This window comes from Lutjanus erythropterus, chromosome 9 (assembly GCF_056507025.1).
Source record: "Lutjanus erythropterus isolate fLutEry1 chromosome 9, fLutEry1.hap2, whole genome shotgun sequence".
Taxonomy (NCBI): Eukaryota; Metazoa; Chordata; class Actinopteri; order Lutjaniformes; family Lutjanidae; genus Lutjanus; species Lutjanus erythropterus.
The window spans coordinates 10,093,370-10,237,548 of NC_139325.1; the positions used below are offsets into that span (position 1 = coordinate 10,093,370).

Sequence of the window (144,179 nt, forward strand, 5' to 3'; positions counted from 1 at the left end):
AAGGCTAACTAGCTTGTTAATTTCCACTTTTATTGTGACATAGAAACCTATCCATACAATGAGTCCTTCCAAATGTTCAAGGACAGATGGCTTAAATCACTCACAGTACCAAACCCTGTGTAGTATCGGAAAAATTGTATGTACATTCTATACAGGGCTGTCAGTATGACAGTCAGCACTCCATGGAAATTGACAGCGAGGAAACTTTCTACATTGACAAACACTCGTGCTGCAAATCATTTCATCTAATGTCAAGGAGAAGCCAATGGCAGACATTAAGAGTTGACTATATAATAATGAGCCAGTCTTTTCACAGATGGTCTTGTTTGCTTATGTAGGTCATATAGAGTCATTAAGACAGTTTAATAACCAGTTAAAAACTCCTGGTAGTACATTTAAGGTAGGCCATAAAGTAAACAGAAATTTAAAAGGATCCTCAGCACAATAGTGTTGAACAATAAGTCTGTCTTTCCTGGCACAGAGTATGGCGTGTGTGTTTCGACTTGCCTGTACCAGCGTGTGGGTGTGTTTTGGCCTTTTTTGTGATGACTGTGCCCACAAAACAAGGTGTGCCACTGAACTCAGTCTGACTGCAGAATGAGAAAAGCTGTGCAGCCAAACAGAACTGAGCGAGGCATTGAACTTCAGAGGGCAAAGATTCGGCCGCAGAGACAGTGGAGCTTCTCCAGTCAAACTACTAAATGGCATTTGGCAGAATGAGCCAAAGAGGCGTTATCATTGCACTTCAACAAAACCCCCTTTCTTCTGCAGGAAAGAGGACAGAGATTAGTGTGTTAACCTAGTCACACAGTGTGTTTATGTAACCTTTTTGACCCTGCGGAATATGTGAGTCCCTCTGTCTTTCAACATGCAAACACACAGAGGCTTTTCTGCTTTCCTCACTTCATTCTTATTGTATGAAATCATTCCAAACCTGTGAGCATTTGTTTGCATATTCATGTCTGTGTGTCTGCGTGTGTGTGTGTGCTCCCTTCCCAGATATGATTTCACATCTGAAACATCGCAAATTTATTATATAAAATGTCAAAAACCTAAAACATTAATTTATCATGTCACACATCCAAAAAAGAGTTTATATGAGAATTCTGACAAATGAAAATTATTTTTTATGAGTCACACTTTATTTTACAGTACATTAACGAGACATAACAAGCTGTACTTTGTATCAAATTAGACAAAAACTAGAAATAATATGTTACTTATTATGTTACTTATGAGACAGTATTAGACCCTTTATTAGACCCTTAGTAGACTTTCTTGGAGAGCAATTAGGGACATGTTATAACAGAACTGTACTGTAAACTGAAGTGCGTTATTTCACACTGTTAGACTCTTATTAGACTTTAGAGGAAAGAACATCTAATAAGGGACTAACTATGGAAAACTATGGACAACAACACACTTAATTTTACGGTACAGTTCAGTTTTGTTGTAATGTGCCCCTAATTACACTCTCATAAATTCTAATAAGGGTCTAACAGTGGAAAATAATACACCTAAGTTTACAATGCAGTTCTGTTGTATTGTATCCCTAATTGCCCTCCAATGTAGGGTCTAATAATGTCTCATAAATAATATATTGTTTACAGTATTTGTCTAATTTAATACAAAGTACAGGTGGTTATTGTAAAATAAAGTGCCTCATTCATAGGCTTTTCTCTGATAATTGATCATTTTAAAGCATGCTATGCTTTTGCTTTGATCACGTCTGACTTATATCTGCAATATCCGAGCTGAACAAATACCTTTTCTCCCTGTATCCTCCCTCCTCTCACATGTCTCAAGTCCTGGCAGCACATTGTGAAATGAAAACACCTCCTCTGTCCAAATCCTCACTATAAACAAAAGCTCTGTCAGGGATAAATGTCACATTTCACCGTGTTTGCTTCTGCGTGTCTAAACAGTTTCATCTCAGTGCGGACACACTGCAGATCTGTTGCCCCTCAGCTCAAAAACAGGCCTGAATTGTTGGTTCCACTTTCCTCTGTGTTGCCAAATGAGCCTCACTGATGGCGCATCTACTGTATAATCTGCAAAATATATGTTTGGTGTACAGTGTTATAAGTTACTGCAAAGTGGAGGAACTGATTTCATGTCAGCCAACATCTTGTGCAAACTTTTGTTTAAAACATTGCCCTGCCTAGTGTGCACACATTATTATCATGATCAGAGATAGGCTTTCGTGGTGTTTGTTTTGCTTCCTCTTTTGCGTGCCCAGATTTCTCGTCTGTGCTAAATGTTTTGACACCGGTGGGATGGATGAGGAGAGAAGATATTTCTAAGGAGCTGTTCACTAACCAGAGATGAATTCAAAACTCTCTATGATCTCTATACATGACAGAAAAGTGAGTATATGACCTTAATGAGGCTCAGCTCCTAAATGCTGTTTCCTTCATGCACCTTTGGGCTACTGAACTACACTTACTGGACCAAAGTACAGATCACTAGATCATCAATCATAGCTGGAAACCTCAGGTGTCCAAGTACTATCCCAGCCATGAAAAAAAGCAACAGGAGCTCCATTCTGTTTCTCACTGTAGGGTAGTTTTTGCAGTGCAGAAGGGGATTAACATCTATGGCGGATGTTCCTGATGCATGCAGGCATGTGATGTGGAATGATATTTTTAAGTTTTTATTGCAGGAAGGGATTATGGGCACTCTGTGTAAACATAAGGCCACACAGAGAGAGTCATAGATAAAGAAATACATGCTGATCTGATTGAAAGGACAGGCTCAGTCTAGCATGCTAATCTACATATCAAAGTGCTGCATATTTCCTAAACAGATGAGGTCTTAATTTCATGCCTGCTAGCTTGTTGGTTCACTAGTCTGGATGGGAAGGATTTCAAGAATCTATGATAAGATTTCCATGCAATTTAGTGCAAAGATAGATACACTAATAAAGATTTAGACAATTTTTGTTTACACATGGCAATCTGTAGCCAAGCTAGCGGCGTGGCAATATCTTGTCAACTACTGCATGGATTGACTTTGGTGATGCCCTGACTATATCCCTGTCATACCTTCAGCTTGTTGACATGTGTGGTTTGTAATCAAATACTAACTGTAAATGGGTTACCAGGCAGTTGACCCTTTTCTAAGTGCAGCCTCTATAGTGTTGCCTCTTGCATGATAATTATGCTATTTGTAACATAATTTTAACACCTGTATAATGTACACTCAAATATTCTAGTACAATAATTTAGATTTTTTTTTTTAACATTTCCATTAACCACAACAAAATCTTTTTTGAATACAACAAATCACATCAGCTCCACACTGAGCAGCTGGCAGAGCAGTGACGCAGTCTGGGGCTTTTATTTTGACGGGTAAGAACAGAAGGAGTGGTTGTGTGAAGGGCTGTGATTGATTCTGCGTAAAGCGATAAACTATTGCCGTCCTGTTTAGATGATGGAGCCTCCCAGTAATATGGTGCATGTGGCACAGTTTTGCCATTTGGTGACGTATCCTGGCCACTTCCCAGGTTGTTTCTGTGTGTACAAGATTTTAAAGTCACAGTGTGATGTGGCTGTATTTTGCATCTGGCAATACTTTGCCCCCTTTTTTGCTCCGTACTCTAGTAAGCTTGGTTCAAAGAACCAAGCTTGGTTCAAAGAAGAACCTTGACCAGCTTTCTCCTTTCTTGTTTTCTGCACTTAGATATGCTATGTGCCAGAGCTGTCTAACTAGAAAAGAAAACCACATTTTGAAGATCCAATCCAATCCAATCCAACTTTATTTGTAAAGCACTTTATAAGCAACCGCAGTGGACCAAAGTGCTGTACAGAAATAAAATACAAGAACAGATTAAAAGACATAAAACAGCTATACAATTTAAAGCAATAGAAAAATAAAATTAAACAATATATATATATATATATATATATATATATATATATATATATATATATATATGTACATATACATACACACATACATATGCACATACATACAATACATTCAACATCTCACATGATGTTAAAAGCCAGGGAGAAGAGATGGGTTTTAAGATGTGATTTAAAAACAGGCAGCGAGGAGGCCTGTCTGATGTGGAGAGGCAGATCATTCCACAGTTTTGGCGCTGCTACAGCAAAGGCACGGTCACCTCTGAGCTTTCGCTTCGTTTTAGGTACACTCAGGAGCAGCTGATCAGCTGACCTGAGAGAGCGGAGGGGTGTATAAGGCTGCAGCAGTTCGGAGAGGTAGGGCGGGGCGAGGCCATTTAGGGATTTAAAAGTAAATAAAAGAATTTTAAAACTGATCCTAAAATGGATGGGCAACCAGTGAAGTGAGGCTAAAATAGTTAAAAGATGTTCCTGGGAGACCTGTAAACCAGACAAGTCACATCTTAAGGTAGCAAAACACTAGCTAACTAGCTAAGGATTGATTTGATCTGAGATTATATAGTGAGTTAGCTAGCATTTTGCTAAAAGTAACTTATTGTGACTAAAATATATTTCTTTTTTACAGGTCCCCCAGCAAAATCTTTGACTCTTTTCAAAATCTTTTTAACATAGACGGTAGTATCTAATATCTATCTATCCATCTAGCCATCCATTTTCTGGCACACATCCTGGTCTGGGATCTCAGTCTTTTGAACACATTAGCCAAAGTTCATGACTGTAGGTGACGGCTGGAACATAGACCGACCAGTAGACCCTCTCAGACTCACCGTGACAGTCTGGAGCAACAAAGTGAGGGGTAAACCCAACTCAGTTTGTCCACCTCTTTGAAACGAGGCTGAGCGTTTACTCACTTATTTTCAGACCAACTGTATCAATCGATAATGTGTATCAAGGTGAATAAACAACAGTTTACCCACAGTTTACCAACCTCTGTATTTACCAGTACACCTCTGATGCTGACGAAGCACCAACCTGCCCGTCCCTCTCATGCTCTATCTTACCCTCACTTGTGATTCAGACACTGTAATACTTGAACTCCCTCACCTGGGGCAGTGACCGACTTCCAACCTCACTTCCAGGGAGCAATCCAGCATAATTTCAATTTCTTCTGCATCGAATATTATTAAAAGGAAATGTATTTTTTTTTTTCCTGAAAAGTTACGATTCTTTTTTAAACTGATGGCAGTGCTATGACGTGCCTTCACAGGTCCGTCTTTAAAGCAGGACTGTGGTTGCCTGTTCGTTTGCACATGAGATTCAAAGACACACGTGTGACTTGAGTCAGCCTTTCATCACGTACAGTCTCGTCTGTGAAAGCTGGCATGCTAACCATTAACCCAAATATTTACTATAAAAAGGTTATAAACTGTATGAGGATCTAAGCGAGACCTTTTGCTAACTGTCCCATTACTGTTTATATATATTTACTATATATACTGTATTAATGTTTGTGTATGTGAGAGAGAGAGGGAGTGAGGTTGAGAGTCCTATCATATCAATGGTGGTCTGTTTAGCGTGCAGCAGAGCTAAGAGACCATTCAGTTGTCAAAATAAAGCCTGTGGAAGTGAACTGTGGGTCACTGCAGCCCTCTGAGTTGGTTTATTAGTGTGGTCTGTGCCGAGGAGTAGGCAGCCTTTAATGTATACTGTCCTATATACAGCAAAAAGGGCAATGAGGTCTTCTGAGAGAGTTTCAACAGGAAAAAGCTTTTCGTTCTCTTAAATTTGCCAAAACACAAATCAGGGAGCTCATGGTCTGTATTAAATAATAAATCACATGGATGAATCCAGAAGAAAAACTCCTCAGTAGCAGTTTGGGACACTGTGAATCAGGGCAGTTAGCTGCTCAAGGATGAAAGCTAACTGGAAGGCTACTCTCCCCCAAATCTCCCTCAGAGGGCAGGTTCACACCAGCCTCGTTTAGTCCGGTTGAACAGAACCCTGGCTGGACTTAAACTCTGGGGATACACTTCAGTTGAAGAGATGTGCATAAGACTGTCATTAGAGTGTCATAACCATGTCATGACACCTGTCTTTATAAATGTTTAAGACTGCTGTCATTAAGTGTCATTCAGTCAATTATGCCATATTTAATGCAAAGTTGACACTGTTTGAGATGTGTTTATTATGATCATTTTGGACATGTCTTGCCATAAAGATGTTATTAAGTTTTATTACACTGTCAAATGCTTTTGCAACAGCTAGTTAGCTAGTTAGCTCAGTAGGCGTGGAGCTAGGTGCCTAATTAGCTGACTCAGTCCCGAAGTGCCAAGTACCAAACCCAGCAAGAAAACCTCTATTCTGTGTCCAGTCCAGCCAGGCTAAGCTAGATGCTGACAACACTGGCATGGTGGGGAAAGTACAGATCAGTATTACATACTTCCTTCAAAATGTTCTTTTATGCTCTAAACTTTCACAATGTGAACAGGCCCCTAAAGAAAATATTATGTTTTATTACAGATTTATGACTAGAAAAACTTGAGCTGCATCTAAAAATAATCCTCAGGCTCACAGCGTTCAGATATTGTATACCACTTCTATGTGGCACATGCTGTTGACCTTCTATCTCCCCCTGAAATGGACCTATGGTTGGGAGGGGGCGAGTCAAAGAAGTTAAGAGCCGCACCCAGTTGCTGGTTTACCGCTGTGAAGGTGGGTAAGGTCTCATCCAGCACACCCAAACACAACTAATGAAATTCCTGAAACTTAGCTCCCACCATCTGCCACAGCAAAGCGCAAAGGGAGTACTTCCCGTGAGGGTGTGACGCCCGGCACAAAAGCCCCTCTATCCACTCCTCGCAGCCCCGACCTCCGACCAGAAATATCACTCACTGCTTTTCTATTTGGAAGCCGCGGGGCTGCGAGCACAGGCAACTCTCTCTGTCTGCTGGTTCACTCCTCTGCTGTGACCTTTGACCTTGAACTTAACTGAAAACAGGGACATTTATTGTGTTTCTGCTTCTGTGAGGGTTGTGATGACAGTGGTCACAGCCCGCTACGGTGTTGAGATGCTGAACAGCCTCTGAGCAGAGGGGAAGTTGTCAAGGATGCAATAATAAAATAAGAATAAGAATAAGAATAAGAATTTTGTCCAGTCTGCTCATTGGTCAGCTCACCCACATGAAAAAATTATACCTGTATCTGACATATCCTTTGCATTTCCTTTGCATCTGTCCCTATGACTGCCTCCATGGTGTGCCAAAATGCTTTGAATTCAATAAATAAGGACAATGCGTAAAGTAATAAAATAAATAAATAAATAGTCAGTTTCATATAAAATATTTAGTCATAATTCATGTCAAATTTACCGGTCTTATACAAATCAATAACGCTGACGAGATGCTGTGCAGATTAGGCCTCATTCTGGAATTGGTCTGAATTTCTGCTCGATTTGTTGTTTTCTCCTGAATGATCAACAATTTGGCTTTTGGGAAATTTGATGAATTTCTGGCAGGTCCAGCGTTTCGTTCGGCTGCAGTTTGAGCAGCTCTACGGTCCAGTTTCCCTCATGGCTGTTATCAAAAGATCTTTTTTTAAAATATTATTGGAGCAGTATTTTACATTGTTGTGGCCAAAACTCACCGTCCTGACTGGGACTGCTGTGATATAAAACAGAACTTTGCTGTCTGCATCTTCCAGCCATCTGCGGCTTTTTCTATTTTTACACTTACTTTCCAAGATGTACAAAGTAACCCTGTCTTTCTCTCTTTTTGTCAGCGTCGGCGAGTCTGTCCCGTGGCAGCTTGTGCAGAAAGTCTAATCAAAGTGTGTGATGTGAGTTAACACAATGTACAAGACAAATAGAAACATGCAGTGTATCTTAGTCTATCTAAAAGTCTATCTAAAAGGTTTTCATTCTGTGTTCACGGTCCTTTCTCATAAAACATTTGCAAAGTGTCTTAAATCCTGCTGTTTAAATGCATGGTTACCAAGTATCAGTCTTCTTGGTTTCTCAGAACATTAACGCAGTACATCACTGAAATACTGTGGTGAAAAATCATTGACAGGAATGTGGATAAAGTCACCTGTGTGCAACCTGATTATGTTATTCAGGAAAGCACAAACAATAGGATGGAAACAGATAAATCTTCTGTCTGAAGTTGCTAGTTATTTTTCAGAAAACACTCCATGATTACCTTTGGATAGTTAAAAAGATCATATCTTACCTTAATCACTGATTTAATGCATCAAGATTTATTGATGCCTTCAACTGAGGGATATTTCTTATAGTTGTATATCTTTACTGCAGTTTCTGTTTCCAATGCAAAACAATTTTTTTTTATATATATATAATTTTTAAATGTTAAAGGGCAGAGGGTGGTGGGCTTCAGACAGTTCATAAAATTTAGTTTAGCTAAAACTAAAAAGAGACAGAGATTTAAAGTACAGTGTGAAAATATATTTCCTGATTAATTATATACCAATTTTAAATCTTTTTAATGCTTTGTAGGCACAACAATTACATTGCCAATGAATATTAGATAAAATGAAGCATTTGCCCAATTAAACATGATTTCCGGTATAAACCACACCCACTTCAAGCATTCTATCCGAATACAGAGACTGATAATTTTGTTGAACAGATACAGATACAGATACTAATAATGACTTCTCTGTGCACCTCTAGTGCACACGCATGAAGTAGAAAAACATGGACCCACTCATAACAAACTGCTCAAATTCCGTTATATTGTTCCACAATAGCTGAGGGTCTCAGAGGAGGCTGTTTACTCAGTTGAAAAAGGGTTTCAGGCCATCATACTCAACTGTGTTGATCCCACTTCTGCTACTCCCGGCTCAATGCCTAAATAATTTAGATATTGTGGCTTCAGTAATTTGACAAAGATGGTGGTGAGTCCTGAACCCAACTTAAGCTTCAAAAAGTCTCCAAAGCTACGGGTGATGTCACACACACAATGTTTTTCCACAGTCTGTGTGGCCCAGTGTATAACTTAATATTCTGTGCACCGGTATGACCGTGCAAAAGTCTCAGCATTGTGCACTCCAGCCAATAATCTACCAGGGACCCCCGTATGTTTACAGTCCCTACAGTGTGTTTTCATTGAGCAGCAGGTCAATATCCCAAAAGGTAGGTAGCCTATGTTTTATTAACAGAACCACACCCAGAGAGAGCAGGAGGGAGGGAAAATGTACCTCTTCTTCTTCTTCTTCTGAGCCATACTGCTCAGAAAACACTCAGCTTTGTAGTTGTATGTGCAATGTACACACACACATGTGCATGTGCATGTGTGTGTGTGTGTGTGTGTGTGTGTGTGTGTGTGTGTGTGTGCGTGTATGTGTGTGATCACCACCCACATGGATGAGCATCCATCATGATCCTTAACATGGTGATCAGGTGTGCAGGCCACCCAAGTCTTCTCTGTCTCTCTTTCTCACACACATAGACTCACATACAAACACACACACACACACACATACACACAGTAACAGGTGTAATTTTATTACTATTTCACTGAAGTAAGTAGAACTGGTGTGAAGCTGCTGTAAATCAAAGTGACGGACAGATTACACAAAGAACAATTTCAAATCCTAATCACGTCCTGTGCTCCTCGTTCCCTCTTGAACCAGATGTGCAGCAGGACGTTCCCTCCCCTCCTCTCTCTTTCTCTTTTTCACTCCCTCATTACACACATATTTTCCGTGTCTTTTCTTGGCTCATTGAGACTAAAATGGCATTATTTCTCTGTCAGCTAGAGGGCCCTGGTTTCTTGCTGTTGGTCCTGACTTTACATAATGTATAAAAACTGAACACAAAATTTATCGGACTGGATCTCAGAGTCCATCACGTCTTGTTAGAGTGAAAAAAAGAAGATAACGTGGACCACAGTTTCTGCAAGAAAACTTTCTGATGATGATGATGATGATGATATATACATGCATATCCTCTGGTCAGCTATATGACCACATGATTATATATGAGGACGTCAGACTGTGTGGCTTTGGCTGTACATTACATATCTTGATGACACATATGGATGTTATGGTAGTCAGTTAGAGTTATGTTCCACCACCAAAGCAGAGGTGGAAAGTACATTTACTTAAGTGCTGCAGGCTACCTAAATGCAATATAATTTTGAGGTACTCGTGCCATACTTATTATTTCAGTGTTGTGCTACTTCTGCTCCACTGCATTTCAAAGAGAAATATTATACTTTTTACTCCATTACATTTATTTAACCACTGCCAGCTGTTTTTGCATATTAATATTCTGCATGCAAACAAATACTTATGATCACTTTATTATACATGATGCATTGTAATAGATAAAATAACAGTAGACGTGTACGCAAGGTAAGTACATTAGTGCCACCTTGATGAACAGCAAAGATTTTACACATGGAAGTGTGACTCAAGTGATATCACCTGTCACCACTGGTTGAGGCTGAAGAATAAAATGACAGATCCACAGACTAAATGTAACCATTATATAGTGTGACATACAGTTTTTCTGACACTGTTACTTTTTAAAATCATGATTCCCTAAATCTTGATGCTGAGTTGTGGTGAGCCGACAAGACAGATGTTTTACGCTGAAGTGTTCTGTGTGGCGGCGGAGGAAGAGCAACTAACTTACAAGTTGTCACTCGAGTGACTTTTGCCATTTTCACCGGTGTTACTGGGAAACTGGGCATGTCCGTAGTCATAGAAATGGATCAGAAGATTGTGATGTTTATTACAACTATCTGCTGTCTTAACTTCTACACCACAGTATTTACCATTATGGTGGTGACTACAGACAGAGAGAGCTTGCTGCATCAAAGCCAAGTACCAACCCTTATCCCACCTTTTTTATTTGTTTTATTTTTCTTATCTGAAAAATGATCCCATTCATAACTCAAAACTGTGATCCAAACCATGTGTTTTATGACCCACTGCACCTCTACCGCTTGAGGCTTGCAGTTCAGGAGAGACTAATCTGACTCACTGTCTCGCCTACCTAGTATTTCTTGTGGGAAGACTTGCCCATACTCTACCTCTGATTGGCTACACCCCTCTAGGCATTCGCTTAACACTAACACTTGCTTAGCTATGATACTAAGAATTAGTCAGGGCCAGGAGGAGGTTGTGTCAAAGTCTGTTTCCCTTTACCTTAACGTCACCCCAACCTTATCCCTAACCCTACCTAAGACCTAACTGGCATGACAGCAAGCTACCGCCTGTGGAGACCCTCACAATAGATGCACATTTGACCCCTTTGTTATCATAAGTTTGACGATAATGAAGTCTTCACAGTTGCTATAAATATCAATCAATCAAAGGTTCTTCCCTTTTTGTTCCAACTTCCAAAAAATGTGATAAAAGTTCAAATATTGTGTTCATCGTTTTACTGGGGATCCCCTGTAACCCACTCAAGGACCCCTATTGGTCCCCTGACCCCAGTTTGAAAACCGCTACACTAAAGGTGCAGCTACATCCCCAGCGTCTCCACTTCAATGGGCTTGTGGGATCAAAGTGCTGCAGATGTTGAGGCTCACAGGCTCAGAATGGAAACGCCTGAGAAACTATTGTGGAGCGCAGTGGAACTAATTCCTTCACAGTCCCATTGACTGAGTGTCTCCTCCTGCTGCTGCTGCCTGGCTGCTGCTGTAAACCCGCAGCACACCTCCTGTCTCCACTCAATAGCCCACTGACTTCACCCTAATTCAGCCCCTCAGTCAGATCGCTTGGCCTGGTCCCACCCATATGTGAACAGCTTTTGTCACAAGTGAAAAAAAAAGTCCTTTTGAGTTTTTTTTTTCCTTCCCCCTCCTCCTCCTCCTCCTCCCTCCCTCCCTCCTGTCTCCCTCCCTCCTGTCTCCCTCCCTCCTCAGCATCAAGTGCAGCCTGACTGAGTGTCCCGGCTGCGACTTTTTCTCTCTCAGCCTGTTTGAAGGAGCGATGAGGAGAAGGAGCCGTCGCCCTGCTGATACCAGGACGTCTGGGATGCACTAACAGCCCGTTTGTTTTCCACTGGGATCATATTTGTATATTTCTCGGGAAAACAAACAATACATTGCGGATTTGGCGGATCCATCAATCGGATGCAAGCAGGTAGGACGCCTTTGTCATTTTGCACAGTAAGAACCATCTCTTGATGGAGCCAGGGGGGAAAGACGCTCTTGATTTGGTGTTTTTTTATTTAATATTTCTATGATTTCATTTCTAAAATCGATTTCTTTCAGCTTGGATTGTTGATTAATTTCTTTTTGGATGCTTTTATCATTTTTCCCATCGGAGTTTGTGCAAAAAAATCCTTATTTATGTCAATATTTCTATTAATTTTTAGTACTGTTATTATAATTTGAATGGCTTTTTTTCAATCAGTGCATCATAAATATTTTAAAGGGCAGTTTGCATAGGCTGCTTCAGAATTAATAGATGCATTCCCCTCTTCTTTTCACATACAACTCTAGCAGATGTGGAATTAAAGATGTTTTTGCACATTTAATTGGATATCTGATTTATTGGGCTGTTTATTTTGTTTGCATTGCAGTGCTGACAGTGCTAATTTTTATTTTGGAGTGAGAAAAGACTTTTTGAATTTGGTCAAAATTGATCATTTTCCTATTGCTAACAGATTATGTTTCTGTGGTTGTATAACAGAGGACATTTGCAACAGTGTTGTCACAACACCCTTTTACAAATAAACTTGGTTTTGAGCTGGACCAGTGGTTTTCAAACTGGGGTTTGGGGACCAGCAGGGGTCCTTGAGTGATTTGTAAGGGGTTCCCAGCAAAGACGAATAGAAAATTGTGACTTTTATTAAATTTTTTTGGAAGTTGGAACAAGGAGGGATGAAATAGGGTTGGGTGTTATGTAATTTATTGTGATTCTAGTTTGATCACTGATTGACTATGAAGATCTTCAAACTTAAAAATAAATAAAATACTCAGAGAAGGTTCCTTAAGGCAAAATCTTCTATAACTGGTCCAATGCCCATCTGTTGTGGTGGTCCTTGACATGAAAAAGTTTTGGATCCCCTGAACTATACAATAGATAGTGACCCATGCTGCTGACTGAGTTGGAGATGGACACAAGCGCCATAGCGCCCTCCTTTGGTCACTCTATCTCCGGGGTGCCTCTAGCAGCTCCTGTGACTCCCTCTTCTGAGGGATGCAGAGGGCACAGCTTCTTGTTCAGCTGACTGCAGTGGAAAATAGTTCAAATGAGCAGCAGAGCCATCATGGCAGCATATCAGTTTCCACTCTATGCTGAATAATTGCAGGCTTTCTTCAGGATTTGTGTTATGTCTGAGTCTGGCCGGTGGGAGTGTGAAGCTGAACAGAAACTATCAGGGTCATTTTTGTATTCTCATTTATTGAGACTGTTTTACAGCTCTTGTGGGCTTGTATTTTATTATCGTCTGTTTCGGGGCTGGTTAGATGTTGGCCACTGGGTATGTTTTATTGGACACTGTGTGGTAAACTTAAGCCAAGCAGTCTCCTTTCACAACTGGATGACAATGTGCTTACTGGAATTTGTAGTTTCAAGTAAAACAGATGATTTACGCAATATATCTATAATGGGTCATGAAGCATTGACATGATCCACAGGTGATGCACTGTAAAAATAAACTTTGTTTTAACTTAAAAAAAAAGTGAGGGCTGTTTTAAAAATTAAAATTGACTAAATTTGAAAAGACAATTTCAGGTTATTTAGTAATGATTGAAAATAAAGTTGACCCAACAATTGCTAACATGCTAACATGCTGCATGCTAACATTGCTAACAAGCCTAATTTCCTTTAACATTTTCACAGTTTGAAAAGTCAGTTCTTCATTTCTCAAGAACTTGAGCTCTTGGCTCCAAACAATGCATGCTGGGAAATCTTCTTATATGCTGACCATGTTTCTTCAGAAACTTATTTTAATATTTTAATAAGTTAATTTAACTCAGTTCAGTACATCTGTGCGACTCATAATTTAAAGTAAAGAGACTTCATGGTAGAAGAACTCATGTTTAAAAGTTCTTAAGTGCTCTGAAAATAAATGCCAGAAAAAAAGTTTAGCTGATTCTGAATCTTTTTACAGTGAGTCTTTTTTTTTTTTTTTACAGTGACTCAGTTGTGTCTCCTGGGGCTCTCATTTTCACGCTGCACTGACATCTAATTGAAAGGGAATGTGTTTGTGTTTGCGTGTGTGGACCCCCCTGTCCAATCTAGGCTGTCCTACTTAAGGTTTGTCCTCCAGCTGGACACCTCAAGATGTCAGACCGTCTGTCACACATCATTTAAACACCTCAAACAGCCAGAATGAGTGAAATCACTGCAGCTTTTCTGTGCGGACTTCTGTTTGAGATTAACTCTTGGATTAGCACTCCTGCTGCACAGCATCCAAATGGTTTTCTCTCCTTGTGTTTGGCCTGCGTGACCTCATCACCACAGCCGTGCCGACAAATAAAAGCTCCCCCTGCTCTGTAGTTAAGTGATGGTCTGCTGAATCTATTAAATTTGTACCCAAACTGCAACTTTCTTTATGGGGTTATCAGGATTATTGGCAGCATCACGCTCTTACAGTAGAAGCATGAAGTAGCAGCCTGTCTGCAGCTCTGTGTTTGATGCCATTTGTATGTACGGACAAGGACTGGAGTGGAGCTGAGGAAACCAGATATGGTCATTACTGGAGGAGAAGGTTAACCATTGTGGCAAACCTCCAAGCCACTGTCTCAGCCCATTCAGAGGATCAGGGTTCATCCTCTCCTCCTCACTGCCCGCAGCCTCCAGAGGACATAAATCTCCTCCTAACCACACGACTAATGTATCTACTCTAGAAATGTTTTAAAAGCTCAAGACTATTTTATAAAGAGTGATATTTACTTATATACATGATGGCACCAAGCCTTTTCTGCAAACTTGAGCATTTTTGACGAACTGTGCTCTTTAAAAAAACATAAAAAATGGACTGTCCTCAGTGAGTTGTGCTGCCACAGACTGCACAGCTGCCTAAGTGACAGAGCTCTGGGCTTCATGGATGTCTAATATTGTGGGCTATACTGCCTCCGTGTGGCTGTAAATGGATCTGTATGTATTTGGTCTCGACCTGGAGGTGTCAGCATTGGATAGAAGATCTCCTCAGTTCAGGGAAATCTTTGCCACGTAAAAAATAAAGCTGATTAAAGACTGCAAACAAGACAATATGTGTACAGTACAGTGCTGCATGTCCTAAGTAGAGGGGATTATTGTACTTAAGGCGGTATCAGAATAATCAGTGTTGCAACACAAACTAAATAGCTTTCTGCTATCATAACAAGTGTAGACTGTTGCAGAGCTAATAACAGAAAGAAGAAACAGAAGGAAACTGTTTAAGCAAGCAACAGTCTAAGCTTAATTAAAGACTAAAGTGAAGACAGTCCAAATTAATTTAATAATATTAAGGCTGTATGAAAGGTGAAGCAATCACATGCTGATGTGTTTGAATGGTGATGAGACTGCTTAATTTAAATAAACAAGGCTATAAGCTGCAAAGAGCAGCTTGGATAGGTGGGGCTGTACTTTGGCACAGCAGTGTTTTGAGCTAAATGCTAACATCAGCATGCTAACATGCTCACAATGATCATGCTGACATGTTGATTTAGCAGATATAATGTTTTCATGTTCCCTTTCTTAGCTTAGCATGTTAGCATGCTAACATTAGGTAATTAGCACTAAACACAAAGCACAGCTGAGGCTGACGAGAATATCATTAGTTTTGTGCGTGGCTTCCCACTGCAGAGTCAGTGGTAGATTGGCCTACTGTAGCTCACCTCTACGTCCTGCCCCACACCAAGACCGACTGAGGTCTGTTTCACTGGGAATACAGTAATGAGGTGATTTATTTGACTGGTTTGGCCCCCAGTACCCGAGTCAGCCTCCCAGTGAACATGGTTGGACCGGGACCAAACACAGCCTCCGAGACTGACAGGGAATACAGTGCCAAGGTCATTTACAGACATGGACAGATAGCCTTACTTGTTGCTGAAGTAGTTAACTGCTGACTGCTGCTAACTGTAGTGCTGTTAGATGGTTAGTTTGTATAGCCGTGCAGGTAGCTGACTCAGCTAACAGTACTACAGTTAGCATCAGTTAAACTCTGTAAAGAACCTTGGTACTGTGTTCCCTGATGGTTTCAGGGCCTGTGTTCGGTCCCAGTGTGGCCATGTTCAGTGGGGGGGCTGCTGACCACAGTTCCATTGCCTGATAATGTTAATAATACAATATACGATTAGCAGCAATTAGCAGTAGCTACTTTAGCAACAAGTAAAGCTATCAGTCGACCAGGAAACTCTGTAAGCTGGAGGACACCAGAGGTAAAGCCAGAAAATATTTTCACCATAAAATATGAGCCAGTTTCACCTAAACAAGTGAATAAAGTTACAAGGTTGTGGTTTATTTGAACAAGTTATAAATCTCTACTGTTGTACAGTGGTCAGTGAGGCGCAGCACCCGGTGCAGCAGCTTCACAAGGTTCAGAGTAGTCTATAAACCAAAGTATTGGACAAATTGCAATTTTGATCTGATTATGCTAGATGTAAAGTCAAGGAATAACCAAAGTGATTACAGTTCTTTCTTAAGGGAATATGTGTGTCCAGTGTGTACAAATGTGTGCCATTTCATGGTAGTCCATTCAATAGTAGTTGAGACATTTCACTCAAAAGCATAAATGTTATAACATCATGGTGGTGCTGGAGGAAATATCAGGGATTCACCAAAGTTGTTAGGGGATGATAAATGAAAAGTCAGGGGTTCACTTAGATAATTATTGTAAGATTTTGTAAGATATTGTACGATTCTCTGGACACCATGGATATCTGTATGAAATGTTATTCAATAGTTGTACAGATGTCTCACAAAAAAAGTAAATGTCATGTGGAAGGGAAAACTTAGGGGAGAGTTGGGGAGATTTCTCATCTTGCAATCATGAATGTACAAGATGTCATGGCAGTCCTTCCAATAGTTCTTAAAAGATTTCATTCTGGACCCAAGTGGTGGACCAATTGACTTAATGACTGCCATTTTTTGGGCCACACATAGTTAATAAGTTCAATCTTTGCATGTTTCCAAATCTATTACAAAGTTTCACTAAGTTTTCTTCTCTTCACTCTTTGTTTTTCAGAGCCAGGCCCAACTTAACAATGGGCCCCATACCGCTGTGTGTCCTACTCCCGGTGACGGTGCTGGCTGTGGTGGTGGCTGTTACTGCTGAGGAGAATGCAGTCCAGGATGAGTATACCTGGCCACAGTGGAAGGTGCCTCTGGTAAGAAAAAGACGTACCGTTCTTCTCAGCACCCCAAACTTCTCAGCCCGTCCTCAGCAGGAGCTGAGTGGGACCTGTGGGATTGAGTGTCAGCTTCGCCTCCCTGCCGCTTCTCTGGATGACCTGGAGGAGTTCCTGTCCTACGAGACGGTTTATGAGAACGGAACACGCACGTACACCTCTGTCTCTGTGCAGGGCCTCAATGAGGTGACCGCCTGGCCTGGAAACATCTCGTCCAGCTCCCGCCACAAACGAGAGGTGTACGGCACAGATACACGTTTCACCATCTCTGATAAGCAGTACTCCACCAAATATCCCTTCTCCACCTCTGTGAAGGTCTCCACTGGATGTTCTGGGGTTCTCGTGTCACCCAAACATGTGCTGACCGCTGCCCACTGCATCCATGATGGGAAGGATTATCTAGACGGGGTGCAGAAGCTGCGTGTTGGTATCCTGAAGGAGAAGTCCAGACGAGGGAAAGGAGGCAAAGGGAGAGGAGGGCGAGGAAAGGGAAGAAGGAGAAAGGGAGAAAAAGATCAAGAGGAAATGCAGGAAATAGAGGAGAATGGTGGGAAAGGGGAGCGTAAAGGAAAAGGGAGAGGTAGAAAGAATCGGAATCGGCGAAGTGCGGAATCGGAGAAACCTTCATTTAGGTGGACCAGGGTCAAGCAGACCCAGGTACCAAAGGGCTGGTTCAAAGGTGTGTCTGACGGACTGGCTGCAGATTATGACTATGCTGTTCTGGAGCTGAAGAAAGCCCCAAAGGTCAGGCACATGGATCTGGGTGTCATCCCATCACTCAAGAAGCTCCCTGCTGGGAGGATCCACTTCTCTGGCTTTGACGATGACCGACCCGGCAACCTGGTGTACCGCTTCTGCTCTGTCTCTGAAGAGTCCAACGATTTGTTGTACCAATACTGCGATGCCAAACCCGGTTCCAGTGGCTCTGGGGTCTACATCCGTCTCAAAGAGCCTGGCAAGAAGAAGTGGAAGAGGAAGATAATCGGCGTTTTCTCCGGTCACCAGTGGGTAGATGTAAATGGGGATGGGGCGCAGCAGGATTACAACGTTGCGGTGAGGATAACGCCTCTCAAATATGCCCAGATCTGCTACTGGGTCCATGGGGACTCGAGTGAGTGCCAGGTAGCCTAAGACAACACAGGATCACCCATTAACCACCACCCTTATCCCATCACCCAGACCCACCCTACCTGCTCTCATCCCCCACCTGTCATCACCAACCAGGGGCCCAATGACTGCCTCTCCTCTTCCTGCCTCCCTGTTACCTCCTGTGCCTCCCACTGACTCCTGCTACACTGATCTACACACACACACACACACACACACACACACACACACACCCTACAAACAGCCATACAGACTCAGTGTTGACAACAGGAACTCGTCAGTGCATCAAGAGAACTGTGGCTCGTCAGCTTTTCTAATTTATTTGCTAAAAAACATGAGAAAAAAATATGTATTTTATGTATTTACAGATCGTTTAGGTCTGCAGTTTTGCTTTCTGTTTTGACTCTTTTTTCAAAGATTTGACCTTTTTGGATAGTGTTGGAAAGCGTGTATATTCAAATATTTGCAAGCAAAGCCCTGGTACATTCGTCTTATATTTCGGTTAGGCTTTGTATGGAGAAACGTGCATCGTCAAGTATTCTCCACCACTGTAAGGAAGAGTGCGTGCATTGGCTTTGACAAAAGACCCAGGAGAAATTAATGTAACTTTTGTTTTACAAATGAACTTTATAGAGATACTGTTTTATAAACAATTTTAATTGAACGAGCTGGTGTTTTGCATTGTGTATATCTAGAACTTTGTTTTTTACAACTACCTTTTTTTTAAAAAAAAAGACTATTTTTCTGTCTGAATAGAGAAAAGGGTCCTTATGGATCCTGGATAGAAGATTTTTCTGATTTGTGAGTCTCACCATCTTTTCTTTGTTCTTGCAACGCAGTGAAATGTGGTTTCATTGTTGTGCACATAATTATATCGGTGCTTATCCAGAAGACGTGGTGCTAATTTATGGAATTGTAAACTTTTTTTTTTTTTTGATAGCCTAGTACTGTAACTATGTATTTAATGTGAGGCTACATATTTGGGTTGTGTTAAGATGGGACTGAACCATTTAACAATTTACTTGAGCTGTTAAGATTTCTCTAATTCTAATGAGATTACAAAAGAAATATTGTTATATAATAACAAATTTTAAATCTGAGATGTGATATTTTTTATTTTTCATGTTGTTTATGTTCCAAAAATTCATACAAGCATCCTTTTGAATACCAAATACCTGAAATTAATGATGCAGATTGAAGACTACCAACCATTAAACCAAGATTACTACTTGTGTGTGTGTGTTTGTGATGATGATCCTTGTTACAAAAAATATTGCAATAACAGTTGTTATGAGATTGCAACCAACAGACCTTCTGTACAGCAGACATATTGACATCAAATATCAGGGTAAACACAGGTGTTACCAATTATACTAATTTAGCTTCCATTCCATTTAGTGTAGCAGGACTTTTCCAGTGTGCCAACATACACAATAGCAGCACTGTGACTCTGTTTTACCTGAATGGAATGGAACCTTAGTTATTATCACTGGTAGCACCTGTGTTTGCCCTTCTATACCACGTCAAAATGGCTGCTGTGACAAAGGTGTATACAGTTTACTGTAGTAAGTAATTAACTCACTAACTCAAAAACAACTAATGCCACACCAAAAGTCAAATCACTGAACAACATGCCCAGATTATTTTTGCTTGAGGACACCACAGCAAAAGTTTGTTGTTGGCCATGTTTTGACGCCTTTGGCCCTGTTGCCTCCATGTTCCCATTAAAACTGTGTCACAGTGGTTTTACATTAACAATTAATCAAATAACTATGAATGCATAAAAGATCATTGGTCACGGTGATGAACTCACCAGCAGACTCTGCGGTTCCACTTAGGTCTATGGAGCTTTTTAGCATTAGCAGTTGTTTTCAGTGAAAAAGCTCTAATAAACCCACTGATAGATGATAGACCACAACCACAACAATGGTCTGGATGATAGACCACAACAGTCACTTTGACATGAAATAACAGGGTAAACACAGCTGTTACCAATGATTATAACTAAGGCTCTGTTCCATTCAGGTCAAACAGAGTCAGGGTGCTGCTATTGTGCATGTTGGTTCACTGCAAAGGCTCTTCTACACTAAATGGAACAGTAATGTAATTAGTATCATTGGTAACACCTGTGTTTACCCTATCAATATGGTTGCCATGAAAAAGGTCTATATGTCAGTGCTGTTTTAACAGTATGTTGCACTGCCCCCGAGTGGCCAATAAAATCAAAGGTATAATAACTGACAAGCAAATCTCCCGGTACTTTTGTCCTTGAGGCAAGGAGAAATGTGGCCATGGTGAACAGCCATGGACATACTATTGGTGTGGTGGGGCATAAATTCATGAAACAAAGACATTTCAATCATCTCTGTGATATGGAAGAAAGAAAAATCCTTCATGGGCAGTTCAATCCGTCATTGAATTTATTGCACCTCAAAGGGTTTACATGCACTGGGGAGGGTCATCGAAAAATAAAATTAAATTTACAACTAAACAAAAATACAATTTTAATAATTCAGTCATGAAAAATGTTAATAATCTCCCATTATTTTCTCTGAATCACATCAGATTCTCACAACCACTTGCTTATTCAGTCCACTGAAATGACAACACACAGAGTTAAGCTTTACATTAGTCTGGTTTACAGCACAGGACGGGGGCCTCTAGTACATACAGCTGTCCAAATGCATGTCAACATATTGATTCCATTGTAAGTCTGCAGGATCAGAGGAGCTTCATGTTAAGATGCGTTTGGGGAACAAGATCATGACTGGACGGACAGCAGCCTCCTGTGGATTTCTACACTGTACACATCGCTCCCATGTGGCCACTTACAATATGTGCTGTTCAACTGACTATGTGGCAAAGATCAGTCATAGTCAAATGAACAGCTTGAACAAAAATTATGTTCAGGCCAATCAAATGTGATTTTTTAAAATCAGTTTGTCTCTGCACTTTCAAGAGATCTTTAATCATTTTCTATAATTATAATATTGTCAAAGCAGCAGTGCAGGCATATATTTTGTCCAACAGCACTGGATGCAACAGGTTAGTAACATGGAACTTAAAGGTACTCTGTGGAGTTTTTAACTATGAAGCAATGTTTTGATGAGCAGGTCCTTGTTTTTGTTTCTAAACATTGTAGATTCAGATCAAACTGAAATCTTTGAGTTTAAAAAACCCTACCAGAAATCTTAAAAAATGGTCACAGTGAGCTGCGAACGTGATTTGTCTTTTTTTTGGTTGCAATTGGACATTAAATTATTATTAATATTGACCATTATTCACTTTTACTTCTATTAACTAAACTGTTTTTTTTTAGTTTATCAAAAGAACAAAAGAAAAATATCTTAACATTATAAGCTTGTAAAACTTTCAAAACTTTGTTTTTTTACAGTGCACAGGATGAGATAAACTGAATGTAAACAATCTTGTCTGTGTAGAAAAGAAACTTGACAGGGTACCTTTAATGTTCCTGATTCTGACTTTTGCATTTTCTAGTCAGAGAGCAAAGAAAGTAAAGCTGCTTGCTGGATTGCCTCGTTGGTCGTCGTATCATCATATTTGATTTGTCTGAACATTGAGTTCGGTATGGGAATGGAATAGCTTACTCTGAATACAAAAATAACCATACTGACCTGGTCATAGTTACAATGAAAGCACAGGCAACAAATATATCCACATGGGTAGTGTCGAGACTGCAGGTAGACACTTGAGGTACAGTTTACCTCTGTGACAAATAACTAAAGCATTTTCTCTGTAAGTAAGTTGTACGATATGTTCTGTAATAGCAAAGCCAGCAAGTGTGGACAGCAGTCTGGAGGATTATTCTAAAATAAACAGAACATATAAATAACACCAGACGAAAAGACAGCAAAAGAAACATAGAAAAATGAGCCATGAGTAAAAAAAAAAAAAAGAACAACAAAAAAACAAAAAGGAGCACTTCCTCATCTGGCATGATTCACAAGCCCACAGAAGTTGTTTCTTAATATACAGTATATTAATCATATAGCAGTTTTCATATTTGTTTCCAAATACTTTCAAAAGATGACGGGAAATAGAAGGATGCTCACACGACTTCTTACAATTTCATGTCAGATTCACATTTATATTTCTCTTCAACAGACATACAGAATAGAGACGTAATCCTCACCAGAGAAATCTATGTACATCAAAGAGGACCTTTCTGTAAACAACACACGACATGGTTTTCTCCGAAAAATCTACCGGGGCTTCGTTTACCGCTCCCGTCCAATCAGAGAGAGGGACAAAGAAGAGCTCCTCCGCCTTTATAAGGAGGCAGGGACACATATGGGACGGTGGGTGGAGCTTAGGACACCAAAGCACATCCATCATTCAACTCAACACTAGAAAGAAATCTAAACACATACGCCTTCACGTTCTCTCGCTTACTTTTGTGGGCTTTTTTGTCAGGGTTTTGAGTGATTTTGTTTAGACAAAAGATTAGTACATCTACATAAGCACGCACTTGTATTTTTTTTTTCTCATATATATATAATCCGTAATGGTTCACTTTCACAGTTTGTGCTACGACATCACACAGGAGAAGGACGGGTGGGGTGGTGATGGGCGGGCGGGCGGGCGGGCGGGCAGGGTGGAGAAAAGAGGCTCTTATAAGGTTGAGTAGCTGAGCATCGCTGGCATCCTGAGATGTTGTCAGACACCAGGTACAAAGTGAGAAGGCCCTGCTCCAAAGGAGAAAGCAGCTGGAAGACAGGAAGTAGATTCAGTTTCAACATAAGAGTCATGGAATTCTTGTGGTTCTGACAGTGACTTCATTTTTGTGAAATCTGTTTTGAATGAATGAATACTGATACTGTGTTTACACAGCAGGTTGTGCAGGCAAAGTAAAGAGGTGAAAATATTCTAAATACATGGAATACACTTAAAGTGATTGATAGATTGTTTGATTGACTTTTTGTAGGCACTAAAATATGTTGTTGCTGCTCACCCTGTCAACAGCAGTTCATTGCTTAGCTTTCTACACCAGTGCTTATGCTGCCTCTACAAAATGGGTTTGTGCCAAGTGCCATCTACTGTAGGTAGTACACTGACTATGGATAAATACCTCATACAGCCCCACTTCAAGAAAGCTGAAATATCCCTTTAAATGAAGTGTTTAATATGATGCACTTATTATTTTTATGTAATTGAAAAAAAGGCCATTTGGAACAGCTGATTCAGTAGGGAACTCATACTTTTTTACAATTTGGTGTTAGGTGACAAAGGAGCACAGATGGTATAAACTTTTGAAAGCAGAAAAAGTTGTAAAAGTGACTCGCCAGCTCCATCTGCAGGTGCTGTGCTTGGTAGCACAGTAGACATGATAAAGTGACAGGCATTACCAGAGTAATAATGTCTTCCAACACTAAAGAAGCATTTAAATTTCACAATTTCTCACAAGAATTTTGCCATTTGATCCACCAACATATATATTATAATATATTTCATGAGCTAGTGTATATCAGCCACCACAAAGTGAACTATATACATTATATGCAGAGTTGTGAGCTCCCACCTGGGGCGTTATAAGAAGTCCTTGAGGTCAAGTTCTGCCAAAGGGTCCTTGGGCTTCTTGGGGCTCTGGCTCGCAGGTCCTGGAGAAAGCTGAGAAAACAGGAAATACAGAACTTCACATGTTGACCAGACACATGAATGTGTTGCTGTAATTTTTCTGGATAATACAAATCTTGTCGACATGAATGACACATTGATGTTTACTGTATGCGCAGACTAATGGTCTTAAAGGTCACTGAGGGCTCTAAAATGTGTGGTTTGTTACCGGCGCTCCTGGTGCAGCGGCTCCAGCCACCCCAGTGAAGGGAGGTCTCATCATGGGCTGTCCCATCATAGGCTGCCCCATCATGGGTTGCATCATGGGAGCTCCAGGCCCTCCTGCAGGAGCCTGGTGACACACAGACAACACAGAAGATTGAGATTTCTGAAAGCATGCAGATGAACAGACCTTTGAGACATCTAATATTTGTAATCTACATACAGAATGTGTTTTGTATGTTTGATTTAATGTTTTTATTTACCACTAACCTGCCAGGGAGAGGTGCAAAATAAAAATACATATATACATGCATTGTCCCTTCTTAAACAAATCTAAAACATGAAAAATGAATGGAATAAAACTCACCATGCCAAAGCCAGGCTGTGCACCCATTGGTGGCACCATGGCTGCACCAGGTGGAGCTGCTCCTGGTGCCCCAGGAGCTCCAGGGGCGGCACCAGCCTGAAGAGACAAGAAGAAGAAGCAGGAACATCAGCAAAACCTGTGTGTATCTCTGCCACAAAACTACAGCAGTAATGAAGAACTCTTTTTTTCTTTTTTGCTTTTGCCGTGTATATCTTTTGACATATCTATCTGTTGTTTGTGATGTCTTGAGAAATGAAAAATGAATGTTCATAGCTACATCTTATGAGTCTGTGGCAGCAGGCGCAGCTGTATACTCAGTTATTTATTTTTTATTTTTTTTGATGAAATGTGATATCACGGCGTGCGTGTGTCCATGCTGTTCTTACCATGGGGGCCCCTGGTGTACCCCAGCTTGTGGGAGCTACCTGCGGCATCCAGTTGGCGCCTCCTGTCAGCTTCTTCTCACTCTGTGGGTCCCTAAAAGCAATCAAACACAGGATACATGCTGTGATCTACACACCCACTTATAAATCAAATTCAATTCAACTTTCGTCAAAATAAGACTTCAGTTTCAGCTATGATTTACAGCTGCAGTAGATAGAATTATTTCATTATAATTTTGGTTAAAATAACTCATTTTGACCATTCGAGTCATTAGCAGTTAATTGAAGCGTTCCTTTAAAAGTTGTGTCTGTAAGCACAGACAAAACAACCAATCAATCAGGGTTAACTAGCATGTAAAAAGCCAATCACAGCAACTCTGTACAAACTGGTAATCTATGTGTCTTTCTTACCTCTGAGTCAGATATAACCAGCAGAGCAGAACAGACATTAGTTTGCTAGTTAATTAAAACGGTTGACAACCTTGACGTTCTACTCCAATCCCCGAAAATTTTTGTGTTCAAAATTAATTCAAATAATTCAAGGCATGATGTTTAAACCTGGAGACCTTCATCACCCTTATGTCTTTATATCATATGATTTAATAATTTAAAGATTTGGTGGATTTTTCTTAAAATATCTCAGATCTTCTTGACTTTGTCAGAAATCCGCTAACATTCCAGCTCTATGAGGACTACACATACGTACATGTTTGAGTCAACACAAGCTCATTCACAGGAAGTCACATCTTTAAACAAAAACTTACTTTTTCTTTACTCCAAGGTCTGAAAAAAGAAGGAAGGAAGTTTAGTTAAAAGTTACAGCTCCATTTAATTATTCATTATAAACAGGAATGACTGAGCTCCAGATGAGAAAAACTGCCGTCTACCTCCAACCAGGTTGGCCAGTGAGGAGTCCAGGTCTCCTCCGATGGTTTTGGCGGGAGGCGGGGTGGCGGGGGGAGCGGCTGCAATGCCTCCTGCTGCGACAGGAGTTCCCATGCTTCCTGCTGCGCTTCCTGCAGTGCTGCCCCCGGTGCTCTGAGGCGTTACGGCGGGCATCAGCAAGTCGCCTAATCCATCAAACACTTGGGGGAGAGGGTGGGAATGACGGGACATGAGAGAAACAACATGGATTACAATCCTGCAAATCCCTAATCTGACTATAACACGGGCAGAGGGAAGATCTGAGACCAGACAGTACGGTGAAGGACACAATCCAGCTGTGACAGCATCTGTGCATCGCATGCACGATGTAGGACTGTGAATATACTGGAGCATTCAAAGGGACATAAAAACAGCAGCTGCACTCGCTTAGGGAGAGGCGCAAGCCAGTTTACATTGTGATATTTCAGTAACTTAAAGGGACAGTTCACCCCAAAATCAAAAATGCACTTTTTTCCCTCTTATCTGTAATACTAATGATCCATCTAGATCGTTTTGGTGTGAGTTACAGAATTTTGGAGATATCAGCCATAGATATGCCTGCCTTCTCTCCAATATAATGGAACTAGATGGAATTCATAATAATAATACCTTTGAAAAACTCAACATCAATGTCTCTTTCCAGAAATCATGACCCAGTTACTCAAGATAATCCACAGACTGTGTTGTGAGCACTTTCATGCAGGAACTATTTTCATTCTACCAAACAACACCAACCAACTGTATCACCCCCCAGAAGGACGCATTCATCCACTCACAGAGCAGAGACTCATGCTCATGATAGTGCAGAATGTAAACTCTCAGCTGAGCTGTAGTCTTTTGTCCATGAGTAAATGCACTGTTCCCTCTGTGCAGTGATACGGTTTGCAGATGTAGTTCGGTAGAAAGAAAATAGTTCCTACATGAAACTGTTCATAACAAGGTCTGCAGATTATGTTGAACAACCTGATTTCTGGAAAGAGACATTGGTGTTTAGTTTTTCAAATGTATTTTTCAGCATTTTAAGCACGACAAGCTGAGTGCCACCTAGTCCTGTTATATTCAAGAGAAGGCAGACATCTCTCTGCCAAAACTCACCCCAAAACAATCTAGATGGATAAACAGCACTACAGGTAAGAGGAAAAATATGTATTTTTGACCTGGGGGTGAACTGTCTCTTTAAACACTGGATGATTCTGGAACAAAGCACTCGTTTTGAACCAGGTGTCATCAAGGCTGAAGAGTTTACAGGTTTTCATTCCAACTACCCACTACTGAAGCGTTGTGTTGTTCAGAGTTAACTGAGGGTGTATTCAGTAAGGCAACAGCCCCCAGCTTTTATCTGATGTACCCCCACAGTCCTGTCAGATGAACCCATCTAACCCTTTATAAGCACCACCTGTCATTTTCATGTGAATTTGCTTTATAATTGATGTTTAAGTGGCAACAGCCACAGCCAATGCTGTTTAGTACTACAGTTCCCAGAGTTCTGTGGGTTTTGTTGGGCAATAGTTGGCCTTTTTCCATTACTCCCTGCAATATTTCAAACTGATCTGCTGTCAAGAAATGCTGAAAACGACTGCTGTCTTGTTTTGCAGACTAAATACGTTACATTTCCTGTGACTGCGATTCCCAACTCATGTTTCACTAATCAAATGATTTTCATATGAAGCTGCAGAAGCAGGAAATGTTTGGTTTTATATTGGCAGCAACTTAAAGTATTTTTTCAGACAGGAAAAAAGAATGAGGAAGACTAAGAGGGAAGATGAAGGTAGGAAGCCAGAGCCTTTAAACTCTATTATCTGAGTTATGTTCATCTTTTCCCTTTCATATTATGAAAACGAATATTGACAAAAGAGTGTTCTGCATCTATCATTTTCTGTAGCTTGATAAAACATTATTGAAACCAATCAAGCATTTTTCTGGAAATGTTCCACAGGCACACAGTTGGTAATATTGCTAATATGTAAATATTTACATACTTTCATCAGTGGACCACAGGCTGAATCACAATTTTGTTACCTCATCCAACATTAAATACTGACATAATTTTATCATTATTATTATGTATGAAAATCTTGGATAGTGCCACTTTCATAAACACAATTACTATATAAAACGATAATGTCTGAATATAGTTGAACTGTCAGGTCGGTGAGGTCAAGTTTGTATTTGTGTTACTAAGACCAGGATCGGCAGAACCATTCAACCTTTCAACCATCCATCCATCTTTTAACTATTTTAACCTTTTATCGATACATTTAGGTATTTCAACTATTCATCCATTATTTTTAGCTCACTATTTCAGCTGTTCAGTACTTTCAGCTAACTATTTCAACCATTTATTCCCACAATAACTATCACAACAGGTGATTTTCAGGTGTTACAGGTGGCCCAATATGTGGATATTTTTTCTGATCAAAACTTAAGTTCTGTTTTTTCTCTCACAGTAATTGAGCAACTCTCCAATCTTGTGTACCATCTGGCAACTCGAAAAGTATCCTCTGGGGTACAAGTACACCTGGCTGAGAATTACTGTGATGGAAAATGTACAAATGATCGATTTGAGTTATTTTGGATGCTTCAGAGCTTCATCCACTGAACTGTAACTATAGACAGCAGAGCACAACTTCCAGTCTCTAACCATTATTCACAGTACAGGTTTCATGCTCTGTATACGTTGCTAAATATTTTATGTTTCTGAGCTCTGCAGTAACAAAAGAGTGAGAGGTTTTTACTACAATACGATGCTGTTTAATTGGAATGAAGACTTGGAGACTCAGGCCTCAATGACATTAGGCCGAGGGCAAATAAAGATGCATTGTGCAAACATAAACAACCATATAGGAAGTTTTGTCTCATGCAGGAGACAATCAGGGGTCCTGTTGCAGCATGCAAAGATGCAGAAGGGGAGACTTGTCCAAACTGCACATGCTGCTATGCACTGCGAGGCTGAACTCACCAATTACAGATTAGAAGAAGCAAGCAAAGAGCCAGCAGAGTGGAAGGAGTGTGGAGAAGGGTGAAGAGGGAAATAAAAATGGAGCAGAAGAGAAGTGTACAGCAGAAAGAGAGAGAGTCAAAATAGGACACAAGTCAGAAAGAGAAAAAGAAGGATCGCAGAGAGGGGGTGAGTGAGCAGGAGGCGGAGAAAGCATAACATTTATGAAAGAGTGAGAAGTACAAGAGATCAGACTGAGAAAAAAAGAGATCGCGTGAGAGGCAGCACAGCTGAGGAGTTAAGCAGTCAGCAGAAATAAAGAGGACTGTGACAGCAGCACATGTCAGTGTGTCAATCATGCACAAGTCAAGCTCTCAGCAGGGAGATAAAACCAGGTCATGATTAAGGTAGCTCAGTCTTAATGAACCACGGCAGATTAATGTGCATCAAGCAGAAGATTTTAAAAATACTTCTCGAAATTCTCCAATATTTCACATTTCTAATGCATGACGACGAAGCCGATTACTCAAATGAAGCAAAAACATGGGAAAAAAAATATTTTATCCACTTACTTGATGCATCAAAGCCACCAGAGGGCGCCGGTGTGGTGCTTGCAGGTTCTGGTACAGCTGGTACTATGGGTACTGGTGCCACTGCAGCAGGCACAGGTGGTGCTGGGGAGGCGAGGGAGCCCAGAGCGTCGAAGCCCGACTCCAGCAGGTCGTTCTGCACCGGAGCTGCTGCCGGAGCAGGAGCCAAGGCTGGAGCCAGAGCCGGGGCAGCTGTGGGAGCCAGGGTGGGGGACATCAGACCTGAGGGGGACATAGACAGGCCTGTAAATGTGACATCATATGCAGCACTGCTTTCAGACTCACCCAGATTACATGATGAGCACACATTAAATATGATTACAGAGAGAACAGATGGCACATGAGACATCTTAAAAACAAAATGAAATTTTGTTTATCTCTGTTGATCACTGCAGCAGCAAACAGTAGCAGTACACAGCACAAAGACACAGAATACAGCACATTACTCAACACTTACACTACATCTTGTAAGTAGTAATATGTCAAAAATATGACAAAAAATAATATGTCATATATATGATGTATAACAGTATCTGACTGGAACACCTCACAGGTAAGTGACCAACAAGAAAATACATGAAAAATATCTGCATGAATTAACAAACGTTCAGTATAAGAGAAAATAATGAAACAACTCAAGACAACCGTGATACATAACTGATGAGAAAAATAGTGGTGGGACTTAAGCACATTTACTTATTCTTCAGGTACAGGTACTTATTCTTCATGGAATATTTCCATCATATGTTACTTAATACTTTTGAATTTTTTTTTTTTTTTACTTCTTACTTTTTACACTTATACAGTTATCTGCAGAAGAGAATTTTTTTAGAATTAAGTTGAAATGTTTAGAATAAAGTCAAAATGCCATTTTGTATTTCAGCTTTATTTTGGACATTTATTTTTTAATATTTCACTTTTATTCTTGTCATTTGGACTTTATTCTCAAAATTGAAAATAAAAAAAAACCTTCCTCTGCTTTTTCTCCTTATGGCTGGCCTTCACTATGTTCTGTATTTATCTTATAGCTATTACTATCACTAATTATTATAATTATTATAATTTTACATCAAAACACATAAGCATATTAAATACATAACATTGTGAAAGGCTTGTGTCCTCTCATATAAACACATCCATCCATCCATTTTCTGTAACCGAAGGGTCGCAGGGAGCTGGAGTCTATTCCAGCTGACACTGGGCGAGAGGTGAGGTACACCCTGGACAAGTCGCCGGTTCATCACAGGGACATGTCATATGTATGTATGGACATGTTCATATAAAGACATGTCTACGTGAAGTCTTTGTCTTCATTTCAGATTTCTTTGAGTACTCAGAAGTTCCACCACACAGTGATTTCCCCTTTAAACTTCTCCACAAGATTCTATTTAAATAAACACGACGAGGCTAAAAAGTTTTTTTCTTTCCTCCATCATAAACCATCTAATGACCCCTCAGATTTATCTTGTGATATAAAGTAGTTAAAAGCAGCTCCACATCAACCAGCTGCAACAATAAAATACTGATTATGTATTGATGGATCAGTGCGAACAGTCTAATAATTCATGAGTACTTTTACTTTTGATATTTACAATACTTTTTGTGATAATATTGTACATCAACTTTTGAATGCAGGAATTTTACTTTAATTGAGTATGTTTACATTTACACACCATACTTCCCTACAGATACAAAATTGTGCATGGTTTTCTTTACAGTAACGGATACACAGAAGTATCCAAAGTGTCTTGGTGTGCTGGTGTACACTTTACACACAAAAGTAAGTATATTCAGTATAAACCTGCATACATGAGCATGTCATGTATGTTAAAAACATAATAGTCATATTCAAAATGTCTTATTCCTTACTGTAGAAAGACTAAAACAAGAGGGAATAGTGAAGATACTTTTGTTCTTATTCATGAATTATTAGCTAGAGACACAAATCAAATGAGATGGGCAAGAAGATGGCTGTGACATCACTTGGAGGTTGTGGTGACCAGACATTTTACAGACATTTCCAAATGAGTCCAAGGCCACTTTGGAACTTCTGTCTAATTTAATGCCACCAGCCCTGCCAAGTCTGTGTCATTATTAATTTGATAAATGCATCTCCATCATTTACTGCATAATTTCTTAATCAGCATAAAACATTTCTCTCAGCCATGTGCCAAAATAAAACCTTTTTGCTTGACTGCGGACATTCACTGGTCTCCTCTGCCTTTCTAATTTAACCATAATTTACACAGAAATACTTTGGTGTCATTACAGAAAGCGACAGTCAGAGGAGTCTCACCTCCCAGCAGGTCGTCTCCAGGCCCTCCAGGAGCAGAGCTCTGCGTCTCTTCTGCAGGACCGGCGAAGGAGTCTGCAGGGCCGTCAAGTTATCCACAACGCAGCATGGAAGGCAGAAAGGGGTGAGAGGTCAGCCCTGGACCACACACTGGGACAGAGTCGGGGATGGGAGACAAGTTTATCCTCTACTGAAATAAAAATGTCAAATGAAATGAATAAAAATGAAAGGTGGGTGAGGACAGAGAATTATTTCTAGTCATGACGGGAGCTTTTCTGTCATGTTGAAGCCTTTTTGGGAAGATTACATACCTGAATACACATGGTCTGCTCAGCTCTATTTTCATAGCATTACATAATAATGGTAGGAACCTGAGATCTTTATTATATTTCTACATGTTGCTTTATTTGTCCTGGCCTGGGATTTGGTGCAAAATGTGCAGGAGTGATTCATGGCAACAAGACTGAGAGTCCACAGCTGTGCTAGCAGCTCCGTGAGGCCGCATTCAGGCACAAAGATGCTCCCAGGTAAACACTATCAAACACTAACCTAACACGACAGGTGGTGACCAAGTATAAGTATTGTGGTTTTATTATTGATCAGAAATAAGGCTGCAAATGATAATTTTCATTGTTGATTAATCTATCAATTATTTTCTCAATGAATCGTCAAAAGTTGAAAAATAGGTCCAAACGTGGATCACCTGGACGTACGTTTTCAAGTCGTTTTTTGAAATGATTATTTTCATTTCACAATCAAACTGTTCTCCACACATTTTCTCCACTAATCACTTACTTGTTTGGTCCATACAATGGTGAAATATATTGATCAGTGTCCAAGATGACGTCATCCAAATGTCTTGTTTTGAATACAATCCAAAGATATTTATTGTCAGAGAGGAGTAAAGAAAAAAATACAGATTTAAGAAGCTAAATTCAGAGACAGTGGACTTTTTTTTTTTTTATATGACTCAAACTGTTTAAATTGATTATCAAAATAGCTAATGATTAATTTAATAATTGATTAATAATAATTTCATTGATTAATAATTGCAGATCAAATTACAAACTCTCCTGGGACCAATGTGCTGATGCAGAGGGGACAACAGCACATTTACGTTCTTAGAAAACTTAGTACACTTTTTACTTCTTACTCTGTTTGACAAATCTTCATTAAGAGTATCCTGTTTAATTCCAAAAATTACTCACAGAAACAATTTTGGAGTGTAGACCTGTGGGAAAACCTTGGGGCAACAGTAGGCTGACCTTTACCACCTGTACCTGCATGGTCTGCATGGAAACATCCCATCCACCCTCAACCAGCCATCTTCTGGTCCAGGTATAGATACCCCAAGATCAGAATTAATTTATTTCCATGACAATAAGTCAGTCAAACCAGATGCTGGAGCTGTGGTGTGTCAGGCAAAATACATGATCTAGGGCAGAGGTTTTCACAGTGTGAGGCTGGCCTCCCCAGAGGGGCTGCAAACACTTTCAGGGGAGATTCAGTGAATGGAAGAGAAGAAATACTACATTAGTTATCAAAGGCAGATCACACAGAACAGCCTAAATTTGTGTGATTTGCTGAAAGACATAAAGTAGTTAGAGGAATTTTACAGTTCTTCCAGTTTTCTCAGAGTCAGAAACTAATAAATGTCTTTGGACAGACTTTTTTTTTTTACGTATTTGGTGTAGTCTGAAGTTAATTAAACCCATAATATTAGCCTATTTTGGCTAAATTGTTGAGTGTCTATGAGATTACATAACATCATCATGACACTACAGACAACTGCTAATTGAGTAATTTAAGCAAGTAAACTTATTTAACCTATTTTACCACGTTCTATCTGAGGGGAGGTCCGTAGTCTCAGACTAGGGAGTGTGAAGCACATGGATACATGAGGGACGTACGTATTGATTTTTATTATTGTTGGTATATAAGTATTGACATGCACTTTAATGCCTGCCTGGACTATAATAACATCTATGATGGCTGCTCTTGTCTCATGTGTTTTTAGTGTACCATGTTCTGTAATGTACCACAAAATGCCTCTCAGAGGACATTAAAGTAATTTGGTCATAAACCAAAATACTGGACAATTTTTTTCATCGACATAATATCACATGGTGCTGTCAAAATGTGATTTACTATGATACAATGACTGTCTTCTGCACAATAATGTGTGTCATTTTACAGGGATCATAATGCAACAGATGCAGCAGCTTCTCCTTAAAGTACAAGGGAAAAAAAATCATCAATCTATGTCTGAATCCCATCCCAAGATATTGACAATATTTCTATTAATCTCCATGTTTTTTTTAAAGAGTAAACAATCCAAAAACAAAATAAAAGGTCCACATGGGGAGGTCTGTGGCAAATTTCACTGTGATCCAATGGTCACAAATAGGGTCACGTGATATGGTAAGAAAAAATCATACTACAATTATTTTGACAGATTTTGCAATTGTGAAATGATTCACAGTTAGATGGAATGATCATTTTTGCATTTCAATTTTAATCTTGGCTGACAAAAACTTAAACTCATGATGATATGACCTTTGTTGGGGCCTGCACGAAGCAACATCTCTTGTATTTACTTCAGAGGGCTAAAATTTTCAGTACTACATAAAGCTGACTTGAAAATAAAAACCAATTTTGTAGAAAGATAGACACACAAACACACAGTGTACAAGTGTAAATGTGTAAGCATTTTGGGAATAAAACAGGTGGCTACTGCCAACTAAATCTATGATCTAGAAACTCTTGAAATTAATTTTGCACTAACATCTACAGTTTATCACCACATCTAGACGATATCGGCCTCATTGGTACAAACATAAACTTATTGTAACAACTGAGGATGATTAAAAAATACTCAAAAGACAGAAAAGTACAATTATAAAATACACAAATGACACCTGAAATTCAACAATCAACATGCAGCTTATATTGTCGTAAAGAGACGTGTGTGTGTGTGTGTGTGTGTGTGTGTGTTCTGAGGAACAGTACCCAGCAGGTCAATGACAGGTGCCGGCTCTGCTGCTTTGGGTGGAGAAGAGGCCTCCGGGACAGGAGCTGCAGCAGGAGCAGCAGCAGGAGCAGCCGCAGCAGGAGCAGGAGCTGGAGCTGGAGCTGGAGATGTAAATGTGTCTGAGCAGAGACAGGGACAGAGACAGAAGCAGGAGGGGATTAAATTACTCTTTAATGTAAATGATGACATCAATCAGTGCAACTTTATTTCGACGGGGAGGATGCATCTCTCATGCACTGTTATCCTGCCTGTTCTAAACGGCTCGCAGACATGCAGAGAAGAAGAAGAAGAAGAAGAAGAAGAAGAAGAAGAGGAAGCAGGCGAGGAAAGCAGGCACCCCTGCATCTTAACTGTGTATCCACATCCTTGAAGCGTGCACCATTTGAGAGTCTGGTGTGCATGTACATGCAGACACCAGCACCATGCAGAGAAAACTTGATGATAAATCAAGGCTGGCTGCACTCTTCATGAAAAGAGGAAGGGAAAACAGTGATGCAGTCAAGATAAAGCAGCTTAACTCACCCGTCACGATGTCTCCAGCCGGAGCCGGCTCGGGCAAAGGAGAGGGCCCGCGTGAGACGGCAGGAAGGTCTAATTTACCAACGCAAGCAAGAGGCAGAGTACGAGAAAGAAGAAAAACCGTGGAGGTCGGGGGAGCAAAGAAAAGTATTAGCGTGGCAGGTAGAGAGACAGCGTAGATAGAAAGCAGCCACAAGGACAATCCAGAGATTTAACGAGTGGGTTCACATGCACAGTTCTCATACCACTATGGGGGACAAACCAAGACGTGTGGGGGATAAAAACAGTTGACAGAGGAGTAAAGGTATGGAAACCAGAAGAGATGAGGAGGTTCCACACACAGAGAAATGGATATCAACTCCTGTACCTGCACCAAAAAGGTCTACGCTAGGAGTGGTAGCAGCTTTGGATTCTGTGGTAGGGCTTTGCTCAGGCATAGAATCAAACATATCTAAGAACAAGGACACACAATCAAATGTACATTCAGATTTCAAGTCCAGTGCATACAGAATGATGAGTTTAAGAGGAGAGATGAGGGAGAGCAGAGAGAGCAGACATTTTGATTATCAACGCTGCTGTGTATCTCTTCAGTGCAATGCAAAACAGAACAGTGCAAAAGTTAAAAGGGTATATTGCCAAATCTCAGCATCAAGACTTCCGTATTAACTTTTCCGGATTTTGATTATTATTTGAGATTTTACCATAAAATTTGTCCGGTTCCCAACTTAGTGACGTGACATCACAGATTAAACCCTTGGTCCTATGATTTTGCTCTGACAGTATTTAGTTACCGAGACTTAAAAGCATAGTTCACCCATTAATGAAAATTCAGTCATTATCTAGTCAGTCTCACGCCGACTGAAGGTCGGGTTCAGTTTTTTGCTCCACAAAACACTGCTGGATTTTCACAGCGAGAACAGCGTCGCAGAATCTCCAATAACAGTAGAAGTGAATGGTGACCAAATTTCAAATGTAAAAAAATAACAGAATAAAAACATAAAATGCCTCCATCGTGTAATCTAATACTTCTAAAGCCCCAACACACCAAGGTGACTTAGAAAGATGTCATTTGCACAAGTTTTTAGCCTGAATCTTCATTGTAGATCCTTAGCTTGGAGCCACATTCATGTTCATATGCACACTGTCTGAATGGGTGTGTGTGTTGTGATGGTGTGCATGTGGGCATGTCGGGAAGACCTGGATTACACCAGACGAGCAGTATGGAGGCATTTTATGTTTTTTTTTTTGTTGTTTTTTACATTTGAAAAATGGTCACCACTCACTTACATTGTTTACCTGTGAAAGTCCAGCAGTGTCGTGCGGACTAACAAAATAATCCCGACCCTCAGTTAGCAAAAGGATGAGTAGAGTAGTACATTTTTGGGTGAACTATCCCTTTCAGAGTCCACAGCCATGTATTCAGGTCTGTGCAGCTGGGATTTGAGCTGAATGTTAACTTTAGCATGCGAACATGCTCAAAATTACTACAATAACATGCTGATGTTTAGAAGGTAATATTTACCTGATTTGTTTAAGTCTAGCCTGTTAGCACCAACACAAAACACAGCTGAGGCTGATATCAAACCCTGAGTTATCCAGGGTTGCTTTTGAGATCATAGGAATATCATATGTTAATTATATGTTCCTCCATCCACCCGTTCACCATGCACACATATTCTGTGCAGGGTTAAAGGGGGATGGATCTCATCCCAGCTCAAGTTGGGCTCACTAGTCACTAGTTGACCTAACCTGCATGTCGTCTGGACTGTGGGAGCAAACTGGACCATTTGGAGGACACCCAGAATATATGAATTCTGAAATTGAGCAATATTCCCTTTTAACTAAAGTGCATAAGCTATAACAAAGCATTCTCAGCTATCAGTATCTAAAATACTGGTCACAAGCAGGAGAAGAAAAGAGTTTTCTTTCCTCTAAGTTTTGGCAGTCTGTTGGTTAGTATTAGGTTAATAATCAAAACAGGTTGAGCCACCTCTGTTAATAAAAAGAGATACATGTCCATTTATGTCCCTAGAGGTCAGGTCTGGTCTCCAAACAATATATAATTAAGAGACTTTGTGGATTTTTTAAAATATTGAAATATTTCAGAGGAGGTCAAGATGCTTGATTAACTTGATAACATGATCTTTATCTGAGGGAAAGGCATCATGGAAAATAGAAAAACAAATCTGAAATGTAGGGACTGGGCAGGTTATTACCACTACTGTCATCATCATCACTAGCAAGAGCAACATCATCATTATAACAACCTACATCATCATCATCATCATCACTGTCATAATGCAGGGCAATGCAGTGAGAGGCAGAATGAGAGCGAGAGGACTTTACCACCAAAGATATCTAGAGTCGGAGCGGCTGCAGACTCTGTGGTGGTGGTGTCGGTGGTGGTTGTGGTGGTAGTGGTGGTGGTGGAAGAAGGGGTGGGGGCAGCGGGGGCAGCGATGGGGGCGACGATGGTCGGCGCCTCACTAGAGGTGGGAGGGGTGATGGCAGTGGGCCCCGAGTCGGCGGGCCTCATTGCGAACAGGTCCAGCTCTGGAGCAATGTCCACGCTCCCCTCCGTCGTAGCGAAGGGGTCTTCAGGAGAAGCAGCAGGGGGAGTGGTGTTGAGGGGTTAGAGGGGGGTTTATGATTAGAGAAGAAGGGGGTAGGGGGTTGTTGGGTGGATGGGGAAGGGGAAGGGGGGGGGGGGGGGATGAGGGTTTGTTAAAGCAACAAACACTGTAAAAAGCATATTTGAGAGGCAAGAAAACCTCTGAAGCTCCAAATCAGGGTTAGATACAAAGAAAGTAAACCAAGCACACGGTCACTCATTAACTTCAGAACTGCATCCACAAGATACAACAGACAGAGGGGGACAATTGACCTTTCCTAAGCCCCGCCCCTTTACAATCTGTGCTCCAAACAGTTGAGTAAGTTTGGTACCTCGATCAACTCTCATTTTTCTATGTTGAAAAGAAAACTATATTAGATGGTTATATATTGGCATCTTAAGTTAGCTAATGTTAGCAAATGCTAGCTAAATAGACAGCTAATAATCTACATCAGTTATTAGCAAGCCAGTTAGCTAGCATTTTGCTAACATTAGCTAATTTGTGAGCCAGAACTGGAGATGTGACCCTATATGTCACTTTACAGAAAAAGAAAAAAAAAAGTTGACTGAAGTAGCAAGTTTGCAAAACTGCTATTGGAGCACGGATGGAAAAGAGGCCGGACTTAGGAAGGGTTAATTTTTCAGTATCTAACAAGTGACTACAGCTGGGAGAGTAGAATCATTTTTGGTTGATCAGACCAGACCTTTTTACAGCAGCCATTTTGACATGAAATAGCAGGGTAAACATGAGTGTTACTGATGACGCTAATTAAGGTGCCATTCCATTCAGGACACAGTCAGACTGCTGCTCTTGTGCATGTTGGCTCACTGGAAAGGCTCTGCTACATTAAATGTAACCTTAATTAATATCATTAGTAATACCTGTGTTTATGCTAATATTTCACATATCAATGTCGCTGCCATGAAAAAGGTCTGTTGTCTTGTATCCATGTGTCCCTGCTGTATTTGTTGACTATGTGATAATACCAGCACGCTAGCATAAGAGAATTTTAGTGATATTGGGTCAAAAGTATAAAAATGAGAAGACTAACACATGCCCACAAGACCTGCATTTAATAAAAGTAACTAAATAATTGTTTTTATTCAGCCAGATACAATTATATTTCGTACCCAAAATATACATATAGCAACCTTTTCTTTCTTTCTTACTTTCTTTCTTTCCTTTTTTAAACAAAAAATGTCTGAAATCAGATTTTTTTTTCACCTGCACAATAACCCCTTTTCACAGTGATAGTAATTAAGGTTCTGTTCCATTCAGGTCAAACCGAGTCTATTGTGCTCACTAGAAAGGCTCTGCTACACTAAATGGAACAGGGTCTCAATGAATATCATATTACCTGCATTTACCCTCGTATTTCATATTAATATGGCTGCCTTGAATCTTTTTATTCATGCGTCCCTGGTGACAATACCAACATATTAGTGCTGTATAAAATGAGAAAACCATTAAATGCTATAAAAAAAAAAAAGATTAAAGAGACTGCTTTCTACTTGGCTCAAGTGCCCACAGGCTGATACCTGCAGTGACTCGTCTTTCACTGTGACAATCAGATCCAAGGCTGAAGAAAGACAAAAGACACAGCACCTTCATTCATGCTACTAAAAATAGCCAGGTATTATTCACCCAGGCAATGCTTACAGTTATACTTACAAAAGAAATACACATTTAGCAGCCATTTTCCCTTTCTGCTTAATTGTTTATGCTTCAAGTGAGTCACAGAAAACAAGACTAACATACTTGAGCTAACTGCTAAAGTCAGCATGATCACAGTTACTAAGTTAATATGTTGATGATTACAGAGTTCACTATCTTAGGTTAGCCTGTTAGCCGGCTAACATTGGTTAATCATCATTTCATTAGCTTTGAAGGTATCTGATCAGACAAATTCAAAAATCTGACCTGATGATGGTGCAATATGAAAAATAAAGGACTCAGAAAAGCCAGTTGGATTCATCCGTTGATGACCACGGACGTCTACAAATGTTTTTGCCAGGGATAAAGACGTAGGGGACACATGGATAATTTAAAACCATTCAAGATAATTGCTGACAAGTTAAGCTGACGAATAAGAAACATTTTTAAAACCTGGTGTGTCCTTTTCACACTGATTAACACAGGAGTCTGGGAGTGTGGGCGCAGAATAAAGTTAATGTCAAAGCCTGTTAAATAAACTGAAACTGTTACTGCTGTTGTTAGTATGCTAGGCACAAACTAGAAGTACCTTTAAGGAATACTTTTCATTTATTTAAAAAAAAAGCAGATTTCCAAGGGCCAAAGAGAGAGAGGCTATTTTACAAAATAAAACAAAAAAACAAAGCATCATCATCATGCTCAGGTAGTATCAGGGGTAGAGTATCGAACCAAAAGGTATTCACTGCTGAACTACAGTATAGTTAGTAGCTGTACTGTGCTTTTTACTGTAGTATTCACTGGGTGAATATTAGAAGGAGAAGAGTAGTCGAAATGAAGGAGGGGTGGGTCCATGACTGGGGCATTAGAGCAGGATTTGGGGTGAGACAGTAGGCCCCTGAGGGTGCGTTTGTTCTACTGTCTCCTATGGAAGCAGAAGCAGCTTTAATATAATCAAAGCAACAACAGCCTTCACATTCACACACACACACACACAGACACACACACTTGCAGAAAAAGCTGTTTTGTCACCCACCAGATCCACCAAATGCATCAGCAGCGGGGCCCGCGGCCACGGCGGCAGGACCGTCTCCTGGGGAAGGTGCAAACGCATCTATGGTATTGCAGACGAAAAACAGCCGGAACGCAAAACGCAAAAACATAACACCCGGGGCCAACACACGGACAGACACATGGATGTAACGAACAAAAGATGAGTCAACAGATGGAATGGACAGGAAAGAAAAATGAGAGGTCAGCATCAGGAAAAAAAAGCAGAGAATACAAGAAATATGCAGCCCAGTCACTGCAGTGATGATCTGATTGTACCATCAGTCAAAAGTGAGGAGTTTTGAAGGGCTGCATAATACTGCATTCAGTGAGTGCACCACCTGTGCGGGCTTGTGAAATGAGGCAAGTTGTCACAAGAGACTTGTACTCTGTGACAAGAGGGGAAATGTCAGGGATGGACGAGGCAAAGTCTCTCTTTGACAAAGAAACTCAATTGGTTCTTTTCAGCAAATACTTGGTGATCGGGTTAATATTAAAAAACAAACAAAATATCATTAAAAAATATCCAGCTACTCATCATTTTGACATATTTATGAAACTGTTAGTAAGCCATTAGGGAGAAAATCATTAAGGGTGATGAACAAAAACAGCAAAAAGCAGCAAATCTCACAAATACGAGGCATAATTTCAGATTGATTACATTTCAGTGGGTTTATTGAGACGCACACACTCTGATGAATGTTTAAAACACATTAATGTCAAAACTCATTTGTGTTTTGTTCCAATTGTGCAGCTTTGAATAAACCCAGAGAGAAGCAAGCGATCCACCATACTGGCTCATATTTTTGGGATGTGCCACAAATGTTTTGTTCCGTGCTCGATGCCAAACAATGTGTGAATGCTTGACATCATGTCAGCACGTTAGTGTACATGGTTGCAACACAGCAGGATGTAAAAACATAGGTGAGCATAGAATACCATCACACTGGAGTCACAGAATTTAGCATCTGATAAAATATGTACTGCATACAGAAATATATATCCAGGGATCTTTGAAGAACCCAGAAGGTCATTTAACAATGTTTACTGCTGTTCTGAAGATACTTCCAGAGTCTTCAAAGACTTAAATGCATAGAAGAGAAAGTAGAGATGGGAATCTAAAACTGGTACTAAACCTGTGCCGATTCCTGTCTGGGCACTACTGAAATATTAATAAGCTCCTGGACAAATTATACTATTATTGGCATTTTTTACGGATGATAACAATGAATCAATAGCTGATTAATCGGTCGTTAAGAATCCATCAAGTAAAATTTAATCGATCTATGATCAAATAAAGATCTGAAATATGACAGAGATTTACATCTTAACATATTTAATACACTGTATTCCTGTCAAAGAATATGCAATATGTTGCTGTGCAAATAAAGTTGTGATTGAGGGGGAAAAACATGTTTTATGTTTTTTTAAATAATGATTAATTGATTAATTGATTGTTAGTCACCAATGATCAATTAAGGAAAGTGCTTACAATTTGCATCACTATATTTATGTGAGCTATTTATGTACAAGTAATTTACAAGTCACTGTTGAATCTTTTCACATCTATACTGTTATACCTTTATGTTTTTGCTCCAAATTATGGCGCGCACTATCAGCAAGAGTATTTATAAGTAATATATTGATAAGCAGAATCAATACCAATTGTACCAATAAAATCCTAATGATACTCATCCATTTCAAAAAGTTTTCTGCTGATTTATTTTAAAAAAAAGATATTTTTAATCCATTTATGTTTTTATACAGCGAGGAAATACAGTATGTCATGTCTCACATGGAAGTACAGTCACACCTTGAGAAACAGATTAATAATCATGCAGCAGCAGAAGTGTTTTGTCATTTAGGAGGAAAGGTGAGTCTTCAAGGTTTCTGGAAATACCTTCAGATTAGCGAAAACCCTCTGAGTTTTCAAAAGCAAATGTGTGGCTCTGTGACTCGAATGGTAATACATGAGAGGCATAAACTGGGGCTACGGTGCCATCTACATACTGAAGTCTCATAATGTACATTTATACTATTCTTTCTGGCTGATCTTTCAGGTTTTCATGTTTTATCAAAAAGGCAGATTCATTTCAATCTTTAGATATCTCATAAATTTTTGCATAGATGACATATATTTTTAATCTGATGGGACAAAAGCCTGCAGACTTTTTGCGGTTTTATAATGTAGCATATTAGTGGTTGTATCACAAACTCTATAGAGTGATAATCAAATCCCAATCCTCTACATACCAACTTTATACTAAAGGAATCCTATCTGTAAATGACTAAATGATGAAAGGGCTTGTTGCAGGCAAGCAGGCGGGCTGCCATGCTGTGTATCCTGGTCTACATCTTATCCTCTGACCAGACTGACCTCCGAAAAGGTCGAGATCTGTGGCTGAGGTGGTGGCGGGAGCTGCGACGGGCAGAGAGGCGGGTGCCGGTGCTGCCGCAGCAGCAGCGGCAGTGACGGGAGCGGCGGCGGCGGCAGCTGCGGGCGCGGAAGCTGCAGGGGCGGCAGCAGCTGCTGCAGCATCAGCATCAGCGGCAGCAGACTCTCCCTCCGCCAGGAGAGCTTCAGACGCTTCATCAGTGGCAGCCGGAGTTGCTATGCGGATAAACCCCATAATCCAAATGTCGCAACCCAGTCACAACCCCCAGAAGAGAGAGATTGGAGAGAAAAAGGAAATAGAAGGAACACGACAGTGTCAAGAGACTGAAAAATGAAAATAGACAGGCCTATCAGAGAGGATTTCAGGGTTTGACACAAAGACAATGAGAATTTCAGGTAGAAAGCCAAGTCGTGTAGTGAAAAATAAAGTGCCTGCAGCTATTTCATGTGTCTGTAGTTGGGCACAGTCAGAAGAATACTCACCTTCAGCCAAGAGATCTGCACAACACACAGACACAGAGAGACACAGGTAAGAGAATGAACAACAGAAGAGGTAGGATTTTTCATAAATGATCTGATGAAATTTAGAAATCTTTAATTTGCAAGCTGCCAAAAAAAACACAAGCCAGGAAAAAAAACAGATCTGGACCAATGGTAAAGCACAATAGAGCTAAAAGCTCTTTAATGTAATTTAGGCTTTGAAAGGCTACCATTGGACTGTGGCCATCTTCAGGGTATCACTGAAGATAAACAGAGGGCATGCCAAAGAGCAACAGTAGATTTATAATAGAAATACTCTGTAATTTAAATCATATCAAAGAGGATACCACTTCTTTATCCTACTACTGGGACTCATTCAAAAAGACCAGGGTGTGTTTAATTCGGCTCATTTACTTCAAATTCTATATACATGATATTACTAAAGCACCATATTGTAGGTTGCTAAATTGATTCCCTTCTTCCTACGCCTTCTAAGCAGCATTTGGTTCCATTTATTCTACTGTGGTATTAAAATCACTGCAGGAACCTCAACTTGCTGTATGCTTTGGAAAATGGTGCATGGTAATGTAAAGTAAAAGGGTTTGTAGTTAATGGGATGAAACTTCATCAGCATGGTCCATTTTAATTTGATGGAATTCAAGTCTGTTATCATTTACTGATATTTTTCTTCTTTAACTACATTCTGCAAAGTTCAGTGAATCAATATTTATTTCAGGCATTAGCGCAAATTGGCAGCTAACTAAACTCCTCACCTGAACGTTGATTTGAGATTGGCAACCACATTTGTACTGTGGGTTTGTCAAATGTGCAGGGTTGTAGTAAGATAAATAACAAATATTCACTGAGTGCAGCAGCAATGAGTCCTAAAACCTGGAAATGATTTAGCATTTCTGCAGGTCTGGTTCCATCGTTTCGAAGTCAATGTTCTTTTTTTTTTTTTTTTTTTTTTTTTTTTGAATGAGGTTTTGTCCAGATGTCTAAAGTAAGGTCTGTGGTGAACACAAGCCTAGGAGAGTTTAACGTTTTCTTCAACATACATGTCAGTAAATACCCTACTCAAGAATTCTGAAGTTTTTACGTGTCGTGTTCGATTGTATTGCTGAACAAAACACGTACTAAGTATCATAAACTTTTGTTTGTCACAGAAATTATTTTCTGCATTGATCAAAAACCCACAATGTAGTTTGAATTGGCTTTTTGTGGAAGGAACCAGGGCGACGCTAACTTCTAGATTAGCCTGCAAAAATACATCATCCCTGCAGCACTCTATAGTATTCAATGCCGCTGATCCTGGATGCAAAATAAAAAAAACACACGAGAATAAAATAGAAACAGCAAAGGCAGCTGGAGACTAGCTAATGTTAGCTTAATTAGCTAGATAGTTATATGGCTGATAAAAGGTTGTGTCTAGATGGTAACCCTTGATGTGCAAAACTCGAGATCTGTACACTTTATGCACTTACACTTGTTTCTTCAGTTTCCACATTGTACAACCTAAAAATGTTTTATAATGTGACAATGCTGTGATGAAGAACCTCTTAGTCTTAGGGACAAAAACACGGTAAAAGACACTTAGTTAAGGTTAAGGAAAGATCATGGTTTCAGTTAAAATGATCACTCTTTTGTAGCTCTGTGGTTACCATCGAGATATGACCCTGACTAAATCTGCGAGCAAAAGCAACAGTTGCCAGCTAGAAATGTGAAGCTGCTTTTATCTGCCACTAAATTCAAACATTACTGCAAAACTCAAGGGGTTATCAGTATTAACTGCATGTGTTCTGCCAGAACAGAATTTACAGGCGTAGCACCAGTACTGAAGCGAGCAGTTAGTTGCTGAAAGAGCAGGACGTTTCTCACCTCCCCATCCAGTCGTAGAGGATGTTGCTGCAGCGCCCCCTGCTGATGAGGAGGACATGGGGTCTAGATCCAACAAGAAGCCGTCATCGAGAGCACTGAACCCAAAGAGCGAATGAGGACATGTTGACAGAGGGAATCGTTCCTTATGTAATACTGATTCTCAGATACAGAAAAAGCTCAAACACTTTTTAATATTGTTGAGTGACTCTTACTTGCTGGTAGCAGTAGCGGCGGCGGGGGCTGGTGCAGTGGGGGTGATGGAGGGCGGAGGAGGTTTGGCAGGTGGCCCGGGGCGAGCGGGCGGCCCGCCGGCAGCAGCGGGCGGTGCAGGCTTGGCCGGCGGCGCAGCGGCAGCAGCGGCTGGCGAGCTGCTGTTGGCTGTGGCATCCTGCAGCAGAGGAAGTTAACATGGTGACCAATACGGTTATGTAAGCTGATGTGATTCAACAGCTTTTTAACACATGAATTCACAATGAATCACTATCTGTCTGTAGTAAGAACTGTCACAGGTGAAGTTAAAAGTCAAATTAAAGTCCCCCTCCACTCAAAAATATTCCTGCAGTTTGAGTTTCACTGTGCAGAAGGACGTATGTGCAGAGTTTGACACTAAAATTATGTTTTCACATTCATCTGCAGAAAATGGAAAATCTCTCTGTGCTCATTGAAAATCTGATTTTAAGGGGCAGGCCTAAAAGCAATAGTTGTGACATCACAAATAGTTTAGAAGCCATTCCTAATCCAATTTGCAGCCTGTACAAGTGTGATGTAGAAACTTGAAGCTATCAGTGCACATACACTGAGAATGGACTTTGCAGTGAAGTAGGAGACAGTAGGAAAATTTTAGTAATGAATATTTGCATATTTATAGATTCTCAAATTTTTAATGAGGTAGAAAGAGTAGATGCCTTTTCAAAGATTTTAATGTGGAATACATACTTATATACATACTTATTGTACATTATTGTGACAAGCAGATTAGTTGTATATATGTCTCAATATATGTCTGGAGGGGATCTTTAAAGGGACAGTTTACCTAAAATCAAAAATATATATATTTTTCCCTGGCCTATAGTGCTATTTATCCATCTAGATTCTTTTGGTGTGAGTTCCAGAGATTTGGAGATATCAGCCATAGAAATGTCTTCCTTCTCTCCAATATAATTGGACCACATGGCAGTACTTTCTTTCTAATAGAAAAGAAGGTAGTTCCAGTAGATTTTACTGCAAAAAGAAAGTAGTTCCTACATGAAACTGCTCAGAACAAGGTCTGTGGATTATCTTGAGTAACTAAGTAAGTAATTTTCAAGTGTATTTTTTGGTGCTTTGAGCACCACAAATTTTTAGTCTCATTATAGTGGAGAGAAGCAGACATCTCTACAGCTCATATCTCCAAAACTCAGCAACTCACACCAAACAAATCTAGATGGATAAACTGCACTGCAAGACAGGGGAAAAGTAGGTTTTTTTTATTTGGGGATGAACTACCCCTTTAAGTATTTACAGTTTTTAGGTCATACGCTGCGCTGTTAAGATCTCGATAACTGCGCTTTGACAATGAAAGGTACTATATATACATGAAGACTACTATTACTACCACTGCATTATGATTATCATCAAACATATCTTACCTTAGTGGGCGACCTGCAAAAACAACAATAGCACATGAGTTAAAGAGTTTAATGATGTCCATGCTGAAACATAATGGCTATTACTGAGATGGGAGGCAAAGTGACAGCTTAAGTATCACTTTGGTGTTTTCGGGGAGGCAGCACTTCAAGGCAATCCCATTTAGTAAACATCTGCAATTAATGGATCCACGCTGCACTACTGAGTAATGGCATCTTGGCTCCAGCTCCTCCTCAACAAAGCTTTTCAACATTACAGACACAAAGTGAAGAGCTGGTTGTTTCTGAATGGCATGCATCTAAGGCTTAGTTAAAGTCAGAGCTGACTGTGCAGAAGGATAAGAACAAAGATGGATATGTTAGTAATGACATTGGATAAAAGGCAAAACGTGTCATTGTTCAGTATGTCAATGACAAGAATGATGCAAATTATGTTAGTCACAAATATGACATTCATTCTTGAGAAATGGGACAAATCTTGTCCTGCCAGCACAGACTTATTAATAGCAACAATCTGATTCCATTTTTTGGTGAAAACATATTTATTAAGGATCCACATGTAGGAAATATATATAATTGATGTAATGTTTTGGTTTGCTTTAAATTTTTTTATTTCAAAACTTGGTATGTGTCAGAAAATATCTTTGTCCGAGTCAAGAATCCCCAGCTTCAAACAATTAGAAATTGGTATTATAATCATTTTTATTTTAAAATCTTTTTTCTTTTTTTATGAAAATGTTGGCCCTTTAAATTTGTGTCCCACATTATCATCAACTCTGTCAGATTTCTACATGATTCAATCAGACATAAAAAAAAAGTTAGCTATATTGCAGGGACCCCTGTCTCACTTCCTGGTTTAAAAAGTGCGAGAGTACTGCTCAAGCACTGGTAAACTTTCTATTTTTATTTTTACTAATGCATTAAATAATATTGCTACCAAATGTGTCAACCATAACATGTCAACTCTGTAGCCCTTCTAAATCAAAGCTAAATGAGAATTATGGTTTTAAAATGTGTATTTTGGTTAATATTAAGGGAAAGTTAAGCAACTTTAAAAAATAAAATTGCTGCTCACTACAATTGCTGTGAAATGATAAAACTTTCAATCACTAGGAGGTTGGCTCGTTAGGTTTAATAGCCAAAATATATTTCAACATATTTGAAAAGAAAAAATCAAACCCCCCTCAAAATATGGTTTTGTCCCAGTTCTCAAAAATGAATGATGAATATAATGTTTTCTATAGAACTGCATCTTGAACAAAATCATAACACACAACAACACAAATGTCAGCTGCTCATTCAGATGTTTTTTCTATAGAATCACTGAAAGTTTATTCATCACCACAAATACTTAATCTGGTAAATAATAAAATAATATTCTCATCGCACAGAGAATACTTACTTATCCTCTCTGAGTTGAGTATAGACAGAGGAAATAACATGTTAGAGAAATAACAAAGAATAATAGTCGTTGATGTAAAACTGCTCAAAGGAAACAGTTAACTCTAAGAGCAACAAACCAGGCCAGGTGCATGCTGGACTGCCAAGCTATCCTGAGCCAAAATCATTACAGACTTTTACTGTCTGGCTTTAAGCAGAGCAAGAATCACTAAACTGTATAATTATGGGATCATTGAAGCTTCAACTGTGTGTTACAGCTGGTAAACGATTAAAAATCCAAACAGGCCGCAGATGTATTGAACTACTTACGGCTTCTTCCCCTCCAGCGTGTTGAGGTGGGTCTCCAGGGACTCCAGGAGACTTTCCGGGGCCTGAAGAATAATAAAGAGAGGGTGATTCCAACAGGGACCATGAGGGTCAGAGGGGCTGATAATACACATAATACTCTGCAGTCGATGACCACACAGTCAAACAGAAACACTGAAGATTTCTGTCACCACATTTAAGTTGAGCGACTGCGTCTTCGACTGTTGAATTGACAGCACTGACTCTTAAAACATTTCACTCTTTTTTCAGATTCATCCATCTGTGAACTTCAGTGTGTCAATGGGTTCACTCTTCTATTTTCAGTATACATGCTACCTCTTTGTGAAAATATCTTTAATTATGAGTCTAAAGTGTAACCGCTATCCAGATGGTACTCAAATCCACATGCCAGCTGTGGAGTAACCACTGCTGCTTGCAAATTCCAAGACTTGATGCATGATCGTCTACAGTAAAAAAAAAAATAATTATGCTATCCTATAGGTACGCAAGGTAATATCGGCACACCATCTATAGAATGGATAGCAAAGTTGCTGTGACAGGCCAATATCAGGCCAATAATACTGGCAGATAAGACTAGGCTTAATAATATGCTAATAATAATAAACCTTCATAACTCGAGACTGGGGCTGCTGAGCATCAATATTCTTGGAGGATCAACCAAAATCTGTCCAGAGCACAGAGTTTCCACAATAACCAAGAACTGAAAGTTAGCTGTAAATGCTTTCTCAGGCTTTGCTTACTGTTAGTATTCTTTAATCAGATACTCCCATAACTTTGCCAATTTCAAACCATTGCTCAAGCATAAAATGGCAAACACAATTTGCCAAATATTTTAATCAATTAACTATATTTCACTGGATTGTTAGTTTACTTTGATCATTTTTAGAATTCCATTTGTTAGACAGGGAATGAAACAGAAAGGGATAAAGCAGGATACAAAAACAACAAAAAATCAATTACATAACAAAACAGAAAAAAAGGTTTATTCTCAGTGCTGATAGAGATTCCAGCCAGCCCCGATGCAAAGCTGCATGCTTAGTCAGGCTAAATGGGACATGATCACCTCCCAACATGCAGTACAAAGGATGGTACAATATCCAGCCAGCTTATTAAGAGAGGTCAAAGCTAATTCAGTCGGCGGAATAAGTCAATAATTCACTTTGCTTAATTCCCTGCTCCATTTCCTCAATCTATCCCTTTAAAGCTGTCTAGTATATTATCCTTAACACTTTGAGAGACCAACAAGGCAGAGGGAGGTGGGTGGACCATTTATTATCCAGAGACTTTAAAGTGTCTGCCCTCGCCAGCAAGAACAGAGGACAGATATAACAGCTCTATTACTGAAATGCTTGGACATACAGCGTTAGTTCTCAGCTGAGGAGGTCAATGTTAAAGGCTGCTGAACCAGCTCGCTGTGGATGTGACAGCAACAGGCCTCCAGGCATATGCAACTGCTATCATCTGCAGAGTATTTCCTACATCTACTTGTGTGCTTGAGTGATGACATAACAGCACATCTACAAAGACAGTCAGGTGGTGATATTATTCTTCCTTGTTGGTGCTGATGTAATTCTTCCTGGAAGGGATGAGAGTAGAAATCGGCGGCTGAGACTGAGATTAATCTACGACGACCTGAGAGATTGATATAGTTGTTCTCCTGGGGGCATTAATCGAATTTTATCAGCCATGCAGAGTCTCATTTTTTAGGAAAGGGGCTTCTAAGATACGCAGGTTAGGCTGTGAAGATTAACAGTGTTATCCTGTGAATTTATGGCAGCATAGGAACACTGCTGCACATCGGTTAATAAATAAAATGGTGGCATATTTCAAATACACTCATTGACACAGTATTTATTTGTTGCTTGTTTCATTTTATCAGAGATTTTGTCCTATTTTCTACAACTTGTCCTTAAAAGCAACCAGGAATAGCTGAGTCATTTAATGTGTCAGGTTAAGGACACTGCTGTGAACCCCAAACACTGCGAACAGAACTAAAATCCAACCAGCATGTCAACGACATTCATGTTTTTCTAGCTTAAGAGATTTTAATGGAAATGTTTGCCTATTAACAGTGACAGAACATGCAAAAAAGTAACCAAGAAAAAGAGTAGTTCGGGCTATTATTTATAAGACTTATATACAAAAAAGAAGATGAAACTTTTGACAAAAGAGAAAGAGATAACAATGTTTCTCAGCAGGCAATACATAAGAAAGTGATGTAGCTGGAACATATATTAAAATTTGAGAAGTCTTTCCAGTAAAAGCCTCTATTGAAGTCGATCAAAACCCACAATTGCTTTAATGAGCATCGCTGAAGAGAAGACTTATGGAGAGGAACACATGATTGCTTGATGGAAAGTGGATCTAGCACTTAAGTAAAATTCCCGACACAAGTAACGCTAGAAAGCAATATTTTTAGGTAAGTATGGTGCGACATTTTGGAAAAGACTTTTTTGCTGAGATTTAGACAAGTAGATCAATACCACTCTCATATCTGTATGTTAAATATGAAGTCATTGCTAGCAGGCAATTAGCTTAGCTTAACATTAAGACTAGAACTTACCATAGTACCCCCCCATTTAGATTTAGTACAGACTAAACAAACAAGTTAAGCAACTTAGCATTTAGCATAAAGGCATGAGAGTGTTATCAACAGACTTGAGTAACATGAATTGAACTTGAATCAGAGTCGTGTCACAGATTTGACAAGTTTAGACATGACTTGACAAAATCAAAAACACTTGCAACTCACCTTGGTATTTAACACCAATTACTAGTGACTTTAATTGGACTTTTGACTTGAAAATATCTGATACCTTCCCCCATCCCCAAAGGTTAAAACATATGTTATTTAAAAAGTGTGCTGCGAATCAGTTCAATTCCTGAATGAACTAACATTAATGTTCTTCATTCTCAGTCGACAAGTTGACATTGAACTCATCAGATTCACTTTGTTTTGAAACACTCCAGCAGCATCCAATCAAGCTGTAGGAGAGAAACATGAAGAAGTAACAATACGCTGCTAGCAAAAGTTGGGAAAAAATGACACCAAAGGAATCGAAACCCCAAGTGTAGCACTTAGGCCTTGACTTGGGATTTGTCAGTCTTGACTTTTGCTTGATTTAGGACTTCAACGCAACCTCCGAGTTGGAACTTACATGTTGAAAACGGCAAATTAATGCCCGGGATGCTAATGGTATGAATGTAAACAATCCAGCAGCTGCTACCTTTTCTTTCGCAGTGATGTAGTCATTTTAGTGCCAACAAGCAACACCCTTGCTGCATCCTGGGCTTAGCACCACCCAAAATGTTTGCGATTGGTTTAAAGAAATGCAAAAAAGGCAGGGCATTTTCTCCCGTACAGCAGCATGTGCATGTGTGGAGCCAGACATTAATCAAGTGCTCAGAATAGCAAAATAACTTAGTCCCATCACTTGTCCTATCTTACTCTCAGCAAGGAAATAAATAAAAATATTTCTCAAAATGTTGAACCATAGCCACACACCCAGTCTACTAACATAATACAAGCAGTTAGCTTTGAGCTTGCAGCTATCCTACCATATCAGCAAGCCTTTGACAAAATCCCTGCACATGAAATAATGAGTTTGACCGGCTCTAATCTTCATTTCAAATACTCCACAATAAAAGCGTCATATATTACAGTTTGATTCAGAACGGTGTGGATTGTCTGGGTTTAATCAGACGGCATTGCAGCATGCTTTTCATGCAAGTCATTCATACTGCCACGTCTGAAAACAAAGAGTTTCCACAACACAATAGAGTTTAGAAGCCTCGGACTAGTTCAGGAACCAACAGGAGAAATGAGGTTTCTCATCCTAGGAATCAATATTGGTCAGTGACCTAAAAATATTTTTTTATAGGTGTTATGGAAACTCTGCAGCACAAATCACTGACAACAATCTGCTGTGCCTTTATAGAGTCGTTGAACTAAAACTATGTTTAGCTCAGAGTTTTAGCAGCGGAAAACAGCCGCCTTGTCAGCAGCATTGCTCAGCATATCACAGCTTATCCAATCGGCTCCTCCAGTCACATCATCCCACTTCATCACAGCGCCTGATGTCTGTCTGCTGGGTGTGCACTCGCTGTGCAGTGTGCTTCAATTCAGTGTGCACTCAAAAGTTCAAATGTTGACCCTCCCTAAGCTGTTTGCTCCCCAAAGCTAGCTCTGTGCTCACTACTCACACGCTCAGCCTGAATGATCAATCTGCATCTCTGGAAGTAAGAAAGAGAAGGGGGGGCACAGGGGCCGTCAATCACCAAAGAACCACAGCTCATTGGCATGGAGCGCCTCCTTTTTACAACGCAGTGTGGCTGTCTGTGAATGACTGGTTATTATCAGAGAGGAGCAATAATGGTGAACACAGCAGGAGAAAACAATAGGTGGTGGCTTCATACATTCACACCACATGCAGTACAGTTAGAAAAAAAACATAATACTGACATGCTCTGTTAGTATAGCCTAAAAAAAAACTTAACAGATCCCATAATAATTTATTGAAAATGAATAAAGGTATGAGAAAGCATTAGTCAGTCTTACCTGAGTGAGTTCAGGTATGTCGTTTTTGTCTATTCCCACTTGCTGTAAAAGAAGAAAGTGAACAGTTACCATGCAGCACAGTGAGTGTTTTCATAATGCTAAGTTATGCTTCCTCACATCCTCTCTGAGAAGGATCCAGCTGCAGTTTTGCAGACCCACTTTACTACATGACGCACACACTCTGCCCGAGATCTTTTCCTAAGCTTACCCAAATAGATTTGGCGCCACCTTTTTCAAGTAGTGTATCATTTAGTGCATAAAGGTTAAGTTTTAAGGTAAATGTTGAGGGATCCACACCAGATGTAAGGCAGCACCTTGTTCAGGGGCACTGACAGGAGAATTGACCTATGCATGTTTTTGACGGAGGGGCACCCAAAGAACGTGCAAACACCACACAGAAAGGCCATGTCAAATGTGAACCCATGCCCTTTTTGCTGTGAGGTGAAAGTGCTAATGACTGCGCCACTGCGCTGCCCTCTAGCTACTGTGAGTCCGCAGATAGAGCAACTTTAATGAGCCAACATTAATGCACAGTCAGGGGAAGTGTCAAGCATTCAAAGAGTCACAGCATCAGTGCACCCCTGCATTGCTTGTCAATGCTTCTGCACAGACCCTATTGATCGGTTCCCAAGCATCAGTTCAGAAGTCTCAAACACAAACCTGGCTTGGGGTCACTGACAGTAATGTCACCTTACAGAAGGCCACTGCAACACGCAAGAAAGTGTAATATTTCAGAAAATTTACTTGCTTCCATTAATAGCATATTATCGTCATACTGAAACAAAAAAAGTATGTGAACAGCAGTTTATGTACATTTTATATATATTTGTAGCTGCGCATTAGACACAAACTCAGGAACACTTCTGTCACTTTGAATTGGTTTTTAACACTGTTGATGAAAATGGCTCACTTTTCATTGTTGACCAAGGTTTGTCATGTAACGGATCATAAATGTCACTTGATAACTTGTTAAGCTGCTCTGCTATTGCTTTTGCGGATAGAGGAATATTGTTGAACAAGCTATCCTTCTCTGGACATAGACTATCAGTGAACAACATGCAATCCTTCAGAAATATATATGTAGAGAACTTTAAAAAAATTGTGTCTTTTTCAGTTATATTCAATTAAAAGGGTAGTTTAAATTGGTATTGAACAACTAGAAAAAATAATTGAACAAAGACTGCAGTACACCATGTACCCTAATGGTCCTGAGAAAGAATTCACCCAGTTCATTATTCACAAAGAGACTAGGACTCCATACAGCGGGGAAAAAAAACCCAATTAAAATGCACAAAATTAGTTTCGGAAAAATGTAAGGATTTTCATTGCCACTTTGATAACTACTCTCTGTCTTGGCTGACTTTTTTGTGAGTGTGATTGTACAACTTTTGTTAGATGACCACCTAGCAGGCAGTCCATAAATAAAATAAAAGTAAGATAATAGTTGCGCACAAAAGCCGTCACAGTCCCTGTCCTCTCTCCTCCAGTGACCATGAAATTGCTCCCAATCCTCCATCATCGACGATCATCTCATTCCTTAAATGCACCTTGAGGAAATGATAACTTGAGGAGAGAAGAGGCTTCTGGAGGAGATTTGAGCAAGGAAACACAGGCGTATCCTACACAGAAGTCTTTTATTAAGTGGCGTGACTTATAAAAATGTCACACCTGAGTAACCGAAGTGGCTTAAAACTAACACTATTCAACCAAGGTTTTCTCATGTGGCAGCTTCGGCTGCTCTGTCCTTGTGTCTCTTCCTCGCATCTCTCCACATCCCCGCTGGGAGGAGCTAAGATGCAAGGAAGAGAAGTGAGGAGACATGTTAGCATAATGAAAAGCACCGAATGTTTCTCTGCAGCCTACCTCAGCAATTTTGAAGAATTCTGAAACCCGAGTCATTCGTGTCAGGAATCTCTTGTAGATCTCCAGCCCGTCTTTACACTGGCTTCTCTTCATCTGGAAAAATTTTTCTGGACAACAAAGATCAGGAAACATGAGTCTCTATGGTTAAAGAATCACTCTGGTGATATTATAGAGCACATTCAAAGGATCAGTGTGTAGGATTTAAGGTCATCTCATGGTGAACTTGCAGACTGCAAACAACTTTAGAAGCATGGTGCTGCAATATGGTGGCCTCCATAGAAGGGGACCATAACCCTCTGTACATATAAATGACTCATTTCAAGGATATGAAAACAAAAGGGCTCTAATTTTCAGGTGATTATAAATGAAAGAGAACATACTTCTAAATATTATATTCCATTTCTGCCATAATCTGCTATTACACTTCCATAAATCTTACACTCTGGACCTGTAAAAACAACACCAGTGCTGTACATTGAAAATATATCAGAACCATGAACTCAGGCACTGTGGTTTATTTTGAGTTGATCCCACATACACGGTTCTGCTGCTATGAATACTCACTGGAGCATCACACCAAACCCAAAAAATAGTCCCCTCAAATGCACCATTTACTCCTGTTTGAGTAGCTTTTCCTAAAAAAGTACAGTGCTCGGCTGTTTTAAAAAATAGAACAAGGTATTTGTGGCCCATTTTTGAAGAATTCTTTCATCAGTACAGTGGGAACAAATGGCTCATGGCTGAGTGCATAAGACACTGTAGGAAAATTGGAAAGTAGTGAGAGATGAAAAGGACTAACACATGGTTTTATTTCTTCGTGGCATTTGTCGACATTAAAAAAATACAGTGTATGTATATAATAACCTCAGCCATATCCTTCAAAAGGATGGATCAAATGTTTTTTAAGTGGGGTTGTTTGAGGAAACTTATTGGTAGTCAGTGTATTACCTACAGTAGATGGGGGTCAACACGCCCCATTATTGGGAGGCAGCAGGAGTACCAGTGTAGGAAGCTAATCAATGTACTGCTGTGGACAGGGTCAGCAGCAAAATGTGTTTCACCCCCCCAAAAAAATCTGTATCAGTTTAATGTGTATGCTAGATTTAGAATATTTTCACCACTTAACTTTGCCATCAGACAGCCTCTTCCTGTCCAAAAAAGGGTGTCTGATGTTAAGGTAAAGTGGTGAAATTTTCTCATTAGATAATTTTTTTAATGTTTAACCTCTCTACTTCTCCAAACTAGGGGTGTGTCGACCAGCATATTATTGTAATACATTGACTATGGTTAAGTAACTCATACAACCACACCTCAAATAATTTGAACTATCCCTTTAAGGTTACCTTGTTTGTGTTCATTGATTATTTAACAAATGAAGTTAGAAAGCAAAAGGAGAGATCCTTTACCTAGCAGGTTAATGATGCCATCATTGTAGCAGGCATATAACTTGATCAAATCTTTGAAGAGTAGAAGAAAGCAGGCATTAATCACTCCGTTGTTCAGCTCCTGGGCGTGCACCTAGGGACAGAAATACAAGCCAGGAAGTACAGTGTTGTTAGGACTTTAAATACAAAAGAAATGTCTTATAAATGACAAACTTACAAGCAGTATTGAATGAAAAAGACAATGAAATTTCACCAAAGGCAGATAATTTTAGAGGTTAATCTGATGCAATGTAACAGATGTAACAGTAATTTCATATTACTCTCTGAGGAATAAGAAGGTTGAAATCTACATCACAGATACACGTCTTGTGTCAGCTACAGAAGACGTGATTAAATTCTGCTCTGGTTTCTACATGTTACAGTGGCTGTAACTGACATGTCTTCATGTCTGCGACAGCTTTAAGCTTTATTAAACCCAGCTGGTAGCTGTGGTCTTGACTGTGTTTATCCCTCAGCGAATTCAGTAACCTTACAAAGTCACTTTGTTCCCCATTAGCGAGTGTCACTCACGTCAAAATCCAGCAGCGCGTCGATCTGGCTCTGCAGGGTGGGCATTCCTTTCAACAGCTTCTCTACTGTCATGGTCCTCATCACTCCGTCAGCTCTGATACAGAGAAAGAAGTAGAAAATGTGAGAACTGAGCAGCAGCAGCTCTCAGACAGAAAGACTGAGACCCACATACCGTCTGCCTGTTGACAAGTACACCACCTGTCTATACCTGTCACACGTACAGTATCCACCAACCTGTCTGATCTCTATTCTCTAGTATGTGTTAGTATTTTTCAGTGCCAGCTTATGTAGCCAGAGGGACCTTGTGTCTGCCAGCGAAACAGAGCTGTCCACTCTGTAAGCATGAGTAATAACCCACTCTGTATTCATCTCTGCACTCAGTACGCCCAGTGAAGCCATGAACTTGGCCCAACGCCGAGCTGGAGGTAGCCGAGTTCATCCCACGCACAAATGGGACCCTTGTGGGATGTGTATTATTCTGATGATTGTGGGGGGCGAGTGAGAAAGGGGCACGTTGTGGTCCTGAATAAACTAAAACAGCATTTATAAAAGGCTAAAAATCAATAATGATGCTGAAATAGTCATGCAGCAGTGCTGCGTCGTGAGAGATGAGAAACCGTACCCTTTCTTGACTCGGCCAAAGTCGAAAGACATCTGTCTGTAGGCGAAGGCCTTCTCGTTCAGATAGCGGCTGTAGCGTCTGATGAACGTGGACATGTCATAGCCTGGGGAAGACACACTCATGTTAACACATTCACTGTCTCCAATGTCAATTCAGTGAAAGATATTAAGTAGGCTCCTAAAAGGTTTATAAAATCATGATGAAGTCAAGATGTTACAAAATGCCTTAAACACAACTGTAACAAGTCACCTGTGATACATATATGAGTAATGAGATGATTAGCTTAGCATAAAGACTAGGAACAGGGGAAGGGAAAGCTAGCCTGACACTGTCAAAAGTTAAAAAGGCACCTACTAGCATCTCAAGCTTACTATTTAATACAATATATGCTTTATTAAGCTGAATAAAAACCAATGTGTAAAGACAACAAACTGTAGAGAGTCATGGTAGTTGTTACGCTAAGCTAATCATCTGTTTGAAGCTTCATATTTAACAGAAAAGTGGTATAAAAGTGCTATGAATCTTTAAATTTTCCTCTCTTCTCTGAATGGTAAATATGAGGCTAGAGCCAGGTAACAATTAGCTTCAGCTTACAGACTAGCAGTAGGGGGAAACAGTTAGCCTGGCTCTGTCAAAAGGTGAAAAATGCACCTACTAACATATCAAGCTCACTAATTAATATGATACGTTGATTTTTTTTAAAGCTGAGAGACAGGTTAGCTGTTTTCCTGCTTCCTGTATTCATAAGCTAAGCTAATCACCTTGCTGCAGCTTCATATTTAACAGACGGATATAAGAGTGCAACTTCATCTAACTCTCTTGACTGTACGCTTAAAAAAAGCTAAAGCCAGGAAACAATCAGTATAGCTTAAAGACTGGAAGCAGGGGGGACAGCTAGCCTGGCCCGCTAAGTGACATAGTGCTCACTAATTAGCACAATATATTAAGTAGTACAAAAGATGATAAGATTGAGACCACTCTGCTCTCTGGACATGATTAGCTCAGCTTAGCATTAAAACAAGAGGCAGAGGGAAGAAGCTAGCCTGGCTAGCTAAAATGCACCTCGGAGCATCTCAAGCTAACTAATTAACACAAAATCTTGTTTTTCTAAGTTATACAAAATCCAACTTGTTAAATCAACAAGCTGTGGTTGCAGAGTCAGGTTAGCTTTTTCTCCCTGCTTCCAGTCTTAATAGAAGCTGAGTTAATTGCCTGACTGTGGCTTCATATTTAACAGTCGCATATGAGAGTGGTATGAATCTTCATCTAACTCTGTACACTAAATATAAACCTAGAGCCAGGAGACGATTACAGACAGGAAGCAGGGGGAGACAACTAGCAAGGCTCTGTTGATGGACAAAAATATCTAACGCTTTAGAGGTGCTGGTAGTGGTATTATTGATCTTTTCATCTAACTCTTGGCAAGAAACTAAAAACAAAAGTGTTTTTTTCTTTGTGGAATCACAAGTTGTTTTCTGTTAGCCCATTCTTAGAATGCTATTGAGGTATTCCTGATTATGTAGCCTTTAAAATGCCTTAAATATACAATCTGTCTGTCTAAACCCTGCAGATTCAGTCACCCTTGCAGTAAAATGTCCATGACAACAGACTGTGAACCTAGTGTTTATCACCACGGGAGACTGCATTAATTTCCTTGGAGATGGGTTTAATTGAGGGAAGCAGGGCTTAGGAGACCTGGAAATGAGGGATGGATAGTGGAACGGTCAGGTTGGTTGTAACATTTAGACTTACTCTGTTGTTACACTTAAAACGTAACTAAATTAATGTGTAAATGTTTCCATCTAATTGTGAAGCGAATTTGAAGTGAGCTTTTGAAATGTCGCACAAAAAAAAGACAAAAAATAAGCCAAATTGGGCATGTTTCAATCAATTAGTTTGAAGCAAATAAATGAGATTGCAGAGTGGCCACGGCCATTAACTTTTTTTGAAAAAGGCAAAATCCAACTCAAACAAGTGGAAAAACCTTTTTGCAAAATTGAGGAACTTTTTTGAGAACTTTTTTTATTTGTCCATTTCCATCAACCTTTTCTGATGCAATATTTCAAAATGTTTTTTATGGAAACACAGCTAGTGTTAGAAGGAGTGGGAGTGTGGAACCCAAAATTAAAAGAATAAGAAGAACTGGCAACAAAAAGATCCAAATCCAGGGAAGATTCAGGGTTTAAAATGACACAGGGCTGGTTTAGGCAAAGACAGGAAGGAGGGAACACCACCCACCGTGGGAGCCAGTTTTGTCCAGGAAGTTGCTGAGGTTGAACAAGGTGTTTCTAGATGCCAGGAACTGCAGGAATCTCTGCAGCAAAGGACAAATACACAGGCTTTAGTTCTTGGCCAGGCCTGAATGACAAATATGGTGCAAATCCTCTGGTTTTGGCTACGGTTAGTCAGCATTCTTCAAACACACGGTGGAGAAAAGTAACAGATTCGAGTCTCACTAAAACACTGTGAACAACTTTAGTGGCCTTTAAATTAATGAATAAATATCAACAAAATAAATGAATTAGAAAAATATATAAATATATATACTTTTACTAATTGAGAAATAAACATATATTACACCTTACAGTTATGAATAAGCACATTATGTCCCAACAGCCATGGCTTGATAATTTTCAAACCGATGGCTCCATGTTAAATATAAGAAAAGAAGTCTTGGCTAATGTTCACACCTATGTGTTCAGCGCTTTCAGCACTCTACCCCAAGCCTGTGAAACTGCATGCAGCAGAAATTGGAATGAATATATGAGGTGTGATTCTATTTGTCTTCTTTAGGGATTAGACAGAAATCCAACATTAGAAGAGCAATGCTGCCGCCATCATGAGTAGGAGTGTGTGAATATCGGACACACAGAGAGAGTACCGGGAAATCTAGTGTAATAAAGACAAATGGTCGCCCTCTGCAGACCTGCAAGAACAAGCTCACTCCAGTGATGCACAGGGACATGAAAACATGCCACACACACCCACTGCTGGTGTTTATTCAGTGGCTCCATTAACACAACACGGAGCGTAATAATACAAGTGGAGGTTAAGAATGAAAAACCCTCCCTGGAGAAATGGTGAGCTACACATTACCACCCATCCTCCATTCATTCTCTGTCTCTCCTCTCAGTACTTTCTTGACCATCATCAGGCACACTACAACTGCAAAGCTAAAAACAAAGAGGTCTCAGGGGATGCAGGGTACATACTGTATACTGACTGTATATTGGCTTGTCACACATTGTTTCAAGGCTCGCGCACATTTATCACACTCTCCCTTTGAGCTTTCGAGTCAATATCACACAGATAAAAGCACAAAACTGGGAAAAACTCTGTTTATTTGTTAAATGTCAAATGGGGTTGTTTACTAGCTAGCTGAACGTTTAACAAAACACTGCACTGTTTGCTAGCCAGCCAAAAAAAATAATCATCATTGTTTTTGAAAAAGTTCTGCTGTTTCCTAGCTAGATAAAAAGCTAGTTAGTCTAGATAGGTTACTCATGATGGTTCGACAGAGAAGCTCTTAATTTCCCCTCCTTTGAGAAAAACCTGTTTGTTGAATATCAGTTGGAGTGAAACAAAACAGAGACACATCATAAAAATTAATTGGCCTGAGTCTGTCCTTTAACTTTCTTTGAGGAATTTGATTATTTTTCTAAATCCATCTCAAAAAGACAGCTATTTTTTTTTTTTAAGTCAAACCTCTGTTAAATCTATATTTAAAGTTAATACTGGATCACATTTTAAATTGGAGTTTAAATGCTTGGTACAGAATTAAATTTGACCTAGGCTTAGAGTAAAAACTAGTTTTAAACATAGTTTTAAATTTTATCTTTCTTAAAATTAATCCTTGTTGGTGCAACCCAACCTAAATCTGTTGTGCTTTCCATCAACGCATGCTGGGAAGACAACCCTTCAGTCCATGATTGTGAATAAGAAAAAGTGGGTATGGAAGGTGAATTAATGACTAAATGTTTCAGAACAATTCTTCCTCTGGCACTGCTGTAGTATCTCTCTCCTTTGTGTCATCTGCAGTTCAGTGGCAGCTCGGCTACTTTGACGGGCAGTAAAGCATCATCTGTTTATCTCTCTGAGTTATTCCTTGTGGCCTATTCAGAGCTTTTGTTTTTCCTCAGCTGTCAGGACATAAATTGGGTCAGGGGGTCAGGACCAAGAGGCACAGAGACAGTCCCTTTGCTGATTCCATGAGTGTTGCTGAGGCCAAAATGTACAACTGTTGTGCAGAAATGAGGAGTACAGACTAGACCTGCTCTCCATTTAAGGGCCCTGTAACTTCTGTTATATTTGGAGCTATATAATAAAATCAGCTTGAATTAGGGGCATCACAATAGACCAGTAGGACAGCCACCAGAAACATTCTCTAAATGATCATTTTTATTTTCATAACAGATTGCAAATTGCTTTCAGTCGTTGATCTAAGATCCTATCAACAATCGGCACAAGCCTATATTGTGTAAATAATACATCACCTCTTAAATATACTGTATGCTATTAAATCAGATACAGTTATGGTAACACACTCTTTCTATCTCCACTTCCCTACACTTGTATATTGTAATGAGTATAATTCATTTGCAAAAAAAAATCATCATTAATCCTTTTGGCCACTATAAAGTGAAGTAATAAATCTGATATTGTGAAAGCCCTAACTTGAATTTCCCCTTTTCATTTCTGTTAAGTTGTTTTAAACCTGCTTTAACTGACCTTTTCACTGCTTGAGGGCAGTATGACAAGCTTGACATTGAAATGCAGCATTACTGACATTTATGTGTTGCCTATTCACAAATCCATCAGACACGAGGCAACATTAGCCTTCATTTGGAGTCATGTTTCTGTCTACCTGGTGTGTGTAAGTCCTATATTCTCTCTCTTTTTAAGATCTGTTTTGGTCTCCTCCAGCTCCTAAGGGAATTTATCTGCATTCCTGGCTGCTAAACGCTCCACAGCCAGTCGCAAATGTCCAATTATAGATAAGCAACTGTAACTAGACACTGCAGGCCTGTCAAGCTTTGCATTTCTCTACATGTTGAAGTGATGTGCATGGGGCTTTGAGATGAACAATATTGTGTGCCTCATGAGTTTGGAGAGTGGTGTCTTTTCTGTAATCTCTCAAAAATGTAAAACAAGAGCACAGTGTGAGGAATGGCTAAGCTACGAACATTAGCACACCTGGCTAGCGAACGTGAGTTTGCTACCTGCAGTAACATTATCTCCAGCCAAACTTGAGTTAGATACCACAGCATTTGCCAAACTCGTGGCTTCTTCCTAGGGGTTAAATGGATTGGTTGATCATTAAGTGGGTTTGAGGAAACAAAGTGGGTCGATAAGGACGCATTCCTCTCTGTCTCGCTTTCTTAGGTCTAACCTGGGTTAGCTTAGCCCTTAAGGTCCCGGCTCTCTTCTCGGGGTGATTGCAGTCCAGTTGGTTTGGCTAAGTGACCGTCTCAAGGCCCGCTGCACTTAATCTATGCTTCCTTGTCCAACATTATTGAGTGCATTCTGTCATCCATCATATACACGTGTTATATTACAACGCCCGACGAATGTTTGCTAGGATGGAGCTTCAGCCTCAGTCTTTTAGCTTTAACAGTAAGTCATATACGCAGCTGTTGAGTAACTTTACATATTTAAGATTCATTTACATCTATAAAATCTGTGACAAGGTATTTCCACCCTTTTATGCTCATAACATGGCTGAATGAACACAGATCCAAACTCCAGCTTGTACTTACATGCATGAGAGGCAATCTGTGCTCCTGCCACAGTGTGTTTTTGAGCAGGTATTTGCGTGTGTACCTTGGATCTTGTGTGGAAAGTCGACTGTGAGCACTGCCCTACTTTACATCTAACAGCTTTCTAGTACAACTTGTCCTCTGCTGCTCTACAGGGGGCAACAATCACACTGTGGTGGTCAGTGGATCAGAGTCTGGGCCTTGATCAAGGAAAGATAAACACTTACTCATTTCCCCTGACTGCATTTTACTGGACATTAAAACCAGCAACAAACATACGTATGCACATGGTATGTGTGTGTGTGTGTGTGTGTGTGTGTGTGTGTGTGTGTGTGTGTGTGTGAACAGCAGGTTATAACCTCACCTCATTGCCATGCACCATGAGGTGGTGTGTAGTGATCAGGGCTTTGAAAACCACCACCCAGCTTGCATTGCCGGCCCTCTCCATCAGCGTATCGGCCATCTGGGGGACGTTCACATTGGTCTCCTGGGTGGCCTGGATCAGGACTGGGCAGCGTTGAGGAGAAGAGGAACAGGAGGTCAGATGGTGGATATTAGCAGGGGAGAGACTATGCGAAGGTACAGCGTGTGCTGGAAGCCTTTAATACACATAATGACAACATAAACCACTGCAGGGATGGTGAGAAGAAGACAGATGGGTGAGAAATGACAAACAGGAGTGTGATAGAGTAAATGCAGTCGTATTGGGTCTGGGCTTTGCTGCCACACTCTCTTGCATCCTAATTTTCACTTCACCATATGTATTCCTCTCAGCAGTGTTCCCTTTAACACTAGAAGTGCCAGAATTCAAAGTACTAGTACGGCCTTTGACTTACAATTTCTATTATCTCTCATGAGAAATACCAGACTAAGAGATTAATGCATTCATTCTGTTAATTTATCATTTTGTATAGTTTATTTATATATTTATATTATGCATGCAGTTGTGTGTAGTGACCCGTAATGATTGCATATACATATACATATGTACAGCAGTATTTTTATGTAGGATAATAACCATCATTGATCTGATTCAAATTTCAGATTTTTCTGTAATTTATATACTGTATATGAAAAACATTTAAAATTAAAATAAAAGTCAGGAACCAGCAGCACTTTATTTTTTAATTAACAGAGTTACTGCACATATAAATTTGAAAGTGGTCAAAATGTCCACCTTGGCTGTCCTAGTGTTCAGCCAAATGTCTGCAAATGGAATCAAACTACTTGTTTTTAGTGTTAATCAACCTGTTTTGAAACTTTTCCTATAGCAGCACGTAACTGACTGGCAATTTAATTGGGAGGTGGTCTGAGCCAAAATACAGGACCATTTTATTTATGTGTCAGTGTTAGATTAATCTCACTGAGTCCAATTTTGCATTTAGATGTCTATCTAAATGTATTAATTCCTCTTATTTTGCCAATCGAATGCTTATTTAGTGAGTAGCAAACTTGTCTGTGTAAGCAAGTGGATCTAGCTGTTATCAGAATTGCCTGTGGAAGCTGCCATCTTCCATTTTAATGAAATGTATTTAGATGAGTGCTTCACATTATGCCACAGTTGCCTGGTGTGAGTCACACTGGCTGCTGCTTTGTTCGTTTCTGCAGCCAGTCATTAGTTTCAGCACAGGCAGAGACACAGTGGAATATTCCACAGCAGAGAGACAGAGACAGACCGAAAGAGAAGAGGTGATTGCAATGCGAATCAGACTTTCAGCCCTACAAATTAGAATCAGGCAGTGCTAAAGGAACACACAGAGGTTTTGACAGGCTGGCGTCTTGGTCAGCATTCTATAGTGGTTCACAGATAAGGCCTTATGTAAGGCAGCAAATTTGTAGTTTATTGACTCTGGTATGCTTATAATTTCCTTTATGGATACAAGACTTGCCAACATGTCAGTGGCAGAACCACAGTATGAGCATTGTAAGACACAATGTATTATTTAAAACTGTATTAACAAATGTTATAACCAACAGAACAAATGCACTGTGCGTAATGTTAATGCTGTCATTTTCAACAGAGAATTATCAGTTCTTTGACTCTGCAGCTCACCTCCACTATATGAAGCTTTTTAGCATCTGTTTGCTCATTATTTTGGGTTTACACTAATAACTAGTGTTATTTCTAACTGAAGCGGGCACCTGTTCTCAGTGAAAAAAAATTGATAAAGCCGAACAACAGACATACAACATTAGTGAACATAGTGAAGCATTTACCAGCTAAAGAGCCTGATATTTCTCTCAGCAGCTGGTGGAGACCAAAAAAAAAGCTAAAAGGAAAATGAATAATGTTGTGGAACAGTTGAAGAAGATTTGTACCTCAGTTGAACAGTTGGCAAGTTTTCTCCTTTCCTCTTTCCTGTACATATAGGCTAGTCTATATTGAAAAGAAAACATTTGAATATGGTTAAAAGATACTGCTGGGTGACCTGTAAAAGCGACAGATGCCGCATTACTTGCGAACTTGCAATTATGCCACAGAAGTCGTGAACAAAACGTTGTGAACTTGGAGCTAACAGAAAACTCCTAGTTCCCCATGTCATGAACACATCAAATGGGCTCATCTCAAGTAAACACAGTAAAAATGACCCCATTTGAACGGACCAACAATATAGTCACTTAAAGTTAAATGACTTAGGTTAGCTAATGTTAGCAAAATGCCACTTAACTAGCTACCTAATCTACATAAATTGTTAGCTATCTAGTTAGCTGTCATTTTTGCTAACATTAGTTAACTAAAGATGTGAGTGTAGGACTATTACCACTTACAGGTAACCCAGCAACATATTTCAACCATCCTAAGATTTAGGGTTTTTTCCAACATAGAGTAGCCTAGCACATACATATCTAAGTACACGAAACAGGAAGGGAGAAAGTTGTTTGAGCTTGCTCAATTGTTATTGGAGCCCAGAGAAAAAGGAAAGAAATGGACTTAGGAAGGGTCAGTAAAGTAGCCTTAGTTGTTTTATAAAGTTATACAGTTCTGCTAGCCGGAACGTATTAATGATGCTTTCATTTTAAAATACAGGCCGGCTAGGGCTATATTATAAAAATGGGTAATTTTCATCACTGTAACCAGCTTCAACTTGAGTAACGGTAGCTAACTACTATAATTATTGTTTAGACTAAAGCACTGAAGTGAAAAGTCCCTGTGTACTGTGCCCATAAATTTGGTGTCACTAATGCACATTTTCATACAGCACTTAGTCAGTTCACAGGTTGTGGATGAAGAGGACAATCTTTAAAAAGCTTAATGTACCTTCTGTTCAATAAATTAGACCAATCTGTAGTAGTTCCTGTTCATCAATATCATCTCATTTATTTATTTATAAGGACGACGCACATCAACTAGCATTTCTGTAAATGTGCCAGTGTAATATTCAAATGCAGTCCTTTTACTGCAGTGAAGCCTATGTGAGAAATATCACTTCTCTGGCAGATATGAGAGCTGTCCTCCTTGGCAAACCTCAGGGCATCTCTTTAGAGGCAGTGTGAGGAATGAGAAGAGTAGGTGTGTGTGCACAGTGATGGACAGAGAGGGAGAGAAAACATGACCGGCGTCATTTTAAAAGGCTTGATTCGGCAGAGCAGGACCGACGCAGAGCAGCCACTATTGAGTCCTGTGATTCATTAATAGTGTCATATCCATGTCTGCACGTTGCCAGCAGACTGGGAGGCAGCTGAGAGGTGTCTATTGAATTTTCCTCCCCAGCTTAAAATAGACTAAATCCCAGTACACTTCATACCTCGTACACCTCACATGCAGCTGTCTGCCGATGAGATGGAGCAACGGTGAGTTCTGGAACTAGAAAGTTTTACTTTAAATTAAGATATCCAATAAATTGAATGTTTCTAGAAACTCTGAGAACTGTTGATATATTGTATTGTTCAAAGATAAAAAGCATGCTAAAGAGTGGTAATTGACCAAAATTGAAATGAAAAGCAACACTTTTGCAGCTTTACAGGATGTTTTGTTGGGACTATTTGTTGCACAGGATAAGTGACTTCCTGTAGTCATCAAGGAAACTAAAAAAGAAGGAAGGATCTCTACATCTCGTAGAACGTTATATGCCCCAGATTCTGGTGTTATTTTGAGACCAACGGCAAATGAACAAATCCGCACAAATCAGTCAGTATGTTATTCTTTAAACTGTGTGTTTTTTAGTGTTAAGAGGCATTTCTTCATCAGGGTCGTACAACATAAAGATGTTGGATTTTAGTGAGCTTCTTCATCTCTCATAGGTTTCAAGTGAACTGGCACCAAGTCTGGCACCAAACAAAGCATGGAATGATCTATAGTGATGTAATGACACTTTCTTTTCTTTTTTTTATTTCCTTGTGGTCACCATGAAGCAACACGTAGACACAAGAAAATGAGGCTACTCCTTAATATAGTTTGCAAGAAATACATCACTGACTCCAGTTTAAGTAATGTTTGTTAAAATCTGCAGTGCACAGCTGTCTTAAGAATTTACTTTCTTAGCTGTTTTTTTAAAAAATTTCAAGATGTCAAGGGGCGGAGTGTCACTGACGAGGCTAGACAATCACAAAATCTGTGGGGGGATCATATACTGACCAGCGATTTTCATTCCAACATGTTTAAACTTTAGAGCACCGCCTTAAACCTGTTCTTGTCTCTTAGCTTTACAACATTACAATAAGCCAAAACCCCGCTACGATTCTGATGACCCTTTGAACAACTTATTATGACAGCCTGTCATGGTTCTAAAATAGTCTCCCTAAAAATTGTGCTGACATCCAGGATGTTATCTGGTTGTTAACCTGATAGAAAAGATCTAGTATCTTAATGTGACCTTCCTAACTAAATAAAGGACAAATTAAATTAAACAGCAAAAATGTACTTCACAGACATTCTTGCAATGTATATGTATATATGTATAAGTCAACCAAGTCTAAAATTAGTACGTTCACATTGATACTTGGTGTCATGCAGGACCCAAACTCCATTCTTTTGGGTGAAAGTTCTGTGTTTGACCCATTCAGTTTCTCCCTAAGTTGAATTTGTCGCTCTTTATGTCGACTTTCTCTGGATCTTCTGGCAGAAAGCCATGAAGGCAAACTTCTGCCCAATCAAAGACTGCTTAGTCTGGCTCTTACAAACATTGCAGGCTTTAAAACAGTAAGTCAGGAACATGATTTACATGTAGATATACATGATTTTAAAAAATGGGCTTTAAGTAATTCTAGTCTTTGCACACGTCTTGTGGCCATCTGATCACAACCATTTCACACCCAAATAAACTGTCAATCAAATACTGTTGTATTAACCAAAAAAAACAAAGACAAATGCACCTGCTTTTTTGTAGCGATAATATGATCAATAGTTCCTGGTTTGTAAGACAGGTCCTGACTGGACCATTACTGAACGTCACCATCTGATCTGGCTCTCCGCCGTAGAACCACTTTGCAATTTTTGGCAGAACGCTTTTTGGCCAGGGACACAAACTCAGTGTCCGACCAAGTGTTGGCCGTCCGACCAAGTCACTGTTGGCATTTTCTGAGACCGAATGATAAATCATTTTTTATGGTTTATAATACATGCTTCCATCTTCTTTAATACAGTCCGACAGGCTCGCAGTACTGCAGGTGTGGCTGTAAAGGCAGCTGCATGAACATTCGTGCAAAAATGTGTTCAAGGTCACTTTGCTTTGACAACCATGCTACAAGTCTGCTAGCGTTTTTGCTTCCTCTATCATGCTTTCATCATGTGGTAATGACTGCTGTGCACGTAGTAGTATGGCAGCAGATACACACAAACACATCAACTCACATATGCATGTGCTAACAGAGAGAGAGAGAGGGAGAGAGAGAGAGAGGATAATCCCTGCAGGGCTGATGAGTCAGCAGCCTGCATCATCCTACGATTTTCATCCCTGTCTGTCTCTATCTCAGCCTGTCGGTCTGTCTGTCTCACTCTCTGCCTGTCTGTCTCTGTATTTTCCCACTTTTGCCAGATTGTGAGGCAAACTTCACAGCCACAAACATTTAATATCTATATAAATAGTTGCCTCAAATCAGCTGTAAATCATGTCATAATGAGAGCATGGTAAGAAAATCAATGTGCATGAGATTATAGCTGTGATAGAAAACAAAATTATATTTATTTGTTTCCAGGTGGCCACTGCGTCTGCACTGTGCTTGACAATCAAACAGTGGTCTCATGCTTAGCTTTTCTTTGTCTGTGCAGCTTTGGCAGCCATTGCGGCTTAAGAAAAATATTCCATACAAGAAGGTTTTTTAATGAACTGTACTGATTAAACCTTTGATGAACTCTTGTAAAGTGACATATTTGTAAATGTGCTGTACAATGTTTAACATGCAGTACACAAATCCTGCAGAAAGAGAGGCAGAGACACAGGCAGGGAGTATCCGTTCTGATTGAGATGCTGAACAACAGTTCAGCAGGAGCTCCTGACTCACCGTCTCCCCCACCTTCCTTCTCAATTATTCATACGTGCGAGTGTGAGTAAGAAAGAGAGAGAGCGCATGGCAGCTCGATATGTGGCTCATGTCAAGTGCTAGCACACACAGACAGTCACGCTGACTAACAATTGTGCTTGCATGCATGGATCCTTATTCCACTTCCTGTACGCTGCAACATGCAGCAAACCGAATCACAAATATCGTTAATTACCTCCCTGCCAGACTAATACACAGTGATGTGCACAAATTTCAAACATACGGATAATAAAATAGTATATCAATGATTTAGTGTTGAATTTCCATAAAGCAAGGGGAATGTCAACAACACTGGATCCCTCCCTGTCTGATTAATTAAAACTCCTTGCACCCTGATTGTAACACAGGCTCTCAGCTGGTTGTCTCCAAGCTCAAGCTGAGACAATCCTGATGGCCTCACCATAGGTTGTTTTCTTATTACTTATTTAAAAGTTTGAAAGTTCCTCCAGAGCTATGTAACATATACAACTGTTTCCACAGGCTTAGTAAAATTGGTGTAGTCCCTAATCAAAGGGAAAAAAAACTTCCATTTAATTCTGGAACAAATCAAATGAGACAAATTTCGAGCCTTTAATTATCCTGGTTTTGGTAACTATTATTTAAAGCTGCACACCTCTGTTTTTGTACTCACAGTTAATCAAATGACTAGGTGTGATGTGAAGGGATTAGCTTAGTGATGAGAGAATTTACACACCACTCTGCATTTCTCCTCAGTGTTTTCACATCTTTCAGCTCATTACTTTGGTTTTACAACCCACAGCTTTACTACTTTGCTGGTTCACTCTCACGCCTCTCATTAGCATTTGCATCAAGTTTTAAAACCCAATGCAGACTCCCTGCCCAGCGCCAAACGGCAGACCAACGTGGTTAGCAGAAATCCGGTGAATATCGTGGAGCATTTCGCTGCTAGCGTTTAGCTGACTGCTGAGCTTCCCAGGAGTTAGTGGAGACCAAAACAGAGCTAAAAAACTGAAAGTTTTACTTTTCGTTGGAAGGCACCAAATACTACTAATGTTGCTCTGTGTCTGCTACATGTGTAAATAAAGTTTGCCATATCAACTTCATATGATGATAATATGTCAATTTTGTGCTTACAAGTTGTTACATTGCCTGAAGTGGACAAAGCGTCTGTTATTGCTGTTTTAATGTGAGCAACCACTAATCATCTAGTAATAAGAAAAACAGAACTCTACAGTCTATGTTTCTGATTTAAGTTACCACTCACTTTCATACATATTTTCATTTATAACATTAGCATTTGACCCGCTTTGTGTTTTTATTTTCTTATTTTTTAGATTATGCTACAAGCTGTGATCAAGTAAAATTTGTTAAAACAAATGAAGCTGAAAGTCACTAATTCCCAAGAGAAATATAAATAGTTTTAGCACTCAATACCAGTACTAAGTGGTATCAAAACTTCTCCTGTCAAATGAAACCTGTAAGCAATCTTTTTGTACCTAGATCTAGAGAAAAAATTGTATTTGTATGGTTTTGCCACCAAAAAATTGGAAAGTGTGGCTATATTACACACTTGTAGACTCTGATAAAAAAATACATGCATAAATGTGGGAGGATTATTTCAGGAAAAACTGAGAATATATCACTGTAAGGGTACTGGTATTGATACTGGACTGATTCGAGGCTGGTCTGAACAGATTATCTGCCCAGATTATCCTGCATTGTGGGGGGTTTACACACATAATCTTAATGTTACCGACTGGATGAGCACAATGCTCACAGTGGGAAAATTAAATTAAAATGAATCCACATACTGAGAGCATCAGAACCGCAATGCAAAAAATAGTCCAGACAGATTTACTGGGCAAGTGCAGAAAGAGCCGCACAATGTCTGACTAAAAAGCCTGATGGGAATGAAGGATCAACAAGAGCTACCATGGAGAAGAGGTGATACTGAACCACTGAGAATAATTGCGTAGTGAGTCTTTCCAGCTGTAAGAGTTAGCTGGTGATTACTGCAACAGTCACATCTACACTTAAATCTACAGAATCACTGATTCAACAGCACTAGTGTACAGCACACCACAGACTACAATGCTGCTTGCAGAAATACACACATATATGTATCAGTGCTGTTTTTTTATAGATCCTAATAAGTTGAGTTATAGTAACTGTAGAATTTGGGAAAATGCTAAAAAGTGGGAACTAGGTCTGCGAAGAGGGGTGTAGGGGGCGTGGCCTTGTGGCGGTATAGTGCGCAAGTCAGGAGGTAACAGCGCTCAGTGTAGCAGTCAGCAGCTACGGTTAAGAGATAACCAACCATCGGCAGCTGGTTTGATTTTCTGGTTTCTTTACTTCTCAGTAACAGTAAACTGAATATCTCTAAGCTGGGGACAAAACAAAACATCTGAGGACGTCATTTTGACCTTTGGGAAACACTGATCAACATTTTTAACTATTTTATGACATTTTATAGACGAACAACTTTAAATCAGTTCTTTGGGAGAATAATCAAACGATTCATTGACTATGAAAATGAAATCGTTACTTTTAACCCTTGTGTAAACTCCTAATGACGCGGTGTTTTAAGAAATTTTTGGCCCATGAAATGCAGATTTTCATAGATGTATTAAGAAGTGTGAATATTTACACCACCACTCTTAAATTTTTAATTTCTTTCAAGATGATTAACAGCTTTGATTCTACAATGAATTTTACATTGTGTCATACAAATATATATATATACTGTATATAAATGTAAAAATAGATCATGTAGCACTGTTTAGAAGATATGTAAAGTTACAAAAGCTATTCTGATTCAAAAATGCCGTAGCAGCCACACATGAGGTTAACAGTCTCTTATACTGTGGTCCTATTTTGAAATTTGGTCCCTCAGTGAAAGCATCCAGAACACGTCCTTCATTTAAAGCCTGGGGATTTTTAGCTGTTACACAAGGTTATTCATGACATGAGGACTACAACAGCCTCCACACTATTCTACACGTTTGTTATACTATTGTGCACACACACGTAGCCACACTCGAGCAAGTGTACGCGCACACAGACACACACGTGCACACATCCTCCCCTGCTCTAATTTTACAACCGCAGCACCTGAGCCGTCATTGTGCAGCGTAGCGAGCAAACAGAGGAGAACCAGGAGTCTGACAAGTCTACATCCTCTACTGTGTCTCTGTGTGTGTGTGTGTGGCTGTGAAATGAAAGGGAGGAAAGGCAAGAAAAAGACACCACACCACGTACGGCACTCGTAAATGCACATACATGCAAACATGTAGCGCACATCTACACAAACACACAAACAGGGTGATGATATGAATCAGCATTCTGTCTGACGGAAGCAACATTTGTGCACAATATGCACCTTCATCTGTTATGTATGAAATGTCCTGTACCATTTCCACAAACTGAAATTGTGCCATGATACAATCGGACCCTGGGGAGAATTACTCTCTTAGAAATAAATTAATCCTTGAAAGCATTTTCTATGTGCATGCCCACAGTTTGTTACAGCCTATTCCTCCACACCAGGATGCTTCAGCTGTCTTAAATCTACTACAAAAAAACACACGCAAAAACTTGCATTCCAGTGACATATTCATTCATAACAATAAATATAGTCAGTGGGGTTTATTATGAAACAATTGTGCTTCTGTGATTTCAGCATTTGGAGAGCAGCTCTACATCAGCAGATGTCACTGAACATGCTCAGGGGTATGGTTCCTTGTTTATAGGGAGTTTTGTGTTGCTGAGTGGGGGAAATAAAAAACACTGGTTACATTTATTGGAATGAAGGTATATTTTACTCGATCAAACAGCATTGTTCTTTTATGTGTTTTTAATGGCTTTTAGATTAGGTCCAGTGCAGAGGTACAACATGATGACACTGCTTCTTAGTGAGACAGATTCATTCTTGGTTCTGGTCTTTCAATGGGATTTAATAATGAATTAGAATTACCACCTCCTGGTTGCATGCCTCCTCTATCAACCAGTCAAGTTGCAGTTTACCCTCCGTTTTGGCAAAATGGAAGTTATAACTAGAGTATATTGGACATGTATGGTTCCAGTGAATAAGTTCTGTCTTCACTCAGAGACTGTTTTCACTGATAGAGAGCTTCAAGTGTTTTTGAAGAACAAAGTGAAGATGACATTTGACATCAATGTCATGTTTTGTGGGGTCACACTGACCGTCAACCGCCATTGTTTCGTGCGATGGAGGGATGGGTGAATGGACAGACAGACGAGACATAATGCAATAATGCCACCCTTATCTTTTAACAGGAACTCAGACTTTCCTTTGTCTTTGTAATTTGTGAAAACACACTGTAGCTAGCCAGTCAAATGCTGCAGTTGGTGAACATAGGCTACATCTGTGATTTTCCTTTTACAATTTTACAATTAACTATTTCAGTGCTTTTGATCTGAGAGCTAATACAGTACAAGCAAGAATCTAGTCATAAGAGAACAAAGTGCCATAAAACAACGTTTGAGGCTGATAGGATGTGGAGTCCTGCAGGTCGTGCAGGAGTGGATTGGATGCATCGGATTAAAAAATATATACAGTACAGTCTCTCTCTCTCTCTCTCTCTCTCTCTCTCTCTCTCTCTCTCTCAGTCTGTTCGACTGACAGCTGAGTCTGGAAACTTGTTCCATCACCGGGGAACTACAAAAGTGAAGAATCTAGCCAGGGACTTAGGGCCCTGCTGTGGTGGTTGTATCGGGTGCCTTTAAACCAGCTGAGTCCATGCATGGCTGTAGGATATTGGTGCAATATAAGTGGAGATGATGCACTTTCCTGTACGGACACATTTTATTGTGGAAAAACAAACAAACAAACAAAAAAACTACTGCATACAGCCATGCTAGTAGGTCTGTGAGACTGTATTAGGCTGAGGGGTGCTTTCAGTTAAATGCTAAAATAGCATGTTAACAATCGCACCATGACAAAGCTAAGATGCAGATGTTTTGCAGGTGTAATATTTACCCTGTTCACCATCTAAGTTATTTGTGTTATTATGCTAAAATTAGCTAATTAACACTAACTCATGCACAATTGAGGCCAAGGTCATTAGTTTAGCAAGTATTTTCTTATAAAACAAAGTACTAAACTTAATTTACCTTTACCTAGATGAAAAATTAGCGGATTGCTCACATTATGTTCTGAGGGGTGATGTAGCACGGCTAAGAACACATAAATGAGCCATACTGTTGCACATTGGTCTCCTCTCTTTGTTTTTTCAATGAACGTGGGCACAGTTTATTTTGAGTCAATCCCACATACAATACACCTTTTCCACCAGCTATTTTCTATACAAGCTGAAAACTGTCCACAAATGCACTATTTAGTCCTGTTTGATTTGCTTTGACATTTGCCAAAACCTAGAGAGTGCCCTGCTGTCTGCTCTATATATCTGTGACCTTTTTTAAAAAGACCACAGGCGGAGCCAATGAGCTGGAGCTGAGCGCCACCAACAGGGTCGGGAAGGCGCAACGTATCGATCAACTAATGCACTGTTAGTTCTGGTCTTTTTATGAGATATTGTGATGTTAAGAAAATGACAGAACAACACCAGATCTATCCTGCAAAGGCGTCCCTTTAGCTGGTGACCCAGAGGGCTCGCACTGATCGAGATCTTCCACTCTCACACTTTGAACTGGTGTGCTCTATTGACCCACACAGTGTCACATAACTGTCACTTAATCCCACAGCAGGATGCCCTGCAGCGTCTGCCACACCCAACACACAACTGACAGCACTCCCATTTCAGACAGCACGCTTTACCATATCAATAACTGTAAGTGATATCAAAGCTACTGTGTGTGAGTACAACTGAAAGCAAACTGCCAAGCATGCATGCACCGCAGGACACGCTTAAGCGTTCAGAAAGCCTGAACGACACATCATCCTCCTCATATTTTCGTAGATGGATTTTAACAAATGTACCAATGAGCACCAAAAGGGGACATGCCAAGGAGGTTACCTAGGCAACAGGCTCTCATATTTGCAGTGGCATCAAGGATGCAGTTAAATTCCTTTCAAATCGTCTTCAGAGGTGCAACCTCACACAGCAGCAAACTGACAGGGGTCATGAAGCCAAAGCCGGATATATGTGAGTCATACCAGCCTTAACCTTACAACACTGAATTCATAAAAACACCTTCCACATACCCTCTATGCTGTGAATATTTCTGTCTATTCTCATAGTTTGTATAGATCTGTTGAATAGGTGAGTCATACAGATGAGAATTGGTGTATTCAGTATCTACGTAAGAGCCATGCTGCATGAGTGATGCATCGTTGAGCTACACATTAACGGACCATGAAAGCACAGCGTTTATTTATAGCTCCTCTCACCCCCAAGCAACGTACAGGAGGAGGAAAAAAAAAAAAAAACCCAGAATGCACTCTGTCCCAGCATAGCATAGCACCAATGTGGCGTGGCAGCCATACAAAGGGGAAGCCAATGGGATCCAGACACTGTGGAGGCTGGAAGTGACATCTGAGGAAAAAGCTGGCATCCCACACAATGCTGATGCAACTGCTGGTGGACACAGATAGAGGGGCTGTCTTCGTAGAGACGCTTCGGCTTTCAGCGACATCTCACTCAGCTACTGGTGGAGCTGTGGTTTGTTTGCTGTGATGCAGCTCATCATGGGTAGAAAATCCCACATTCACTTAGTCTGCACATGATATCTTAAGTGTGTCGTGTCCAGTGTCAAATAAGAACAACAGCTTTCATAATATTAAAAGAAGCCTAGATGGGACATTCTTTTGTTCTAATTTTACCAGGCTAACACATCAGTAACTGATATCATACCCACTGTGTGTGAGTAGGCTACAACTGAAGGCGAACTGCCAATCATATGTGCACTGCTGAACACTTAAGCATATCAAGCCACGCACAACACACACGCAAACTCTTCATATTTTCCAAAGATAGAGTTTCAAACGTACCAATAAGTACAAATGCTACAAATGGTGGATTTTATTGGGAATTTGAGAGCTTAAAGGTCATGTAAAGCGACAATAAATGTGTGTTCTGAGTTTGTCACATCACAGAAACGTGTTATTAACCACCCAGCCAAGTGTGTTAAAATCATGAAATGAGCAGTTTTCTCTGCTCTGAAATGCTGGGGGTGTGTCCGCTCCGCTGTCTCAGTGTCAAACACCTCTGTGAAAAATGGATGCTCCTTCTAGGGCTTTATTGGAAATGTCCTCACATGTTTGAGCCACCAGAGCCAGAGGATGGTGACAGGATGGTATTTTTTTTCTTCTGTGTCAGGTTGTTGGAACTGAAGTGAGCTGAAGTGAACTGCTGAGCTGATTTGGACTGAGAGAGTCGCTGAAGGTACATTCATAACTGACTGAAAAGGTAAACAAGAGTTTACTGGTCGAACTCCACAATTCAGTACTACTTACTGTACTTGTCAGTGTTTTCCCATGTTTTCAGCAACTGTTATATTATGTATAATGTGTTTAAATGAAAAACTCCCTTTTTCCTTTACATAGACTTTTACTCTTAATTCACACCAGTGTGTTTTCAAGTTTTATCTCTTTGCGTACAAAAAATATTCATCTACATGTAGGCTACACAGTCATATATGTATCATTTTCATAAAGCAGTGGCATGCCCCTCTTTCAAAATCTGGACAAAGGTCAACCCCCCCACCCCCCATTTTTTAGCAATCATTAACAATAACCAGGGAAGCAGCTGATAAACCCCCTGGATCCCTTGCATTTTATTTCAGCCACTATATAAACAGGCTGAACAGCCACACAGCCTGTGTGAGCAGCGGATACAGTGGTCTATTATTTCCATGTAACATGCGTGGCTCTCTGCAAAAACAAAAAATTATTTATTGATATCGACATCAAACCAGCAACACAAAACCTTTCACTACAGTTCAGGGTATAAATATGAGAATATATGTAGAATACATCACACGCATGAACAAATCGGGTCAAGGCAGTATTTTCTGGTGAGCTCTCTTCTCTCTCTCTCTCTCTCCCTTCCTCTCTCTCTTGATGAGGGAAACAAATACACTGCTTTCGTTCCTTCTTTTTATAACTCTTCTCCAGTCTCAGTGTAAGTTGGCAGTAGCAGTGCCACAGCAGTAACACCGTCTGTGTGTCATACATACAACACTCTCATAAACCTTTAACATGTTCTATCATTCAGTGACTGAATAGAAAATGGAAAATGAATGTGTTCTCGCTCATCACTCAACAAAGCACCCAAACAGACATTTGAAACATCTTTTCTCCTGGTGAGCAGAACTGCTGCTGTCAGCTGTACTGACCGATCAATCTTTCTCTAATTACTCTAATTGTCGTTCTTGCCCACGGCCTCGTGCCCCAGCTATTCTTCCTGAGCATCACCAGTCTAACATCTCTTCCTGTGTGGATTCATTTTGTCGTCCCTAGATCCCCGCAGCCCTTATTAGCTGTTCATCTCCCATGAGGCTTTGTGCCTCCCCCTGTCTGAATAGAAAATCCCTAGCCTGTGGCTTGTGCATTCCTGCTCCAAGGGAGGAGACAGAGACAGAAATCCACCCTGTATGCTGAACCAAATAATGCAACCGGGATGAATTCCTTTCCTGAATTTTTGGGCTTCTTTTTCTGACAGAGAAAAGGCTGATATTGAACTATTAAAACCAACCATTCCCTACTGATGAATGTAGGTCATATGTTTCTGAGAATTGTGGTGGTGTAGTACAGTACAATAAAGGCCATTCCCATCTCTATTTAACTCCTACGATTAAAATGGCAAGCTGTCACTTTAGTTAACTTCCGAGCCTGGTTTTGGCCACCTCTGCCCAATAGGAATCCGATCAACTTCAACTCAAAACATCCAAACCAAGCTGTGAACATAGGATCTGATGGTGTTATTGGTATAAACTCCTGTAAACCAACTGACAAAGTTAAATATTATATAAAGCTGCACACTGGCGGTGTAGAGATGAAGAAAGCTTGAGACAGTCTGAGGGGCGTTTACTGTTTGTATGAGTGAGCAATCAAATAATATAGGAAGTCAAACACTCCGCTCTGCTGCAGGTCAACATCTGGGAGTCTACACCGGTGTCTCTCCTTGAAAGCAGGGATTGTTTATGTCTACCAATGTCACATTAACACTGTGGGGAACAGATACTATGCAAAAAATCAGTGCATTCACGTCTGAAGTGTCAGAGAGCACCTGCAGGCTTCTTAGGATTTTGTTTTAGGAGCATGCAGGACAGGAAAGCTGCATGAAAACAAAAATAAAATGTTTGCTAAAACCCAACTGACCATTCGCTGAATAATTCCCCAAAACAGTGATTGTCCAGTCATAGCTCAACAGCATGATAAGTAGATTTCTCCACATGTAATATCAGCCACAGTAAGCTCAATACACCATAGCTTATACAAAGAGATTTGAGGATGGTGTCTATTTTTCCCAAAAAAGAGAGTATAAGTGTAAGAAATTAATTAAACAGTCTATTTAATTTCTTTAACGTAAGCTGCAGTCATTAGCATGCCCAGCTAAGTAGCTTAGGCCTACTACAGTAGCAACCTAGTGTTACTTCGAAAGCAAAGTCATGTCAGTGACTAACTGCACATGTTAGCCCTCATCCTAAAGCCTTTTCTCTCTAAGTCAAGATATATAAGCTAGGCAGCAAAACAGAGCACACACTCAGATCTAAATTTTTCCTTATCATACTTCTAATCAGTAAACTATTCGAGGGAGGATGAGACTATATGGCTTCCTCCATCTTAGCAAAATGACCAAATTACATCGCCCTTGTTAACCTGCCATCACCCCTTCCCATCCACTAGTAGCAGAGGTGTTGTTAAGTTGAATATGTCAGCCTGACTAATTGATCCTTTATCTGACTGAGCTCTGTGCGAGTTAGAATCTATGGTCCTCAGCATGGCTCTGAAATATCAGTAGGCACAACTCCGCTGTCTGTTGATAAATCCACGGTTCTGTCTGTGGTTCTGAAGTACCAGACGGATTTGTAATTGTGCCTTTTTCTCTCAGTCCTGCCCCTCCCTCCATTTAGTCTTTTATTTTTCTTTTATTTGGCTCCCCAAATAAATACAAGACTGCAGAGGAAATTCTGCAAATTAAAGATTTATGTCTGCAGAACAGTTTTAATAAAGCATTTAAAATGTGTCTATTGTTTTACTGATGAGAGGAAAAATCAAGAGGATGTTAACTCAGTCTGAATGCACTTATTTTGTCTCATTTATGAAGTAGGCTAAAACGTCCTATGTTGTTTTCCTGATAAGGAAATAAAAACAATGAGATGGCCTCTTAACTCAGCTTGAATTAATTTATTTCTCATTTCTAAAGTTTTAACATGAGTATACGCTTTCAGTTAAGACTCAAGATGATACAGGGTGATGTATGACGATGACGAATGAATGAACTCAGATGAACCAGCATTTATTGATAAGGATTATTTTGACTTGGGTCGTGATGGTTTGTCATTTTTAAAAAGTGGGTCCCCAGGGAAAAAGTTTGGGAACCACTGCTGTATAGAGTAGTGTCACCTTCATGATCAAAGTGACAACGAGCGACATGTAGTCGCAGAGGAGCAACAGGATCACAGAGACACAGTGCTGCGTAGCATCTGTAATACTGAAAATACAGCTCCTGGAGGGGGCTAACCGTAACCTCCCAACCCCTGTCACTGGATGTTTGAAGCTGTGATTTGCTAAAGGCCTCTTGATGATTCATCTAACCATCATCAGGTGTGTAAGTAGAGTGAGGCCTATATAGCATACCATTATACCGTTATATTGCAACCTCATACACCCTACAATGTAAATCTAAATACATCGTTGAATAGTCCACAAAAAGTTCATCTCACTGCTTGTATGGCACTTTGAAAAACTTACTGAATCATGTTGTGTAACTTCAAGAGTTAAAGGAAATTATTAGTCCTTCTCAGAAAGGCTGTCGCACAGCTTTCAGAACTATTGTAAAGTTTGTGAAACTGTCTAAATGTTTCCGCAGGGTCCCTCGTATCTTATGATTCAGTCAGTGGAGGGAAACTTTTTGCACGGCACTTTTTTTTTTTATTGCAAAGTCGGGTCCTGAGGCAGAACTCAGCATTCAGACAGGGTAATAAAACAGCAGGAAACCCAAGCCTTCCTGCATTATTGATATGCAGCCTGGGTATAGAGACATGGCCCTTTAATGTTTGAGCTGCTGGAGAGGCTGCTGCTGCTTACCTACATAACCTACTGTACAAAAGACTGTTTACCTTCCAGCTATTCTGGGTAAAGCAGGCCTCTGTGTGTACATTCACCCAATTTAAGTTCAATATATCCCCCACAGAAAGGCTACAACTGTAATATTTATGCTTTTATCCTCAAACTAGCAGGCTCAAGGGCATTGTGACCTCCAAAGAACATCAGAAAAAAGGCCTGAGAGGCATGCGAAGAGGTGGGAGGTATTAAGGAAGGAGAGGCAAATCAATTTGAAATGGCTGTTCAGATTTAGAGAGGATAATGGCCTGATAGCAGCTGTATGGGGGATCCTGGTCCCAGCTCATTAATCTGGACACACACTGTTGGTAGGGGAGTCCACCTCCCACTCTGTGTTTGACATTAGAAAGGCATTCTGGGGCTTGCAAGGATACCCGCTGTGAGATCAGCACTGCAGTACATGCTGGGCCCTCTTACCAAGATCCTTTTTACATTCCTCTGTTCACTGCAACTCACTATTAGACTATCGCTGCACAGAATCATTAGAGAGGAGAGAGAAGCACAGAGTGGGTGCACTGGTGAAAAGATAGAGTGGGAGAGACAGACGATGGGAAATAAACTCTCTTAGAAGCATAAAGGGTTCTTCAGGTTGTTCCCCCAGGAGAACTCTTTTTGGTTCCTGGTAGAACCCTTTATAAATGGCCTTTCAGGGGGTACAACCTTGACCAATCTGTTAAAGTTTCCACCCACAACCCCCTAACAGGCCTCTTCCACCAAGATGGACACGCCCCCGTCCTGGTTCAAGCTTCAAATTTTGAACTGTTCAGAGCAGTTCCACCAAAAATAAATTGGTTCGGCACCCAAAAAAAGTGGCCGTGCTATATTCAACAGATCGCTGTGCATTGTGCAACATGTGCATGTTGATGACATCCTTGGTTAAAATGGTTTCGTTCAAGACTGATGGAAACGTGAGCTGGTTCACTAGATAGCATGAAGGTTCCAAGAATCTTGAAAACTGAACTGGCCTATATAAGCCTCCTCCGCCGACATGGAACTGGCCGATTAAAGCACCTAATTTTGAATTGTTCACAGCATTTCCACCAAAAATAAATTGGTTCAGAGAGTTGGTTCCCAGGAGGAACCAAAAAATAGAAGGTTTTCTCTCTGTTGATGACATCCTTGATTAAAAACTCAAAATTGGTGCAAACACAGATGGAGCCCATAATCTTACAAAGAACCCTTGGTGAACCCTTTCTTCAAAAAAGTTTTTTTTTTTTTTGCTTTTTTTTCCTAGAAGAAAATGATTCTGGGTAGAACCCAGCCCTTCAGGAAGGACCATTTTCAAACTGTTATTTCTGAGAGTGTATGGTGGGAGCACAAACTGAAGGAACAGAAAAGCTGGAAGATGCTCTTGAATATTTTCCTTCATACATACAGGCATCCTTTATGACTCATACTGACACTGCACTACACGCACTGGCTATTTTTTCCAGAGCAGTTGCTGGCAAATTTATAAGATTCAGAATATAGTCATACCTGCAGCAGACACACATTGCTTTTCGCTGATGTTGTGCTTCAGATATTTATTAATGAAATAAGGTGTTATAATGAAAATTCTGGAGACTGGATTTTATGCTACATGGTACAAGTTGTCAACCCTGCTGTCTTTTAAAACACTTTAATCTATTTCTACAAGACTGTAACCGAAGCAGCATGAAAAAATAACTAGCAGCAGGTTCAGTGAAGACATCCACGCTGACAGCGTTGGATCAGCAAGCGGAGGTGCTTAACATTGCATCAGTTTTACTGACATTTTTCAGGCATGCCACCCCTCTGCTGCCATTGTGAAAACTGTTTCAACTTACAATATTTTGTTCTAGGAGTGAAGACAAGCTGTCTAAATCCCGATTTTGAAAGCTCTGCTGCCAGCATTTCCAGACCGACAGCCCATTGGACACGACGATTTCAGCTACTGTTGCCAAGAGACGTGAAATCCTTTTTACACATCTGGCTGGTTAATACCTGAAGCAGAAACATAATCTTAAAGACAGTTAATGAAAAAAATATATTCTTTAATTGCAATAGCCTGTGTTTCTTTAATAGTTGATATTTCCAGTGGTAACAGATACTGCAGCTGTAAGCCAGGTGTTCAAAAGGATTAGACTGTTCAGCTGTGATACTGTTTCAAGAATTAAAAAGCATAGTTTGACCTTTTGGACAATATGGTATTTCAAAAAAAAGATTGACACCGCTGTCATAGTTGTCCATTAAATACATTATAGCTACAACCAACAGAGCACTAGCTTAGCTTGATGTATAGACAAGCAGGAACAACAGCGAGCATGGATCTACCCAAAAGTAATAAAAGTTAGCCCTTCGCATACTTGCCGAGAACACCTTTCGACACTATAGACGCCACCAACGCAGCATTTTTCTTGTCAGGTAGGCTGCTTTATGAAGGAAGGAGTAAGCCTCCTGGGGCTCTTTAGAAAAGACCACCTCTCTCTTTTTCTTCTGCTTGACAGCTAACTGTTAGCACACTGACAGGTCCGCTCACAAAGAGCCACACTCTCATAAGCAAGCAGCAGGCTTGACATTAACAGCCTGATTGAAATACATAGAGGCAAATCGGTGTTGAATTCAGTGCATAACTTCTATTTTGATATTGGGATACTTTGGTAATAAAGAATAAGACAGAAGATGATGAAGATCTATTCAAGCGCTGAAAACAATAACATTATTATTCTGATTGTGAAAACTGACACGATTTCTGAGTGAAAGATGTGGGGACTTGGGACATCCTGCTTGAAAATAATCAAGACGTCTGGTCACCCCGACTTTGATTTTTTGTACAGATTAAACAAAGTGGATATAATGTGGTGATTACTGAACTTTAGAGGTGCTGTAGACACATCTTTTTTGCCTTTGGATATAGCCAGGCTAGCTGTTTTCCAGTCATTATGCTAAGCTAACGAATGTCAATATATCTGAATGCAACCTGTGCAGGAGTAAGTTATTACTGTATAAAAATAAAAATATCAGATAGAGGCTGTGTAAAATGACACATGTGAGACTTTACAGACCATCATGGCAACCCCCACTTCTCACCCTCTCCTCCCTTCCCCCTATTTCATGGAGCCAGTCTGCCTCTCAAATGTGCTAACACATTGATGGTGACTCATGTTGTGGTAACAGCACCTCAGCAGCCAAAGGGAACTCAGCACGCTGTTTATGTTTCTCACCGTTCACCCTCCTGCCTCCTCCCCACCCTCCCCTAAAACACACACACACACACAGCAGGTCATGTATCTGCATTTGCTCTGAGCGGAGCATAATCGCATCACTGTGTTAAAAAACCTGTTAATTGGAGTGACTAGATTTAGAGCGGCAGTAGAGCTAGAGATAATTATTGCAGCAACCATAGACAGTCGTGGCGCTTGATGAGAACCAAGGTCATTATGATAAACATTGTCTCGGTTTAAACGCTGCGTGGATGCAAAGAGTGAGACGCAACAGTGAGAGAAGGGAAATTATGGCATACATTTTCCAAAACATAACTTTCAGGCTATAAAACTGTCCTAACTTGCTTAATAGCGGGAGCATTAGGAGGTTAGGGCAACATGAGTAGCAGCAGATAAAGATGGAGGCTATTAGGAGCAGCAGGAGTGGTGGGGCCTGTCTTTGGAAACAGAGCCATCTTCATTTGGCAGACATTCAAACCCTGTTACACCAGTTCTCTAGCTGTCTCCCTCTGGGCTGCAGATACCCTGCATGTCCTCTGATCCATGCTCTCTGGGCCTATGGGTTCACACCGAGAAGCAGCTCAGATGTCATCCTGACCAATCAGAAAAATGCTGCCTTCAAGTATTCTTTGTAAGCCCCTCGGTTGTCGCACATTCAATTACTTCACGATGGCAGTAATATCAAAATGGGCCCTTGGACGAAAGTAATCATTTGGCAGCTGCTGCTTCAGCTTAGAAATCAAGCAGCGAAGAGCTTCGCTGTCCTGCAACAGCAGCAGTATGAGGTGGAAAAAGTGTGTACCAGGCAGTTAATTGACAGTTTAATTCATGCATTTGCCAGATGTTATGTAATGAACCTAGTCCAATCAATCCATATAGACAGAACCACTGCAATGTCCTAAACACAGCCCTGATGGAGTGAGTGGTAGCTGAGTGGGACAATTAGGCTAGTATGAAATATGGTGGCATCACTAAATCAGTCAGTGAACACTGGCTTGCGTGTGCCAACCCTCACTCCATCTTGAACCCCTGAGTCGTCTGCCTGCCAGCGTGCCAGATGGTCACACTACTGCACCAAGACAATCAAAAGCCAACTTGAGTTAGAAAAGGGAAAGATTTTCACGTTTCCTGAATAACCCAAATTTAAAGTGGCCCATATAATTCTCAATTCTCTCAACCGTTTCAGCTGCCAAGATTACAGTAGGGTGCAAGTACTATTCACATGAATGTCTTTGGCACCTGCTGAAGTTATGGGTTGCAAGCAGTTGTTGCAAGACTAGGAGTTTAAACTAGCTGGAATCTGCTATATCTGCTATTTTAATATATGATCATATTTCAGGATTTTCTGTCAGAAAGCCCAGAAAACCTTCTGCCAGAAAGCCCTTTGTGGGAGAAAGGTTTTAGGAAGTCAGATGACGTAGTATTAAGAGTGAGTCCGCACCAGGAGTAGATAGTGGTTTATGAATGGGTTAAGTATAAGACTTCCAACCAGAAGACTGGGGTGAAACTTCCATGTGAAGTTTATTGTTGACTTATTTTATTCATTTATTATCTACAATGAAAAAAACAAAATTGTTTTCTTTTTTTGTTGCTGTTTGGTTTGGTTTAAGCAACTAAACTTATAAGCAACAAAAATATTTGGTTTGGTTTAGGAAAATGTTGGATTAAAATAGTTAACCATGCGTTGGAAAGGCTTTCTGGCAGAAAGGTTTCTGCCAAACAGTAAAGTCCTGAAAGCCAACTTTTCCCATCTGCTTTCATGTGAGCAAACAACAGTTAAGTTTATATTCATTGTTTCTTTGGTGCATAGAAATCAGTTGGGTTTTTTTTATTTCGTAAATCCTGCATTGTTTAAATAGATTTTTGCTAATCAGTCTTCTTCTTCACTGCCTTTGTTGGTGCATTACCGCCAACAACTGTTCCACTGTGATCAGTGCAGCAGCATCAAAACAACAGCAGAAATGCCTGATGTGCTGCCTGCATGCTCGTAAAACACATCCTCATACTTACACAAGAGAATAGGTCTTATATGGTAACAAAGGCATTTTACGATTACTCTGACAGTAATTGCAATTGCTGTATGAAATCCAATGGAAAAGATCATTTTTGCATTACAATTTTCATTTTTACTGAGAAAATAACTATGAGCATTGTGATGATGTGATATTTCTTTGGGTCTGTAGCAAACAAACTTGTTTTCTTTCATTCGTGGAACAAAAGTTTTTGGTCAGGGTCAGGTACCTCATTATAATGCTGTTTTCTAACATTTTTTCCTTTTTCAAAAAATTGTGATTTGGTTCTAGTTCTGCAATTTGCAGTCCTACTTAAAACTTTACTTAACACAATGCTGATTTTTCATTTCATACAGGATTCAAAAAATGCTACTAAAACTCTGCAGGATTCATTTAATTTATAGCAAAATGCTTTTATGGCACAAAACAGGAAAAGGTTACTACACACACACACACACACACATACACACATTAAGCTTTCAGACTGCCAGTCTTAGCCATGGTCTTCTTTGTTCACAGTAATTATCCTGATGTCTTAAAAACTTCAGCTCATTCAGGAAGTTGAGTCACAGCTGCACCTCCTCCTCAGCACCACCCTGCTCCTCTCCAGAAAAAAAGACGCTCAGTTGGATCCTCACTCAAGTATTTTTTTTCTGGGATGTTGCCAACAGCACGTGGCTTACATGCAACTCTGTGTGTGTGTGTGTTAAGTTGTGCATCCATGCACCCACAAACTTACAAGGCACACACACGCAGCCAGTGCAGCTCAGAGACATCAGGACCTTTCTGTAAGACACACTCAGGCCGTGTGGGGTGTCAGGCAATCTGTGCTGCTGCCGCCTGAGCTCTAATCTTTTACGAGTTTAGAGGACTTCTGATCTGTATCACAGTCATCTGTCAGGCTCTTAAGATAAATGGCAAATGTGTCGCGCCAAACTCAGACACATATCTACCATTGTGCTATATTGCTGGGATTACTTTATTCTTCTAGCCTTTACTTTTCCATAGAGTCAGCAGTTTGTGGTCTGAACACACAAACCATTTTGTCACATTCCCGTATATTGCACCTTAAGGAAACAGCATCTCACTGCTTTACAGTTAATTTTGGAGGATAAAAGAAACTAACCTGACTAAGAGTTGCCAGAAAGATTGCAAAAGAGATATCAGCCTTAACAAAACAAAAAAGGAAATGTCTGTTTCAGCATCCCAGACTTTTATAACATTATCTATTTGTGGTGCCTTTGATCCATGAAGAGCCTGAAGGGTCTAACTCAGGCTAAAAGCTCTATGATTTCTCATTTTCTCTGTTTTTCTTTGTCTGGGAGCTTTGGGGTCACAGCGTGAGGAGCTTACTGCTCTGCTGCTCTCTGGATGTCCCTCGAACTGGATCAGCTGAGCAACAGACCAGTGGAACAATCCATAAGAGGTTATTTTTAGATCACGGACACATATCCGTCGAGTCTCGCCTGGATTTAATAGAACAAATGAATGATGTAATCGTCGTAGTGTTGCAGAAAAAGATGACTGCATGTTTTATACTGCTGATAAAGCTGATCAGAGTGATATTTAATGGACATCGCAACCAATCAGTGGAGCTTTCTTGGAGAGCGACAAAAAAGCAAGATAAGATGTATCTTAATTGATCTGTAACTGTCACAGCCTGAATGTAAGGAGCAGCTCTCGTCAAATTACAGCCAGAAACCTGGATCACATAGAATGAAAGGAGAATTTAATATGTAAGAGGACAATCAACAATATCTTACCAACATCTTAATATAATTAAAATATGTAAATTATGTCAGTAATAGTCAGAATGTCCAGGAGCTAAAAATACTAAATGCAGATTACACATATTCGTGACAGACCACATCAGCATGATGGCAAGGTCTCTGAAGTGGAACAGCAGGCTAATTATGAAGATGACTGATTATGTCAGTGGACTGGTTGCAGAAAATATGATGACTTGTAATACAGTTGTATCAAAAAGGATACCGTAGAATACAAGAAATTTCAGAAAATATCTATGGTTAGTAAGATGGCTGTAAATGGATGATGCTAATGGCTCCTTTTTTTGCAGGGTGGGGTGGATGTCAGGCTCCTCTACGTGAAACAGGTTAGTACAGCGGCGGAGCATCCTGACATTTTTCTATGGCAACAGGTTTCATTGAATATTTCTGCTACTGGTCACAGAAAAGGAAAGAACTGGACATAAATGTCAGCTGCGGAGGAAATTGGATATAATGTCAGACAATATCCTCGAGGCAGCTGCTCCGATGTGACGTTAATTCACCTTTCACATATTTCCACCAGGCCTTTACTCATGAAGCGGCTCATTAAAGTAAGCAAACAGACCTCTACTCCGCTTAACCTGAAGGATTTTACATTTAAATTAATCCAAAGTGTTCTTGCATTTTATTACTTAGTGTAGATGATGTGAAAAATGCCTTTTTAAACCTTATTGATCACATTCTTGGTCATATTGTGCTCGGATTTAAAGGGACAGTTGAAAATACATATTTTTCATCTGGCCTGTGGTGTTATTTATTCTTCTAGATTTTTTTTGGTGAGCGTTTCACAGTTTTGGAGATATCAGCCATAGAAATGTCTGTCTTCTCTCCTATATAATGGGACTAAATGGCACTCAGCTTGTGGTGCTCAAAACACCAAAAACAATACATTTGAAAAATTCAAAACCAGTGTCTGTTTCTCTCCACTAGAAAGAAAGTAGTTCCAACATGAAACTGCTCTCAACAAGGTCTGTGGATTATCTTGTACAACCTGGTCATACTTTTTGGAAAGAGACACAAGTTTTGAAATCAATGTCTTTATATTTTTATATCAAAATCCAATCATTTTTTCTTCCTGTCACAAAATATCATGTCTTTACATAGGCTTGAACAAACCAATTTTAACCAATCATATCATGATCCATCAATCAATCTTGTAAAGGTAAAAACAAATCAGAGACTTTCTTCTACTCACATTATGAGGTTAGACAGTTATACGGTTTCTGTGTTCAGGATTTTTTGGGTGGACCTGGAATGATGGCTCAATGACACACAGGAGCCATACATATCCTAACACTATGTAAGCACATAAAGCACATTAGCATTTAGCATTAGCAATGCAAGTGAGCTTGTAAGTAAACCAATTTGTTTCGTCCACCTGCCACAAGCGAACCAACTAATGGGCGACTCCCCACAGGACACATTTATATTGCTTTACACAGATTTTAACGCCACAGAACTAAGATTAATTTGTCAGCTAGCTAGCAATGTAACAAGCATGGTACGTCAGCTTATGAGCCACCACCTTTTTAACATTCAATTCAAATTCCTCCCAGTGTTATGTCCCGCCCATCCTGTCTCAAATTAACAAACTGACTTATTAATCAAATACACAACTGTAAAGTTTGCTTGTTTTAGCCAGCATTAGCAGCCATAAGCTACTAGTCATCCCAGACCAAGTAAAGCTTAAAACACACAACACCTAAAATTAAGAAAATGAGAAAGAATGTGTCTTTTTGATCATAAATCCAAGATTTTATTAGAACGTGGAAGATATTTCGTCATGTGAAGGTTATATATTCTTGCTTTCAGTGTGAAAGATATTCAATACGTTAGTAAAGCAACAAGAATCCTATAATAGCGGATGATATTGAGTTAAAATTGGTTCAGTTGTGCAGTGGATACATGTATTATACATGTATAATTACAGTATCAGTTATTTGAGTAGCACTTATGCAAAGTTTAACTCTATTTTCCTTTTTTTGTAGGTGAGTGGGTTCGCAATATATGGAGGGCAGTACTTCCTCTGCACTCACCACAACAACAAAGTGCTGACACAAACATTGGCAAGTGGGCGAGCTTCCCACTTTGTTGTGTGATGATTTAACACAGTTCATCATTCAGTTTGATTATTTTTTTTGGTCTAGACACAAACAGAAGGGTGGATTGATCATTCCCTCTGGGTCCGAGTTTGCCAACTTGAACTTAGTGCCATATCTTCAAATCTTATACAAAAGAAATCGTAAGGGTGTGACTCTCATCATGTGGTGCAGAAGTGTATTTGTTAAAATCTACATGTTATTGTTAGGTATTGCATGAGTTTAAATTCTCAAAAATGTCCCTGTTGTACTATCCTTGAATTTTGTACCATACGTGGATGTTCTTTCTTGGCCAGAACAAACAGATATCAACTCCAAAAAGATCAGTTTGATGGCACCAAGTGTAACCAGTGGTTAACTGGACTTTCAAATGTTGATGACCAATCATTAGCCTCCTTTAGCCTGACTTTCACAGACTGATTTGCAATGATCCTTGAAGGGACATCTATCCTACAAGATATAAATCAATATCCAATGAACTGGGGCCCTATTGAGCGCAGAGGGTCAACTTCATTAAACATAACAACTAAAACGTTTAGGCACGGCTGCATAAGAGGTATGAGAAAACCTTAACCCTAAATATTGTATCATTTCGAGGGACGCAGCATCCAGACACTGCGGAGGCCAACTGTTCCCGTTGCCTGAGATCACTTCCCACATGTCCACTGTCATAATTTGCGGGTTTGTGCATCATTCCTCTCACATTTGAATCAGCTTCATGTATGGATGTTGTTGTTCACTGGAGATAATGACTGTAATATGAAAGTGACCTTTACCGAAGCAGCCATTTTGACATGAAACAGTAGGATAAACACAGGTGTTACCAATGATACTAATTAAGGTTTCATTCCATTCAGGTCAGACGGAGTCAGTGTGCTGCTGTTGTGCATGTTGGCTCACTGGAAAGGTTCTACTACATTAAATGGCACCTTAATTAGTATTATTGGTAACACCTGTGTTTACAATGCTATTTCATATCACTATGGCTGAGGAAAAGTTCTATTACAGAACTCAGGTTTATACTGTATATGCAATAAGTCCTTTCCTAATAATTGATGGGCCTTCCTGACATTTCTTGTGAGCATCTGAAATTGAATTGGCACCCTAACTCCATCTTTTACCTCCCTTGTTTGTACTAATATATGTGATATATATATGATATATGCTGGCAGCGTCACACACAGTTTTGCTCACCACAGGGAACGAGAGGCCCAGGGGGCAAAGGCCTTTGTGTTTACAGTAACAGTTACAACACAACTTTTCAACTCAATTATGACCTGTTAAATTATGCATTGACCAGACAAGAGTGGACCAAATGGGGAAGTCCATCACCAGTAAGTACACCGGCAGAAATAAAGACACTCAGTACAAACATGAAGGGTTCTTTGGCTTGCTCCTATAGGGGAACCCTTTTTTGGTTCCTGCTAGGACTCTACTTGGAACCCTTCTAGAGTTCTACCTAAATCCCAACATAAATGTTTCTATTTAGAACAATCTATGAAAGGTTTCATCCAGAACCTCCTATGAGAGGTTCTATAGAGAATCCTTATGTAGTGTAATGGTTCCACCCAGAGGCCTCTCTGGAGGTCTATCCAGAACTCTGTCTTTACTCTGAAAGGCTGGGAGTGTGTCCACTCCACTGTCTCAGTGTCAAACACCACTGCGACCTGAAACATGCACACTCACTCTAGCAGCGTTATTGGACATGTCCAGACATGTTTGAGCCACCAGAACCAGAGGACAGTGACAGGATGGTATTTTTTTTCTTTTGTGCCGGGTTGTTGGAACTGAAGTGAGCTGAAGTGAACTGCTGGACTGATTTTGACTGAGAGAGTCGCTAGGGAGGGTGATGGGAGTGTCGTTCATGTGCCGGTTCAATCAAAAAAATTGACCACTGATCAAAATTTCTCACCATTTTCTGACATGTTATGGTCTAAACAATTAGGCCTAATTGATTGATTGTGAAAATAACTGATAGATTAATCGACTATGAAGTTAATCTTTGGTTGCAGCCCTACACAGAACATTTTAGAATTTTCACATTAGTTAATGTACCAGTGGATATTTAACCCAGGGCTAGTAAAAGTGCAGTGTGAATCATATAGTCCTGGGCTTAGCTTAACCCGTGTGTGTGAAAGGGGGCTAAGGATAGCCCTGGGCAAAGAATATGTAATGTGAAAAACACTCTTGACAAATTCCTTCCAACCAGTTTCCTGGATGAAAACGGTTATTCAGAAGCAAAACGTCAGTCCTTCAAGAGGAACCCTTTTGGATCCCTCATTTCTAAGACTGTAGGACTTACGTATCTGGTTTACAGCAAGTGTGGCTTCTCTCTTTTACTACACCAATGCTCATGTGGCCGGTACAATGGGGGGGAAGAAGTCCTGCTGTAATTAGGCAATGGATTCAGTTTGTTCAATTAAAGTCTAAATTAAAGTAGTAGATGCCTCAAGCATGAAGTGTGTGTGTTTGTATAAACATGTGATCACACAGTGTGGCTGAGGAAGCCTATTAACACACACTGGAGGGATGGATGGGGGGAGGCAACCATCACGGCTTTGGTGCGTGGCCTACTTGTGCGTAAAGAGGATGGATGGAGGGTTGAAAGGACACATTTGGTATGAATAGATAGATAGATAGATAGATAGATAGATAGATAGATAGATAGATAGATTACTCACATTCCATGTGCTTTTTCTTTGGAGCCGTCTGTTCGTGTGTGGTGGCTTTACAAACTGCTCGGGACACCTCGGAGCCCGTCAGGCTGTACTGCGCCGCGGCGATGCGGTCCGTCAGCGTCTGACCCGACATCTTCTCTCTGTGGAGCTCAACCTCGACTACCAAGCGTCCAATATGGTCCTACCCCCCCCGCCCCCCAAACACACACACACACACACACACACACACGCACCGAAATACAACCACCGGCCTCAATAATCCCAGCTGCCCTCGAAGGCACCACAGAAACACATCAGTAGAAGAGAAATAGTGGGACACTTCTACAGAATTGAAAAACTGCAATTCCCACTCAGCTGTGTTGGCTCTGCACGCGTTTCTGGAACAATCATGAACTGACTTTCCTCCCTGGGGACGAACTATCCGATGTGAAAGATGGTCTATTAGATTTTTAACCCCACAAAATCCTCTTCCAGGTCATAATTTTGGTTTTTCCTCTTATTTTCTTACTGTTCCGCGGTATTTGTCTGACAAAACGTTCCTCTCTGGATGATGCTCGTCGCTGCCTCCCCCCCTCCCTGTCTTCCTTCCTCCAGCCTCCCGGATAATCCTCCACCAGCAGCACTCCGTTGGTCCCTGTGTATCAGCGGGGCGTGCAGGGGAGCATCACCATCATCCCCCCACCGACCATCCAGTGCAGCTGTTTGTTCCTCCTCCTCCTCCTCCCCGGCTCCTGCTGGACGCTCTCTCGGCCCACCGTCAGCCTACCAAGCCCCGGCGATGCTGCAGCCCGGCTCGTCCGATGGCGGTGCTCTTCTCAGCGGATTGACATCCTCCTCTTCATTTATTTATTTATTTATTTATTAATTTATTGATATTTCTCACCACGCCCCGCCCCCTCCTCTTGAGTCAGGTGACGCAGTTATTACCAACCCTGCTGCGGCCTCTTTCATCGCGAGAGCTGGGCGGAGACGAGAGGAGAGGCCGTGGATGGATGAGGAAGGACGTGAAGGGTTAATAAAGCTCCTCTACAGCCAAGCTTGATTTCTCGTCATGCCGCTGCCATGCTATGAAGGTCATATGAAGCGTGCTGCTTCAGTTAACACGGTGCTCTTAAATCACGGAGGCACAGAGAAGAAATATGACTGCAGCCAGTCAGGCCTCTGACTTTGTCCCTGTCCATGGTGCTGATACTCTGTCCTTCACATTAACAGTGGGACATGAGCTTCTTACTAACGGCTTTACTGGGGGTGGAAGTACTCAGATCTAGATCTGCAATGATTAGTTGTTAACTACTAAATTAATTGCTAAACATTTTTGTTAATCAATTGATTTCAGCTTCTCAAAAGTGAATATTTTCTGGTTTCTTTAGTCCTCTGTGACAGTAAAGAAAACATTCGAGGATGTCAACATTTGGCTTTTGGAACACCGATGAATATTTGTCTGAATTATTTGGTTTTTTATGGACCAATCAACTAATCAAGTAATTGAGAAAATGATTGATTGATTCATGATGAAAATAATCATTAGATGCAGCCCTACTCAAATTGCTGTTTGGGTAAGAGTATCAATACAACAGTGTACAAATACTCTATTACAAGTAAAAAATCTTACTTAAGTAAAAATAGTATTATCATCAAAATGTACCAAAGTATCACCTCCACAATTCTGCAGAAAAATGGCCCCACTGAGTGAAAGATTTTCTTAGTTGCCAGTTTACTATGTACACCTAACTGAAACAAAGACCTGCAATGATTAGTCAATTAATCAATTAGTTGCCAAATATTTTGATATTGATCAATCATTTTTATAATTTTAAAAGCAATTTAGAGATATCACTTTGAGCTCTGGGAAACTGTGATGAGCATTTTCACAATTCTTTGACACTTTATGGACTAAACTTGAAAAAAATCAGCTGAATAAACAATAATGAAAATAAACATTAGTTGCAGCCCTAACAGTATATTCAGCAAAATGTACCAAAGCATCAAATGTATAATTCTGCAGAAGTATCTATATAATATATATTGTTATACTCTCAGTTGCCAGTTTATGAGGTACACCTATCTACAACTAATGCAGTCTAATACAATAGTCCTGCAATAAATCCTCCCTTCATGAAGGTTACAATGTTCAGTTTATGTTGAAACCATTTTTGAGAGGCACTAACTCAACTATTAGATTATTTTGAAGGCTAAAGTTTGTGTTACTTTTGAACTTTATTGCATTATACAGAGAAGTGTTCCTGTTGTTTAGCCTACCCTCACAGGTATACTGTAAATGGGGGAACAAAATAATCTATATAAGGCAATAACATTCATCAAAACAAAAACCTGCAATGCAGCAAAACAAAACCTCTAATCCCCAACAAACAAAATAGTGATAAGTTCTTGTTGTTCCATCAGTCAGAATCATTTTGAGATACAAGTTTTACAATGTGACCATGATGTGATTGAGCTCTGGGTAGGTTTAAGGACAGAAAGCACTTGGTTAGAGTTAGGGAAAGATCACAGTTTGGGTGTCTGGGGTTCCCCTCTAGACACAACTGTAAAAAAGGTCTCTCAGACTGAACTGCTATTTTGCTTCAGTTCATTTAAATTGCTGCACAAATCATAGACGGGGAGGCAAAATTAGAAGTCTGTAACTTGGTTTAGCTCAGTATATACTGATATATTGTAAATGTATTTAAATGTCATGACGACAGTGACAGAGTGCAGGTTACCCTCCCATTAGAAATCTTTATTAAGTCACATCGATATGGAATGGCACAGCATCTTCACTTTGTCCAAAAGGACTCACATGAAATGTTAAAAGTCAGTCATCAAAGCTGCTCCATATATACAAATAATTAAAATTAAATACAATAGCTTTTGAAAAGTAAAATAATCATTATAAATACAAAAAATGTACAAACTATTTTTCCCCGTTTGTGTTCCCTTGTTGTTGAATGTACAGGTTGAGGTTTGTCACTAGTGTTGATCAGTTGTGTGTTAGTCCCCGTCCCTCCCCGTGCTGTGTCCTCACGTCTTGATAAGGCCCTCGAGAAAGTCTTTCTCTACCATCTCCTCGATGTTCTGTCGAGCTCTGCTCCAGAACACCTTCTGGCTCTCCAGTTTGTGGCCCTCCTTGTGGCCGGGGAAGGAGGCGTCTGCCGAGTTGTGGGTGAAAGTGGGGCCTGAGCGGCTGCTGGCCTTGCTGTTGAACACCTGGCTGAGCAGGTTGAAGAAGGGCAGCAGCTGCTCCATGCTGCGGATCACGTAGAGGGTGAGCATCAGGTGGCCGGGCTCCCAGGACAGGGTGCGGGTGGAGCAGTCCTCCTCTGGGTTTTTCTATGTGAGAGAGAAATGGGTCAGAAATTACTAGAAGAAAATATAAAAATTCATGTGCCGGCCTGCAGGTGGGAGACGACGCAGCATGAATGAAATGGGCTATAACTCGCCAAAAATGTGTCTTTTAATTAGTGCCTCCCTGAGCATACTCTGAAAGAGATAGTCATTTGTCTCCATCATTTAATAACCTTGTGTGGACAGAGGGAGGATGACACACCTTGGCTCGTTTCCTCAGCAGCTTGGCCAGTCGGACTACGTATGGTTTGAACTCTCTCTGGTGAGTCCCCTGACGTCTCACTTCCAGTCCTGAATCGTCTGATGCCTCCGGGATGAAGGCCCAGCGGTACCTGGAATGAGGCAGAATGCACTCAGAAATAACACATTTTGATCTGTTTAACAAGTTACAACTTTAAAAGGATAGTTTAGATCATTTGAGGTGGGGTTGTATCCATGGCCACTGTGTTACATGTCCCAGGTTTGGAGAAGCATGAGGAGTATTATAGCATGGAAGCTTAGCAATGTACTGCATCAGCAACAAAACTTATTTGAACCAAAACTCATTATCAGTTTAAGTGTACAATAGATTTAGAATATTTTCACTGCTTTACTTTGCAATCAGACAGCCTTTTTAGATGGAAAGCTGCTGTTATATAAACTAAATATCACACTCTCTCTCGCTCAACCAAACTCCATTGGAGTCGCTAATTTTACCTTGCAGAACACTGGAGTTGTTGGTCTACCGCTGCCTTGATCTGTTAGTTTGTTTGCATTATTGTGTGACTTAGGTGAATCAAAACTAAAATTTTAAAACATACTAGTTACACTATAACACAAACAAATCTACAAATCAGGGCAGCGGTAGACCAGCAGCTCTCATGTTGTGCAAGGTAAAATTACAGATTTTTGCAAATGGAATCCGGCTGGGTGAGATAAAGTGATTTATGGCTTATATAAGGACGGTTTCCTATCAGAAAAGTCCATCTAACTGCAACATAAAGTTGTGAAAATATTCTAAATATAGTGTACACTTAAAATGATATGGATTTTTTAGGTCAACCTTTTTTTTCTAGGTGGCTAAAATGCATTTGGTTGCTGACCCTGTCCACAGCAGTATATCGCTTAGCTTCCTACACTGGTACTCCTCTCTGTTTCTCCAAACTGGGGGCACACTGACTGCCACCTACTGTAGGTAATACATTGACTATAGATAGGTACCTCATACAACCCCATACAAACTCCACTTAAAATAATCCAAATTATCCCTTTGAAGGATGTGATGACTGAATATTGTATGTATGTCCATTTATATGAGCTCCACATGCTGAGATTAAAAGTGATCAGTGCAAATGTTCCCTGCTGTATTTATGTATTCCAAATACTGACAGGCACGAATGCAGAATTTCCACTTTTAATGAAATTATGTCCGTTACTAATTCCCTAACCCGACTCAATCATGTGTCTGTACTGACATCTGGAACTGAGGCAGGCTCTCGGGAGGCAGGGCCAGGGCCAGGTCCAGGAGTTTGCAGGCAGACAGATAAAGGTTGAGCCATCGCTGGCTGTTGTAGGAGGTGGAGAAGCCGTTCCCGCCAGAATAGGTGGTCTCCAGCCCAGCCACAGACGGCCCAGATGTCCTACAGATGGACAGGAGGGGATGCATCATCAGAGTCATTTAGGATGTCCATTTACTGCTGCAATCCAGTTTGTAATAACGACAGATAATGTACCTTGATATGTCTTCATCTGCTGTCAGCTCCTGCTCCATCAGAAGAAACACCTGAACCTGCAGGGAAACAGATGGAGAGTGTGTGAGTGGGGTTTTAAGTGAGTGTAGACGACTGAAAGAAAAACATGAAGGTGCAGTGAGTGAGTGAAAGAGAAGGAAAGGAGCTCAGCGAGGTGTGGTTCTCACCAGTTCAGTGATCATGGTGGGCCACAGGGAGGTGAGGTGTTGAGGTGACATGCGCAGCAGCAGCACTCTGAAGAACAGGAACACCTGAGCATGGAGGATGGGCACCTGAGGCAGACGCAGGCTCTCCACCAGACGCTCTGAACACACAAACACACTTTAACCAATCTGCTCAGGGAACGTATGACTTAACATGCAGGTTAATAAACCTCATGTGGCTGTCCTGGGGTTAGGTCAGGGAATACACCAGGTTGAAATATACTGAAATGTTCCTTTAAAGGCACTGGAAACCCAAATCCACAATAGCTGTCTAACTATATAATTTAGAGTGCATATTAGTAAGCATCTTAAAGTATTAGAAATTAGTTTTAAAGGGTGCAACAAAACCTCTCTAGCTCTGCTTAATCTGCTTTATTTCTGGGGCTTTTTGCCTTTATTTGACAGCTGAAGTCAGATAGGAAAGAGGGGGCAGAGAGAGGGGATGACAGGCTGGAACCGTACTGGCGGCCGCTGCCGTGGACTGACAGCCTCGGTGCATAGGGAGCATGCTCTACCCACTGAGCTACAGGGGTGCCCCCTTAATCTGTCTCTTTGTGTCTGAGCCAGCTCAACAACAGGGAACTGAGGCAGTTACATCACTCCAGACTCCTTTGGAAAAACAGTCATTTTACCTTGCAGAACACACAAGTTGCTGGTCCACCACTGCTTTGATCCGCAGCCAGTAATGTCAGTTTGGGTTCAAACTAGCAAGTTAAAACAGACTGAGGCGGTGGTAATCACATCTTCTACAAGGTAAAATTACTGTGTTTGTCAAAGAAGTCTGGTGGCTTTGAAGAGAGCATACATGGGAGCTTCAGTTTCCTGACAGAAAAGGCTGTCTGACAGCAAAGTAAAGTGGTGAAAATATTCTAAATATAGTGCACACTTGTACTAAAATGGATTCTTAAAGGTTTTCTGTTTTAGGTGGCTAAAATACTCTAATAGTTAGGAACATTTACTTTCACTCAGATCTTTGTGGATGCTGAATGAGACACTAAACTCTGGTATCATATATGTATTTTTACTATTTCAAGCCACATTCCCAGCTGCTTTGACACAGTTCTTTAAGCTTCATTTGTATGCTGTTTGAAGTGGGAGATGGTCTGTCAGAGTGAGGGTTATTAACAGCTTCAGTATACAGTATCTGTATATCACACTAACACATGTACAGTACATGTATGTATTGTTTACCTTGTATGTCTGGCAGGTATTTCTGGTACTGGTCCACTTCACTGCTGTAGATGGTGAAAGCCAGGCGTTTGAGCAGCATGGCTCTCTGCTCCAGCTCAGCGTCTCTGTTGGTGAAGAGACTCAGAGAGCTGCTCTGGGCTACAGCCACCCGAGCTGAAGGGAAACACACACAGTCATTATTAGTCTAGCTGCTTCTCTTAATAGGCTTTAACTTTATTTTGGTGTATCTGAATCCAGGGTGTAAGGATAGAGCATGTTGTGTACAGCCGTACAGATTGTTAAGCCCCTTGAGACAAATTTGTGATACTGGGCCATATATATATAAAAAAAAAAAACACGTGACTTGAACTATGTCATGTTAGTGTATTTTTTACAGCTGCATGGGCTTCAGACTTCACTGGGGTGGAAATGTAAAATAAGGCTATGCTCACACTGCAGGCAGAAGTGGCCAAAATATTTCTTTGTACATATGTGACTCAGATCTGTTTTTTTCATGAAAGTGTAAACAGCACAAATCTCATGGAATCTGATCTTTTCGGTTTTGATTTCAGCCTCTTTCGTATGTGATCCTAAAATCAGATACAGGTGTGATTTTTTGCGATGGAGCTGACAGATTTAGTCAAAAGCAACTTTTGACATCCTGAATCTTTGGATGAAATTTGTTCCTGTGAAACCATTCACAACACAGTCCCACCACTCCTGGCTCCAACTCCACATCCACACCTCCATACAGAATTAGCAGCCATTGCTCCAAAAAGCCATAATTAAAAATTTGTCTCCCTTTCTCTTCCATCCTCATCCTTGTTATCTTCTACTCATGAAATTGCCAGCTTCCATTAAAAATGAAACCCATTAGAGTATGCTCTTCTGTCTAACTATGGTCTGTTGAAAATTCCTCTAAACAAGCAAACAAAAAAACAACAACTCTTAAACACCAATATTTTGTGCAAGCAGATCATTTCAGGACTGTGATCAGTTCACACTGAGATCTGATACTAGGCACATTTAAAAAATAATGAGCAGCCAAACAACAACAAAAAACATCTGATATAGCTGTAAATTGAATTGAGCTCCAAGGCTCACAGTGTAAAGTAGTCTAAGTGCTTGTTTTGATCACAGTATCTCACGCGATGTAGGTCTATGATTGGTATAATAGGTCTCTTCTGCGTGAGATGAGACATGAAAAGCGCAAAACACTCAGTGCCCAGCAAATGTCAGAAAGAAAAAGATGATCTGGTAGATGGTCTGTAACCACACCCACAGTGGTAACATCTAGACTTGAATAATAAGAATCATAAAGCTTACTCATGAGGTCTCTGAATGTGGTCTTGTCATGAGTCATCAAGTGGTCAATGATGGCTCTCCAGCTGAAAAATGAGGAAAAAGAAGTTGATATTACACGAATAATCCAGAAACACTGAGACAAATGAAGAGACACACCCTGGTCAGATCTGGCAAGGGCTGCAACTAATGATTATTGTCAAAATCAATTAATTGGTTGATTAATTTCTTGATTAATTGATTAACAGTTATTTTAAAATGTCAGAAAATGGTGAAAAATGTCAATCAGTGTTTTCCAGAGCCTAAGATCACATCCTCAAATGTTTTGCTTTACTCACAACCCAAAGATATTCAGTTAACTGTCATAGAGAAGTAAAGAAACAAAAAAATACTGGCTGACTGAATTAGAGAATTTTGACATTTTACTCAAACCGATCAATTTAATAATCGATTGTTTAATTAGTCGCTGCAGCTCTGCATCATTTACATGGCAATGACATTTACCTTCTCAAAGTTAACTTGCATGAAAATTTTGATCAAATGTATTCACACATTGACTTTAAAATGCATCTCTGGTGTCTCTGAGGGCAAACTGCTAAGACTTTAACATTCTGACTTTTTTTCTCTCTGTCTCTCAGTGTAATCTACATGTGGGCTACATGTTTAACAGCAGCTGTAAGAGTGTTCACCCACACACAGTCAAGTTTCCTCTCCTACTCACTGGCTGACGCAGGAGGAGTCCATCTGGAAGAAGGTGTGGTCCATGAAGAGGTCGAAGGCCTCCTTCTTCCAGGCGCGGCGGGTGTACTGGTACCCGCTGAGGCTGCTCAATAGTTGGATGCAGGCCCGGTAGCTGGGGGCGTTGTGAGCACTGCCAGGAGAAACGGGAAGGATACAAATCATGCATATGATCAGCTACGGCTCATTTTCACACTTGGCAGTTCATCTTCCTTCCCAACATAAAAAGATCAGTTTCATTTATTCACCTGACATTTGATTTATTTCTCCTTCATTATTTGTTAATGTAAAATGATTCACTGTGTACAGTTTTTAAGTTGAAGCCATTCCAAAGTTAGATTAGATATTGGTTTAACCTGGATGCTATTTTCCCATGTTTTCGTGTCTAAGTGACTAATCAGGAACAGCAATTTTTTCAAACTGGTCCAGTATTGAGGGAGAGCGCTGCAGCTGGCAGAAGTAGAACTGAGCTGCAACATAATCCCTACGGTCTGCTCACCATGCAAGTCCATTAACAGTGCTTGTTTTTGCCCTGACATGCTAAGATTGTTATTCTAAGTGCTCGACAACATTATGGTATGGATTGCTACACAGATAGACCCTTTTTCAAAAAAAAAAAAACAACAATAAAACAGACAACTCTGATGAAACAAAATGCATCTTAAATACGTTTTGTTTCACCAGAATAATCTGTTTTATTATTCTTATAAAACTAACCAAACTCCTTTTTGTAAAACTGTTATTTTAACATCATCAACTTCATTCAAATGCGTCTGAAACAAAATAAAACTCACCAAAAATGTTTAGTTTGTCTTTCTACTGCTCCAGCGATCACCAGCTCTTGTTTGGACAAAATAAACTAATTCACAGAGGTAGATGTTCTGGCTGTACACGCCATTTCTCCCCTCTGCCACTTGGTCCTCTTTTATTTCAACCAAACAAGACTTGGTGATCACTGAAGCGGTGGAAAGATGAGCATTTTCGGCGAGTTTCATTTTCTTCCTGCCACTTTTGAATGAAGATGATGATGTTAAAATCACAGTTTTGCAAAGGGAGTTTTGTGAGTTTGGTAAGAGCAATAAAACAGCTGTTTCTAGTTAAACAAAATGTATCTTGCTCTTTACAAAACGGTTTCTCTCTGTGGTGATCCTTTCTATAATGTAGTCAGACACAGAATAACAACCTGAGCTTGTAAACTGGAAAAAACACTTTTAATGGACTTATTTTGACGGTGAGCAGCTGCTCGGAGGAATTACATTGTAGCTGAGTTTTGCGTCTGCCAGCTGCAGTGCTCCCCCTCACTACTGAAGCCATCCAAAATTGTTTTTCACATTAGTAACTTAGACACAGAAACTTTGGAAAATGGGATCCAGGTTCAAAAATAGCAAAGTTATCCTTTCAGATGTGAAATCAGGATATTAACTTCTAAACTATTTGCCAGAAATTCAGAAGAAATCTCTAAAATAAGTAATGAGAAGCTCATGCCCACCTGTGGTTGCGGAGGTAGGGCACTACGTAGTGCATGATATTAACCAGCAGTGGGATCACCCTCTCCTTCTCGTCACTGTAGAACACCATGTCCAACAGATGAGCCAGCACCTGACAAATACATGCAGCATTCAATCATGTCAGTCTTCATGTCACAATGTGCTTTAGGTCGGCATGGAAACACTGACTTTCTTCCACAATAACAGCAGAAAATGGGCATTTATAGTCTAAATATTGAGCTCCTTTGAGTGCTTTGCTGGAAAATGATATATATGCAGTATATAACTGCACCAACTAAATATATGACAAACTGCACTGCAGCAGTGTGTTGATATATGGCTGTGAATAAACCCATGAATCTATCAGCTGCAAACAGCAGTGAAGCACAGGAAAACTCTGTATAATTAGCTCCACACTGGGTCAGGATGGAAGAAGGTGGTCAGTGATTTCAATTGTCCAGCTCAGCTCATTCACCACACTAACTCCAACACACTGATTTATTGGTTCACTAATAATAAATGAAGAAGAGGTGGGGAGGAGGTCGTAAATCAGCTCTAAGGAGCTCAGTTGGAGTGTGTTAGTGTACCGCGATGCTGCGCCTGAGACCAACAGGCCTCAACACTGCTGGTAAAAGTGAGTGAGAGCAGCTTGAGACTTAATCAAGATGAACAATAGAAATAACTGGCAGAGTTGCTGACTGCTGGCCTGATAAACAACGAGTTGAGCTGAATACAGAGATTTGGGTGCTTTACCTCGGCCAACAGTGTGAGGGCGTGAACACTGTACACTGATGGAGTGAAGCTGGAGGCCTCCATCACTGTGAGCATTAAATCTACAAAACACACATAGCAAACATTAGCAGCAGCTACAGAGCAGAAAAACATTAATACTGACATGCTGAGGCATGCCGACCATCTGCAGAGTGTGTCCAAGACCAGTAAGACTGTGCTGAAACAAAATGAGATTCTTTTGTAAAGAGTCTTTAAAGCTTTTGACAGAACTGAAATCATTACATCACCATCATTGTGACACATTGTCCGATTACAGCTTCTTATGTTTTGAAAATCTTATTTTGTTTTCATAAGTTCAACTGATATTTAAGATCATCAATGCTAACTAAGCACTGAGCTTAAATTTTTTATTGTACTGAATTATAAATTTATCAGTGAACTGGATGAAGGTGCTGATATAAATATGTTGATGTGTGCTGCGAGATTTGTCTGTATAAGTGCTAGTGTGATAATAATAATGGTGTTGCACATGAATGACTTTTATTTGATTTTTAGTCTATTGTTAATTTTCTGTGTGTACCTGCAGATGAAAATGAGCTAATAGCTAAATGTGGTTCTCATTTGCCATGCTTTTTGTAATGCATGTGATCAGGAGTGTCTGAGTGCTCCGCTTTCATCTCTCACACACAGTTTAGTGTCTCACATTCAGATTATTTTTTACACTTGATTTAGCTGGATTACATTAATCCCTGGTATTATAAAACATCTCTGGTTCTGTGTAAACACAAAAATGTTCTCTCAACAAAACACAGACTGCCCCCAACACAAATACAAAAGAAGGTCAGTATCCAGGCTGCCTGTTTAAATATTACCACTTCAATATCAGCTGACATGAAATAAGTCTTGAATTGACTAAACATATGAAAACACTGGGAACTCAGCAACAGTGAAACAATCTGACAATCAATCCAGACACGTTCTCCATATAAGGAGAAAAGCACATGTCAGTGAAAAGTGTAAATGCATCATGATTTGAATGTGATCTGATCTGCCTGACCACATCTGGAGAGATTCTGGCTCGCATTGTGTTTGAATCTAGGTAGGTGTAAACGCAATCCGTACAGCTTGCTGGCATCAGTATACAGATATTTGTTTTTCAGTCAACATCAAATTATAGTTTGTTTGAATTTAGAGAACAAGCAAGCAAAAAGGCTGAAAGAGACATGTCTCTAACTACTGGAAAAAGTCTATTCTGTGTCATGAAGGTGCCAGAAAATGCATCATTTACCAAAATTATCTGTGCAACTAATCTGAAATTTCTGATTTTTTTTATACAAATAAAGGACTAAATTAATGTATAACATTTGCTGAATTTACAAGACAAACATTTAAAATTTGTCATAGAAAAGATTTTTAAGGGATTCTGAAGCTGATTTGCTGCCGCCTCATGATACTCACACACGGATTAACAGTGGTCCAATCTTAATGAGGATAATGAGAATGCATTAAAAATACAGATTGTTTATTAGTAAAATAGTGTATTTGGATAAAGATCCCATTTTAATATCAGAGGTTAATGTGGTCAGTGTTGAAAACATTTGTTTAGTTTTAGTAAGTGTAGTGTTAATATGACAGTTTACTGCAGCAATATGCAACAAAATGCAATGATACACATTCGGTCTTAATTCGTGTTTGTAAGCAGCACACCTTCTACATCAGCCTCCAGGTTGGTTCCATCCACGACTATCTGCGGAGAGGCCTTCACCTCCAGGTTTCTCCTCAGCCACGTGGTTTGCTCCAGCGAGGAGCCCGCGATTGTCCCGATGGCCTCCACCACCTTATGCGTCACATCCTGAATACACAAGTAATAATCAGTCGCTTCAGTAAGAAGCTGTGTTCAGTCAGATCATTGTATTGTGATTCACGCTGTAATCCTGAAAGCTACAGAGCAAGAGACAAAAGCCAAACTTCTCATTAAGATGATGTAAGAAATTAGCTGTGATGTTATTGAAATGAAAGAATATAATCTAATTATAGAAGATAATGGAAGCAACTGAAGGTTGAATAGGATTCAAGGTGACTACAGTAATTACCTGCAGCTCCCGTTGATCCTTCTTGCTCTCCAGATTGGGATTCTTCAAAATGAACTCGTTCAAAACTCTGGAGAAAACAAAGAGAAAGGGAGAGCCATGTTAAATAAAATGAAGAATATAATGTGGAAGTGGAGGAAGTAGTAGTCTCTACAGACTGATATCTACACGGTGACCATTCAGTTGTGAGCAACCAACTGATCAATTTAAGTTTAACTGTACAAGTGATTCCCAAATGTTGTGAGGATACAGGAAGATCTGTACAATGATTAAAAGAAGAGAATAAAGACAAACCAACCCCAGTATAAGAAACTGTCCAGGAGCAGGCAGGCCTAACGGTACAGAGTCCTTCAGGAGTGCCAGCAGAGACGGCCAGCTGTCAACTAAACTGGACACGGGGATCCTGCGAATTAGAAAGTTTACAGGTGAGAAGGCCCTGCACAAATTGGGCCTTTATAACAAAAACGATAATGCCATCGTTCACATTAAAAAAGTAATAGATACATAGTGCTGTTGGGAAGCAGCGGACTCACCTCTGGACGTAGGCATAGAAGAACTGCAGCATGCAGACCTCCAACGAGAGGTGCTTCTGTGGGGAACAGTGAAGAAATAATATTAATGTACTTATTGACAAAGCGAAACTAAACAACATGAGAGTCAAAGTTCTTATGAAAAACAGACAAAACTCAAAACACTGCCTTTAAAAAACTGTTGTGTGAACACATGAGATTGTTATGCACAGACAGAAACTTTACATGAAGCCATGCTGAGGGAAGACAGGATGGGAATGGAAAGGGAAATCATTTAAGCTAATGGAGTTCAGCAGGAAACAATTAAACACCAACCTTGTCCTTCGCGATGGCAGGCGGCTGCTTCAGGACTTCTTTGACTGTCTGCATGACTGTCTCAGTGCGCATGGCGCTCACCGAACGGACCAGCTCAACCAGCAGCAGCTGCTCTTCACTGGCTAAAGGAATCACCTGAAAGATTTGGTATAAATGTATTTGCTTCTTGTTTCTTTGAACTGTGATTTCCTCTGCTTTTATTTTTTCCCATGTCTGTTTTCTTTTTAGTACCGTCTATGTTCTGCTTTTACTGTAACTACAATGCTGGTAGAATTGTTGTTATAACTTCTTAATTTTGATTTTGACCTTAGGTTAGAAATAAATAATAAATGATTTAGAAAGTCTCCTCAAATAGAGACATGCCAGAGTCTGTCAGTAGTTCAAGCTGGTGTTAATTAATATTTTAAATACATTTTACTTAAAAATAGACATAAACAGACATCAATACGCTTTGTTTCTCACTGCATTAACTAGAAAGTAAATGCAGTCTGATGTAAATGATTTTCAATGCAAAGATCAGGACCATACAACCTAAAAACCTAAAAATTGTGAGCATACAGTCTTTTAGGACACCCACCTTATTTCTGACTGGAGCTTTGACCTGTTTTCTCTCATTCCAAACATAAGCAATCGCTGCCATGAAGTGAGCGCCGTGGTTCATGGAGATTGGACCCAGCAGCTCCAGGATTTGCTGCCGGAGGTTCTGTAGAAAAGGCGTAAGCAAGAACATCAGGTGAGACCCAAACAGCTGACAACTTACTATGCAAACAATTTCAGTTACACACTGTCAACAAGAATGTCCCTTAAGTATTTTTCACTGTAATATGTAGTAAGTTTTGTTAGAAAAAAATTCATCTACATGCAAGAAATGAAACCAACAGTTGACAAAAATAAATTGCCAGACATCATTACCTGCATTTAAGTTTAGCTGCTGTGCCCAGTTTGAAATGCTCAAATAAAACATAAGACTCAGTTGCAAAAGTGAGCTAAGCAGGTTTTGAGACCTTTAACTATTCCTCCTGCAGGGACAGAGGCCCTGTAACGACTACAAATGATTTCTGTGCAGGATGAAAGTCACTGTATTATCACAGTGACAATCACATTACCAGCCCAACTCCGGAAAAAACTAATATCATCTGGACAAGGCTAATAACTACTTGCAGAAAAATACAGAGCTATAATTGTTGGAAAAATAAGTCGTTCAGTGCCAGTAATGAGATTCTGTTCTTGCTGTTGTATTATGTGTGTGGTTACAATACTTTCTCTGCAGAACATTTTAAGCTTTGCTGGGTAGACTGCAGACTATTTTGCCGTTTCATATCTGACCTCTGTTAAGTGCTGCGTTTCAGGTTATTTGAAAGAATATACGAGCTATTTTTGCACTTATTCTACCTGAACAAGGCAACAAGAGAAATAGCAAAATATACGAGTGTGGTATTACATCAATCACCTTTCTGAGGTGGAAAGAGATGCAGTAAATGTCATTGTCAAATTATCTCAGATACTGTATTTCTTTGTTTGTTCAGTCAAACATTTCTTTACTCTGCAGTCAAGACAAGACAAAGACTATTTATCAACTTGCCAGACTGGTAAAGACCTGCATAAAAATGTTGTGAGTTTCTGTGAAAACTGTGAATACATGTTGGCTGGTGTACCTTAGTGGAGCCCAGGTTGATGTTGGAAGTCGAGGCGGCGGAGGCAGCAGCTGGCTTGTCGGAGTTGTCGGCCTGATGGAGGACGCTCCACAGCAGGGTGACAGAGGACATGATGGTGTGGAGGATGGACAGGATGCCCGAACGGGCCTCAGCCAGATGCTTCTGGTCAACACTCGGTTGTAACTGAGAGGAAGAATATGCAAAAAGACAGTCAGTATTTAAGTAGTATGTGTTAAGTATTAAATTTAGTGTTTTATTTTCAAAATTAGAAAAGTAACATAACTGCAGAGTAGTTAACTATATGTAGTTTAATTATGTCCTCAATATCCAACAATGTCCTCTTTACGCTCACTTCAACTGTATCTCTGTGCAACTATACGAAGCTCCAGACACAGTTTGTTCTCAATAAAAAATCATACTCAAATGTAGCAAATAAATGTATCACATAGAGAAAAGAAGGCCTGCTTTCAGAATTTCTCTATAAAAACAAATCTGTGCAAAGGCTGTAAAAAATTCACTGGGAAATGACAGAGCAATCTGCAACAACTTATTGGTGTCTGGCGCCCTCACCTGGTGGTACTGGGAAGTGGGATCCAGCAGGCAGTAATGGATGATGGCTGTGATCCCCTCCAGCACCGTCAGAATCAGGTCAGGAGGGATGCAGAGAGCCATCCACTGGGGTCTAGAGGATAGAGGGACAATATGCAGTTTAATAAAAGCATGTCTGGATGAATAAAATACAAATAATCGCACAGTTCATCACAATTAGTACATCATAGAGATGGATGATGCATATAAGAGCCATTGTGTTTTGTGGTCAAGAGTGCCATCTGGTGACAACACCCTCGCAAAACCATTTCATTGTATCGTACTGCCTGTATGATACACTTAGATGAAGAATGGGTTATCATGTTAGTGTAGCTCATTAGTACAGTCTATGTAGATGTTGATAAATGATCTAAAATATCGACACTCTAATACTTTCTCGAGTTTATGTGTATAAAACAATACAATATCTGTTATTATCTGTTATTATAGCAGTATGGTAGTAGTATAGTTTTTTGGTATGGTTTATTTTATATTAGTTTTGCATCAAAGTTTAAAATTCTGACAGCTCTTGATGTAAATACCTGGTGTCAGTGATCCCTGTCTCATAGCGGTACTGCTGAAGAAGATTGTCCAGGTTCCTGCACAGCTGCAGGGTGACCGAAGCCACCACCCTCCTCAGCACCCTCCCCATGTATGGCAGGGTGGCTGTAATAAGTCCGATCCACTGCGGGTGCATCTTACACGCGTGGTGCTGGTGCAGCGCCCTGATCACCGCACACAGGAACATCCCCTGTGCTGTGATGGGCTGCCCATGAAGGTACTGCAGCGATGTCATTGGCTGCTGCGGGTTGACATGCTCCACTTCCCCACCCAGGATCTCAAACCCAGCACCGACGCCTCCTCCCGTCCCTCCGCTTCCTGCCCCTCCACCCACAGGTTCTCCTCCTTCGTCCGCCGGCACCAGGACTCTGTGCTCGAGCACGACAAGGCTCTGCAGCAGTCTGAGCAGCTGAGACTGGACGGCGCTGCAGCTGTCGATCTGGTCTTCTGACAGGTTGATGACGCTGTCCTCTGAGAGACCTTCCTCCACCGTGGCCACATTGACCCCTGCCACCCGCTGATCGTGCCACTTCTGTGCACTGAATATGGAGGAAAGCAGGCAGTGGAGAACCACCTTCTGAACTTTGCATTTGGAGAGGACATCGCTGATGAAGCTAGCGAAGCCCTTCGCCGAGCCCCCTGTAACTTTGGATAACTCGCTGAAAAGGAGGGTCAAAACCTCCACACTGGTCAGCTGCATGGCCCGGTTCCCTGCCAAGTCCTGAGGGCCCGCTCCCACGTGTACGGAGTAATAGCTTCTGAGGAAGTAGAGGCAGAGCGAGATGATGATCTCCAGGTACATGGCGCTGCGGAATGAGTGGGAGTGGGAGTCCTGGGGGATGGGGCAGTAGAAGTCTTTGCCCATGACGGAGACCCTGTGACGGGCGAGGAGGTTCTGGAGCAGAGAGAGCTGCGGAGTGTAGGTGTTGTTGATGCTGGTGGTGGAGATGGCACTTACAAATCCTGAGGGAGCGGCTCTCAGCATGGCGGCGATGGCCGACAGGGCGTGGAGGGAGCGGGAGGAGTCATACAGCTGAAGGTAGAGCAGGACATGCTGGTAGAGAGGGTGGATGTTAAAACGAGGTGGGGCAGAGGATGATCTGCGTCCCGTGACGCTGGTGCCACCAACAGTCCCGCCGGAGCCACCGCTGGGCGAGCCAGTGTCGCTCTCGATTTCTGACACTTCGCCTTCCCCACAGCTGTACCAGTTCTCCAGATCCAGGCTGTCACCGAAGAAAATACTGGGCGGCCGCAGTTTTTCGGCCTGATTCGCCATCTTTCTCTGCCGCTCCTCCTCTTTCCTCTTGCCCTTCTTGATCTTGGGTTTAGCCCCTGGAGATTTGTCTGCCAGCCTCTCCATGATCTTCCCTTTAAGGCTGAGTTGGGTGCTGCTATGGCTACGTTTACGGGCCTGAGGGTCGTCCACCCGCAGGTTATGGTCCGGGGTGGCTGGGTCGGAGCCGTCTGGCAATGTGACAATGGAAGGCGACGAGCTGTGGCGGGTGATGCCCTCTCTGTGCTGTTCCTCTGCAGATACATCAGCTGGTGTAACAGAAAGGAACTCCAGCGTCCCTTCAGCCAGCATCTCGGGCAGAGTCTGGTGGCCAGACATGAGAGGAGGGCCCGAGTCGAGGCGGAGACCAGTGGAGGTATCCGAGGAAGTGCTGTCTGTGTCCGTCTGGGGCCAGTTTTCAGGTGGAGGTGAGACTTCAAGCGATCCCTCTTCTATTATACTCAAAACTCGGTCTATCAGCTCTTTGACAACAGAGGACACAGCCTCCTCTATAGAGTCCTCAGACATGTCGTCTAAAGAACCAGGTTGTTGGTCCGATCCGTTGACAGTACCGTTGACACCATCGGCTTCCTCAAAGCTGCCATTTTCCACAGTAGATGAATGAGAACCGCTGGACTCAGAGCTCTGGTGCTCCCCCTGCTGGTTGGCAGGCGGATATTCACCAGCTAGCTGCAAGTTCTCACTGCTCAGGCTCAGTAAGGACAGGCTGTCGCTCAGCGGGTTCACAGTCAGACAGAACGGCTCCATGTCACCCATCGCCATGCTGCGGAGCTCCTCGTGCATCACCCTTTCACCGTGGATCTGACTGAAGTCTAGTGAAAGAAAGAAGAAAATGAAAATGCTTCAAGATGTTTTTTATCATAAAGAGTCAATGTGGAACAACTTGCAGTACCAGCAAAACTAAAAAAGCAACTCAGGCACCTGGAGAGACTTCTGTTGGAAAAGCTTAATTTGCTTTGTTATCACTCCAAAGCACAAGTCTAAGCCAACTCAACTGATCATGCACATTATTTGTGCTCATAAATCCAAATTCATTGTGTTTTGTTGGGTAAGACCAGACACAGTATTAGATGAGCACACACCTGTAGCACATTATTTCTATAAACACAAAACTGTGGATCTAAAATGTCTCAGAATTAAAAAAGTGTGGCTCAACTTACAACTTTACAATGGAAATAATATGGGATTCCTCATCTGAAAATGCTTCACCCAACTGGCATGAATGTGGAAAACAATTTGATCCATTTTCTGTAAATCTGAGCAACATCATAACTTCCAGAATGTAACAAAAACTTATATGTATATATATACATGTATGACAGGCACAGCTTACTGTCTGAGAAGCCAGAGTCTCTGGTGTAAATGGCTTCTGATGGTTCCTGTTCAGGTGGTTCAGGAAAGACCTGAGCCCAGTGGCGCTGCGCCTGTACCCTCTGAATGGATACTCTGTGGGTCTTCGGGTGGAGCAGCAGGAGGAGAAGAGGTTCTAAAACCCGAGCGATGTCGTGTCTCTGAAGGACCTGATTGAGCCAAGCCCGGCCAACAGCGCTGGTACACGGATCCCAGTAACTCAGACTGTCGAGCATGATGAAAAGAGATCTGAGGGACAAAGAGAACAGACGTGAGAGGAAATAAAAAATGAAAGTGAATCACTGGAGAGGCACTAGATATGCAAAATACAACTGCATTAATAAAAAACTCTTTCAAATAAGTGACCCACCTGTCAAAGGTGCGATTAAAAGGAGAGGACTTGGTCATGTTCAAATCTCGTGTCAAATGCCACAGCACAGAGAACTTGACATGGGCCTCCAGACGAATTCTCTGAAAGAAAAAGGAGCTTCAGCATGAATTTCATCAACAGATTGTGTTTGTCTGCACACAAATGTTAATTTCGTTAACGATGACACAACAACATAACAACCTTCTTTCCATGACTAAGATGAGACGGCATTGATGTCACTTAACACTAACTGTGACTGTATCAACATACAATATTGTTGACAAAAAAAGATGAGACTAAAGTAAAAACTTCGTCTGTACATCTCTCGTTTTACAGTGTTTGGCCCCCAGCCAGTTGTTAATGACACCAGCTCAAAATACATCAGAACATGTTCCAGTCTGGTTGTATTCTTTAAATTGATGCCATCAGACCACTAAACCTCACACTTTCTGCACAGCTCTTTTCTTTATCATTCAACATGTTTTTCATCAGGTAATGATAAGATAAAATATTAAGAGAAATAAGTTTGACTGAAATGAAAAAAAAAATATTGAGTACATTCACTGAAATGTTCAATATAGCCTGATGACTAAATAAGAAAAAACAGTTTGCATTAAATAAAACTAGACTAAAATAGTTGTAGTTGTGTTTGAATAAGATAATAACTAAGATGTCCAGACTTTCAATCAACTAAAACAAAACAGGTGTACAAAAGCTGATGACAAAATGAACACTGCTGCACACTGAGTGATGGAGTATGTGCTCTTATCTTGTGTGTTTGTGGATGTTGCCGGGGATGTAAAGTACCTACTGCACTAACCTTGTCTCTGTGCATGAGCTGCTGGCTGATGACGTCCTCACAGATGCTGGAGGAAGGCACCAGGTTGTGGAGCTGGTAGAAGAGCTCGACGCTGCGCTGATGGTGCTGAGGTGTTATTTCACTCAACTGGTGCCACAAGATCAGAGCCACGCTCTGAGAAGACAAGATTGGATATTAGAGCTGCAACAATCGGAAGAAAATAAGTCCCCAGCTATTTTGATAACTGATTAATTGTTTCAGTCATTTTTTTTAAACAAAAATGTCAAACATTTGCTGGTTTCAGCTTGTGTGATGTGCTGTTTTTCTTTATCATTTAAGAATCTTTGGGTTTTGGACCATCAGTTGGATAAAAGAAGCGATTTGAAGACATCACTTTCTCTCTGGGAAATTGCAATGAGCAGTTTTCACAGTTTTTTAAATTAATTAATAATTTAATTGCACAAATAATTTGCATAATAATCAATAATGAAAATAGTCATGAGTTGCAGCCCTATTGGAGCTTCAACAGGGGTCAAGACCATCAATAACGACTGAGCACACTGATAGTTCCACAGTAACGAGATCTCTACCTTGAAGAAGTCTGTCTTGTCAGCGATGTACTTTAAGATTCCCTGAGTGAGTGGTGGCCTGATAACGACAGCTACTCGACCCTGGCTGGGGCTCATGGGCTGTGCAGACTCAGAGCTGCCGCCAGACGCCACGCTCTCGGCTGTCACCATGGCGACCGACTGGGTGAGTCCCACGAGGTCCATGAGCAGGGAGATGGCCACGCCCTGCAGGCTGAAGTCGTTGGCCAGGCAGCAGGCGTCCATCAGGGTCTGCAGCCACACTGGCAGACGGACCTGTTCACTGTCTGTGTCGAGGATGGGAAGATATCAAGTATTTTAAGTCAACCAACCTGAAGAATAAATAAAAACTGTTGAATGAATCAATTAAATCAAGAACACCTGGAAGTTAAATGCTATGAAGTCAAAGTTTTAAATTGCCCTAAGGATAAAAATGAGGTCAGCTCTACATTGTTCTGCATGTTGTTCCATGTTGCAGGCACACAGTGAGAAAAACAGGATTTCCCAAGTTCTGTAAAAACAGCCAGCACATGCACCATAATCACATTAAACAACAGCAGTGAGGTAACATAAAGGGGATAAAAGACCAGGAAGGAACTTATAAATAAATAAAACCTAGAGTCTATCACGCCTTACAGAGAGAAAGGGCCACCCAACCTTAGGGCCTCACAGTTGCATATGAAGCATGCATGTATGAAATGTCACCATATTTCAAGACAGACAGGAAAGTTGCCAGTAACGCATCAGTTTCAGGTCCCATAATTTCATGGTAAATAGGCGATAATTACCAAGTAATATATTTGAAATTCCCACTTCCCACTGACCCTGACAATACAGTAAAAGTAACATCTTCATCTTCCCTGATTTTCTAATCACAGAGTACATTTCTGGCACTTACCAATCTGCTCTTCCTGTGTGGGCGAGGACTTGAGGTTGCCCTCTGCGATGTAGACGGGGAAACTGGAGCATTCTAAGAAGAGCTGACAAGCAGCAGTGAAAGCAGCGACACACTCCCTCTGGACCAGCACTGATTCTGAGCATGACTCCATCTGATCGCTGCTCTGGGAGCCCTCTGAAACCAGGGGCCCCGACTGCATGGCCTCTCCCCTCTCACCCTCAGCTCTGTCCGCCTGCCCGGGGGTTATATATAAGGTGATAAGTCGGGAGAGAAACTGCTGGAAGTGCTCCAGGCAGCACTGCATAACGGGTTTGTCCAGAGGTTTGGTCTGAGATGGGCCTGAGGAGCGACGGCCCGTTTTGACCGCCGGGTGAGGATGAGGGGTTCGTTCCGTCTCGTCGTGGCCGTCTCCCTGGTACTGGACGAAGTCTGTGAAGCCGCTTTCTGAGGAGCGACTGCTGGGTGGGTTTTCCCCATCCTCGAACACCTCCCCGCTGCCAGGGAGCTCTAGAGTAGCCGGCAAAGCCTGCAGGAGGACAGGTGATGGAGTAAGGGTGGTGGAAACAAAGGAGAACAACAGCTGTGTCTTGATCAACACACAGAGACTACAAAGCCAAGAAAAAGTGTAGCGGTCTCGAGACAAATACTTTTTTTAAATCTGTTCCTGGTGAGCATTATCTAATTTTTATTTCTTTAAAGGCTTCCAAAGCAGAGGTTTTTCTGGCTGATCTCTAGTCAGGTTAAATTTGTTAGAACTGTTAGAACACAGAGATTATTGCCAGTCTTAGAATTAATACAAATGATAAAGGCAACAAACTAGCAGTAGAGTGAGGGAAATATCAATAAATTAGTTCTTACCAGGGAACATAAGTGAAAACACCTGTGTGGGTGAGGGATTGATGGTTTAAAGGAACATTCACAGACGTTTTCACAGCAGGAAAAGCACAGGTGTAACTAATAACCCTAATTAGCTTATCTCAATAGAGTGCTGCAGGGATGACCTATTTTTGTAGGCCATCAGAAAGTTAGCAGGGCTCTGGTTTCCTCTACAAAAAGCCAAATAGATTTCAACATTGGATTTTGGGTTAGAGCAGGACAAAAGTTAATCATACTTAAAGTTCAGCAAAATAATCTTCATTACAGAACACAATTATTATGATTTTTGAAGTGTAAATACAATCGCCATGAATAAAAACCTAATGTTAGGCTGTAAATAAACTACACCACAGCTGCATTGCTTCAGCGTCACCACCACTAAGTGACCAGTGTTGGGCATGATGATGTTTAATTGGGAGTCTCATTTCAGCGCTTGTTAGCAACTACTTTTTAAGACACATTAAAGCTGCAAAATTCACAAATAGCAAATTGTGTAAATTTCTTAAGCTTGTGATCACCACTGACCTTATTTCAGTCGTCTCAACAGAACTCCATTTTTTCTGGGACAAGGGAACTGGAAGTGGTTATATGCCAACTAATTTCTAGGTTTTAGGACTCATTCTTGCAGCGATCTATTAAGTGTCCCAGGAAGTCATTCTAGTGAGCCAGCATGCACAATATCATGGACCCTGAAACTGTTGGAGTACAGCCTTTATTAATGTAATGAACTACACCTGAGCTTTCTCTGAAATGGCAGATTAAGATAATGGTGGTCTAATTATCCCACAAAAGGCTAGCTCCACCGTTGATATTATAGACTTTTGGATTGTTTTTAGACACAGTTATGATCAGACAGGAAACACATGCTAAACTCTGTGTTTACATGTACTGTCTATTACTATAGTAGGTTGGACAAAATGACAGTATCTGGCAAAATGTGTGGTGGTAGACAAAAAACATATATACAACATTCTCATGTCATACTGTTTTATATCAACAAATCTATATCTTAGATATAGCTTATTGTTGCAGGACTGCTTTATGGATATTGGATATATTGGATTCACAGGATTGTTCCATCCAGCTTTATGTGCAATATGATGAGGGACCTTGATTTCTCAGGGGTTTAATTCAGTCAAAAACAGAAATTACCATGACAAATGTAATATAAAAACACTGTCTTCCCATTTTTAGCTTATTATGAGAAACTACAAATACCAGTTTGGGACGAGGCATAGGCTGAGAGCTTACGCTATTATCTTTTTTTTTTTCCTCTCTCTTTTTTAAATTCTATGTATTTGTAAATTGTTTCATTTTTTTATATTTTTTTCTTTCCTATTTTTTGTTTTGTTTGGCTTGTGTGTGCAAATGTATATATATATATATATATATATATATATATATATATATACACATACATACATACATACATACATACATACATATATATATATATATATATATATATATATATATATATATATATATATAAAATTGCTGTGGTCACCTATATTCTCTAATATATACTACATGTAATTGATTATTTAATTTAACCTGGTAACTCCATTATTTATTTACTCATTTTATGTTAACTTAATATTATTTTTCTAATTTTTCTTACATTACATGCCCATGGTGTTAATTATTTATCATTGATTGTTTTTCTGTTTGTTGTTTTTATCTCTTTGCGGAAGCTATGTACTGGCATGCAAGGGAGGGCGGGATGGGAAGGTGGGTCGGGGATTTGAAAAGACATGATTTTGTGATAGAAAATTACAGACACCGTGATACAAGTTCCCATATATCAATATCTGTGATCTATTCAGTCAGTGCTTCAGTAAATGTGTGCCTTACTATTACTTTAATAGTGGCAGTCTCTCAGCTGACCCTTTAACCTCATTGCTGCACTGTTCTGTGTCCTGTACACTGGTCATTCTATGGTGAGGGTGCATATACAGCTGTTGGGTTTGACCTGAGGGACTTGTGTATAGTGAGCTGTACACCAGACCGGCCTCCTGTGTCAGACGGACTGACAGACTGAGGTTCTTACAGTTCTTTGCTACAGTCAGCCTGTGGGAGCCTGAGGGCTTGCTGGGATACATTTTGATGGAGGCAGCCTGGACTCAGATGGCACGTTAGATAGCACGTTCTCTATATGCCCCTCAGGGTGGGGGGTGGGGATGATATAGTATTTAGTGGATGTATGTGGAATGTTTTCCACTCAGATGGATACAGCTCACCCAGGAGGCATCAGTCTACTCCTCCTCTTCCTCAGAGAGAAAAGGCGAGCTGGGCTCAGCTGTTGGTTAACCATCTTCTGTCTTTCTACTTGTCCACTCTTCTTCCCCTCATGGACCTACCTCAATCTATCTAGCCCTCGTCCATCTCCGGGCATGGGACTGAACTTTGAATTATGCCTCGCTGAGCTCTCAAACATTTTATCAACCAGGTTGCTGGACAGGGACCAGGAGGACCAGGACAGCCAAACGAAGCATTTGTTCCAAACAAGTCTTCAAATGCCTTGTGCTGAGGGAGTGTGGGACGGCAGGGCCAGGCGTGGGACCACCCAGCCAACTGCAGCGCAAGAGCAGGAGGCTGGCAGGAGCCAACAGGAGCCGAGAGGGGCCCTGTTCAGGGACCAGGGCACACCATCAGAGCCTGAACTGATGGGTTTTTGGGCACTTGTAGGGGAAGGGGGGTCAAACTGTGATCTGCTCTGACCGGGGCAGCAACAGGCCAACTGTGCTTTTATCAAAAGACTTTTAAGAGATCAGAGACGGACCGAAATTATCATCTGGCAATGTTTTACAAAGTCAGAGGTTGGCATGGTGCTTGTGAACAATTTCCATTCCTAACTGACCACTAAAGCAAACAGATACTCTGATCTTATGATGAAAGTGGCTGTAAAAACATGGGGGCATTTTTAATCAAACATTTTTAAGAGTTTTCCTCACCCGTTTGTCGTCCTTGTCTCTGTTCTTTTCCCTCACTGAGTTGGAATGGTTTCCGGCAGAGCTGGAGAGGGCCTGGGGGCCCGAGGGCAGGGCCAGAGGGGACACCAGCGGTGGCTGCACTTTGCTGAGGATCTTGGAGCAGAGGCGAAGGCAGTGGGTGAGCTCCCCGAGGCCCAGAGCCTGCAGGTGACAGGTCAGAGCCGCCACCATGCGTAGCAGCAGCTGAGGAAGATGTTCTGTCTGGATCTCTATGTAGGTCTCCTGGACATGATGGACACAATAGACGTCAAGTGAGGAATTAAAAGTGCAAATACTGGGGATCTGGAAGGAAGTGAGCCTGAAATAATGGATTTAAGATAAGTCCTGATACTGATCTTTTACTGATTTATACTCAAGTTTTTTAAATGATTTATGTAATATATTATGCTGGATTAAATGTTATTAAATACATAAGCATCTAAAATGATCTCTGGCTTTTAAAGGGGAAGTTTTAATCGCCTTGACCGGTGCATGAACATTAGAATTATTTGTTGTTTGTACATACATATTCATATAATTATAATACATACACTGTATTAGTAGTCTGGTTTTCCAGTCTGATCTATTATTTGATTTGATCTGATTTGACCTCACCTTGCCTGAACATCTTTAATGGTCAACTGTATTTTTTTAACTATTATTCATTTTATTCTTACTTTTTAATAGTTTTAAGTCTCATATCGTATTATTTTGTCTGTTTTATTGTGTCTGAATTACTAATGTCAAACTTTTCATCTTTACACGATGCACATAGCTTGTGACTTTCATGGTAGCTCACGCTCTGTGCAGCACATTGTACTCCCACCTGCTGTACAAATAAAGTTTTGCTTGCTTTCTGGTTAAAAAAAAATATTTTAACACACAATATGTAAGCTTTGCCATTAAGGGTCTCTCTCACATTAAAACAGAAACAAAACACGTAGTTTGATGATGTCCTGAAGAAGTGTGGGATCATGGGAGCTGTTTTCTTCCCCATTAAACAAACATGAAAATCCATCTGATGTGACTCGAGCAGAAATCATGTTCACTGACGAGGTAATGAATTCAAAGTTTATTCACGTTACGTTTAGTCACGTTGGTTGACTTTCTTCTTCATTCTCCAACATATCCCATGTTTTCTGGAAGTTAAGCAACTAGTGGCTAGTAAGAAATACACTGTTACCTTGAATAAATGATGTATTTCTCTGTGTTTGACCATTGTTAGAAACACAGTACACAACTCAGCAAAATATATATATAAAACATACATCTAGTATTACATGTTATAGCTTGACCATAATCTTGATTTTCTTGGAAAAAAAAACATTTAGATCCAACCTACGTATTTACTGATGACTTTATCATTATATATATTGGACCTAAATGTACTGATGATCTAGTTTAACACCCTCTTGCTCTTTAGAGTTGTGTCATGAGTGTGTTAATCTTCTTATGAACATTTTTTTGTTAAGTATTAAGTTTAAGTATTCTGACTCAAGTACAACACATTTTCATGAAACAAGAAAAAAGAGCAAAAAAGAAAAACAAAAATATAAAATGAGCATTAAACCATGAATTAAATTAAAATAGTCATATTTCTTACAAATATGTGAGCACTGCAATAGCATGTAACTGCATGCATGCTTAACAGAAAGCACAGACACACTGGGCAGAGATTTCATTTTCACAAGATCCACACCAAACAGCCAGGGTAAATTTGCACCACATTTAAAAATGATTTTTATAATCCCACTTCTTCCTCCGGATCATTTTTGGCATTAAAATGTGACAGTCAGTCAGTCATTCGGAAATGATCACTCAAAGCAGGGCGGGAGCAAAGATGGCCTGTGGGATGTTGGCAGGACGTTGCAGAAATGTTATCGTAGCCTCAGTGAAGCAGGGTGAGGTGAAAAAGCAGGAAAGAGCAGTACTTTACCTGGCAGATTACCCTCATGCTTCTAGTAGGCTTCAAGGAGAAAGAGCAGATAGTTTGAACAGACAGGAGCAAGCAGAGCACAGGCCACACAAGACTTGGTTTGCAGAAACACACACACACGCACGCACGCACACTAACCATACGCTTCTCCATTCATGCTCACACACTCACAGAACACAAGGTTCTCTTTCTGTCGCTCTTTCAAACACACACAAGACAAGCATTTAAACAGGGTAATAAAGGAGTAAGGGATTTCCAAACTATTCAGATTGGAAATACAGTTTAGACAAGCACATTTCTAATAGGATGCAAACAATATTTTTAGCAGGGAAACTAAACACAGGCATCTTTGAACCTGTGTAGAGACAGCACACATACAAACAGAAACAAGAGAGAGACGAGGTACACACACAACCCTTAATGGTGGACATAACATCCCAGAACTGGATTTAAAAATGGAGTTAGACAACAAATGTTGTAGGCCAAATTACAAATGTTGATGGAGAGTGTTTGCAGGGAACATACTGGATTTAAAAAGGAGGTGTGTGAGCCGAGAGGGAGTGAGAAACAGAATGAGATGGAAAAGCCCAAGCAGGGGCAGGAGACAGGGGACTGTAAAAGAGGGAAGAGACAGAATGTGCTGGAGAGATACAAAAAAAAACAAGGAAACAGAGGGAAACATGACAGGATAGGGAGAAAGACTGAATAATGACAGGAAGAAAAGGATAGAAAAGAAAAACTGAGAAAAAAAAAACTGCAAAAGAGAAACAAAAAGAACAACATGAAAGTGTAAAGGGAAAAAGAAAGACTGAAAGAAACTGGTATAAGAGTTAAATAGTGGAAGTAAGCAAGATGAAAAGCAAAGACAGAGTGGGAGAAAGGCAAGAAAGAAAGACAAAAGGAAAGAAAGACAGAAAGAAGGAAAGAAAGACCATTAGAAAGACAGACAGAGACAAAGAGACAGAAAAGACAGAAGACAGAAAGACAGAAAGAACAAACAAACAAAAGAAAGTCTCACCAGGGAAACAATATCCAACAAGAAATCAACCAGCTGACAGAACTCCACCAATGAGAGCTCTGGAGGATCTGAGTTCCCAGCATGCCGTGGTGGACGCGTGCTGCTGTTCACTGTCCTCCTGCAACAAAGGCAAATTTAAGAATGTCTTGAGCGAGGTAATGATGGTTAGAAGTTCACTTCAGAGTTGATTATGCTAATTTGTGGATCCACCCGGCATATATTCGGCCTCTGCCATTTAATGCATCATTATGTCAAAGTAGCTCAGAGCACACAACAGTGACTTTAGTTTTTCCCCCAGTTTCACCCTCTAGCATTTAGAACTGAACTCGTACTGTTTCTGATGCTATCTATGCTGTGCCTCATTAAGTGGTAACTTGAGTGTATATTACGTACACGTGAATTTAATCATACAAACCTGCAGCACTCTTCAAACCAGCGAGCGATGTAGTCCCACATGTAGTACGGCTCAAACGAGTTGAACAGGAGATTGGCTGTTTTAATCAGTTCTGCCGTCTTCTTGTTCTCTCGTAGTTTACTAAAAAAAGAAGGCACAAATAGCATCATGCTATTCATGGTTTGTACGGATTAATAAATGAACAAAAAACACCCTCCATGCCCATTATAATACAAGTGATTAATAAACAATTTAAGTAATTTATCAAATGTTTTTCCATTTACAAGCCAACATTGCGCGTCACTCCATGCCAACAAGCCAGCAACAGTGTGTCACTCAATGTCTTATTAGACTTGGGACCGATCCAATCCAATATCAGTTTATCAGGTGCACTTACTGGCATAATTCACTCATCGGATATTAGACTGACATCAGCATTCCATGCATCAATCCAGATTGCATGATCTGATGCTTTTATCAGTCATAAATATTGAATAATGCAATTTTAAGCCCAGGTCTTGTGCTGGACTTTAACCTGCCACAACATAACATGACAAAGTCTGAAACTGAGTGAACTAATAACAGTTGACTAACTGAAAATATTCTAGTCTCAAAACAGAGTTTTCCCTTTTTCTGTAACAGCCTCGATTAACAGCCTTTACACTTTATATTTTTTTTAAACAAATGATTTTTATACCAATGATTTTCACCAAATAATTCATATGGGTAAAGCCACCATTTAGAGGCGTAGAAGTTCTTATATCAGCAGATGTCCAAATTCAGATATCAGACGGAGATCACAACTTTAAAAAAAGGAATTGGTGCATCTTGTACACCAAAATTCTGATGGCTCCCTATCTGTCCTTTTTTGACAAATTTTTAAAAAAGCATATATTTTTATATCGCTATACTGCAATCTATTTATTTCCATTAACATATTTCAGTACGTGGTAACACTCATATTTTTCCCTGAATATAGTCAGTTCATCTGAAATGTTCTAATGTTGTACTTGTTCAGTGTTATTGGCTTGAAAATATCCCATCTGTCCTATTTTTATTTTTATTTGATGATGCAACAACCATATTTGAATCATATGTAACGGCTGAATGACACAGATGTGCAGGTGGTGAGCTGGACCGACCTGCTGAGGTGCGTGTGGTCTTTACTAAACGGACTCTGGTTTTGGAGGTCCAGCTCTGTTCTGCACTGTGTGTGTAGAGTCCGAAACACCTCGATGAGAACATCCTCTAGAATTGCTGGGCCTGGAGAGAGATGCGTACAGATACAGGAGATGGTACACACAGTAGGTGTATTAAATTCAGTTTATGTGACAAGCTGCTTATATGACATGCATCATCATTTACAACACTTATTTGACCGCTGGCATCATCTACATATTGATAGACTGGTTACCAAGCTCCGGTTTGTCCAGCAGACTGATAAGGATGCGAAATGGCTTGAGGTCGTGCATGAGGATGCTCTCCTCTTCCCCGCCTCGGGCCTTGCCCTGCAAGATCCCCACCATTGCCTGAAAACACACAGACACACATACACACACACCTCTATTACAGTAGAGATAAGGAACTATTTTTAACTCCGCAGCCACTTTCAACACAGCAGAAGGCATATTCATTTGTTTTTTTGTTTTTTTATCCACCTATAATATCTGACAGAACCAATTTTATATTTGTATTCAGCCCCCTTTCATATTTTTTGTGTGCGTTTCACGCTTCGTCTGCCACATAACGGGCTACAGCCGGCAACAGACGGTCTCTGTAGTACCAACCTTCTCCCAATGGAGGGAGCTCCAATAACTCTCTCAGAGCAGATGGCAGAAGAGCAGACAAAAAACAAAACAAAAACATAAAAAAAAAAAAACCTTTCAAAAACAAAACTTCCCCTCCAGGTCGCTCTGTATGCCCCCTGTTCCAAACCCCTCGAGTACCAGAGCTCATCAAATGCCAGGAGGCTTTTTGGAGCCTGACAGGACAAATTACACAAGTGTGTCTATGTGTGTCTGTGTAAAAGTCTGTAGGAGAACTGGGAGCTGTCTTCAAAAGACAAGGCTACTGGGAAAATATGCAAAATCCAGGGAGTATGTGGGAGGTGTAGGAGGAGAAGGATTAAAGTGGATGGATAAATACTGCGTGCGACAGACAAAAGAAGCCCAGATCTGCCAAACTGAGGATGAACCCCAACCAATACACACACTCCCCCACCCCACACACAAACATCTCAAGAGACGTCTGATTTGTTTTTGTTTTCATTTCTTTTTTGCAAGCTAATTTTACACTTCTTTGGTGACCTATTTGCATTTAGCTTGAAACCTCACCTGGACCAGCATGTCCTTAGAGAAAGTGTTGAAGTAGTGGCTGGCGTGCTCCTCTGGGTTGCTTTGCCGAGTGCTGCGGGGACCTATTCTCCCCCCGTTGTTATCAAAACCTTCAAAAAAACAAAGATGAACATTATAATTACATAGACGCTCTGATGTACATCCAGAATATTCAAACACAAGACCAGAAGCAAAGCACTCATCCAGAGTGGAGAAAATGGAAATTTCATCAGTATTGAGATAAACTATTTGTATCTTCCAGTTCTTCCTCTTTGTAAAGTCCTAATGGCTGTTGCCAAAATCACTCAGATTTCAGCTATGTTGCAGTAAAGTCAGTCTTGGACTGCTTCACACTATAGAAGCTGAGCCAGATTCAGCTGGAGCCTGTCAGTCTTCAGTGTTATTGATCAGGTAAAACAAAGCCAACCACAAAGCTGGAGTTGGCAGTCCAGTGCCCACTCACACTACAATATATCTCATTAATTAGGGAAAAACTCTTCCACAAAATATACTTATCATTTGATTCTAATCACTTCTGGTAATGTAAAATTTTGACATAATCTAATGTTGCTTTGGACAAGAGTGAGAGCCGTCCTTCCTTAGCCATGCAGACACTTACCAGCATGTTCATCCGCAGTGAGTTGCAAACAAGAGAAAATAAAGTAAGACAATGACCACAGCAGATACAGGCCTACTGTATGTTCCACAGAACAGAAAAAATAAAATGGAAAATAGCAACAAAGCACACATAATGTACAGATAGCACTTAAGCAAATCACAGAACAATGTATATGTAAAGGTTTGCATGTCAGAGTTCCCACCACGGTCCATGTAAAATGTCTATAACTCTTGTTATATGCAAGTCAAAGTGGTTTTATGAGTTATAAATATTAATGTCTTTCCTGTTGGATTATGCAAAGGCTGTGAACATTTAAGTGTTCGTTACAGGTTTTTGGTCTATTCCTTCCCCAAATGAAAAGTAAATTATTATCCCCTCCAGGGACGTTTGCGTGCGTGCATACCCAACAAACCTACGGCATCGGCTTATTTTTTTTGTGCACGTTCATGACTGCCTCTGTGATTCACAAGTTTTAGAAAACCTTAAAAAAAACTTTTTGTGCCTCTACACCAGTGACAGCCGCAGACAGACGCATAATGCTTTTGGGTCATCCCATTTTATCTCAAAAAAGTCTTGAGGGAGTTTCTTCAAACTTGGCACAAATGCCTCAAGAATGAACTGATTAGACTTTAGTGGTCAACTGTCACTGTGACCTCACAAAACATATTTTTGACCAAACTCGAATTAGAACATTTCACATAAGCAGTGCTGGAAAATAATTATTAACATGTAACTAGTTACATGTAATTACATTGGAAAATAAATGTTGTAATCTGTTACATTTACTGAGAAGAAATTAAAGTACAATTACATATCAAAATGTTGGTGATTATAAAAGTGTTTAATCCAAAAATTCTTTTGAGGTTCTTTGGTGTAGATTGGCACTCTACTGAGGGACCTTTTCTAATTTTCTTCTGTGTATTAAGTAACTCTCTAAACTCTACAATACATGGCAATACTGTGTGTGTGTGTGTGTGTGTGTGTGTGTTCCGCACCCAACAGCCAGGCGTAGAGTCTGCGGTTGAGGGACATGTCTCTTCTCAAAACCACATGCAGAGCTGCTGACAGGATCCGGATCATGTCGGGGCGAGTCGCCTGAACACAACAGAACAGACCAGAACATTTGTGACCATTTCTCTGTCCACCCAAAACAACAACAGCATAGTATATTCATACATACAGTACAAGACAACAGACATGCTGCAGATGTCAGATAGGAGCTGTGTCCTGGCCTTGACACATCCAGAAATGTTTTGAGGTGAAGGATTTAACAAGTGAGCTAGCGTGAGTCACCGCCGTGGCTGTCTGTCTGAGTGGCGTCATCACAATTACACATGTGCACGTACGAATGCACAAAGAGAAGAAGACACACACAGATGTGAAATAACCAGCAGTGGAAAGAGTACCGAAAATCTGTACTCAACTACAAGTACTGTTACATTAGTAAAATGTTACTCATCTACAAGTAAAGCTACTGGTGTTAAAAAATACTCAAGAAAAAGAAAGTATTCTATATATGTGTATTCAGAGTATTAGTTACTTTTTCAATGCTGATTATCATTCGCAGATATTCAATCAAAAGAGGTTTCTGTTTCTTCAAATCTTCAGTCTAAATAACTTCTGTGCTGTTTTGTCACCTCCCAAAACCCGTGCCTGCATCTTTTATGTCATGGTTTTCATCGGCCCATTTGCGATCAGATAACTTAATTTGCTACAAATGTGCACACGGATCTTAATTCATGTCACCCAACTCAGTATTTAATTTTGAATTTAAAAGTAAGTAAATAGATTGCATTGTGCGATCCATACTAAAGTTTCAGTAAAATCAATGGGCCTCATGCATGAATCACTTGTACAAACAGATTTGTTCTTAAGTAGTGCGTACAAGTGATTTAAGCGAACCTGTGGGATTCACCAACTTTCTCGTATTTTAAATTTTCTTTTAGATACAAACACAATTTCCATGCAGTTTACAATTGACTGTAAATTTACATATAAAGCCTATCATCATTCATTCACTGATCTATTATTACTTGCTGTCAGGTGTTTTGGCTGTATATCTGCACACGGAGGTTTATGAAGTCTCTGTCCAGGCGAACATCCTCACTGATTCTGTCCTCTTTCTCCATGATGAAAATTTCCCCTTAACCCTCTCCTCCTGCCGTAGTCATCCATCGCCCCTTACTGTGGTGAGTCATTTTTTTTTCTCTGAAGTCATTTTCATACTGAGACATTTCTTCATTATTTCAGTGACAGTCTGACCCTCCAGTAACACGGCATTAACAGCAGTTGCTTTTCCCATTTCTTTGCTTTAGCAGGTCTTTTAATTCCACTGGTGACGCTGTTAAAATTTTCCTGTATGGATCTCTGAAAGCAGGACGTCAAACTCTATACTCGTAAAGTTATTCTTTTTTTCTGTTTGATGCCAACACTTCCTGACATATGGAGCAGGAAGCGCAGCCTTATCTGATATTATTGGGGCGTTAATTGGGCTAATTTACAAGTCTTGTGCACGTGCAGTCAAATACACACAGGAGAGTCATTTACAAGGTTTTCTGAAGTTACGAGCATTTTTTGAATCTGACGTGGTGTCGTGGAGCCCCTCATATGAAAAAAAGTACGAGAAATTTAAGATAAGAATACGAAAATGTTCGCGCATGAGGCCCACTGTCTTGAAAATACTCAAAAATACAATTACCCAAAAAGGACTTAATTACAGAAATTCAAGTAGTTGGAATTAGTTCCATTCCCAGAAATAACATGACAATAATACTAACTAATACTAGCTGATATACTGTATGAATACCTTGATATATTAATATCAGCAAGTCATATACTTTGGTCTAATCCTCAATGTAAAACAAATACACACATCATCCTTACCTGACTCATGTGGAAGGGGAAGCAGAAGAGGATCAGGTCCAGGGTGCTCCTCTGCACCAGCACACTTGAGTCCTGGACTGAGGTACTGACCGCCTCCACCTGGTCAAAAACAGAGACACACACATATTCAACCTGCTTATGAACAGTTAAAAAAGTGTAAAACGTTCTAAAACAAAACTCAGATTAAACAATGTTTCAAGAGGTGAAATAAATTTAAATGGGTCAAAACATGTCTTTCCACCTGACTTTGGTAATCATGATTTTGATTTCATGTTATTGATATTTAAGGATTTTATCTGATGAAGTGCCATTGTGTTTTTTTGGCTGGTGAGCGCAGCAAATCAGCCACTTGCATACTTTACCAGCATTTGTTTGTACAGCTAATTTTGCACCCTACTGCTGAGATGCCAATGTTAATAAATGACTCATATACCAAGTATATGCACAATACAACAAATATTTGTCCCTTATGTTGTGTGTACTGTCATGTACCATGAGCTCGATGTCGCTGCCCATGACGTAGAGCTGGTCCTCCATGGAGAGCTTGCGATTGAGGTGCAGCAGAACGAAGGTCACCCCGGGGAGACGCACAGCAGGGCTGGTCAGGATGCTGCCCCACAAGGCACTGTAGAAGGCCGACTGCTCCACTGCTGCAGCCACCTTCTCCAACAGGGTGTTGGTTCTGTGAAAAACACAGACAGGACACACTGAACATGTCTGTTAAGTACAATGAGTTGCATTAGTTGCACAGGATTTATTACTCCTTTGTCTACTAGACTAAGAAGTTACGCTTTAAATGCTTTGCTCAGTAGAGACGGAGGACAATCCCCCAGATTTTGTTGCTATAACTGAGTGGAAACAATTAAAGAGTTAGAAAACATCTCCTAACTAATCGGTGATACCATGTGTTTACTACTGAAGAGAATGGGGGACAGCATTGTTTCTCGTGTCTTTGAAATCCCCAGATGATCAGTAGGCAGCGAGATCTATGAATCTGGTCTGGTATCGCAAGACTATTAGTCTAAAGGTAAATGGCGTTTCTGAGTGTTCTTCCCGTAATGTAACATCACTTTACGGCTCACTTGTGTAATTGGTAAGAAAGCAAAATACATCAGAAGCATCAGAGAGAGAGAGAGAGAGAGAGAGAGAGAGAGAGATATCATGCAATGCTGGTGAGTTTTCTCTCAGTGCTGTTTATGAGTCCACTTGGATGTGACTGTGAAGCTTTAATTTGCCAGTTCCACTAATTGACGAAGATTTCTTGGCAGCATCTATACGTCATACTAAATTTAATTAGGATAAATATGGTGAATCTGTAAAATCTCAATTAGAGCAGATGGGACATTATTAGGATTTATGTTGTTAAAACTGGTGATTTTTTTTTTGTCCTCTGTGTCGAAACTGAATGACTGAGACAGCGTACAGTAACAGGAAACAGCAAAAGGAAGGTGTAAAAAATGTTGCAACCTGATAACCTCTGCAATAAGACAGAAACAAAATAAACTCAAAAGAAGAATTTAAAATACTGCATATCTGAAATATGCACAAGTACTAAAATATGTAGTAGGGCTGCCCCCAACCAAATACTAGTTGTTGCATGTTCATGATCTTAATTTAATTATTTAAATATACATTCTGGGGGCACAAAGCGAGCCACCAGTTAAATTTTGTTAATTTATTGTTAAATGTTAACACAAAATATCCTTGTTGTTCAAAACACAGGAATAAATAGCTTCTCGGAGTATAATTTTTAGGAACAAACAAGATGCCAGTATGCACATTGACCCATACAAATAGGCCTTTTTCACAGCAGACTGTTTGACGTCAAAGAAGGGAAAGCACAGGTGTTACTAGTAACATTAATTACATCTGGCATTGCGCAATGGGACAGTTAAATCTGATGGAGACATCATTAATTTCATCAGTCACACCTGTGTTTCTCCTGCTAAAAGAAGTTTCACGGTCTGTCATGAAACAGTTCACCTCTGTCTCCCCTCAATTACATTAGTGTGAGTGAATCTTTAACTGCAGCGCCCTCTGGAGCCTGTGACAGTAATTACTGTGGCACTGATAACGAGCAATTTCCCAGCTTTTGTCAACACACAGTATATAGTGTGTGACAATTAGATGGAGCCCCTTGACCTCTCACCTCAAGATATCCGAATCCACTTTATGGCAATCTCATGTAGTTTTAGGCATAAAATATGCAGTTTTGCATGCAGTATAAATGTGTTATTTTCAGTTTTTCTATGTCAATATTCCTGCACACTGCATTTGCAAAACCACATGGGAACTGCATAAATTTGGTATGACTGGCAAGCTGAACCTCTTGTGGATTCAATGAGCCTGGCTGTATTCATGTGTAATGATTATAGTGAGCACATTTTTTTTTGCAGCCTGACCTCTCTGACTGGTTGTGACCTCCAGAATATTCACAGCCTCATTGAACGTCTCACCATAAACTACAGACCTGAGGTATTCAGAGCGCTTGCCATTTAACTACCAAAGAAACGCAATTCATTCTGACATTTTCAAAATGTCGGAAGTTTTTGGATCCCAAATCACAGCATGAATTTTTCTGTGGTGCTCGTCAAGGTCTCGGGGTCTTAATGTGGTATTTTGGAGGGATTTATGACTATTTCCATCAATTCTCAAGTGGTCAAAAACAGTTAAATTGTGCACAAAATCTGTTAAATAAATGGTATCAAGCCAAAAAATGCTGGAACCACTTATGAGACATGATAGTGCATGGCAATGTCCATCATTCTATCATAATGTTCCAAGCCCTTACACACTAGAATGTGAATAGGCACCTAAAGAAAACACGTTTATTACAGATATCTGCAGATCTTTAGATTCCCAGATTTCACATGATGTTCATCACTTCTCTGGGCATATACTTCTTACCTGCTGTCTCCCCCTAAAGACCCCCAAAGAATGACAAAAATAAGTGTATGGTAGGGAAGGGTGGAATGGAAAAGGTTAAAAAGAAGAACCATTATAAAGTCTTTAAAATATGGAGTTTGTTGAGACAGTAAATGTAAAGACGCATGTCTGCAGGAAATTCCTGGTATGAGAGGACAAACATGTTTTGAATTGTAAAACTAACAAAGTTTCAGTCTCAGAGACAGAAGTCTTGGGCTGTGTCTTGAGTTTGAAACATTAGTCATCTCGCAATGACTCATATATCTCATGTATCATTCATACAATCTGAAATCAATTGCCTTCCACATTATGCTACAAAATGCCTTCTCCTAATGGCTTCTTCCAGTGCCCCCATGTTGCCCATTAAAAGTGTTTTTCTTTCCATTTCCGCTCATCTCACCTGTCGTAATACTCAGAGCCCTCCTCCAGGCCTGGGAGAACACCAGTCAGCAGCCCCTGTAGGCCTGGTTTCAGAGTCTTTCCCAGGGGCAGGTAGTAAGTCTCATAGAGCCCCAGCAGCACAGGCTTCACAGACATGGCGGCATTGGAGAGTAAAGGGAAGAGCCCAGAGCTGCGGTGATGAAAAAGATGAGAGCGATGTTAAGATCTGATAGTAGCTGGACACATGTCCAGCAAACTTTGTTGTGCATCGCGAGTAGTGCACACTACGGCATTTTTACCTATAAAGAAAGAGGTCTTTGGCCAGCCTCTTGGATCCAATGATCTTGAAGATGATCTCATAGGTCTCCAGGGCCTTGCGGTGGACTCCGCTGGGCAGAGCAGGGTGGAGGCATTGGGCCAGCCGTTTGCCTATCGTCAGCTTCTTGGGAACCACTTGGTATTTTGCATTGTTCTGCAAAACCTGAGACAGAATGGAAAGAATGGATGTAGGGCAGACAAAAATGTTTTTATGTCTCTTGTCATGATACCATGGCTTACTACAAAAACACTTTTTTAATGTGGAATTCAACCTTTTGGCACATGCAGTCATGAAATCTTTAAATCTTGCTTTTTCAACTTTTCTTTTTCTTTGCTTTGAGGCCTTAAATGAACAAATTGGTTTATTAGTTTAGTTAGTATACTAGTTTATTGACCTTTCAACATTATTACAGGTTCATAAAGACAACTTCCATTAAAAACGCCTCATTATTTTTGCTGTTACGATGAAACAATAACACCAAACAGACACCACAAAGTTTAAAATAAAAGTTGCAAAAATAAATCAGTTAGTTTATATAATTAATTGCCAACTTTTTTGCTAATCAATAAATTGGTTTGAGTCATTTTTTAAGATAAAAAAAAGACAAAATTTTCTCTGATTCCACAAAACAAGATATTCAAGGATGTCATCTTTAAACACTGGTCGACATTTTTTGCCATTCTCAGACATTTTATGGATGAAACAATTAATCAGTTAATCATCAGTTGCAGCCCAATTTAAAATAAACAAAAAGGTTCAAATAAACACAAATTTAGTTTGCAATTATGTAAGCTAAAATCTAATACCCAATAAGGCTGAATAACAGTTGCATTTATTCAGAGTTCATACAGTTTTTAGAGGTACATAAAGCAGATATCTCCAGACTCTCAAAGCCTTTAACATCACATCTAAATTGTTACCATAAATGCAACTGCAGTTCTGTTCATATCAACTTTGATTGTGTATTTTAATCATGACTATTCAATGCTTGCTAATTTCCAGAGTAAGGGATGTGCAGAGCACTCATCTAGTTATGACTGACATATTACATTGAAAATCAAGCATTTTTCATGGAGTTTATTCAAATTCAAGCACATTTCTTGAAAACATAATTAAATTAGGCATTTTCTAAACTTTCCAGTCTTTGTACAAACCCTGAATATATGTATCTACTTGTATGCTGTGTATACTGTATATGTCTTTTCGTTTATGTCTAAATGTGTCCTGTCTGAGATCGTTACCTTGTTGAGTTTGCCCAGTGCAGAGATGAGGTCTGCCCACTCACTGGAGTACTCAAAGTTCTTGAGGGCTTTGTCCACCGCTGCCACATAGTTCCTGTACTTGGAGTCACTGAGCAGCTCCACTTCCTCTGCATTCATTCTCCTGGGTGGTTATTACAGGCTAATGTAAAACACCAGGCACACATATGTACATCACACCTGCAGAGAAAAACAAAAGGGAAATAACCTTAAAAAGATGACAGTAAGAAAGTTCAGGGTTATTTAAGTCATTTTGTATGTGGTCCGATATTTGTCAGGGTGTAGCTGGAGCCATTTCAATACACTGAGTCATATAAAGCAGGAGGAGCGTGAGCTGCCATTACAATCTTTGTTTTACATGTTTGGAAATGAAGCAAGATTACTAACATGATGAATCATAGAATGAACTCCAAAAAAAACAACAAAAAATAGTTTAGAGAAGGAGTGTCAACTTTCACACAATGCTGCTGCTGTCACTCCTACAATGCAATCTTTTAGAAAACCATTCATTTTAAAGTGATGGCCCTCCAGGCACCAGCCCTCTGCAGCTGATGATGAGTCTGATCACATCACAAGGCAGAAAGCCTCACCATAAAATGGCCTCTTGTTAGCATGCTGTGATGTTGTTAAGTCCATGGTACGCTGCATGCATGAGTGTGATTTTGTTAAAGACACAGTTCAGAGATACACTATTGGATTTCCAGAGTCAGAAACAAATAAAAGTCTCTGGACAGACCTTTTTATGTATTTGGTCCAGTCTTAAGTTAGTTATGTAAAACAGCAATATTAGGCCGTCCTGGCTCAATTGTTGTGTGTCTATGGGATCAAATAACATAATCATCATCCCATGATTTCCAGGCTTTGTCTGAGTTTAGGCAAACAGTCTAAATCTTTGAAACGCATGTGAGCCAACTTTCTACCATATGACCACACCTAACACCACATGTGACCTTATGACTTTTAGTTACCCAGTCCTAACAATAATATAATACTGTGTTTTCAGTGGACAAATGGGATATAGGCCCAATCTCAATGTCCATCCTCACAGACTTTGAGGTGTCTTCCCACTCCTAAATCACTGAGGCTATGAGGGCTCTGAGGGAATTACCCACAGTTCATAGCATTGTGACATTAAACATGGAGGTTAACAGGGGAATCCAAGAAGTGTTTTTTTGTTTGTTGTTTTTTTTTAAAAAGGACCATAGATGACGGCAAGCTTGATTACTGCCATTATTCTATATGCAGTATTTTTAAATTCACAAACAGTTAGAAAAAATAAATTAAATCATTACCCAAGATCTCATGATTTCTTCTTGAACTGAATTCTTCACCACTAGGTTTGTTAAACAACAAAAGCACTAAACTTTTAAAACACGATGAAACATTTTTTCCATGAAACCTCTGATTTATAATCGTGTACATGTGCATGCCTCTTTTTTTTCTTTTTATGTAACTGTCTAACTAATATTTTCATGTCCCATTCCTATTTGTACGATTTGACTCCTCACAGCCTCTTACACTCAAGAACTAATAACATTTATGATGACTCAGTGTCAATTTATAGTGCATTCATGTGGGGTCGGAATAATGGGAAAAATGATCTCCCAACTGAGCATATTCCTGTTAGTGCCCCTTCAAGAAAAACAAAGTTGCCTGCTGACGTCATATAAGTAGAAATATAGTGGATGAGAGTAAATGTTTGGTTGATAACCTTTTATGAATACACGTATTGCATAACATTTTTGGTCACATGTAATTTGTAACATAGCATCGTTAGTTAGTGTCCACATAGAGTGACCTAGACTAATTAGAACTGTTATTCATTAGCATTAACCCAGATAACAAGTTCTCTACTCTTCACTAGTACCTCCTACTATTAGTAGCACAGCAAAAGTCGGAATAACGACTTCCCATTATGGGGACTGGACCCTCCGACGAGCACATGAATGCACCATTAAGTCTCCCAGGCAACCATATCAGTGAGCTACCAAGCACACTGCAGCTGTTACTAATTAATGTTATTAACTACACCTGTGCTTTTGCTGCTGTGATAATGTCAAAATGTCTGCATTGAAACGCGTTTAAAAGTGAATGGAGTCTTGAGAGGAAGCCTGAATAATTATTCAGAAGTACAAGTACAAAGTGTCTGAGGCAGTCGTATGGTTGATAATTCAGAGAAAGATGAGTATTTGTGTGTGTGTGAGGCTAGCTTGTGACAGCTGGCAGTTTTGCTCTCAGCTAAACAAACTTTAGTCAGACTGCTAGTGTCAACAACATAGTAACGGCAGAGCAAGGTACGTATACCTGTCCAATAAAAACAGCAGCCATTTACTTTGTGTGGTAATATACATACGTGTTAGTAAATGAAAATTACTACAAACACACCATTAGCAATATAACAAACATTCGCAAAATGATGTAGCATAGGTACTAAGCGCGTTACTACCGTTATAGTGTTTACGTGAGTGAGGAACTGTTAGAGTAACGGTGTAGCTAGCAGCTACCTTGTTACTAGCTAGGTAAGGTGATTTCCGCTAATGTACACGGCCCTTAATAACGTTAAAATGTAAGCGGATACAAAAGCTTACCGTTATAGGATACAGGTCAGCAACTGTCATTCAATCATGTGGCCGGTTCGCCGAGTAAAAACGGCTGACAGCGTCAATAATATGACTAGCAGGCTAGCTAACGTTGGTAGCAGGTTGTTTAAATGATGGAGATGCAGCAGGGCCCGGCTCCGATGTCACCCGTTCGTGTAAGCCCGGTCCCTTGACAAGGAGGCTGAGGAGGCAGACAATAGGTAATTATATTCTACATATTCATATTTCTCTTAGTAGGGTCTCGCAGTGTGTAAATAAACAGTGATGAGCGCATCGGTTGCTTCCACTGGCAGATTCAAAGCGAGGCAATTGACAGCTCCCACACTGCACTGCAGATTAGCTCTACGTCCAACCATAGCGTCCAACTGCCCCGGTCTTCCGCATGGACGTCTTCCGCCTCGCAGCTGTGTTAAGTCACCTATGGTTACACCAAAGAATCCCGGTGCACAATCTTCAAAATAAAAGTTGAATATTTTTCAAATTTGAAAATATATGTAATTGTTCTGTATAATTTTATTAAATTTCCCAGTTGTCCAGCTTTTAACTGTAACAAAAATATTCCTTGTTTTTTTAGAATGTGTATTTTCAGGCATATTTTAAATTTTGGGATTTTTTTTTTTAATCAAACAACAATTTTGGGGACCCCCTGCATTAACTCTTAGGACCCTCTAGGGATACCAGTACCCCTGTTGAAGATCCGTGGTTCAGGTTTATACATTAATGTACTATTTAAACTTAAGTGGCCAAACTTCATCATTGATATGGCCTCCTAGTTTCTACTTTGACTTTTTTCTTTCATTTATCTTACTTTCCTTTGAATGCTGTGCTTTTTTTTTAAGACATAAATTTTCTTTGTTTTTTAATATTGCATTTAATATCATTTTGTGGACTTTTTTGTGGTATTATCGTACCATGAGTTTTTGATATTGTTCTATCCCTGTTGGCTAATCTCTTGGTTGTGCCTGGAAGAAGGGCCCTGAGTCAAATATCTATGAATAAGACACTTTTAATTTACAGTAGTTGTGCTCACATGGTGCATTTTCCCAAAAAACAGGGGTCCTAAAGCAAATGTGTTTACGCGGATTCAAACACAAAACATTTAAGTGACCATTTCAGCCCATGACACTGTGCAATGTCTAATAGGGATTGTTGAACACTTTTAATTTGAAATCTCTGAGCGGATGTTCTTCTTTTACTGTGGTGTGCTTGACACCGGCGGCATCGTCACGCTGCAGGCAAGCACCAACCTCTGGATTGTACTACTGTAAATCACATAGACTTACGTTTACGTTTGTTTTGATCTGGATGCTATGTTGCTCTGCAGACTTGCCCAGCAACATTGAGTATTGATAAGTGTACCATTTCATATTTATTTATTTTTAATCCAGTGTAAATATCGCGCTGCGTGAATGTCAGACTTGGAGATGCCAGCCAAAACACACGCAGTTGGAGTCTTCGTAGAGCTGAGAAAAAGGCTTCAGAGTGGACTACTCATTGTTGGGTAATTATTTTCATGGATATCTAGCCAAACCGTGAAAGAGTTAAGAAGAGTTAGGTAACACAATGTTTACAAACTAGGCTAGCTACGAGCTAACTTAGCCGAGAACAGTAGCTAGGTTAGCTTTGAACGTGTGGTTTCATATGGTGACATATTCAAAACTCCAACGTTACCTAACTATTATTTGAATTTCGCCACATTGTTTCATGACACTATTGTTGGACACTAACAACAATGTGTTACAAAACGTGTTACTTAAAGGCCTGCTGCAGCAATTCAATCCAAACTATCTGCTTCTCTGGTCTGAATGGAAGTTAACCTACAGCATCATTAGGTTGTAGGTCATGGAAAAACTCATGTAAGACTCATATCTTTACTGACACAATAAAGTTATTCCCTCAGTGCAGTAACGTTTTTAACCTTTTCTAAAGGTCTCCCTTGACCTAAATAAAGTGACAGATTATTTTTATGTGTATAAAAGAAGTAACATACAAATACAAATTGGATTTGGTTGTAATCTACTTAGACTACTAAGACTTTATATCATGAAAACTTTGGTACAATTTTGAGGTACTTTATTTGAGTATTTCCATTAAATGTTACTCTGTACTTATCCACTTTATAAACTTTTCAGACTTAGGTTGTACATGCAAAATACCAGCTAATTTTATAAAATATAATGCATTATTAAAGATTATACCACCCAAGTTTTTCACTTTCTTCCAACTTGGCCAAACATAATAATGATCCTATATATAATGGTTTAACACAGACAATGCTGCATAACCAGTGCTTTTATTTTTGACATATTAGGTAAATTTTATTGCTGATACTTTTAATTAAAGGTATAATCTGCAACATTTTCTTAAAAAGACAGTGTATAGACTGGTATTACATAATGCCTTTCAATGATGACTTATGACCCATGTCAGTATGTGGTGCTGGCTGTATCTGCAGAGACCCTGTCCTCTGCCTGAATTTCCCTTTTTCATCTCTTGGCTGTGCTTGGGATGTTTTACCAAGCCGAACATTGGTATTTGACATCCTGATGCATTTACAAACAATGCAGATAAATCCTACTGACTTGACCTGTAAGGTTTTGAATATAGTAGTTCTTCTACTGTTGTTTAGGCATAATGTCTGTCTGGAATGTTGCTGTTTCTTGGTTTTGGTAGGTAGGGAGTCCTGTTGGGTGGGCCTGATATACAATAGATCCAGCAAAAAAAAAAAAAAAAAAAAAGAAACCCTCAACTAAGGTCACATAATTACCAGAAGCCATGAGATGTACCTAGTTTCTCCTGGTGTAAGTATAGCTTGATTATCAAATTGTAAAGTCATGGAAATTGAATTTAACAGGATAGAATTATGTAAAAAAGAAGATTTGTTATTATTATTATTATTATTATTATTATTATCATCATCATCATCATCATCATCATCATCATCATCATCATTATTATTATTATTATTAGTTAATTAACTGTATAGTATAGAAGCAAGCCAGACTGATTTGTCTTCTTCAACAATCTTTAATAACAGGCGGCTGTTTGCTGAAAGTGGATGTAGTTCAAGTAGACCATCACTAGATGGGGTTAATGAGATTTGACAGGTAGAAAACTGAGATCCCTCCTCTCCTCTCCCTGGACTGATGACTCTGTAAACAGCTGCAGGAAAAATATTTTTTTTACTACTTAGAATTTCATTCTGTTAAACCAACACAGGACTGAAAGTCATGGGAAGACTAGTAGAAGAGTTTTGCAGAGGTTTGGAGATATCAGCCTTAGAGATGTCTACTCTCTCTCCAATATAATGGGACTAAATGGCACTCGGCTTGTGGTGTTCAAAGTACCCCCCAAAAAAATACATTTTAAAAATTCCAACAAGTGTCATGACCCAATTACTCAACATAATCCACAGACCTTGTTGTGAGCAATTCCATGTAGGAACTACTGTTTTTCTGCAGTAGAATCTGTTGGAACTACTTTTGTTATATTAGAAAATTGCACACAACAAGGTCTGTGGATTATTTTGTGAAATCAGGTCATGGTTTCTGGAAAGAGACATTGCTGTTAAGTTTTCAAATGTGTTTTTTCATTGCTTTGCACACCACAGGACTAGTGCCATCTAGTTCCATTTTGTTGGAGAGAAGGCAGAAATTTCTATAGCCGAAATCTCCAAAACTTAGAAAAATCTGTATTTTTGATTTATGGGGTGAACTGGCCCTTTTAAACATTTCTCACAAAACAAGAGGAGATAAAAGCCACTCAGAGTATGACGCTGTCAGCGTTTCCAATGCTGTAAGAGAAGAAGTAGAAAAATGTAATAAAAATCCCTTTAAGTACATCCCAGAGGAACTGCTCAGCCAGCATCCAGTTTGTTTTCAGTTAAAACAGCACTTCTCTCAGCTAGTGGTCCACATGAACTCAGTCATTATTCAGTACTTCCTTTAGCTGAGACAGCAGCACCCAGTGGGAGGTAGAGGTGGTATTGATGTAGTATTATTTTGAATAGTTCTTAACTTTGGTAGGTCCAGCTCTGCAGAGAATGCTTTTTTCACCCTGTATACTTGACAGAGAAAACAGCAGATTTTTTCCTGCATCATAAACTATATATAAATATATTTTTTTCAATTCTGTTCTACTCAGTTCTGTTCTGCATTTCATTTTTATATATAGTCTATATTCTGCACTAAAGACTGACTCATTAATCACCATATTGAGACCTTGATTAATTATAGATCCTTCTGAATCCATATTTGTATGATTTGATGTTGCCAAGTCACAACAAGCCAATGTCAGATGCCAGATATTGGCTTAATGTCCACTGCTCATGCATAGGTTTATCAAAAACAGATTACAAAATGATCCAGCCTCCCCAGTTGAGAGGAGTGTCCAAGCTTTGATGTCTGGGTGTGGTATTCAGTTTATGCTGCAAAATGGCGATGCCAAAAAGCTTCCTTTGGTTTGTGTTCATTTGTCTGTTATAAAAGAAGAAACTTGTGATAAATAATGGAAAAATAGAGTGACTTGGAAAGACACATGTCAGTTCTGTCAAAATGAAAGATAAGATTAAATCATTCTTCATTATATTCCTTATACATCTATGTTGTTTCATACTGCCATACATAGCCTTCTGTGTGGAATGGTGGAGAAATACTAAAAAAGAAACAAACACTAATCCAACATTCAACCTTCAAAAAAGAGCCATATGAATTGTAAATAAAACCACCTACAAAGCACCAACCAACCCACACCTTATCAAATTAAAACCAAAATTATAAGGCCTGGTCAACTTCAAAATAATTCAAATCAGGCTTTTAAGCATAAAAAAATAGTTATCACCCAGCAGTATGCAGAAGGTGTTGTGAAACTCAACACAATTTGAGAGGAATTTTTTGAATAAAATTAAATGAATGTTAAAAAATAACTGAATGCATATGGGATGAATGATTCGAGAGAGGACCTAGCACAGTAAGGAGGACAACATGTATATTCGATTTCTGCTGTTTCATTCATTTTAATCCACTTATTTACTCTTGCTGTGTTATATGTTTACATAATGCAGCATAACATACATACCACAGACGCATAACACACATAACAGGCATATGGCTACATCTCATTGAGTTGTGTTTGGTGAACACTGGGCCAAAATCAGGAATACTTGAGCTTTTCAGATAGTTTATTAATAAAATATAAAAGGGTATAGGACTTTAAGTATCCAACTATTCCTACTTTCCTACTGTGTCCTGTATGTAGAAGTCCTTGTATGTTTTATTTTGGCTTCCATTAACATGTTCAAAATAAAAGGTAAAATCTAGAGAGCGAGCACACAGCTGTGGTCATGCAAAGTTCATACTGAATAAGGTGAAGGAGAGCTGGTAGCTGGTGAATCAAAGAAATAAAACATTCATTCACAGTGGTTATGTTCTAAGCACAAATAAATATAGCCAGACAATCCTGCAGCTAATTGCTGCATAACCTGATTCTGTCTGAACATGGCCTAACTCTCTGCAAGGAAACAAATAAGTGGATTTCTTTCATTTTTGTATCTTGTGTGTATTCCCTTAAATCTGTGTGTAAAGCATTTGCCTGTATCTGCTCTCCAGGAGAGATGTGGCCACAAGTCCTGCAGATGTGGTTGTGACAGGTGGAGACTCTTCTCTCCACATCCAGACTCCCAGAGGTGAGCTGAGTGTCACTTTGCCATCAGGAATCAACTTCGAGCAAGGATCCTGCATTCCGACTCCTGCAGGAGAATCCTGTGGAGAGGAGCTGCATTTCAGACTGCGTATTAGTGTCTCAAGAAGCACAGATGAAGGTAAATGTTCAGGACAACTATGGAATCGCACCCAGACACGTGTAAACCTCCCTCTGATTTGCTAGACTTCTCTGTGCCAAGGCTGGAACAAAGAATTCTGGTAGCTATTTAGAGCTTGCTGTCTATTCTGAATTAACTGGATTGAGTCACTTGGTCATCTGAGACAGTGAAGGTGTAAATTTTGCTCTTGGGATCCCACAGCCCACAAGCAACTGATCATCCGAGTCATGAGAATACTCCCTTTTGATTTTATCTCACATCATCAAAAATTGTCCCCCAGAGTCATTGCATATCCACAAACCTCATCTTTTGGCATCTTTGTGAGATTTTTCATGTCACTCCTGGCGCAAGAGTAAGTTACAGTAAAGGACAGTCATTGACAAATCCAATCAGAATCAGATTGATCGCCTGCTCCCTAGCCAAGCCACCTTAACCACCCAGTATTTTATCGATTTTCTGCTCGGCAGGACAAGGTTACCACCCTTTCACCAAATTTGACTCATTTATTTGTTTGCCTTTGGCCCTCCACAGAGGCTTCTGACAGCGTGATGGAGACACTCCGGGCAAAAGAGAGTTATTGCTTCCACTGCCAGCACTGCATGACCAGGCTGCTCGAGGACAGGTGAGGAGCAGACGGACGAGGGCGAGCATCAGTGGAAATGGGTTTTTATTTACACCCTCCTCCGCAGGAAGACGAGCGGGTGTTTATTGATGGTGTGACCCAGCGGTAGAAGTGTTAGTCTGGGAAAGAAGAATTGATGGATGGAGCTGGAGTCCACTGGTGTCAACCTGACTGGGTTAGAGTTATAGAGTCGCTGTGACGTAAAGGTCTGTGCTACCTATTAAAGAACAATTGCGTTTCTTACCTTGAGGTGGTTCAGCTGGACAGTTGTATTGTTCTTGTTGCCATAAGCTTGTAGCTTTCTCTGGTCAGCAGTGTGACATGCTGAAAATTGCAATAGCTGCATTACCCAGACCCCTGGCCTCTGGCTATGTTTCTCAGCAATAACCCACTAAAAGTTGCCAAAAACTTATCTTTTCTATCTTTTTTTTTTTTTTTTTTTTTTTTTTCTTTCAATGAGGGCTGGGGAAAGTAGAAATGTCAGGAGAAATGCTTGGAGCAAGGTAAACGTTATAATTTCAACAACATTATGGGTCATTATGCTTTGAAGCAATATGTTCTGTTTTATGGCTGCTTAGAGGTATTAATGCTGCCATTGACTGCAAAGATCACAAAGAACTCCCTGAAAGTTCTCTTTGTGAAGCTTGAAATAGTTCATACAAACTAGAATGATTAAAACAAATGGTTACACTTTTTTAGGTGTATGATTATCATTACACTGTCATAACCATTCTGTGGCACCTGTCATGAACAGTCTGTCATTATTTAAAGTGTCATTTGGTCAGTTATGACAACTTGATATTAATTAATACAATAATGTATTTGTTATGACAACCTGACATTATCACACTTGAAGAAATTTTAAAATTGTATTATACTGTCACTATATGTGTTGGTTTTGACTCTGGAAAGTTTGAGACCATTTTCCTTCACTTCAAGTAAAGTGGTACATTTTGCAATTGACATAAAGATGTCATTAGTGTTATTACACTGTCATATAGGGCTGCAACTGACAATTATCTTCATTGTTGGTTAATTTGTCAATTATTCTAGAAATTAATTGATGAGTTGTTTGGTACAGAAAATGTCAGAAAATGGTGAAAAATGTCAGTGTTGACATCATCAAACATCTTGTTTTGCCCACAGCTCAAAAATTTTCAGTTAACTGTCAAGCTAGAATCAGAGAATTCTGACTTTTTTCTAAAAAAGAAAAAGTTAGATTATTTAATAATCAAATCATAGTTTAAGATGAATTTAATAATTGATTCATAAAATATGAATCGACTTATCACTGCATCTCTACTGTCACATGCTTTTGTGATGGTGTCATGAACAATTTCCTGGACTAAAGTGCCATTTGGACTTGTCATCTCACTCAAAGACAGGTGCTGCTCATTTTTCTTCCGGGCAACAAGCAGCTTTTAGAGCTGCTCTCCCACCTACGCTCAATCCCCACATTTAGAGCAGACTAATTGTAACAAAGGTATAAATGGCAAATGTAACACCATAAAAAGTAGAGTATTGGCTTCATAATATACTTCACTAAGTAAATGTACAATTTTAAAAAAGGAACATGAGAAGTACTTGTTCCGTTAAAAAAAACTTTTCTTTTAATAATGCGCATTATTTATAACTAATTACAATGAGTTACCCACCCCTGTTCTGCTGGTCTTTTTAGTGTTCTTCTTCATTCATTTTGGTGTTATGAGCCAAAATGTCACTGTTTTTTTTTTTTTGTTTTGTTTTGTCCCGTCGTTCTCACCAACTTCATTTCAACAGCAGGGAGCTGTTTTCAGTTAAACAACTCTAATAAACCCACTGAACACTGCCTGCTCAGCACCAAACAGCAGAGACACCGTTAACTGAATATGGTACTGCTGAAGAGCCACATATTTCCCTCAGGAATTAGTGGAAACCAAAACAGAATGATTTGGAGAGTAAATATTAGACTGGGAGAAATATGACAAAATAAAATGATTGCTAATATTGCTTCATAATTTCTGGGTGTATGAAAATGAACTGTTTGCTTACAAGTCAGCCATAGCAACTTTATAAGGTGGCTATGTGCTAATATTGTGTCTACAGTTTCTACTGCCGAGTGGACAAAAACATAAATGATTGTTGCTTTGAATATATGTAAATATATTATTAGGGGATTAAAACACCCAATGTGAACATATTAAGTGCTTTCCTGAGGGTTGTACTACAGAAGAAGCTCAACACAGTCAGGCTTTCTTTGCATGAGCTGGCTTGACATAATCTAAAACCCCAGTCAGAGAAAACGGGTATCTCGATGGTGGTTATCAACTTGCTTTGTTAACTCAGAGTTTTTTCTCCAGAATCTGTGCACACTCATATAAAAAGGGGCGTTTGTGCAGAAGAAGAGTCAAATGATGAATCAAAGTGAAGCGATTGCGAGACACCCTCTTCAGTCAAAATGATCGAGTTGTTATAATTAAGGGCTATGGAAAATATACAAAGTATATTATAGCAAACAGCAACACTGTTGCTGCAAATAAGACAGGAGAAGAAGAATGCTGTCGAGATGACTCATCAACTGAATGTGATCTCAATGCTGTCGTTTATTTCTAACATGACAGCTGCACATTAAACAGTTAAACTCATAAAGCCGATTTGAACATGATGCTTTCGGTCTGTCACTGACCCATGATGACAGAGGTATGGAGATCACTTAAGTTTTTGGCCAGATCAACGT

General features: G+C 40.1%; 4 protein-coding genes across 11 annotated transcripts in view; 2 read left to right on the forward strand and 2 right to left on the reverse strand.

The window, feature by feature from the left end:
• Positions 1-11,777: 11,777 nt before the first annotated feature.
• prss35 (serine protease 35) lies at positions 11,778-19,518 on the forward strand. Its single transcript, XM_084726110.1, has 2 exons — positions 11,778-11,978; positions 17,017-19,518. Exon 2 carries the CDS (start codon positions 17,036-17,038, stop codon positions 18,308-18,310), a length of 1,275 nt encoding a protein of 424 aa, XP_084582236.1. The 5' UTR covers positions 11,778-11,978; positions 17,017-17,035; the 3' UTR covers positions 18,311-19,518.
• Positions 19,519-21,647: 2,129 nt separating this feature from the next.
• snap91a (synaptosome associated protein 91a) lies at positions 21,648-93,265 on the reverse strand. 7 transcript variants are annotated; one of them, XM_084726113.1, is made up of 28 exons: positions 92,771-93,265; positions 63,664-63,806; positions 59,782-59,857; positions 57,544-57,646; positions 56,922-57,015; positions 56,373-56,484; positions 54,967-55,073; positions 53,104-53,145; positions 48,528-48,589; positions 46,821-46,833; positions 45,405-45,580; positions 45,193-45,287; positions 43,318-43,332; positions 42,817-43,050; positions 40,426-40,482; positions 37,474-37,722; positions 35,495-35,578; positions 35,131-35,199; positions 34,587-34,727; positions 31,581-31,652; positions 29,267-29,506; positions 25,720-25,917; positions 25,597-25,615; positions 24,836-24,926; positions 24,450-24,545; positions 24,090-24,212; positions 23,826-23,914; positions 21,648-23,013 (listed from the first exon to the last, which is right to left on the reverse strand). In XM_084726113.1, exons 1-27 carry the CDS (start codon positions 92,898-92,900, stop codon positions 23,834-23,836), a joined length of 2,922 nt encoding a protein of 973 aa, XP_084582239.1. In that variant the 5' UTR covers positions 92,901-93,265; the 3' UTR covers positions 21,648-23,013; positions 23,826-23,833. The 7 variants fall into 7 exon arrangements, with proteins under 7 accessions (XP_084582239.1, XP_084582238.1, XP_084582237.1 ...); XM_084726112.1 differs by having other exon boundaries at positions 25,720-25,902; positions 40,426-40,503; XM_084726111.1 differs by having other exon boundaries at positions 40,426-40,503.
• A 2,220-nt stretch (positions 93,266-95,485) lies between these two features.
• dop1a (DOP1 leucine zipper like protein A) lies at positions 95,486-135,399 on the reverse strand. Its single transcript, XM_084726121.1, has 38 exons — positions 135,012-135,399; positions 132,406-132,603; positions 131,145-131,326; positions 130,865-131,035; positions 128,032-128,221; positions 127,540-127,638; positions 125,652-125,751; positions 124,038-124,147; positions 123,119-123,233; positions 122,847-122,967; positions 121,726-121,845; positions 121,311-121,428; positions 120,293-120,322; positions 118,339-118,599; positions 114,509-115,034; positions 113,614-113,897; positions 113,045-113,197; positions 112,225-112,325; positions 111,838-112,103; positions 109,192-111,316; positions 108,632-108,743; positions 108,062-108,244; positions 106,984-107,109; positions 106,407-106,541; positions 106,095-106,150; positions 105,860-105,964; positions 105,565-105,631; positions 105,179-105,323; positions 103,493-103,572; positions 102,742-102,851; positions 101,236-101,385; positions 100,539-100,600; positions 99,234-99,386; positions 98,007-98,143; positions 97,822-97,877; positions 97,564-97,728; positions 96,312-96,441; positions 95,486-96,094 (listed from the first exon to the last, which is right to left on the reverse strand). The coding sequence occupies exons 2-38, from the start codon at positions 132,541-132,543 to the stop codon at positions 95,786-95,788; spliced, it is 7,491 nt and encodes a 2,496-aa protein (XP_084582247.1). The 5' UTR covers positions 132,544-132,603; positions 135,012-135,399; the 3' UTR covers positions 95,486-95,785.
• Positions 134,564-144,179, forward strand: part of ube3d (ubiquitin protein ligase E3D) — a 23,298-nt gene continuing 13,682 nt past the window's right edge. The window contains exons 1-3 of one of the 2 annotated variants that reach the window (XM_084726120.1): positions 134,564-134,717; positions 140,630-140,841; positions 141,373-141,463. In XM_084726120.1, the coding sequence (XP_084582246.1) occupies positions 141,390-141,463 (74 nt within the window). In that variant the 5' untranslated portion in view covers positions 134,564-134,717; positions 140,630-140,841; positions 141,373-141,389. Of the gene's footprint in view, positions 134,718-136,231; positions 136,525-140,629; positions 140,842-141,372; positions 141,464-144,179 lie in introns of those variants that run through there. The other variant, XM_084726119.1, reaches the window with a different exon arrangement.

What these genes read in the sequence shown, in the direction of transcription:
- snap91a (XM_084726111.1), bottom strand. Translation starts at nt 92,900, where the DNA reads ATGTCGGGTCAGACGCTGACGGACCGCATCGCCGCGGCGCAGTACAGC. An exon ending in TCATGGTGCATGGCAATGAG is followed by an intron (nt 59,858 to 63,663) that starts GTGAGGTTATAA and finishes CCTTTGCTGCAG; the next exon opens with AGATTCCTGCAGTTCCTGGC. An exon ending in CCGCTGCACCAGGAGCGCCG is followed by an intron (nt 23,915 to 24,089) that starts GTAACAAACCAC and finishes CTGTTTTCTCAG; the next exon opens with CTTTCTCCAGGACCTGCGAG.
- dop1a (XM_084726121.1), bottom strand. Translation starts at nt 132,543, where the DNA reads ATGAATGCAGAGGAAGTGGAGCTGCTCAGTGACTCCAAGTACAGGAAC. An exon ending in GCAGCGACATCGAGCTCATG is followed by an intron (nt 127,639 to 128,031) that starts GTACATGACAGT and finishes GTTTTTGACCAG; the next exon opens with GTGGAGGCGGTCAGTACCTC. An exon ending in AAGCTCCAGTCAGAAATAAG is followed by an intron (nt 106,542 to 106,983) that starts GTGGGTGTCCTA and finishes CAAATCTTTCAG; the next exon opens with GTGATTCCTTTAGCCAGTGA.
- prss35 (XM_084726110.1), top strand. Translation starts at nt 17,036, where the DNA reads ATGGGCCCCATACCGCTGTGTGTCCTACTCCCGGTGACGGTGCTGGCT.